Raw genomic sequence first — 140458 nt, 5'->3', positions numbered from 1 at the left:
ACTGGATGTCCAAAACTGAAAGGGAGAACTAAACATCTGCAGATATTAATGTTTTGTGAGGTACAGGAAACTCAGCTGTTTTTTTAAAATACCCCACTTGAAGGGACTTCCAAATAATTTTAAGGAGAGAGGAAAAAGTAAATATTTGCATATTGCATTCCATTGGATTAGATGATCCAAGAATATTGCTTAATTAAACTTTTGACCAAAACGCTTAAGAAACACATTAATTACAGTGATCAAAATTCTTAGTTACATGAGGTAATTTTTAGTATAATTCTAAAAACCTTATGGTCACATTGTCTTGCAAAAAAAGAGGCAAATTGTTTGCATTGTCACACTTTCAGGCACTTGATTTAGCAATTTTTAGTAAATTGTCTCTCTGAAGTGGGGGCTCTAATGATCTCTCTGCAAATGTTTACTTACAGAGGGTCATTGTCAAGTGCTGAGTTTCAAGTCCAGAGCTTGAAATGGAGGGAAGGAGGGAATTACGTGCACTTGGATCTTAAGTTTGTTTAAATTGTTTTCTTAAATATTGGCCTTTGTGTTACAGGTTCTTTTACTTGTGTTTGGCAACTCAAAATTAAGAGTTAAACTGAGACTAGTAAAGCTTCCCTACAATGAGAGGAACTTGGTTTCTTTGCTGCTTTGCTGGCTTCATTTATTTTCATTTTATTTGTTTTCCCAGGGAATCTTAAACTGCAAAGCACAATTTCTTCTAAGATTATGTAAGATCTTTAAGCTGAGGCTTACAAACTTTTGGCTGCTTGTCCCCTTCAGACATTTAAATTCAGGATTTTCAGCATAGTTTATTTAGAGATTACAATGAGAATTGCAGTTTTATGGGGAATTTCAGTGTTTTTTTGCCATTTCCCATATATGTATTTACACAGGACAGAACTCTGGTTTGAATTTCAGCACCACTTGCAGAAACAGGACACAGTCTGATTTTTAACAGTGTGTTTTTTTGTTTGGCTTTGAGAATTTTCTCACTGTTGTCATAGAGAAGCTGTGATGACAAAATCCCTGTTTTGACCATGTTTGCTATTTCTTAATATGCACATGCTGATATTTTATTACTTTTTCCTGCTCGTTGCTTAAAAAAAGTAAGGAAAACTACCAACCCAAAAAGACAAAATGAAAATCTTGGCCTGTATCAGCTGCATCTTAATCAAAGCTCTCATCCTTCCAATCCTCCTGGAGGCAGCAGACATTCAGTGCAATACTGGAAAGGAAAACACGGATTTAAACCCACGTGCTTTCATTAAACACATCCGTTCTGTGCTGTGATTTGGGCAGGTTAACCCTATTTTTATTGACTCCCCGTGTTCTAAGCAGTCTTTGTTTACAATGATTTAGATGATCTTGCCTAATCTGTGCTCATTTTTTGACAGAAGCAGAGGAGTTGTGCAGGAGGATGGCAGGGGAGTAGAATCTAATCACTGCTTTATGTAACATTGTTGACTTTTCTTGGCGTGTAGCATAACTTTTGAAATTCTACATTTGCAACAGAAATGTGAGTAGCTGATCTACTAAATCCATGTTTAACGGGATTGATGTTTTTGTACATCGTGGATGCTTTAGAATTGTTTAATTAAACTAAATGCCTATGGAATACTGCTTTTTTTTTTCCTTTAGGACTTTTCTTTATATCCAGCCAGGCCAGAGGTTTGCTAGAACATATTTACCTATATCTCCGTGCTTCTCTTGGCTTTTTTGCAACTTCAGCATCTACAAAGCTACTTTTCCACCCCCACACTCTCAAATCCCTGTGTTTGGCACTGGAAACAAATTGGGCACAGAAAATAGTCTGGTGTCATCAATATAACCTTGCTGCAAATATCATGTTTGCAGATCATTAAAAGGACAGTGCATGTCCATTTAGCTGATTCAGTTTGAAGGACATACATTTTTTATTTCATATTCTGAGACTGGATACAGGCCCTTTTTCCATTTTTGGTTCCAAATTGATACACAGAATACACATATTACAATCAACCTTCCCCCCCCCCGAAAATAAGTCTCAAATATTTTCAAAGCCCAGATCACATATCTGGATTGCAGTGATTATTCTGCTTTTATGAATACTGGTGGGACAGTTGAGGGATACTTATATAAAATTAGAATTGTTAGCTATTGTTTTGTGTTGCTGTGTGTATGAAAAAAACACGACAAGACTAATCTTTTTAACATTCCCTCTGGAACGTTTAACATCCCCTCTGGAATCCACTATGCAGTGATTTTTAACAGGGAGCAAAGGCAGGTCTAACTATCAGGTCTCATCTTAAATGACTTGGCCAATTCCACAGCACATTCAGTATTTCTGCATCTGTTTTACACTTGTAAAATAGGAAGGGGGGAAAAAAAGGAAAATTTAAAAAAGAAGGAAAATAACTCTTCTTTCTAAATCACTCAAAATGACCTGAAAATATATTTATGTGCAGCAGCCACTTTATTGATTTCAAGAGCTTAAAAAATATATAAAAATAACTTTTGAGCTTGGTGTGGGCTTCTTAACTTGAATACCCAATACCCTACATAGGAATCTGAAATACTCCTTGCTGAACTTCCATCCTCCTTGGAGGACAGTGAAGGTGCTGCCAGCTTTGATCTGGGAAGCCTTTGAGCCATAAACAGATTCTCTGTGGTCCTTGTGGTGCACATTTTCTTCTGAGACTGCTGGGTTTTTATTTTTATTTTAAAGCTTATTTTAAACAAAACCTGTAATGAGGGATCGGTTTCTGCCCTGATGAGGGTGTGAGTTCTCTGGTTTGTTTTGGAGCACTTCAGGTCTTAGTTACCTGAGTAACAAAAGCAGTGAGTGATCACAGCAGGAAGTTCTGCATGACCCCCTTTTGATGGATTTTTTAAAGTTTTCAGGAAGTCTGCCTGGGAGACACCTCATGATGTAATATATGCAAATACCTGAACTTGTTAATGTGAATATTTTTGAGATTTTGTGGTTCAGTTTTGTAATATTCTCCCCTGAAACTAGCAAGAGTGTTAAGGGTTGAGTTAAACACTGGTTTTCTGATAAGCCAGCTTATGCCTTAGATATCTCCTGCCCTCATTTTGTAAAATCACTCATCCCAAAGGCGTTTGATGTAGGAAAAAGTCAAGGCTGTTATAGTTACAGGAAAACCAGGAATCTTCCTTGATTCTCAACAGTGAGTCATTAAGAGAATCAGGGCTTGTTAATCCACTCACACCCTCCATTCTTTGCTCTGGTAGTCTCGGGGCTGGGACTGGCTCACATGAGTCCTTGAAGGCAAAACTCAAACACTTCTGTTATGAGAAATGAGCTGATTTCCATAAGAAGCTAATTTGGCCTTTGCTGAGTGATTGTTAAAATTCCTGCAAACTGAAGGATGTCGATATTTTAAACTGTTCCAAGCAATAGCTTTGTTAAACCCTAATCTGCTTTGAGCCAATGGATGTATTGTGAGGGGTTGGCCAGGTCTTTTATCTGTGCTTCTCGGTGTATCTGTGTTTTCCCAGTGGAATCTGTAGCCCAGTGAGGTTGCTGATCACGTCCAGGGAATACATTTTCAGGTGTGTCCTGAGCACGAGCTGGATTTTGGAAATACGAAAGTGGGAGGGAATTAGTTCTGCAGTGTATTCCCCAGGGATGATCCTCACCACCTCTAAAGGAACACTTTGGTGAGATCCTGATCCACACTCCCCCACATCTCCGTTTGTCAGCTGAAGTGTAAGAGGCGTGAGGAGATGAGGTGTCTGGGCTGAACACTCACAGTGAGATAATGACTCTGACTGGATCCCCCCTGGGCCTCACCCCCTTCCCTGACCCTGCAGATGTACAACTCTGTGTGCAGGAAATTTATTCCTTCTCTCTGCTGCACCCTCAGATTTGTTTGCAAGGTGAATGCTTAGTCTGTTTTAAAATAAAGGGGTTGTTTTAATATTGCAAGATGGTGACTGATAGTTGCTAAAGAATCAGCGAAAACCTTATTACTGTCAAAAATACCTGAGTAAATCAATTAAACTAATTTATAGCATAATCACTTTAATTTCACTCTTCTCATTTTTTTTAATAAAGACTTACTTCTTTTAAGGGCTTACATTTGTTTCATAGAAATATGCATTCAGCCTAAGTAGCTGTGTTTTGGGGTGAGAGCCTTTTTTATTGCTTGCTATGAGCTGAAGGATAAACTGCACGATCTCTCATCTGTTTGAGGTTTTTCCCTTAAAATCTAATTTCTCTTATAATTAAAGGTCATGATTTTCTAGCTTCATTTGGCATTTGCAAGCCCTGGGAACCCTCCTTCCCAGCTTTATTCTCACTGCTCATTCTTCTTTATAGATGACGTGGGACAGGTGACATGATGAGGAAGATGATGGAAGTACCAGCAGGGAAAGGCTCCTGTCAGAGCTGGGGGTTTCCACTGCAGGGTGTTCTTTGGGTTTGATTTCAGCTCTTGTTCTGTGTGAGGCACAGGAACCTTCAGCACCATTTGTGTGAACTCAGTCTGTCAGGAATTCAGGGCAACTTCCACTGGTCGTTCATTTCTGTGTGAGTTCATTGTGTTGTTGATTCTGGGAGCTCAGAGGGTGGGAAAATCCAGTGGATTGCAGGGTCACACTGCTTGAACTTTATGCCACAACTGGATCTTTCTGCATGGCAAAGCAGAGTAATCATTTGGGACACAACTGCAGGACAGGTAAGAGAAGACTTCAGAGCAGGGACTGTAGAAAAATCATCTCCGAACTCACCATAAAACTCTGGGATATATTTCTTTCACTTGCATCATTTAATAACTGCTTTACTCTGGGCAATTTATAGACCCCACTGGCTTTAAGTTGTGGTTCCTGGAGTTGTACTGATCTCTTTGGTCATTTGTAGGTAAACAATTGTAAATGTTTTCAGGTCGTTCACACGCAGCAGAGAGGACCGAGGACGGTTCTGAGTTTTGGGCTATGGAAACATAATTTCACTTAACAGAATCCCCCCCTCAAGTCTTTCATTATCCTTCTGCACATAAGCTGATTTCAGAGGGTAATTATGCTCTGTTTATTATCTCCTGTATATAGTTCTCTAACTGGAAATCACTTTCCAGAACAGCAGTTCTTAGTCATTTTACTTACACAAGCTTAGTATAAGTTTACCTCCACTTTCACTGTGACTTTTATAAATGGATTTTGTTTTGCTGAATTATGAATTGTATGTGTCTATGCATTGTAACCCGTAATGCCTTTGAAAATCCAGCCTGGATGCTAACGATCAGGGTTTGGAATTCTCTCCAAATGTGTTTTGTTAATAATTCTGTTGACGTGTGATGTTCAATACTGTGAGTACTGCAGTGTATTATTTCTTAATATTTTTGACTTTTCAGTTCTGGTAATATATAGTCTATGTTTTTTATTTAAAACACATAGAAGAAAATGTGGATATAAATTTGTGTTGTGCAATAAAAGATTATTATACTGAAAACTGTTGGAATCTGGCTCTTCTGGTCTGCAGCCACTGCGGTGCCCCTCCTCACCTTCCCTGGCACTCGAGTTTGCTTTGCATGACTGCAAATGAAAATTAAGACACCAGTCTCTGTCTCGGGCTATTTTAATGGCACCAAGTCGTTCATCATCACTTCCTTAGCAGATGGCATTTGTGCAGTGTCTGCTCTCTCCCCGGGGATGCTGACTGGTGTCAGATCATTTCAGTTCTGTTTCCTTCCCTCCAGTCCATGTGACACAGCGCAGAGAAAGTCCCAGTAGCTGTCCCTGATTGTGCAATGCTCGAAAACAAAGTTTCTGGATTTGCTTAGCTGGCTGCTTTCAGAAATATGGTTCTGAAGTAACTAAAAATACCATTTCCTTGCTGTCCATCTGTCCTGCTGTTTCACAGCAGCATGTCTGAGATCCAGTGGGGGAGGGAAAAAAAAAAGACCACAACCAGGTAACAGAGAATGGGAAGAGAAGTAAGTTTGAAATAGCAGTGGCTATTTCTCTGTTTGCTGCAGTCAGCACAAATGCAGCTCTGGGGCAGGGCCTGGGTTTGGGGCGACAACAAGAGTAGCAGGCCTGGAGAGTGTGTGGAGGGAGGGAAGGGAAGGGGAGGAAAACAAGAAGCCGAAGAGAACCGATTCGCATTTCCAGGAATCAGGAACACGTACATGTGTGTAACAGCCCCGGTGCCGCCGTGCCAGGGCAGCTCTCCCGGCGCTCGCCCTTCCCCGGGTCCTGCTCCCGCCGGTTCCCCCTTAGGGCGGCGGGGGCCGCTCCGCCCGGGCCGGCCGGGCTCCGACCCCCCTCAGGGCGGCGGGGGCCGCTCCGCCCAGCCCGGCCAGGCTCCGCTTCCTTCCGTGCGCGGTCCCGCCCCGGAGGTGCCGCCCGCCCTTCCGCCGGAGCGGAGGGAGGGCCGGAGGCAGCGCCGGGCCGGGCCGGGCCGAGCGGGGCCGCGGGAGCAGCGCAGCCGAGCGGGACGGGACCGGACGGGACGGGACGGCCCCGCCGCCCGGGGCAGCCGGTGAGAACCGAGGGGCCGCGGGCCCTGCCCCGGGTGCGGGGTCAGGCGGGGGCTGCGGGGACCCTCCGGTATCGCCCACACTCGTTATCAGGGTCGGTGATCGGTGTCCGAGGGGCTTCGCTCCGGCCCCGCTCCCCGGGGCTGGGCGGGGGGTCCCCCGGGCCCCACAGGGCGGCAGCGTCGGGATACACTAAACATAACCTTCCTCCTTGTGCAGCTCCTAAAACTAATCTTTATTGTGTATATATATATATGTGTGTGTGTGTGTGTGTATTAATTCCATGGGTGTGCTGCAGCAGCTAAGCAGGTGTCACTGATATCTTTCCCAATATGCCCCCCCAGCCTGTTTTCCTGATGAGTTCGTTGTGGATCAATGAGTTTTTGGCTTTTTTCTTGTGAGTATTGCCACTGCCCGGCCGAGGGTTAAAGCCCTTTAAACTCAAGCCAGGTGAAGCTGGGAGAATTATTTAAGATGTCTCTGAGCAGCGTGTTTTGGATGCTTTTGTGGGTGTTTGTCTTCCTCCATGTGCAGCTCCTAAAACTAATTTCTTTTTATTACGTGTAAATATTTTCATATTTTTTAATAGGTTTAATGTGGTTATAAAGATTTTTTTTTTTTAATTCCATGGGTCTGTTTCCAGAGTTAACAAGGAGCAGGTGTCACTGATAGCTTTCCCAATATGCCCTCCTTCCCCCCCACCCCTCCCTGCCTGTTTTCCTGACGAGCTCCTTGTGGATCAATGAGTTTTTTGGCCTTTTTCCTGTAAGTATTGCCACTGCCTGGCTTCTCACTGCACGGCTGAGGATCAAAGTCCTTTAAATTCAAGCCAGGTGAAGTCTGGAGAATATTTAAAGATGCTGAGCAGTGCGTTTTGGATGCTTTTGTGGGTGTTTGTCACTCTTTGAGGCACTCTGTGTAGCGTTCAGGTTGTTCCTTGAAGCAGGGAGTGGCTGTATCCTCAGAGAGGGTGTGAGATATTGAAAGATGAATGACGTGCTTGGAGTCACAAAAAAATTTTCTGAGAGGTTGGTTCAATGCTGTCCTAAATCCTGCTGGTGCGTGGCAGGGGCAGCATCGTTGTGATGTGGAGCTGGGCTTTTTTGAGGGGATTTTAGAGGAAAAATTAAACTGGTTTTTTTTTTTTTTTGGCTGAGTGAGGCCCTGATCTGGCCCAGTGCTGGGAATTAGCAGCACTGCACGGTGTTGGAAAAAGAGTGGCATTGTGGTTATGATTGAAATCCCAATAGTCACTAAACTGTTTTTGAAGCAGTGCTTTGTGTTGGCAGTACATCACACCAGTACTTGGGGAAGAGCACTGAGCTGCTCTTGGTTTTCCAGTTACTCAAGACTCCTCTGAGACCAATGACCAACCAGCACAGAAGGACGTGGTGTTTTCCAGGAACAGTGCTTTACTCTGGAATTGGACGTGTTGGCCTTCTGGATGTGGTTACACAAGTGTTTTGCAGCAGGGAGGATTAGGAAGAGAATTGTAGCTCAATGGGATGCTTTGCTGACAAAAAAAAACCCAAACAGCATAAAATAGAATGGAAGAATAGGATAAAAAGCCAAATATAGCGAGTCCTAAGACCCCTTTACTTACCCCTTTACACGACAAACTGATTATAAGCTTGAAGATAGTTCATGATTCTGGTATTTAATTTTGTTCTGCAGTGTTATTTAAGCTAGAACAGTCTTTCTTAGCTCCCTCCTCCCCCTCTTGATGTTTGCCATATAATCCCCAATTATGGTTGGTTTTTTTTTCCAGACGATTAACTACTTGTGATCTAAAACCAGACCTAAAAATTGTGCTTGTGAAGTCCTGCTAAAATACTGTTAAGTAACAAGTCAGGTATAAAGTGTATAAGATGTTTTGAAGTTTTTCTCTGAGGTTTTAGCCAACCTAATTTTAATCTGTGTCCAGATTCTGAGCGTGGCTGACACGTTGGCAAAACATAGCGTGGAGAAGAAGTTTCTGAGGAGATTTTAGAATTTTAAGCTAATCCTCTTCCTCTTCTTGAATTCCCAATCAAAGAGTGCAAAGAGTTTTTAGATGTTTCCTGTGATTTCATTGAAAAGCACAGTTGTGAGTCACATGTAGATGGTGAGGCACAGTCTGGTAATTCATGAGTATGTGCTACTCCTGCTGGTAGCTGAGTGCTCATTGCTACAGGCAGGAGTTAAGGAATTAATGGGGACAAACAAACCTGTAGCTTCAGGCCTCTGCTGACATTTGAGGGGGGAAAGCACATCTCCAAGCTGAGTAAACTCTGAGCTCTGTGGGCAGCGTTGGAGCCTCGTGGCCATGAGGTTTTGGAGGTTTTAAGTAGTGGCTGCAACTTCCCCTCCAAATGACAGTCCCCAGCAGTGTGGTTTGTTTGAGGTGGCTGCTCAGCCCTTGTCTGGCATCACAGTAACGACTGTTTGTTTCCTTGGGATCATTTTTTTTAGCAGCCTGCACTGTTTATCCAAGGAAACAACTGCTGTAGCTGGAATCTCTCAACTGCAAGGAAGGGGCACGTTAAAACTGTGAACACAGCAAAGATAGCAGCCGGGTTTCTTGCCTAATTCCCAAGTTGTCTAATGGCTTTTGTGTTTTCTGAGATCATATTGCCCCACCCTTTCCTTTGGAGGAAATTAGCTCATGTGTAATTAGCCTTCTGCTAATTACATGCCTGAATGTTCGGGGTTACACCTGAATCACGACTATTTCAACACGTAGGTTGCTCTTATGAGTTTTGTGGCATTTGGGTCAGTGATTGTTTTTTGGATTAAATACATTTTAAGGGCCCTTTTCCACTGGCAAAATACACAGTTGTTAGAGGACTTAACCCAGCTCCATCCTTCCACCCCCTCAGTTTCGATGCACTTTCTAATCCACCTTGTAAATTTATTTTTAGTAAATGAAGTTGCTTGCTTCTCTCTTGATCTGAAGTATGATGTAGTATTCAGGCACCAGTGAAATGTGGAACAGCAGCACTTATTGTAAGAATTGTGTGTTTGGAGACTTCCACAGTTTTCCTTCTTTTCCTGCTCTAAAATCCCACATCCGGGGATGGCCATCAATGACCAAACAGTTGCAATGAGACATTGTGAACACACTTTGGAGCACTTTGATGTTTTTGGATAAGAAGAATTAAAAGTTGTGTATTAAATGCTATGAAGAAACTTGAAGAGCTGAATCACGTTTGCTTTGGTTCAGTGAAAGGACTGGTGTGGGTTGTTGCCAGTAGTTGTGCCAAGGGTTTTTTTGAGAAGACTGTTGGTTTCATGGAGGAAAACAAAAAACCCAAAATAACAACAACAAAAAGAAACCAAAACAAAGCCACAACCCAAAACAAACCCGTGAGTTATGAGTGTGTTATGTGTTTTCCTGATTTAGATACATTCATTAATGAACTTTGTTACTAATAGTGAAACTCATTTACAGAACAGTCTTGCAAAGCTGCTGCTTTAATTTTCAGCGTTAGTGTGCAGGGTTTCTAACAAACTGTTTTTCATAGCTTTCAGTAATTTTATATTGCTTGCAATTGCCTCTTACCAGAGGTGTTTATAGATGGATTAAACGAGACTCTTCCTATCCAGCTTTGGTGTGTGAGCTTTTCCAGCGAGCTCTTCTCTCAAAGGTGACCTCAGCAATCCAGGACTAATAAATAGTTTATGACCCAGTCGATATCTTGTCGTTGTGGTGGTGACACAACCTGCACTGGCAGTAGAGGGACCTGCCTGCTCCAAGCCTGGGAACTGGAAAAGAACAAGGAAAACAAGCTGGTGGTGCTGGAGCCCATGGGAAATCTATACTGCTCCTAAACCATATTTCACACAGTGCCTTTCCTGAAGCCAAAGCTGTGTCTGCAGTCTTTGGAAACCCTGATGTGTTACGAAAACTATCTTGGGTTTATTGCTGAAAAGAAGGTGTTATGTAAGTTTAGTCTTTCATGTGTGTGTTATATCAGCCCTCAGTGACAGATCCTATTTGGATTGAAGGAACCCCTTTTTCCTACCATATGAAAGCTAAGGATGCACATGCTCTTTGCTGTGACTGATACCTGCTTTAATAGGTTCACTGTGAATTTTTCTGGCTATTTTGTGATCTAGTCTGTGTGAAAATTAAAATACAATCTTTTCTGTGTCATACAAAAGGTCCAATGTCCTGGAGCAATGATTGCTGCTCCTTCAGTCCCCACTGTGGGACAAAAATGGCCTGAGGATTCATGGAGTCATAACAAAATTCATGTTTCCTGTGTCTTAACCCCTTCTGTGTTTTCTTTAGTAAATCATCAAAGGCAGATCAAAGTATGTGCTGGGGAAAGTGATGTGACTGTCAGCCAGAGGATTTTGCAGAAAAGTTGGTTTTACTGGTTTTGTTCGTGGTCTGCTTCCCTGGCTGTGGTAACTGAAACCCTGAACTGTTTGCACGTCTGTTCTCAGTTTCAGTTCTGACAGAGGCACAGAGGAACTGGTAGGCAGAGAGCTGGTTTATCCTTCCTAAAAAAAAAAGATGATGTGAATTTCCATTTTCTGGAGTCAGATCTGTGATTTGTTGGATATTCTTCTTGGGTGACAAACTCGACAGGAAAAACCTAGGGGTGTGAGCAAGGGATGAGAAACCTCTGAGTTGGTATTGCACTCTTTAAAATGTATTTGCTCTAAGTAAACAGGTGAATAAAAGAAAAAAATTTAGATAAGCCTAGGCACAAGAAAAATGTATTGATAGGAAGATGGATTTGACAGCTTCAGAATAATTTGCATTAAAGCAAGTAAAAAGCTAATTTTGAATTAATCCACAGTGGCTTGGGGTTTTTTCTCCACATGCCAGACATGATATCAAAACTGCTCTAAGGTGCTTATGAGAAAGTTGGAGAAGGAGATCTGATCTGTCATCAGAGACCTTTGATGTGCAACCCTTCAGATTCATCTGAGTTAATATGAATCACATGCCTCATTTACCAACTGTGCACCAACATTCATCTGCTCCTGATGTCTCTGCAGTTTGGAAAAGCAAAACTGGACGTGTAGAACAGAGTGGAAGGACATGGCCATGGGCAGCTGGAGCTGGGGTGGGGACCAGCCTGGGGATGCTCGTGGCAGTGAGACAAGGGGAGCTCTTTGGTGTCCCTCATCCTCTGAGAGCTGGGGTACAGATGCACTGGTTGCCAGCAGTGGGACAACTTTCCATGTTGTGATTGTCCAGAATAAATCCCCTTTTTCAGCCAGGGTGTAACAGCATATTTGCAGTGACCCGCTGAGGAGCCACACACACGGGGTGCAAGGTGCAGCTTAAAGATCCTCATCATGGAAAGGAGTTTTCCATTTTTCCATTTCAGAGGAGAATAGGAGGCAAGAAGCTTTTACTTGTAAATGAGTAACAAGGGGAAAGGGATTTTATAAATTAATAACTAAGAGCCCATTCTTTTTCTAAACTCTTCAGAGGGATGTTGCTAATTAACATAGGTATTAATGTGTGATGAGGTGTAGTACTGGTACAGAAACCCTTAAAAGAAGATTCTGTACCATGGTATTTGTGAGGGGATGTGCAAGGAGGTGGCATTTCCCTGCTTTCTCTGATGATATTCACAGCAGAGCTATTTGAGGCACTTAAACAAAAGCAGTGTATGAGTATATTTTAAATTACAAGTGTTTGCTCCTGGGAAGGCGATGTGGTGCTTCTTCAAGTTGTTGAGATGTGTTTTAACTGGGATACAGGAGATGCAAGAAGGATGTTTGGTGTGAATCACCTCTCCAAATCTTACTAGTTAGTTAGTTATTATCTTCTGATACTTTATTGTCCTTGATTAGTTTTGTGGGTTTTTGGCTGGGTTTTTCTGTTGGGTTGGGTTGGGTTTTGTTGTTTTGGTTTTTTTTATAATGTGGAAGTTTGTTACCTTCTTTACTGTTGTTTTCCTGGCTTCTCAGTGGTCAGGTGGTATGAAAGCTCTTCAGAGTTGCCTGCTCTCTGACTCCAGGAAAACAACAAATTTGTTCTTTGTTTTGTATTATGTTACTCAGAATTGAGCTTTGAACAGGCCATGCACAGTAAAATAAGAGGTCGGACCTTGCAAAATTAGTGGTGTTACTGTGCAAACACATCGAGGACTTGATCTTTGAATAAGGAATGATACACCTTTAGCTGGGGTGGGAGGGAGAGAAGGGAATAGAGAAAGGGGGGGAAAAAAGCATTTTGGACACTCAGAAGTCCCAACAAAACATTTCTAGGTATGTAAGATCATAAAGTACACAGTGATTTAGCTGTTGAAAATTGGCTCGAGAGGGTTTTTTCATCAGTTTAATCAAAACTCGAGTTGTTCTGTTCATTAAGACGTTAGTGCTGACCTGCAAAAATTGGCTGCAAAACTTTTGTTGTAATGGCCTTTTCTGTTTCAAGGAGGCAGAAAGGCTCTGCTTTATGTGCAGCATGTGACTTCTTCCTATTGATTCAGGGTGACCTCTTCAGTCCCTGGATCTGGAGCTGATGTAACTGCAATCGAAAACACTTGAAGGGGAGGGAACAGAACAACTTTCTAGTGCCTTGACTTTGCAGCTGTTTACAGACCTGGGGAAAGCTGCTGGACTTTGACACTAAACAGAACATTATTTTTAGCTCTGGTGTTCACAGAGGGTGAGCGGGATGCCAGAGGTAACTGCGGGTGAAGCTCTGTGGGCACAGAAAGCTGATTTTTGTGCATCTCTGGAGAGAGTGAAAGTGCACAACTGGCACAGAAACAGTGCGTGGTGGCTTTCAGAGAGACAGATGTTATTCAGAACATCTGAGTGTCTGGAGCACAGTGTTTTTTGAGTAAGAACAGACACCTGAGTTCATGACACTGGCCTGCAGACTGCAGTGGCAAAGCTGTTGTGACTGCTGTGGTGGGTGAGAGGAACTGGGCTTTATTTCCTTGGGTGCTACTGATTGATGTAGAATTTCTGTGAAGTTTGTGTTATGAAGATGTTTTTGTGTGTTGTGTCTTTCTAGCTCCCCGTGGTTTACAGTGAAAACGTTGAGACTGCTCAGCTTTACCAGTAATGGCAATATTGAGCATTTTAGGCACGTTGTTTTTTTTCTAGTACAGGCACCTGCAGTAGAAGCCTCTGATCAAAATGCTGCTGCAGCTTCTGGTTTTAAGAAGTGGTCTTGAAACTGAATCAGCAGCAAGTAAAGATTTTCAGGCTTTTGCTTCCCTTTTCTTTTCAGAGTTGCTGGTAAAAGGCAGGTGTAATGCTCTGAGAGTGAGCTGTGTGTCCAAATAGTGCCAAAGTGCAATTTCTGTCCCAGGCTCTGCAGCTGACAGACAGTGGTGTTTAATTTCTGGGCTGTGAGGTAGATTGTCAGATAGATTGTATAACATACACTGTTAGTATGTTATAGCCTACACAGAGACCTTCCTTGAGAAGTCAGTAAATGAAACCAAAATATTTTTGTGAAGGCAATGTATTTATGTTTCTCTGTTAGTTTGTCCATATGGGAATGAAGTAAAGCTCTCAAATATTTAAAATCTAGGTTTTGGGGTTTTTTTATTATTTTGCTTTGCAGAAGGACATTAATGTCTGTTGAACTGTCAGACATTTCAGAGGGAAAGAAAAGAATATTCAGCTGCTCTCTGTCTATATAAATGTGAAAATGTGTCTTCATAAATTATGCCATTAAGAGACTGATTCCTTTAATATACATGTCTCTACAATGAAACTATTTTTAGATTATTTTTCAAAACTCATTACTTCTTTCCAAGATAGAAAAGATGTTAGTGAAGGAGCCTTAATGGATAAGATGGAATATTCCCCCCTCAGAGAAAATCATGTGTGTTTCCTGTTACTATACTTAAAATAACTTGATTAGATTAATGGGAAATGTTAAACATTATCAGTCTTTTTAAGTGGTTGATCTTAGATAATCCATCTTGGAAGAAAATAGCTGTTATTTCCTATAGTAGAAAACTGTCAGTAACAGTGACAGTTGTGCATCACATCTGTTTTGGTGGATGACTCAGGGAGGAGTTTGGGGCAGAGTTTCAGGGGAAAACAAGATAATTTTGACAAGCTACTGCTATTCTTCAGCTTAAGAAAATACTTTTCTTCTTGCTTTCCATCTATGGCATCTGCAAGTGTATTCTGGTTGCCTTGTGTGACCTGAAGCCATGTGCTGGAGGGGAGGGCAGGGTCTTCAGACTGTGGGGCAGTGTGGGTTTAAAAATCTGCTTCTCCTGTTGCAGGAAGGATGTCCTGGAGCACCTTTGATTGCCAGTGTGAGAGCAATTGCTGAGGTGTTTGCTCAGCTTACAGAAAGCTCTCTCTGCTGAGGGTGGCAGGAAGAAAAAGGGGCTGGATTTGCTGGTCAAGACCTGCTTTCCAGTGCCTCACTGTGATATTTCGTGTGTGTGTTTGTCAGCATTGTAATCCAGATATTAATATTTGAATAGGCAGACCTTAGACTTGCTATTGCAGATGATCCTGTGCTGCTTTTCTTCTCAAATGAATGCAGCATTTAGCATTAGAACACAGTATCTGAGGTGCCTTTGGGAACAAGCTGGCATGTGGGATGGTTTGTGTCAAGGGAAAGGAAGGGGAGGGCTGGATCCTTGGAAGACAGGCTCGGCACAGTGGTGGTGTGGGCATGAGAATCTTTTTGTTGCAGTCACTATATATAAATTCTATAGAGCTGTGCTGTGTGCAGGCACCCAGCTTAACTCTGGAGTAACTTGAGTACTGGAGGAAAGGCAGATGCACCTTCTTCACCTTAATGTGCCTGGCTGGGTCAGCTCGGATACCTCACTGTGCTCTGAAGACATTCTTTGTATCAGCCATGGTACCTAAAACCTCACCAGTGTGATTCTATGCAGAGAGTCTGAACACAACCCCATGTTCATTCTGTCTCTTACTCAGCCTGCTCCCTTTGTTGGTGATTGGAACTTCCTATATTTCTTTCTTCCTCTGTTGCTTTGTGCCTGTGACTGGTAGAACAACGTGCTGGTGAGATCAGAGCCTGGGGCTTTTCTCCTTGAGTGTGCCTGGCACTGCTGCTGTGCCCCTGGGCCAGCCCTGGTGCTGTTTGCAGGTCACAGCTATGCAAACACATGCTAATGCTGGGCTGGCTTTGGGGCTCCCTGCTTATATAACTGTGCTCTGCCTCCTCTGGCATTTATTTCGTTGCTATGGAACTGTTAAATAATTAAAACAGGTGACTTCCTTCTGAAAGGCAAACCTTCAAAAGAAATTATTTCTAGCTGGCTGTTGCCATGTCTCTGACTTTAACCCTTTTTCTCTTTAAACAGGAAGAAAATGAACCTGAAATCTGAACGCAGAGGAATCCACGTGGATCAGTCGGAGCTCCTGTGCAAGAAGGGATGTGGTTACTATGGCAATCCTGCTTGGCAGGGATTTTGCTCCAAGTGCTGGAGAGAGGAATACCATAAGGCCAGGCAGAAGCAAATTCAAGAGGATTGGGAGCTGGCAGAGCGGTAAAGAACCCCCTTTATTCCTTCAGCTTTTGCAGTAGGGTAACTTCACTAAATACTATTCCTGGCTCCTGTTTTCTAGTCCTATTTGCTCTGGCTCAGTTTCATCACAAGTTCTCATATTTGACCTTTCCAGCAGGAATTAAAACCTTCCTCTTGATGCAAAGATGAATATTTATGACATTCTAATTTAAGAGGTTTCAGAAGAAAGTCTGAGTAGCAAGTGTAAACACCCACCTACCTCTCAATAAATACTTTGACCTAATTTGCATACTTAAATCTGTAATTTTATGTAGCAGTTGGAAGGGTGGAAGTGACAATTTTGATTAAAATACCCCTGCCTCTGGAGTTGGCAGTTATTGTCTTGCATAGCCAGCACCATGGTTTTACATTTCAGCAGCTGATTGAAAAAAATGGTTTTAGTCTTGTCTGTGGTCATTCTTTTAAACCGCAGGGTTAAGCCCAAAAGCATCAAAGCTTTGGCTTTAATAATTTAGGTAATTTTTCTTAGTACTTATTTTCTCCAACACAGTTTAGCTTTCTTAGTGTGATAAATGCTTGACCCTAAAAATGGGTGTTAGAGGTATTCTGTGCTTGGGTGAGAAAATACAAGCAAGCTGCAACTGCTTTTTGTTGGAGTTGGGTAGAGCTTGGAACCCTTTGGAGACCTTGAGTTACCCAGTGATACATTAACCAAGGTCATTGGGGAAGAAAGAAAAGGCATTAATTAAGTGGACTGGAGGAGGTGGCGTCTGTGGAAGGTCTCTGAGCTTGATTTGGGTCCAAACTGATGGTTACAGTTTGAAAACCTTATATTTTCTGGCATTTCACTCCCCTAGACCCTCTTACCTTAGCCTTTGAAGTAGTTATTTGGTTTGGTTTTCAAATTCTCTTTTCTGTCTGGCACTGGAACAGATTAACTGCAGAGAAAGTGTTTGGAACCTTTTCTAGCCCAGTCCAAAGGTGCCAGGTAAGCCAGTGAGTGCAGGACAGAGGACATGTCATTTTATAACTCTGCCATAAATTTGTCTTAAACAGTCACTAAGAACTTAAGTATTATTAGAGCAGATAGTTATGCTGTCAGTCTTGTAACATCTCTGTACAAGAAAGTGGGGTATTTAAGGAGTTCTTCAATAAGTAGCTGCTCAGCAGGGAGATGCTAAAGGCACAGATAAGCTGTGATTGTTTGTTGTAGTGCACAGACAGGCTTGTCAGCACAGATAAGATACAATTCCTGCCTCAAGAGATTGCAGATCCAAGACTATTTATGGTCCATCCTGAGCTGGATGGATGTTTAAAGACAATGGCTCAACCTTCTAGCATCTTGAAGGGCAATATAATTTAACCTATTTTAATCCTCCTGCACAGGAAGAAGAGTTGAAGGATTGGTACATTTGGCCTTCCCTACTTTGTACCTGTAGATTAAAAGCTGGCCTTGGGCTTTGCAGAGCACCCAGCAGAGTTGCAGTGAGGGGGTTTGCCCCATTCCTTCAAGTTTATCTATTACTAAGACTTAGATCATTGTTGTCATCTTTTGTTTTCTGTTTCCCAGAATATTTGTGAGATTGTGACAGGCTGTTTCCCTTCAGTGAGGGCATAGAAACTGTGGTTGTGAAACTCAGCATGATGCAGGGAGGAAGGCCATGGATGGATTTTTGGAAATCCTCCCACAGTCTATCCCCTCACCTTTGCCTTATAGAATTCAGGGCTGTGACATGAGGGGAAGGTGACTATGATTATACCTCAGTCTCCTCCCTTTTGACTTTACTATTTAATCTCCCCTGGACATCTTGACCTTTCCCTCACTTGGACCATTGCACCATGGAAAAGGTGGATGTCATGTAGCGAAGGGAGGAAGCAAGAAATGAAGATGGGCATAGGGGAAATCAGCGTGTCAAATGAGTAATTAATTATTGCAGAGGAAATTAGCTTATTTGTCTTGTTTTTAAGCACTTAAATTAGACCTATATTTTTCTAATTCCAGGCTTCAGCGTGAGGAGGAAGAGGCCTATGCCAGTAGTCAGAGCACCCAAGGGGCCCAGTCACTGACCTTTTCAAAGTTTGAGGAGAAGAAAACCAATGAGAAAACACGAAAGGTCACTACTGTGAAGAAGTTCTTCACTGCTTCTTCCAGAGCAGGAGCTAAGAAGGGTAACTGTCTCCTTTGCTTTTAATGGTTCTGTACAACATGTTAAATTAAAAAGTATTTTTGACAGATGTCACGTTCTAAAAGGCAGAGCAGTGCTCTGTGGTTTGACTTTAAAGAAGCTGGAATAGTGACACTTCTGGAGAGCGATTGCTACTGAAAACACAGAAAAATGTGGGCTTTTGAGTGATGCCAAACAATCTTTTAAATAGAACTGTGCAATCCTAAACCTGTGGCTGTGTTTGTGTGCATTCCACAGGAGTTCTTCCACTAAAGTATAGCATAAATGTATTCCTGGTGGGGGTCTGCCACTGAAGTACCTTGTTCCTCTGACACACATCCTTGCTAAATTCATGAGTCAGCCACAGTGTCATGCCATGGTTTAGGAGTTGAAGGGGAATATCTCCTGAAGGAAGCAGGAGAAAAGGTACTGGCTGTCAGTCACCTTGAAGAAACTGGTATGTCTAAGTGTGATAGAAACACTGAGATAACATATCAGCTGATGCTGCCATAATGGAGCACTTTGACAGCCTTAGCAGGAAAAATAGGATGTGTAAACAGGGTGCCTTTAACTGAAAATAAATGTGAGACTTGTAGTGTTTGTGTGTATGTGGGTCGTGAATACCAAGTTTGTGGTTGTCTGGATGTTTGTTCTACAGAATGTGTTCCAAGTAAGAATGATTAATGGCACTGATGTCTTTGCATAGCAACAGCTTAGACAGGCAAAAACCAGAAAATGCTGGGCTGTGGAGTAGGAATTCCAGAAGGAAAATCAACACAAATCTACCTTAGCCTTGTAGACAGTGCATTTCCTTAATAAGAAACTTGCCTGAATTTCGTCCTGGAATTGTCCTGGTGCATGGCAGCAGCTGGCTACATGAGGCATTCATTCACCTGTGTAATTAAAACCTTTTTTATGTTCATTCTTCTCACTTTTCCATATTTTCTTTTTTTGCCCCCCTGCCATCTCTCCTGCCACGCTCCTGCTCTCGGTGTCCCGCTTGCTTTCGCGTTCCTTGCAGCTGCTCAAGAGAAAATCGTTAAGCAAGGACAGCCTGGGAGGGAGAGAAATGCTGATAACATTCTCAGGGATTTGAAGGAGATTTTTACTCCCTCCTGGGAACTGGCTTCCCCTTCTGAAGGTAATGCAGCACAGCCTGAGCAAGCTGTCTGCCTGGTTTTAGTGAGCTTACTTCTTAGTTGGGCTTTGCAAAGTACAAACTAGGGTTGTGCCAGTTCAAACTCGTGCTCTTGAACATGAAGATGACAAAAAAAGCAAGTCCAGCATCTTGAGGTGAACTTGAATCTCTAGACCAGTTCTTTGCTTTTTGGTAGGAAGAGTACAAGAATAAAGCTGAAGCTTCTTTGAGCTCCACCTTAGTGTGACCACGCTTTCAAAAAATAAGAATTTTGTAAGAAGTAGCTGGATCTTGTGCTCCTTCACGTTTTTTTATCAAAAAAGAATTCCAGATTGCTATTCTAAATCTGATTATAAATTGAAACTGCTGTTTCAATTTAATAGTTGACACTTCAAGAACTTTTGCATTCTCAAAACATCTCCAGATGTTTGTTTTGTTAACCAAGAAGACAATTTCATATCAAGAGAAGACATCCTAGTTCCATTTAAACCAAAAGGATGCCAACCCCCTTGATGCAAACAGCTTTAGGAGCTCGTCCTGTATTATTTGTGTGCAATTCTGACTTGTTGTGCTGACTAAAGAAATTTGAAGATGTACCATTCTTTATTTTGCAAATTATATGGAGAAGATGAGTGGCTGTGTGTAGCAGAGCTAATGACAAACCCTTTTTTTATGTTCCTTGCTTGGACTCAGATCCGTGACCGTGGCACAACCATAGTGAATCACTGGAGTGCTCATGTTCTGCTGTGACAATTAAGCATTTCTGTAGAATGCCTTGAGAAAGATTTTACTATTAATAGTGTTTGTTCCTTGTGAAGGTGATCCTTTCTTAACTCCTCCAGTGCTCTTCCTTTTCATTTTGGGCATATTTCCTCTACTGGGTTCTCTTTAACTTGGTCAAATGGAATTTCTTTTCTGTAATCGGCTTCTTTTTAGTTGGACTTAATTCTTTCAGAGCACGTGACAAACCTGAAAATAGTTTGTTGCTGAAAGTACATTTGTTCCTGCAGTCCTTAAGTAATCAGTGCATGTTGTACAGATTAATTTTCCTTAAACCAGGATTTCAGCTCAGAGATTAATGAAGCTGCAACACTTCTGAGTGACTACAAGTAGTTCTTGGTGTGACTCGTTGAAGACAGTTCATTCTAACATTGTTTTTTAATACTTAACAGTAATCTGCCGCAGCTGACTACATCTCTCTAGTAACTGGAAAAAAAAAAAATCTGTTTTCAATTTGTGACTGAAAAAATCATATTATAGTCAACTAGCAGAATGAGGTTCATTATTTTTATAGTAGAGTGAACTCAGTGTTGAAGTTAGTAAATAAATCTTCAACTGTACTTCAGACTGAGATCAGTAATTAATCATGGAAGAAATATCTTATAATTCTGCCCTTCTGAAAGCAGACCTGCTTTCTTTGTTTATTATTTCAGAACTAGGCTTCTTATTTATTGGTTATCTAATATGAAATGTGACAAATTTAGATCAACATGCAGGAGTGGTCACCCTTCAGCTTGAACCCTGTCCAGGCATTTGTATTGCACTGCTGGGAATCTTAGGTACAAAGAAATCCCCTCTGGAAAAATGTCCTTGTGGAACACGAAAGGAGGTTTTTTTGCACTTTCTATCTCGATTGCTACAGTCGGAATTTAAATATTTGCTAAACCTTTTCTGTTCTTATCACTTAAATACCATAAATGCTCTAATGGTGCCTGACCAAATTATTACCCAGAGAAGGTTATGCTGAAGTCTTGTGCTTTGGTCAGATGATCAGTGTTTGTTAGTCACTGGATGACACAGCTTTGAATTTAGTGCTGAATCTTTTTAAAAGCAAATAACAACAAACAAACAAAAACCCTAGTAAGATACCTTAAGTATATTAATCCCGTTTATTTCTTTTTATTTTGGAGTTCTGCATGTGTGCTTATTGAAACACGGATTTTTTTGTTGTGCATGTTAGTATTTTCAGATTGAAAGATTTGTTTGTATCGTGTTGACCATGAATATTTTCATGTTTTCTGTCCCTCTGCTGCTTGCTTTTCACCATGTTCATTTACATCATCTCTATTCAATCCTTCCATTTTGAAAACAGTGTTGGCTGGCAAGTTGAAAGGTGGGTGAACTAAACTTGGTTAGTGAAGGTATTGGAGCAGCAGAATTAACTTGCAGCTTGGAAAATCATGTGTTTTGTGTGGAGGAAAAAAACCCTGTGGTTGCAGCTGTCTAGACTTGCATCCAGTGGTGTGTGCAGTGTCCCTGGACTAGAACTGCCCAATCTGCTGCTCCCTGAGCTGGTTCATGAGCCAGTTGAATGAATACCTGTGTTGGTGCAAGCAAAGGAGCAGGAATGTAGAGGTGAGGGGGAACAGAAAAGGGACCACTCCATTATCTTAAGCTGCTGCAGAATCCCATCTGGAAGCCTTGATCTTACATGGAGATATCTTACCTGGGAAAAAAACGTAAGAAACCCAAAAGCAAACCCACGTTACAGTCATTTGCTGCTATAAAAAGACCATTAGTGCAAATGGGGGTGTGGCTGTAAATGTTTTGCTTCTGTGGAATACTCAGTTTCCTGGGAGTTCATTTTAATAATATCCATCATTTCACTGGCAGAGCCTGAGAAATAAATGATCAATCATCTGCACAGTTAAAAAAAAAAATAAAACCAACCTGAAATTTTAATACCTGTTAAACACTTCCTGAATTTATCCATCAGTGTACAAAGCTTATCTGATGTGCCCAAATTTTCCCAGCAGAGATCCAAGAAGCCAAGGCTCCCAGCCCTTCCATAAACAGGCAGGCAAGCATCGAGACGGATCGAGTGTCCAAGGAGTTCATAGAATTTCTCAAGACATATCACAAGCCTGGACAAGACATCTATAAGCAATGTAAACTATTTTTGGACACAATGAATCATAAAAGGGTAAGTCCTGCATGCCTTTTGCATCAATAAAATGGGGTAACTGGGGAGAGATGGAGAAAATGCTGCACTTCTTCCAGCAGTTTGGATTTTATGGAGTGTACACAGGAGCCTCCAGGTGATGTGCTTAGTCAAGTGAAGATCTCAGGGCAGCTTTAAATTCTGGCTGCCTTGTTTTTTGGTATGGTGTGTGACCAAAGAATCCTTCCAACCCCAATATCTCAGAGAACTTTCCTTTGCAACCCAAATAAATTAGTCCTGAATAAATCTCATATACATTAGTCTGTTCAATAATTTTCTAGATAAATATGACTTGTGGAAATTATAAGATATTACGTGCTGAGTTTTTAGGTATCATGGGGTCACCACAGAATGGTTTGGGTTGGAAGAGACCTTAGAGATCATCCAGTTCCAACTCCTGCCATAGGCAGGGACACCTTCCCCTAGACCAGGTTGCTCCAACCTGGCCTGGAACACTTCCAGGGATGGGGCATCTTAAGTCTAAAAGGTTATAAAGATAATACAACATCAACCCACACATCTTTTATTTGGGGAACAGGAACTTGACTGTACTTTTCTTTTTAGTATGGAATAAGGGTTACATCTTCATTTTCCTTTTAAAAAAAAATCAATGGTTTTAAAATATTAATCAGTCTGTAGTGCCACCTATGGTTGGAATGAGTCAGTATTCAGCACAAATCTTTTCTTCCCCCTTCTCTTACCTTTCCTGCTTAGTATGTGGTTACTCAGATTGTTTCCTCAAATTGGACTGAATGTTAAAGGCAGTTCTGATGGAATCTTACATTCCCTCTACTTTGAAAACATCTTGAAGGTTTTTTTTTCTTTTAGAACTTATTCATCCCGAGTTTCACAAACTGAGAGTTTGTGAAAACAGTGTGGTGTTATTATTGGTTTCAAAAACTGAAGGTGCTCTCATTTCCTACTTCCTTGATAGTTTGTGCTGGTCAAAAAGAACTCAAAACATACAATTTGCTATCACACATAAACCAGAGCTAAAATGCAGCACTGCCAGCAGAGCTGAGACTTTGTGTTCAGGGCAACTGTCCAGTTTTTGCCCTTAGAGAATTCAGATGCCAAGTTCTCTCTCCATTTTTTTAAGTGTAGCTTTATGATGCTATTTAGTGGTGAAAAGTGACTTGATCAGTAAAGTTAATTTTAACCCTTCAAACCTCTGTTACGTTCCTCAGGAGCTCAGTTAAGTAATGCCCAAAAGACAGTGTTGTTTTACAAATAACACTGTGAATGTATTTCAGAGTAACTTTATCGTTAGAAATGTTCACTGTATAGATACTCTTTCAAACTATGATTGGTGTTCTTGGGTTTTTGATACACTGTATATAATCTTTTAAAAATTAGAGGCAAAATAGGGACAAACTTTCTCTTAGTAATCTGTTATTTTGTCAGCATTACTCAGGGATGTGCCTGGGGAAAATGGCATTGCACCTGTCCAGTCCCATTGCTAATATTTATCTGTTCAGCAAATAAATGCAAGCCTTTCACATGTCAAAGAGCCAGTGTGTCTTGGTTTCTCATATTTTTTAATATAATTTAGCCAGTATAAACACCTCTGATGATACCTTTGCATTCTCAGACTATTACTGCAGTTGGACACTTTCCTTAAACAGAAACAAAACATCAGAGGTGTTGCTGCCAATTGTTACACACACAGACACCTAATCTGTGTTCTGTTACAGGACTTAAGTATTGAGGAGCAGTCAGAATGTGCCCAGGACTTCTACCAAAATGTAGCAGACAAGTTACAGACACGTTGGAAAGGTATCAAGTTCCTCTTCCTGTTGAAAAAGTGATTATTTGAGGCTCAAACCTCTTCCATTTTCAAGTAAAACTCAATTAAAATTGTAAAATATTGCAGCATTCCAAACCAGCTTTCAGAAATGCTGGTAACAAATTCTAGTCCCACAGTTGGAATTATTCCCAGTTCTGTAAAGTTTTGCAGTCTAAATTATTTGTTTGTACAGGTTTTGCTTAAAGTCTCTAAAATTTGGTTCGGTTTATTTTAATTTTTTGTTTTAAATCCAATACTGTTTGTTTAAAACTGAAGGTGAATGTGTAGCCTCCACCCAGGTAGCAAACAGGCTTTGGGCCTCGTGTTACCCTATAGTGCACCAGCAGCCAGTTCTGCTGGGGACTGCTTTTGTGTCTGGTATGTGAGAGACACAGCTTAAATGTACCCAGGGAGTTTTTTAGACACAAACAGCAACAGAGGACTTGGAGGACCTCACTGGATTTATTTTCAAAGGATGGCAATGTTCTTGTAAGCTACAAGCAGCTGAACCTGCTCTGTGTGCTGAATGTGCTTCATTGTGACCCTTTGGCATGTTATGTTCGACCCATTATATTTTTGCTTCTGCTGTAGAGAGAGAAAATACTCCAATTATGTCCATCCTGTGTGAACTCAGGTTGGCTCGAGTCAGTCATATTGATTTGATGATGTTGGGGTCAAACTGTATTAAATCTTCAAAGGAGCCATGGAATACTTCATTTATGGGATTTGTACCTTGCAGTGCCCCCTGAAAAAGTTGAGAAGGCGATGGATCAGATTGAAAAGTACATTATGACTCGGCAGTACAAATATGTCTTTTGCCCTGAAACAACCGATGATGAGAAGAAAGACCTTGCTGTCCAAAAGAGAATCAGGTAATGCTTTAAAGGAAAAATAGTTGAATAATCCCCAGTCCCGTAAATGAGCTCTGAATTAAACATGTTAAAAACCTCATGCTGTGCACACAAAAATGGCAAAATTGTTAAGCAGAAAGGGTTAAAAACACCGTATTTAAAAACCAGAAGAAATCAAGGGAATGGATAATGAAAGTTGCTACACTGGGAAAACCAAGTGGTTTGCTTTTGTTAAATTATGGCAAAAATACAAGAAAGTATTTCTTCTGAAAATAAATTACTTCAGTGGAATAAACTGGACTAGTGCCTCACCCACACAAAGCACTCCTTGTGCCTTGAATTCAAGAGGCAGCTGGTTTCAAGCACCTGAATGTCACTGGCACAGAACAGTTTAACACTTCTGTTCTCTCACAGGGCTTTGCACTGGGTGACTCCCCAAATGCTGTGTGTTCCTGTCAATGAAGAAATTCCAGAAGTCTCTGATATGGTTGTAAAGGCAATTACAGGTTTGTGAATCATAAAGTTTACATTTGCAGCTTCAGATTTCATCTCTCTTCCTTTTAGAGAGTCGATCACCAGAGGGGGGTCTGGGCTGTTAGATTTGCAGGAGTCTTTGTGGTATTGGACTGGAATATCACATGTGAGGCAGGAATAATTTTTCCACCACCGAAGTGTTTAGGCTTAGCTGATCTGTTTGAAACACTTGGACTGAACCAAGAGAAGGTTGAATAAACAGATACTTTTATGGAACAGCAAGAACCACAGATAGAAATGATGCAATATTAGCATTGCCTGCTCATTCAGGTGTCTGATTAATACACTTTTAATGATCTGAGAACTCTTTTTATCTTACAGATATTATTGAAATGGACTCGAAGCGTGTGCCCCGTGATAAGTTAGCCTGCATCACCAAGTGCAGCAAGCACATATTTAATGCTATTAAAATCACAAAAAATGAACCAGCCTCTGCTGATGACTTTCTCCCAACACTCATCTACATTGTTCTGAAGGGGAACCCGCCCCGCCTGCAGTCCAACATCCAGTACATAACACGCTTCTGCAACCCCAGCAGGTTAATGACAGGAGAGGATGGGTACTATTTCACCAACCTGGTAAGTGCAGGAATAGTGTGGGTTTTATACGAGGAGTTTGTCTTTTATTTGGATATAGGAATTGCCAGTAAAGGGAAACATAACCTAAGGTAGAAAAAAAATTAATCTTAAAATGGTGGTTGAGGTTACTTAGAGTACAGCCAGTTCTGCTGTCTTATATCTCCTCTCTCTTCCTTTTCTGCTTTCCAAACCAGAAAGTGCTTTTCTTTCTTTATAATATTAAGCCCTTTGTTTGAACAGTCTGATGCTAAGGCATTTTCAGTATTTTCATTCTGCCAGGAAATAAGTCCTTTCTATTCCTAAAATCCCAAGTTTGGACAGTGTTACAGATGCAAAGCTTCCTATTTGCAAGAGCCCATGAGATTTTTCTCTTGAAGGGGCTGCAGAACTAGGCCATTAATTTGTGGAGGTAAACAGGCTTTTTAAAGCTCCTTCAAGAGGTGTTTATTGGTGTGTTCTGCATTTCATCATAAAGCAATTTGTGAGGGAAATTATGTAGTTGAATGAAATACTCAGAATATTAAAAGTTTATTTCAGTAGGAGCAGAGAATCCACAAGATGAGATGGGCATTTGACATTGCTGCCTTCAGAATATTAAGAGCGTGGCAGATCTCTGCTGATCAGATTATTAAATATTAATTTAGTGCTCTTGTCTTGTTGTCTTGTTCCTTCTGTTCTCCCACCTCCCAAACACCCTGAGGTGACCCTGAAGTTTGGAATGTACACTGTCCAGTGAGTCAGTGCTGTTCAACTGAGTTTTTGACTTCTTCAGACTTTGGGGAGAGGAAAGAGGCATATGAACTGTTTGGTACAGTGAACTTCTGGAAAAGATCAATCTGCAGGGGCATTAAAAAGAAATAATCAGTTACTGGTCTAACAGCAGGACAGGGAATAGAACACACACATTCCAGTCTGTAGCTTGCAGTGATCTCTCTCTCTGTTTTGTTTGCAGTGCTGTGCTGTGGCCTTCATTGAAAAGCTGGATGCTCAGTCTTTAAATCTAAGCCAAGAAGATTTCGATCGGTTCATGACGGGTCAGACGTCCCCGAAGAAGCAGGAATCCGACAGCTTCTCCCCTGACGTGTGCCTGGGGGTCAAACAGATGTGCAAAAGCTTAGACCTCCTCTCTCAGTTGAATGAGAGACAGGAAAGAATTGTCAGTGAAGCCAAGAAACTTGAGAAAGACCTAATAGATTGGACTGATGGAATCACAAAGGAAGTGGAAGATATTGTTGAGAAATATCCGTTAGAAATAAAACCAAAAAGTCAAGCCTTAGCAGCCATTGACTCTGAAAATGTGGAGAATGACAAGCTGCCCCCACCACTGCAGCCTCAGGTTTATGCAGGATAATTTATCAGTGTTAACTCTGAAAAGCAGCATTATCCTCACCTAGTACTATCTGCTACTTGGGAAGGGAAATAAATTTAACGCTAAAAATCAGACGAGCTTAAATCAGTACATTTTTAAAGGTACATTTTTCTTTTTGTTAAGTGTAATGAATTGTATTTATTTTAGTCGAGTAGATTTCTATTAGGCTTTTGTGGGTTTTTGAACTGAATTTAAATTTTCTACACAAACTGGTGTAATTTTTAAGCAACACTAGTCCATTGACATCTTTCCTGAAAGCTTCCTTCTAAGCATGCACTTACTCGTTTTTAATGATTAGTTTACCCTGAATCCGAGTTCCAGCAGAAACTCAAAAGGTACCAATGTTAGTTTGAATTCATTCTGTAGCTGTAAAGAGGAAATATATATTGTAAAATATGTAAAATTGTAAATAGATTTAAAACCCGATGTCTCAACTGTGCATGACAGCTTGTGTACGAGTGAAAATGATCTAAAAGTGTTCATTTTAGCACCTTTCAGTTACATCATGTTGCAGTGTAAAGGCAAAAACACTGTTAGTATTTGGATAAGCTGGATGGGAGAACTGATGAATTACAGAGGATATTGTTGTAATGATTTGAAAACTTGACACTCAATCTGCTTTGTAAAAAAAAGGAAAAGTGCTATTTAAAAAATGACATTTCTCTTCATGTAAACCTTCTCCCTGCTTTGTCAGGACACCTGGTAGCCTTGAGTGGTGCACAAAAGTGCTGATATTACTGCTTTGGAAGAGAATGTGGAGCCAGGCTTCAGAAACAGGAAGGAGTATTAGTATTAAAAAATTACATAATGTGGAACAAGAGGTGGGAGGGGAGAAGATCATGCAAGAATTGCACCAAAAGTGGCTTTCTCTTCTGGCATTGCCTGGTCATTTCCAAGTGGGATAAGTCTTGGCTGCTTTTGTGACAATCCTGGTAGATAAATAAGTTCATATAATTAGAGGTTGCTTTTTAGAAGAAGCATGAGCAGAAAAATGCACTTTATTTTCATGAAACATCAATCTCCTGATCTTTAGTGACCCCTTTAGCAAAGGGATTGACCTTGAACATCAAGGTACATATGGCTTTGTGTCACTAAAAGTTTAGATCTGTGTATTTCAAGAATAACAGCTCACTCCACAAAAAAAGTAACCTCTTGCAATATAACTTTTTTATGCCAGTGAAACATTTTCTATATCATTTGAAGTATCTTCCAGCTAATCCAGTTCTGCCCTGACTCCTTTGTGTACCTGAGATATTGAACATGGAGCTGCTTTTAAGCAATGTTAAGTTCTTACCATCAAGGGGGAAAGTACCTACCTCTTTTATTAAGTTCCACTGCTTTAAAACACTGCTCTATTAAATTTGCACTGCAATAATTTCAGACCACGACTGTGATTTGTCCCTTCCTGTCAGATGTTATTTATCCTTATAAACTATGCATCCCTGGTGTTCCAGATAACCAGCTCCCCAAAGCACCACTGCTGAGATGCAGCAATGAGCTCACTAGAAATTAAATTTAAATTTCAGTTATTCAGTGTATCCATGTGTCACCGCGCCCAAATTGCTTCGGATCTGACCAGTGCTTGCAGTAAATAATACTGTAAAGGCTTTAGTTTTTAAACACTAGGTGCTAATTCTGATATCCAGGTACACAGGTTTTCCTGAGGCAGGGTGGGGGGGAAGCAAACTTTTAGCTATTGTGTAAATTACCATGTTTAAATAAAAGTGTGTACATTATGCCCTTGTTAATGAGTTCCTAAAAACCTCGTCACCGGGTTTTGTTATGCTGTTAATGATTAATGTGAATATAATTAGGGCTGCTTCTGCATTCTATGTGATTCGGAAGACAGCAATTCTCAGCCATTCAAGTGCAAGTCTGGGTAAGTCTTTTTTTTCTTCTTTGCAGAAAGGTCATTGTGGTGATTAAGCACTTGACGATTTACTGGTCCATTTTTAAGTAAAGTATCTTTTATGCATGTGCCATCTTGTTATCAAGCCACTAAAGGGGGAATGTTTTCAGCAAACAAATCAGACAGGTAAGATGGATTTCCAAACCCCACTTTACAGTCAGAAGGCAGGAGTGATTTCCTCCTAGTAGTAATCCCTGGGCAGAGCTGTAGTACAGGAGTGCTCTGTTCCCACAGGTTTGAGTAAAAGACAGTGAGAGACCCCAGTTCTGCAAAGCATTATGGAATTGTATCCATGAACAAGTTACTTGTGAAAGTGAGTTTAACTGAAACATTCTCTTCCAGTGAATTGGAATACAGGTGCTGTGCTGTGGTGACAGTTATAGTATCAGAAATTGGGGTTTTTTCAACAGCCCACTGCTAGTTCAGTATTACTGAAAACAAAGACTGCAGCTCATCCTCGGGAATCAGAATTTACATTGTAGAATTCTTCTTTGCATGTGAGCTCCCTGTTTTGTTCAATGAAGAAGATATTTTACAGGAAATGCTAGTTAATTAAACTGTGCAGCGTCCTTGGTTCCACACAATCGAGTTATGAAATTAAATTGATTTCTTCTACCCAGTTATCATCAGTGTTTACAAGTGCTCTGGTGTATTTTCTCCTGTGGCTGGGGAAGGAGGCACTGGCAGATGCTGGTACAGCTGGTGCTGCTGAACAGCAGTTTGGAAACGGGGGTTAAGAGGGTTGGGGGGACAAGGAACGTTTTCCATCTGACACAGAGCTGACCCTTGGAGGCTCAGACACTCCAGTGGCTGCCACAGGAGCTCCGACAGTTGGACACTTCATCCGGGTATCCTGTGAGAGGTGAACACGTCCTTGTCCTGGATCTGCAGCCAGGTGTGTACAGCACTGGTGTACAGGATGATTTTTGGCTGTCTGAGACGCTGCCAGCTGTGCTACCTCCTGCCTTCCACAGGCCTCGGGCAGGAGGAGGCATTGACTGTGATTATTAGTCATTAATTCAGGGCTGTCTTGGACGTCTTTGAAGACATGAAGTTCAGGAAACTATTTAGTTTTACCCTCCTAAAGTACCAACTCCTGGCAGAGCCTGGCTCTGTCCCTCCACCCATCCCTGCACCATCCGTGTGCTTCCCTGGATTCGCTCCGGTGTGTTACAGCTCCCAGGGAAAATATTTCACATTATCCTCCTGTGAACATCATAATCATCACCCTACTAATTATAATACCATTATATTAATATTACTGTTATTACTGATAATTATAATGATAAATATTAATGACGGTTATGATGACGGTTTCTTCTGTTATGCCCTTTGCTTTAAGCGTTTAACCCCGAACCCTTCAAGGTATTGGGCACCTTTAGAAAACTATTAAACAAAAGAAAAAATGTTTTAGATAGTTTTTATTGGAAGTTTTTTATTGGAAAAGGGGGTGAGGAGCGGCTGGAGAAGGCGAGGAGTGTCGTGAGGGAGGGAGGAGCGGGGCTGCACCGGCCTGAGGGGACAAGGCGATGAACCCCGACAAGGTTCGGCGGAGCCGCTGCCGGGGCCTGTTCCTGCTCGGTGCCTCTCTCGAGCCCATTCCCGGTGGAGCCCATTCTCGATGGAGCCATTCCCGAGCCCGTTCCCGGACGGAGCCGCTGCCGGGGCCCCGCCCGCCGCCGGCTCCTCCCGCGCTGCCGGCGCCGCCGCAATCTTGTCCCCCCCGCGCCACCGTCGGCCCGCCCGGCGGGTGAGGGGTCACGGCTGCGGCCCCGGAAGCGGCGGCGGGGGCGGACCCGGCCGTGTGTCTGTCCCGGGCTCCGTGTGTCTGTCCCGGGCTCTGCCCGGGGAGCGGCCTCTCCCCCCCGGCCGGGCAGGACGATGGTGCAGAGCCCGCCCGCTCGGCAGCGCCGCCGCCTCTGAGCCCCGCCCGGCCCGGGGCGCCGGTAAGGAGGGGACGGGGGCGGCCCCGCGGCCTGGCGGGGGTGGGTGGGGGGGCCCGGGGGTCCCGCCGGTGTCGGGAGCGGGCTCTGGGCCGGGCGGGTTGGTTTCGCTGTGGTTTGGCTCAGCCTCGTGGATTTTAGCCTTGGTTTGTCTTTATTATTTAAATTATTATCATTAATTATTTTTAAACGGGGTCCGTTAGCTTGAACTTTGTATGTGTGGCGTCGTACCAGAAAAAAAAAAAAAAGGCAAAAAAAGAGTAATTTCAGTAGCGCTGTATTTCCGTTTCAAAATAGCTTCTCAATAGTGATTCCTGCATTTAGGGCTTTTTTTGTTTGGTTGCGCTTTTTTTTTTTGTTTTAATTTTTTTTCTATTCGCTACGTACCCGTATTTCATCCTCTTTTACTCTTTCGGGGTTTAACTTGACTAATGATCTCATGACGTCTTTAATAATAAAATTTCTGGTGCATCATGCCTAGGAACATGGCTGCTACATCCCCCCTGTTAAATTCAAACTATGTATCGGAATCGCGGGTGTGGACACGCCGGGAAAGGTTGCAGAGAACAGATTACAGAACAGCTGGGTGTTGGGTTTTTTTTTTTTCCCTCCTTTTCCCTTTGTTTGCTGTTTAAGAGTTTGTCTTCTCTGGGGAAATTTATTGGCGGTGTAATTTGCCCTGTTAGACAAACCTGGAGCGTAGATAGGGATTCATTAAGGATTGCTCTCCACATCCTCGTCGAACTTCCATGAACTTTTTGCGATTGGAAGGAGAACCCGTCGTGGAAGCAGAGACCCTCTCACGGCCGGGCCTGCTGTGGTTAAATCATTACTGCGTTTTTATAAAGGCTGAGTTCCAGGAGATAACGCACTAATCCTTGTGCTTTTAGGCTGCACATACAAAATGTTTCGACTTTCATCCGGTGAGTTGCTGCCGCTTCCATCCCCCTCAGGTCCCTGGGAATCAGCCGGTGGCTGCAATCCAGCTCCTGGTCAGCAGGTGTGCCCAGGACAGGGATAACTTTTGTAGGCAGACTGAGTAGAGATCGTATTGAATTGCGAGATAATATTGAATTGTGCCTGCGGGACTGAATGATGCTCCCTGACCCCAGATTTAGTCGCATCGGAGAGGATTAAGCCCTTGGTAGCTTTGTTACCTCCCGCGATTTGAGGAGTGGCTCGGGGCCGGTGGAATGCGATTCTTCTCTTCCACTTGAAAGACAAGAACTTGAAATGCCGCCTGATAAGACAAAATAGTCACTGTGCTCTGTGAGCACCGAGGAGCATCCGAGGGCACGAACAAACAGACCTTGGTGCCCTTTGTGTGAGCCGGATGCGCCCGGAGAGACAGGGGAGAGGGAGCCTGGCACATCCAGCCCCCTGTGTGCAGCTCCCCCCGACCTGATCCTGCCGATCTGTCACCTGTGATCATCTCATTTTTTATTAAATAGCATAGGAGGTTTTGCAGAAATGAAGCTGTTTTATCAAATGAGCCCTGAACTGAGTATTAATGAAACTCGCTGGTGTCAGAAGTTTGTTGCTTTTCCCAAATCTGCCCTTGCCAAAAGCAAGTATGTGTGGGAGTTTATTTTCTCTTTGAGAAGACCGTCCTGACCTGTGAATAAAGCTGGTTCTCAGGACTCAGAACTCCCAAGTTTTGTTTTGGAAGAAAACTGGTGTATGTCCTGGCATGTTGTATTTTGTTAGTTATCTGTAAAATGGAGACTGAACTCACCTACGGGAGTTTGGGCTGAGCAAAATAAAGTCCTGTTTCCTTTGACCTGTGGGGGTGAAGTAATAATATTACTGATGTGACATGATAATATTACTGCCATAGCCTTGATATTTCAGCTGTTGCCCAGGTCCCTTATTTCACTTGGTTTTGCTGCTGTTTCTATTTTCATAAGTGGCTACTGGCTGTTTTCCTGCTTGTCTCACACAGCCAGAATTACCTTCTTTCTACACCCAGAACTCTTTATTTTGCCATTCCCCAAAGCTGCCATTTCCTCCACTTGTCAGTCATTTTCTGCTTGGAATTCAAGCTGTGTATCTCTCTGCATCCTTGTCTCCTTACAGTTCTCATTACAGGCTGAAGAGCCTTTTTCTAGCATTTCTCTGCACTTTCACTGCTGAATTTGGTACCACGTTCCTTAACGGGTGGCTTTAAAGAAGTCAACAATTAACCTTATTAAACTGGTCACTCAACCAGTTTCTGATTATTAAACTGTTCGTGAGAATTTACATATTTCTTGATTAAAGCTGACCTGTATTTGTTTGGCCATTGTCAGTACAGTATACACAGAATTTGATTTCTCATGGGTCTTTAAAGATCCTATAAAACAGCATAATTTTACTTTTACCTTCCTCTCCCAGGTTCTCTTGCTAAGCAGCAGTAACCTGAATAGCATTTTTAATACGACTTCAAAGCCCTTCAGTCTATTATTGTATGTTTTATTGTAGTCTGTATTATTTAGATTATGGTAAGTCATGTTGTAAGTCATGACTGGCTTGTAAAAGTTGGAAGGTTTAAAAAAAATGCCCATATACTCTCCTATATGGAAGTGTCCTCATTCCCATGGCACAGGCTTGCTTGCCCTTTTCAAGTCTGGCACCAAAATGTGTATTTTCAATCAGAGGTAAGGTTCATTTTGATTTTACAGCTGGCTATGTTTTAAATTGTGGTTTTCACTTTTAACAAAAGTCAGAATTCAGGGTTCATTGGACCAGTGAAAAAAGGCTTCCTCACATTATTTCTATTTCCTAACTTATAACTTCCTAACTTGTAACCCTTTGCTGATACTTCTTTTTTTTTTTTAAACTCCTAGCATTTTAAAAAAAATATTTGGAGGTGTTTGGATTTGTCTGTTTCTGCATCAGTTTTTCTTCAAGTGGGAAATGAAAATCAGCTTTGCTGTCCCAGGAGCATCAGCTGGCACAGAGTTCAGGTGCTTGTGGTAAATCCACCACAGACATTTTGAGCTCCAACACGTATTTTTTGGGAGGGGCTGTCATACACAGACTGAGTAATGGGTGCTCCACATATTTTCCATTTGATTTTTTAAGTCATCTGCCTTTTATAGTAACTTTTCTGTCTTTATAGAGAGTTAAAGTCAGAAACATGGGTGTTTGAAATTCAGTATCAATTTGGTCTTTAAAATTTGCTATAACTGACCAAATTGCTTCCTTGGCTTTGTTTTATGGGCAGAACTGAAACATTTGCTGTTCATGGAGCTCTTGGGGACATTGAAATGCTTAATTATGCTTTGAAAAGGGTTTTGAGGGCTGGAGAGAAACGTTTCATGCAAGTATGAAGCATTTTGCTTCATTCTGTTCTTGCGAGTCCCCAGGCTCTCAGGCTTTTGTTAATAATCCGCTTCCATTATCAGAATAACAGCAGGAAGGAATGTCCTTTTCAACAGGTGCCATTCTCACTCTTGTTCTGCCCTGTGCAGTGTCCTCTGCCTGTGCTCTTTGCATATGCAAAGGGCCAGGCCATTTTCCTGCCACAGTTTCTGCTTCCAGGCTGTAGGGAAATGTGGGGAGTTTTATCAGTAAACATATTTGTAGAATAAAATAGCTCAGAAAACTGATAAGCCACTGTCTGGTTTGAGCCAATCTTCTGTTATCTCCCACTCAGGAGCTTTCTCCTGGAGCAGTCCTGGGGGAGGAGATGAGATGTGTTTGTGCACATCTGGCTGCAGATCTTTTGGTTGTGTTCGGTTGCAGTGGATTCAAGAATCCAAGGTGATGTTTTCAGCAAGTTTCACCCTCCTCCACACATCCCAGTCACTTCTCTTCCTCTGTGTTGTGGAGAAGTCCAGTGGCATTTACAGGGAGGTTGTTTACTTTGGTGTAATTTTTTAGCACTGAAGGACAGGAGAAGGAGAAGAGGCTCAGCTGGACAGAGGTAGTGCTCTGCTTTGGAGGATGAATTCCTCCTTCCTGCCTGCCCTTCTGCTGCTGACAGAGGTTTTAGGCTGTACAGTTTCATCCCACATGGTCCTTATTTGCTTTCTAAAAGGATTTCCCCACAGATATCAGCATGGTAAAGTAAATCTTGCACTTGGCCTTGTTGGACCTCATGAGCCCCACCTCTCCAGATCCCTCTGGATGGGATCCCTTCCCTCCACACGGCTTGGTGTCATTGCCAGGCTTGCTGAGGGTGCCTTTGATCCCATGTCCATGTCATTTGTTTATCCCAGCTCCAACCCCAGCTTCCCAGCTCACACACCTGGGATCTGTTCTGCTTCACTCTTTTAGTTTTTTTGATGTTGGATACCAAGTTCGGTTTGAAGAGAAGAAAACAAAATTAAAGGTAATTTTGGTACCTGCTGCTGTTTACTGCTCTGAAATGAGTGGCACTTTAATTTGAGATGAACAGCACTGCTTTGTTTGCACGTTATTTAGGGATGGTTTGCTAAGAAAATCACCCTTGGATTGATTTGTGTTAGTAAATATTTTTCTGGCAGCAACATTATTTTCATTCAAAGTGGTTAACCCTGATGTGACCCATTTCCTAACCCCATTGTACTGCTGGTAATGGGGCATCTTTGAAAACATAATTGATTTATAAATAAACTGAGCTGCACAGCTCAGATTAAACTCTGTTCTGTGCAGTGAGATGTTCAGACTTGGAAAACATATGAGGTCTTCATGGGGCAGTGCTGCATGTGCCCTTCCCTTCCACCCACAGTTTTCTTCCTTAAGATATTTCAGTGGTGGTTTTGTATTTAAACCCCTCCTCTAGACTGAATATCTTATATGCACAACAAGAATGGGAATTATTTATAAGGAAATTCCATCATCTTAAGCTTTCTAGTGGGAAGATGGTACTTGACATTATGGCAAGATACAGGTAAAAAATGTCAAACAATTTTTAGCTCTTTAAAATTCATGTTTGGGTGGGTTTTTTCCTTTTGGCAACTGCAATTTTGCTTTTAATATCTGCTTTAGTACGGCATACATTTTTTTATTGTTGTTAGGAATTCAGTTCCTTTGATATTAAGCTCTGAAATGGGAATTTAATACTTCAGCTGTGACTCATTTCATTGACTTTTTGGTCTTTGCAACAGACTTCAAGATTTTCCTTAGTTGTAATTTATTCTCGAAAAACTCATCTGTCTGTTTCAGCAGTTTCCTTTTTTCATATATAAATAAGGAGGAATTACAAATGTTATTCCTTTGAGGTTGCTGTCTGTGATCTTGAGCTGTACCGGAGGGAAATTCCCCGAATTGCAGAATACGTGACTATTTTCTTGCTTTTTAGAGAGCTGCCCAAATCTCTGTTTCCCTGGGACTCTGGTAGATTAACTGTTGTATTTCCATCCTTTTCCATTTGTATCTCTTCACCTGTATAACAGAATTTCCAGGCTTTGTGGGGCTTGATTTAAGAGCACAACATCTCCGGGGCTTGTCCAGGGTTTCTCAGTGAGTTCCATCAGCTGTAACTCTGCTTTTGGTCCCGATGAACACCTTTCACTACCCAGCAATTACTTTGGAGCTGGTGGCCAATGTTCCAGGCTGGCAGTTTTCATTCTTCCCGTTGTACTTGAGCTACTTGTGCAGTAAAAATCTCCCCAGTCAGCCTAACAAGTATTAAAAGGCTTAGCCAGAGTGGAGAGAGGCAGCAGAGTCATTAGAGCCATTCACTAAATTATTTATTTGGCTAAAAAGTGAAATCTGATCTTGCTTGCCTGACCTGCCAGGAGGTAATAGCATTGGGTTTCTTTTTTTTTAACTGTGTGAAGAAGAAATAAAAGTCTAAATCATATTCCTTAAGTTATTCATTTACACAGAGGAGGGAGTTAGTTACAACTGGAGCTGGTAAAAGAATTGTGTTTGTGTTGTGATTCTCACGGGTCCTTAGAGAAAGGAGGAGGTTAAGAAAGCCCTAAAATCTAGTGGGAATATACATTTAGACATACCTGCAGTGATCTGGTTCACGAATTCTTTAATAATTAATGTTATTTAAGTACTTTGATAAAAAATCAGTAGTTCTTCGGGCAGCAGCGTGGAAACATTTGTCATTCTGGTTTGCACCAGCCATATCCAATTGCTATTTTCATGTCAGCTCTAGTATTGAAATCCACAGTTGTTCCCTTTTCTCTCACAAATGCTCAAAAGGCATATTAGGCCTCGGAAATTGAGGCTTATAGCATTTTCTAATTGCTTTCAAAGCCGTTGAGTTATGGGAGCATATTAAGCAACTGGCACTTAAAAGCCGGTGATCTCTTACATAAAAATATTAGCCCAAATATTTTTCTGCGTGTGCTTTTCAGCACATCCCGTTTTATGGCTGAACTTAGGCCCTGTGGTAAACAAACATGCTAATGGAGCTGTTGGAAGCCCCTTTAAAAAGGACTCACAGCCCTGTATATGCTGTGAGTGACACTCAGCTCTGATTAAATGCTGCAATAAACCCTGCATCTGTGGTATTTTCAAAAGGAAATTCAGAAGGGAGCACTGAATACAACTCTGCTTTTGGTTTATCTTTTGATCTTTTTCCATCTCAACATGTGTCTCCAATGTTTCTAGATGGAGTGTTTGGGATTTTTAACTAGGGCTCATTTAAGAAATTTGCTGCCAGGGACAAGACAGGCAGAACGTGCGGGAGGGCGGATCGTCCCCAGCATGATCCCTGCCAGCACCAGCTCTCCCTTCCCCTCTCATTCCTGCCTTCTCACACCTTCACTGGCCTCTTTGGCCGTGGCACAGCTGGTCTGAGACAAAGAGAGGAGTTCTGGTAAGGTGCACATTTATCATCACCTTTTCTTTCCTCTCTCCTTCCCCTCCTTCCCCTGCACTGTGCTCTCACTCTGAGACACACGTTATTTTTGGAGAGGTGTTTGCAGCACCCGGTTGTTCTTGCTGATAAAAACTTGCTGGCTTTCCTGGTCTTTGCAGAGTGGATGAAAATGGGTTGATGGTGCAAAATGGTAAACCCAGGACGTGGTCTTGTGCTCTGCAGAGCACTGTCTCAGCAGGTTTCACCCAGGAGAGCAAGTAGGTGTGTGGGGAGAGTCAGCAGGCACAACTCAGTGTTGTGTTATTGTTGCAGGACCTCGGGGCTCTTCTCTGTGAGCTGAATTTTTCCCTCTCTCTGGGGCAGTTTTGCAGGTTTTGTCAGTATTTCTTCTGTTAATAATAATGGGAGCATTTCTGCCAGTAAAACCCTGGGTATACACAAGGAAGTTGTGATCATTGTATACTGAAGGATCTGAAAAAGGCTTTGTTTCAATGCTTGTCCTTTACCCTTCTTTTGTTTTCTTTTAAATCAATAGATCAGATCAAAGATCACTCCCTCCCTTGCCCTGTTTCTCAAAACCTGTCCCTCTCATCCTCAGCCCTGCTACACCTGGATTCTAAATGACAACTGTGTGCTTTTAATAAGAGTGGGTGAGGATCACCCAGACCTGCAGGGAGCAGAGTCTCTGACTTAATTAAATGTTACCAGACGTCTGTGGATGCTCAAACATTAACTCTACAAGTGTGGAATTCTCTAAGATGCTGGTCCTGAAGTTGGCCTTTCCCTATGAATTTTGGAGATTGGTAGGAACAGTTACTGCCTTTCTAGTTCAGTTGGGGTTAAAAGCCTTTTCAGCCAGGATTTTAGGTATGACATAGATAAGAGGTTGGCTTGAGGTAACTCCTTGCAGACTTTCTCAAGTAGATGTCACAAGACTGCCCTTTAACACTGGACTGTTTGCTTTTCCTTTTGAGTGGAGATGGGGAAGCTGATACAATAAAGTTAATTTGGGTCTTTCTGCTCTGTAAGTGAAAATTCAGGAGTGGAATCAGACAAAATATTATATTCTGGACAAAAATTAATGATTCAGTACCTTTCCTCAGCATGTGTAAGTCTGTCTTTGCTTCCAGACTCTAGCAAAAGTTCTAGATCCTGCAAGAATCAAATAAAGAGTCTTCCAGCCTCCACCCTAGTGCAGTTCTTAGGTGTTTCTGACCTCAGGATTCTTGATGCAGAAGCCTAAAATGCTTCTCAGACCCTGTTTTGAAGGTAGAGGCATTTGGGGCTAAGGATGGTGTAAAGAGGGATCCTTAAGGCTCCAGCCTCAGTTTTGAAAGGATGTACAAGGTTTGACTTGTGGGCTGTGTTACAACTCTGTCCACCCTGTAATTTGGTGAATCCAAACATTACTGGAATTCAAGTGTAGCAGTGTAGATCCTGCCTCAGTGTGTGGGGAAAGGAAAGATCTGGGTTTTTTTCTTATCAGTGATACTGGGCTGTGCTAGAAGATCTCATTTCTTAAAATCTGTTCCCAGCTGGCAGTTTCAGGTGCTGGGAAGGTGATGTCGAGCATGTTTTGATTTATGCTGTATTTAAGGCTCACAGTCTGTGTTCAGTGAACAGTGCAGTCGTATAATTGAATCTCACTTCGGTGTATGATTCCATTTCTTGTTGTCAAACCTTTGTCTGGTGTGATCTGCCAGCCCCTCCACACTGTAGCACACAGCCCAGTCACTCTGTTGTAATATTCTCTCTTTTCAGGTGAACAATCAGAATAATGTTCTACATAAACCTGTTGGAGAACCTGAAGGTTTACATCAGCAGCCGACCTCCGCTCGTGGTCTTTATGATCAGTGTCAGTGCTATGGCAATAGCTTTCCTGACACTGGGTTATTTCTTCAAAATCAAGGAGATCAAGTCACCAGAAATGACAGAGGTAGGTACAAAAAGTTCCTGAGCTAAGCAGTGGGAAATGCTAATTTGAAAAACATACCTGAAGCTAATGAGTTTTTTTTTTCCCACCCTCAGAACTCTGTCTTGTGTTGTGATTTAGGGATGTTCAGTGCCCCCACTGAGTGTTCCCTGCTTCTCCTCTCCAGCTGGAAGCACAAAAGGCAAAGATCACAGGTTGAGATAAGAACAGTTTACTGGAAACAGCAATGACATAGCAAAACAAACAGTAACAGCAACAATATTAATGACAAAAGGTGTAAGAAAAGAAATTATTTACATGGAGTAACATTCCCAAGAATAGACAACACTGGACAGCTCCCTCCACCGTGTTTTCTCAGCTGGAAGGAACACTCTTTCCCCCACCAATGATGTGAGGTGGTATAGCATAACTCAGCTCCTGCAAAAAATTAACCCTGTCCTGGCCAGAATCAGAACATTATGGGAGAGCACAGAGTCTTGGGGGAGATTGTCTTCATTTATACTTGCCTCTCATTTCATAGGGGAGAGGCTGTTGGTGTCAATGTTTGGCAGTCTTGTTTTATTTCAAGGTTGAGCCCAAATCATCTGTCATGGATCTTCCCTACTGTGTCTAGAAACCTTCTGGTTTCTTGCTCTGTTGGGCCAGCTGGCTGTTTTGGGGAACCCTTACCTAGCAGGACTGTTCTGTAATGAGGGAAACCCCACCATAAATGGCTCCTATCCCAGGCATGGTGGGAACAGACCGAGTTAGGATGTTCCCTTTGTAGTTCAGAGGATGCTGTGCTGAGCTGTGGTCAGGCAGTGGCTGGGATTGAACACATCTGACTTCTGTAAACAACTTGCCCCGTTGTTGAGACAGCCCTGGTGGTGTTTGTGCTCGCTTTGTGAGCCGTGTAATTTTTGTTAAATGGCTTGGAACGTGGGCAGGATGGTGCCTCTCAAGGCGTGCACAGCTCCCCAGAGGTGGCTAATCTGGTTGAAATCTCTGTGTTTGTTTTAAGGACTGGAATACTTTCCTCCTGAGGTTTAATGATTTGGACTTCTGTATATCTGAGAATGAAACCTTGAAGCATCTCATCAATGATACCACAACTCCAGAGAGCACCGTGACCAGTGGACAGGCGAGATCTTCCACACAGTCCCCACAGACTCTGGAGGACTCTGGTCCAATAAACATCTCAGTTACCATCACACTGACCCTGGACCCACTCAGACCATTTGGAGGATATTCTCGCAATGTCACACATCTGAGCTCCACAATTTTTGGGCACCAAATTGGACTTTCAGGTATGCAAGACTGGACCTTTAAAAATTCAGTTTACAGCTGGCTCTTAGAGGTTTTTTCATTTCAAGAGGGATTGGCTTCAAGCTGAAAGAAAGCAGGTTTAGATGGGATATTAGGGAAGAAATTCTTCCCTGTGAGGCTGGTGAGGCCCTGGCACAGGTTGCCCAGAGAAGCTGTGGCTGCCCCATCCCTGGAAGTGTCCAAGGCCAGGTTGGACAGGGCTTGGAGCAGCCTGGGATAGTGGAAGGTTCCCTGCCCATGGCAGGGGGGTGGAATGAATTGAACTTTCCCTTCCAACCCAAACCATTCTGTGATTTAAATGCTTCTATCATTTGAATGCTAACTGTATAATCAAATAAAAGTTCACCAGCTAATTATTGGTATGTAAATCTTTTGTGTACAACAGAGACGTGTTTCCAGATTTGTTGTGAGTATATTCCTGTGTAGAGCCCTTTACTTGATTGTTAGAAGAACTTTTCCCTGCATTCAGAGTGGCAAAGAACCTGCAGGTGTACCCAGATTAGACTTTGCAGTTTTAAATGATTAACCTAATGACAATGGAAGGTAATTTTTAAACCAACAGAATTCCAAACAGCAAAAGCTTGTAAAGTAACTGTCTTCAGATCTGTCTTGATACATCTTCAGGTCCTTAACTGACATTTTAAAGCAGTGACAAATATACATTAGAGAGCAAGTATCATGTTGTCTAAAAAAATGTGGTTTATCTAAAATACAAATGTGAATAAGCTTTAATATCACAAACAGCAACAGATAAGATGATTACAGTGGTGGGGAATGACCAATCTGCTGTGTGGCTGCCTACCAGTAAGTTTTGACAGGAGTTTTTAGAAAATTAATAGAAATTGATAATAGAACCTCGCTGAATTTTAGCTTTTAGCCAGGGTTGCATTTTACAATAATCCCTGAAGGAGTCTTGAACCTGAGAGACCTGTGGAGAGACATTGCCCATAGCTGCAAATCTATATTATTGTGTTTCCTGTTGTTATTTTGTTACTGCTTTAAGAGCTATCAAAGGCAAATTCCATTTCCAGCAGCCTGGATTTATTTTCAGTCTGAATATATCCACGTGGAGTTATTGTACCTGACTTTATCTGCAGTCCAGTGTCTGCTGGTACCACAGATATCTCCAGTTTGGAAAGTGAGCATCAGAAAAAACAAATGTGGAAGGAAGTTTTTAAGAGGACAAAGGCTAAAGATCTAAAGATTTTACTTTCTAATAAAGTTCTCTGAACATGGAGGAGTTCACTTATAAATAGTTTTTAATTTCTGAAAGGAGCTTAGTGACCCCAGTTCTTCTGGGGCGGGAGAGATTAGAAAAACCAGCAGCTGGGGTTTTTGTAGTTTGTTTTGGTTTTTAACTTTGTTTTTGCTCTCTTTGTTGCTAGTAAAGATCCGGGATGGCTTCAAAGGTACAGATTCAGGGTGGTGGTTGCTGCCTTAATGGTTTGTGTGTTGTCCTTATCCTGGCGATTGTTGCTCAGATACTTTTGTGAACGAAAACCAGCTTTCCTTCTCTCTTTCTCAAAGGCAGAGAATCCCATGAGGAAATAAATATTACATTCACCCTGCCAGCTGCCTGGAATTCAGATGACTGTGTTCTTCATGGCCACTGCGAGCAGGTCGTGTTCACAACCTGCATGACTGTGACAGCAGCCAGCAATGTATTTCCTGTCACAGTGTAAGTGCTTTTTAAACACTCCTTCCTAGTCTGGTTCCTGGCTGATTAATTCCTCAGCTGGTTCTCTGAGGATGTTAGTTCCTGCTGAACATTCCTGTTGACCATGGAAATTATGTACCTTCCCTCCTTCCCCCACAGTAAAACATTTGTCTTGGAACTTCTGCTGTCTTTTAGCAGCACTAGATTTTTCTGAGGGTGTTTTAAACCATAGCATGTTTTTTAAACATGCCTTTCAACATGCTACCTAAACTTCACTAGGAGCAAAACAATCCGTGGAGATTTAAGAAAGATACCCCATAATTTAGTGTCACTGCCTTGGGTGAGAGATAAGATTTGACCCTAAGGTTCTTATCCTCTTCCCTGCTGAGAAATCAGCAAAATGCTGTTGTGCTGCCATGCCCCTGCCCCAGCAGGTACAGACCTTCCATAAAATAGTTTCCCTTTGTCTTGTCTGGATTCCCTGACATGATTCAACCCAACCTGGAGAACCACCAGATAGATTAACATGTGTGAAGCCTTATGAAACCCAGTGTTTTCCCAATTAAGCTGTGGGATGTTGACTTACTGGAACAACATGCAGTTAAATTCTAATCTTAGTATGGGAATGCTATGGTTTTTATAGACCCTTTTGGTTAAGCTTTGGGTTTTGTTGTTGTTTTGGAAGGTCCAAACTAAAACTGGGTTTTGAGAAGGCAGTAAAAGTTGTCCTTACTGAACATGGAGAATGTGCTCAGGGTGCTAATTATTTCTGTTTTTTCTGCAGTCAGCCACCACATTGTGTTCCTGAAACATACAGCAACGCTACCCTGTGGTACAAGATCTTCACCACAGCAAGGGACTCTAACACAAAATATGCACAAGATTATAACCCTTTCTGGTGTTACAAAGGAGCAATCGGAAAAGTGTATCATGCTTTAAATCCCAAACTAACTGTTATAGTTCCAGATGTAAGTGCTGGGGTGTTTCTGTGTGTTATTTTGGATAATTGCTTAACTCTGTTTTAATTGAATGTGGTTCTGTTCACGTCCTAAAATAGGCATGTTCAGTGCTGGTTTATTATGTAGGGCTGAGACAGAGCTGGGAATGCTCTGTCCCCAGTAATGGTCTTCATGTAATCTCCATGTGCCTCACGGCTCTTAATAACAAACATTTATATTTTGAAATCATTTAAAAGCCTCTGCCAGTACTTGGTAAAAGATCTACAACACAGGTTTTTAACACAAAGAACATTTTGGCTCTTTGTGCCACAATTAGGAATCGCTTTCATTACTACGTAAAGGGGGGAAACTTGATTCATGAAGTAATTTCTGTGTTGATCTGATAATTATTGCTTTAATATAAAATGCCAACCATTGGTGCTCTGTCAGTAAATGGCTTTAATTCTCTGTGCAGGATGATCGCTCCCTAATAAACCTGCATCTCATGCACACCAGTTACTTCCTTTTTGTGATGGTGATTACAATGTTCTGCTATGCAGTTATTAAAGGCAGACCAAGCAAACTGAGGCAAAGCAATACAGAATTCTGCTCTGAAAAGGTGAGTCTGTGTGGTAACATAATATTGACTCTGATAATAAGACACAGAAAATGTTTTTTACACAGGACAGGCTGGTTTTTCTTATCTCTGGAAATGTAGATTTAATTGCCTTCCAAAGAGACATGGGTGTTTCATTGTGGACAGTATAGGTGGGTGCTACAAAAGGCATATATGTGCTTTGTACATCCTAAGAATTAGATTTGTGTCCCACAGAAGTGGATTATTGCAGCTCAGTAAGTGCAGGACTGCAGCTCTTCTGCCATAATTCTGATGTTACTTGAACTGTTTTGTGTGAAGCACTGAATAGATGGCATTGAGTAGTTCTATTTATCTTTTATCACAACAGGCTGAAAGCTTTGACTAAAACATGATACATAATTCTAATGGTTGTTAATCAGAATTAAATTAAAAACTATAAGAAAGCTATTGAAGCAGTCATTGTTCAGTAGTGCATTGGAGGATTTGCACTTTGCTTGAAGGATTAAATATTAAATTTATTAACTTGTGAAGTAGAAAGCCGTTGTTGACACCTTTTGATCTTAATGATGTTTTGTAGAATAAGCTGGTTTGGTTTTTTGGGTTTGAATGGTTTGAATTTTTTATTTTATTGATTATGCTGAGTACAAAACACCTTCAGACTTACTTTGATTTCCTTTCCAAGTTAGACTTCCCAAGGCTCTTTGAAAAGGCAAGCACAGATATGCCAGCTGCACAGAGATAAGTAATATCACTGTAACGGGATTAAGAACTTGCCTTTAATTAAATGTTTTCTTTCTCTTTTGTTTAGGTTGCTTTGTCAGAAGCATAATCCATCCTCTCCTTTTACCGAGAATGACTGAGAACCGTAATCATTGCCTGCTGAACCCAGAATGGGTCTTGACACTCTGTGAATACATTATCTTGCAATGTTGGTTTATTCCAACCAAAGACATTTCAAGTGCCTGTAATTGATTTGTACATATTTATAAAAGTATATTCAGAATAGGTCAGATGATGCACTTGTTCCGCATCGTAGTGCGGCCGGAAACCTTCAGTCTTTCCCTGTGGACATAGCGGAATGTTTGTGTAGATATGTTTAGTGATATGGCTACTTATAGTCAGAGCAAGATATTTTTGTCTAGCTGCATCTGGGCAGGTTAAGATGCCTTTGCAAGTGTCTCCAACAAACCAAGAGATCTTTGGTTTTTTTTGCCCAATATGTACAGTGTGTTTGAAACAGTATGCACCTTTGATATAATACTGCATTTCCAAAGCCACCAATCCACTACATGAATTAAGTGTGTATTTGTGTGGCCTAATACTTTCTTCCATTTGCTCCTTGCTTGCAAGAAAAGATATCAACATTTTAGATTTTTTTTTCTTTTTTTTTTTTTTGAAAAAAAAAAGAAACACGTATTCACATTTTAATAGTGCTGTATTTAGGACAAACTTGTGCTTTTATTCATAGTAAAAAAATTAAGAAGTGAAGTCCCATTTTAAAATGTTTCTTACTGAAAAGTACTGATTGATTTTTTTTTTTAATTTATTTTTGGAGGTTTTTTTTGTTTTTTCATTTGGCTTGCTGAATGCCAGAGAACCAGTCAGCACAGAGACTATCTGGAAAACTTTCCACTTGGCCTCCCATCCGCAGCCCTCAAGCCAGGATTGTGTGTCTCTGCTGCAGAGCAGCTTTCTGTAAACTTCTTTTTTTTTTTTTTTTCTAGAAAGTGAAACTTAATAAAAAGATGTATTGTATTAACAGTCTGTCGGGGCTCTGCACAGCCTTGGGCAAGTGCAAATAATGAAAGGAAAAGAAATCCCATAGTCTGTTACAGAGCTTCACTTTGGGACTCTCCATCCATCTCCGAAGGGCAGCTAAAATGACCCTTTGATTCGCTTTGTCCCATTCCCATTTAATGCTGTCCACTCAGGGGAAAATGACAAGAAGAGTAGGGCTGTTGTGATTAAGGTCAAAGAAACCACACAGTCAAACACTTTCTGTTCTCTGTGTCCATTCTTAAATCCGAGGTTTTATTCTGTGCATTTCTTCCCTTTCCCATTCTGCCTTTTGCTGTTTTTCTTTCTGGCTCCTTATTGAGTAGCCTCCTTGATTTCAGGAGTCAGGGTCTTCCTGCAGACATTTCCACCACAGCTTTTAAAATCTCACTGGTTGCCTTAATTGACCTCTCATCTTGTCTCTCAGCTTTCTCATCAGTGTAACAGGTCTGCATTCATACCCACAGGCTTTTTTTCCCTCCTCCTTTTGCTCTAAACTACACAAAAGAAAAAAGCCAACTCAGAATCTCATAGTCTCAGCTATGCTGGCATAAAATTCTCAGTTTGTTACCTACAGACACCATTGATTGGTATCCACTGGGCTGTGTGTGTGGGACTTCAGTAACTTCATGAGTCTTAAGAGTGTTTGAAGCGAAAGAGTCACCGTTTTCTTCAGAACATGTTTCCTTATAGAGTTTCAGTTACTTAAGTGGTATTAACTAACACATTTTCTCCAGGGATGTTAAGGCAGAGCTTTAGACATGGCCTAGTTTGAAGTCTAGGGATAAAACGAAGCTTCCAGTTTTCTCCTGATGCTGCTATGGGCTAATGCTGCTTCCCTGAAACGAGGCAGAGGAGTCAAACAGGTAGACAGCTTCTCCTGAAAACAGTTCCTAATTCACCCATGCCCAGCCTTCTGTGTTAATACTGACTTTGAGAGTTGCCTACAAGGGTGGCTTGATCTGGGGACCAAAGGCAGGAACAGGAAATGGATTTGGGGGTGGGGGGGAGGTATTTCTGGAAATACCTAGAAAACACCCAGTGCAATGTGACTCCTTTAGAAAAGCAAAGCCAAATCCTTTCCCTTTCACAAAATTAAGAATCAAAACTCCAAACGTCCAAAGTGGAATTTGGTCTGCTGAGGAAAACAGATTAAGTTTTTTAATCTGGCTTTGCTAGTTGACAATTAAAGGAGCCTCCTCGAAAACTTCTCACCCACTGTATTGAAGCCCCCAGAAGTACTAAGATTGTGACCCACAAATGCAAAAGGGAAGATGTTAGAGAGTTGTATTTTTGGCCTTAGTTTATCCCTTTGCACCCCTGTATTGCAGCAGAGAGGTGAGAGTGTCCCACCAGGTGGACGTGCTGTAATACTGAGGAATATTGGATTGTTCCTAGGCGCGGTGTACAAAGTTAAATGCAGCCAAACAGAAGAGTTAAAACTTAATATTAAAGTTCAGATCATATTGATCTTTCCTTTTTTTGTTTTCTTTTTTCTTTTTAACTATGACTTGAATCAGTTTTGATTCTATTTGTACGTGTTTTCTTGTTCTTAGAAAGCTGCCATTTTCTTTTGCGTTTTCTTTGGCATTACATAGAAAATCTGAGCCTTGGTTTCAACCCTCTGCAGGTGATTGTAGGGTTAAGATGGCTGTTTTGTTTTGTTTTGTTCTTACATTTCACTTGTCTTGTTGCATGATGGTTAATAGCTGATTTGGAAATGACATTTCTCTCCTAGATTAATTTTGTGTTTGTAAGATGTGCATATTGCTTTGCAGAATAAAAACTATGAAGTTTATTCCGTTGTCTTTATTTCCACAGCCCCGTTGCTGCAGAGGTTTCAAAGATCACCTACATTATTTGGGCCACTGGAGGAAATTAGTAGTGAAAATCTGCAGTAGAGTGGAATTTCAAAACCCTTGTGTACCTAAGGTGGAGTGAGCACCTTATGTAGAGTTGTTTTCTTCATGTTTTATGGTGTAGGGAATGTAGCCTGATGCCCATCACACAGACTTTGTGTCCTAGACCCACCTCTCCTCTTGCTATTCCTTGGTGATGATTGTTTCTTCCACTGCCTTCTCTCTGCAAATACTGGGTAACTTCCTCAGATGAACCAAGACCAGATGCTGAGCAACATTTCCCAGTGTCTGCAGGTGGCTGGAGGATTTATATGGATGAGGGTTGAAATGAAGATAATGTGGCTTGTTAAGTTCTAACCTCAGCTGGAACAAGTTGCACCTGCATGTTTTCAGTGCTTGACAGAGTGGGAACAATGTTGTTTTGCTCTTGAAAGCTTGTTAAGAGCCAGGCACTGTGTGTTTGACAAGTGCAGGAAGGCCAGCCTGCCTTGCTTCTCTGAAAAACACTTCAAAGCATCCAAATGCTGCCTATTCACATCTGGTGGTGAGAGGGAGCATCTTTTAAAAGCAAATCTGTGACACTTTTATAATTTTTACCGAGAGACTCTGAGAATTAGTAGAAAAAAAGTGATTTTAATATAATTTTTTTTTTTTTACAAATCCCCTTGGGATGGGTCTAGGAAACCTGGCTAGTTCTGAAATGCCTGGAATGAGCCTTAATGCCCTGTGTTAGCACTGTCCCAGGTTTGAGTGAGTGATGCTACTTCAGGGAGCAAACCAGTCGTCTTGGCCTCGTCTGAATTCTGTCCCTCAGCCAGCAGAGAGGAAGAGAAAGGCAGTTGGACACGTATCCACTTGTTTTGTTAAACAAACTCTCTTTCATAACGAGCAGCCGCTATTTGGCAAGTGCAGGGCTTTGTTCAAAGGGTTTTATAGAAGTGCAACTTCCTTGAAGAAAGTCCTGGTTTCATACTCATAGAGTTACACTTGAGTAAACTGACAGGAGGATCCGTGGGGAGTTCCTGCTGGGGGAAAGGTACTGAGCAAATCAATAGGTGATTGAATTTGGTTTGTTCTAAAGTTAAAAGGTGAGCAACCTGCTGCCTGGACTATCTCCCAAAGCCTTTTACATTGCAAAAATCCTGCTGCAATTTAGTGCCACAGCCTTAAGTCATGTTTTTCCAAAGCTTCCCCCTTGCTCCTGATGGCATGAGCAGCTTAAAAGTAGATGTTTTAAGCAGGTGGAGGGGAAGGGGGAGAGGCCATTCTGCTGCTGTTTCCAGGTGCTGCAAGGGTGGGGTTCACTGGCTAACAGTGTAATCAGGCTGTTTGCTCATAAACGATGGTGTTTGTTAACAAACTGAAATAAGGGCAATGAAAACTTACATAAAGGTTGCTCATCTGGAAAACACGCACGTGCTGTGTTTGCAAGCAGATTACACCCAACGTTAGCAGGCTGGGATGAGAGGGACCATCTGCCATCGGCGATGGCATTTCTTTAATCGGGTGTTTTGTGCCAAATATTTTGGTCTTACGTGAAAGCGTTGCTGAAAATTAGGAGCAGCATCTGTCTCCTTGCAGCAGCGCCTTCTTCCTGCAAGGAAATTGCTCCAGCTTTCTTAGTAAAATGGAGAGTTTCAATGAAATGTTGCTCTCCAAAGTTCACATGAATGAGTGTGCCGGCAGCTGCTGGAATTTGGATTGTAAATTCTCCTTTTCTCTTCCCTCCAGCACTAATCAAAACTTCGCTGGTGATGAATTGCCTGGCAGAGTGAGAAAATAAATCTGTAGCTAAAGGTAGAAACCCATGTTTCTGTTAAACTCTTGTGACTTGTTTGTCTGCTGGCAGCAGCTAACTCGGTGACTTTCAGACTTTTGATTTCTGAGCCCCACAACTGTCCTGGAAGCTCCTCAGAAGCTGCACACACAAAGGTTCCTTTGTGGTGTCCTTTCTGTCAGCTTTTGCCAACCTTTTGGATGTAGTCTGTGGACTGACCTTGAGGTGTCTGTTCACCCTGGGTTGAAAGCAGCTCAGCTAAATAAAGCAGCCGTGCTGAGGAGCAAGGTGGGAGCTGGCTGGGTTTGGATCTTGCCCCAGCACCGTTGCTGTGTGGTGTCCCTGTCCCTCAGTGCCCTGCTCTGGAGATCCGGGTTCCTTGCTGTGCCTTTTGCTGGGTTACTGGGACAGCCTGCTTTGTGTTCCTCCTTTACAAAGGGCTTTTACAGCTCTAAGTGCTGTGACCTTTACTGATAGCAGGAACTTATCCTTGGCTTGCCAATGCATCCGACCGACCATGCTGCTACAGGGAGGGGGAGACTCTGTCCTGCCCTGCAAGGCTTCCCAGCAGAACCAATATTCCCTATTTACCTTTGGAAGATGTTTCTTTACAGGATATTAAAGAAACAGTTGGGATCTAAGCATAGACTTCCATGTGCTGTCTCTATTATTAGCTCCTTGCAACATGATTCTTGCACCTTAATGAAATAAATAACATTAGATTTAATCTGTAGTGACAAAAGAGTAGGGCAAGGCAGAGACCAGCTTTTGGGTAGACCTTATTAATGTTTGTGAATAAAAGATTTTACAGCACACTATCTTCTCGTTTGAAGAGGTCCTTGCTGGTAACCACCTCTATTTTCTAGCAAGAGGAGGCTGGCAATATATTTTCTGTGATCTTGGTGTAAATCACACCATGGAGTTGTTTTGTCAGTGGGGAAAAGATGAGAGCCCATGGGCAACTTGAGTAAGCTGAGTGATTGAGAAACATGTTTCAACTCATGATGTCCTTATACCCATTTCACCCCAGAGCCCTGTACAAGCAAAATTGTCACCTTTTAGCAAGCACAAATGGATAAGAAAGGTGATTATGGGACTGTGGCCTTGTGCAGCTCCTCCCAGCCACCCAGGTGGGATTTTCACCCTGGAATTTCATTGTTTTCCCTGGTCTCTTCCCCTCTCCTTCCCTTGCTAGCAGAATTTGTGGAGCAGCTGGGACTGGTCACTGCTTGCTCTGTTGTGGAGGGTCCCAGGTGGGTGGATTCACTGTTTTGCAGAGCAATGAGGATGAGGAATCCTCCTTGCTGCTCCGTGGTCAGGGGGTCACTTGTCTCCCTGGGAGACCCCCGAGAGGTATTTTAAGCAGTAAATTGATGGTTTGGGTGTGATGGAAGCGAACAGGCTGCACTGGAGCTGCTGGATTCCTCTGCCCTGGTGAGTCCCTGTGGGTGTGGGGGGCTCCAGGGGTGACTCCAGCAGTGTATTTGCTGGTGTGGGGCAAAACTGGGCTTCAGAGGGAGCTCAGGGGGGTGTAGGAGGCTGTGGTCAGTGGGTTTGGGGGTCACTGTAGTGAGGGGAGGATAAAGAGACCATTGTCAGGGGCCTCAGAGCAAACGAGGGTGGCTGGATGTGCCCTAAACTTGAGCCTCACCCTCCTGAGAGCCTGGAGGGGGGTTCCTTAAGGCTCAGGGAGGAGGGAAACAGCTTGAAAGTGCAGATTTCCAAGGAAATCCTCTCACGGGCAATGCAGGTGACCTGAAAATGCCTATAAACAAGGAGAAACCCAGCACTGATCTGGGTCAGGAAAAGAAGCCTGAACCTCCCGTGAGGAAGTAATTTGTAGGACTGAGGCGAGCTGAGAACTGTCAGCAGGGAAGGGGGGCTGGAAGGGGGAGCCCGGAGTTAGGGGAGCCCTGAGGACGGAGGGGCTGGAGGGGGAGCCCGGAGTGGTCTCAGGGCTGGAAGTGGGAGCCCGGAGGACATGGAGCGAGGAACCCGGAGTTGGGGGAGTCCTGCAGAGGGAGGGGCTGGAAGAGGAGCCCAAAGGAGGGGTATCCCCGCCGCCAGAGGGGCTGGATTTGGGGTATCCCTGCGGATGGAGGGGCTGCGTTCGGGGTTATCCCCGGGGTCGGAGGGGCTGCGTTTGGGGTCATCCCTGCGGCCGGAGGGGGTGGGTTTGGGGTGTCCCCGTGGTCAGAGGGGCTGCGTTCGGGGTATCCCTGCGGATGGAGGGGCTGCGTTCGGGGTTATCCCGCCCCGCTCTGCCCCCGCAGCACCGCGAGGTGGCGGCACGAGCTCGGCCTGAACCCGCCGAAAGGAGCCGATGGAGTCGGGAAAGGCTCCATCGAGGGGTGTGTGCGGCCCCAAGGGGAGCGGGGCGCCCCGGGTGGGGCTGCTGCGGGTTGGGGTCTGTGTCTGTTGGGTTGTGTCACATCTGAGCGGCTGCTGCCCTCCTTCCCCTGGCGACCGACTCCTTATCCGATGTTGTGGACCCCCTAAAATAGTGGGAATTCGTTCAGGAACGGATGAAAAATTGCTTGAACGGCAGCAGTTTTCCAGCCTTTTCTCCTCACGATGCTCCCCAGTGGTCTCTCACTTCGGGTGCTGTTTGGACTTGGTCAGTGCTCAGGTTTTGTGTGCTGAGCGCAGGTGTAGGGGTGAAAACGGAGATTTTCCAGCGAGATTGACTTCATCTATAGCTTCTAGTCGAGGCCGTGTCCCTTGGCAGGCCCTCTTGCAGCAGACCCAGCTGAGGTGCCGATGGGGACAGGGAGAGCTGTGAGATCTCCCCATGGGAGAGGCATTCCCAGCCGGCACATGGAGACCTGCGCGTTTGGGGGGGATCTGGTGCTCCCTCCTGCATTCCTGCTCTCCACTGTGCCCCCAACTGCCTCCAAGCACAGCAGGAGACCACACTGTGCCAAAACACCTACCTGACAAAATGCCTTGTGTCTTTGTCTCCATCTGTATTTCCAATAAACAGCAAACCCAGCCTTAGCACTCACTCAGCAGCAGGCACGTGGTGTCCCCCTGAGTAGCATCCGAGGCCGTGGGTGCACTTGTAATTACAAACATTCCACATCTGCAGTTGCTTGGGGAAAGTCTGGGGAATGAGTTTGTTTTTCCCAGGTCTTGCTTCCAGGCAGGGGAAAAGGAAGAGCAGGAAACTTGTAAGGAATAAATTGGGCTTGTGGATCTCCCCCATGGAAGCCCAGCCTGGTGAGGAGAAGGCTTACTGAGCAAGGGTCAAAGCAATCAGACAAACCTCTTCCTGCTTTCGATTAAAGGAGGAATTCCAGAGGATTTGCTTTTCTCTGTTGTGACAATTGTAAACCTCAGCCCCCAGGTCTGATGCTGGTGCTGGTTGTCACACACGGGGTCTGTCTTAATTCATCATTAACATCAGTGGTGATATTGGGAGGAAAGAGATGGTGTTTCCAGGTCTGTGGCTCAGATCCCTGCCGGCAGCAAGACATTAGTCTTGACCAGAACCCAACTCCTGTGCCTAACTTTGCCCTGAAGGCAGTGGGAATTAGTCACCTAATTGTTCTCTTGAGGATCTGAGCTTTTCCCCAGTCTTCTACTTCAAATAAAGCCACAGTTCTGTGTTTCCTCCCTGGTGGATGAGGGAACTCTTCTCCTTTCTCCCTCTGCTTTTGAATGAAGATGCTGTGTGCGTGGTTCCCTCTGGCTCTTAGGGAGTGAGGCAAACTCCTGGCACACTGTGCTGCACCCGGTGCTCTGGGAGCACAGCCTGCTTGTAATTATTTATGACACTCCATTGTGCATGAATAAAATGGTTTGCAGGAATACAGGAAGCCTTAATCACGGGAAATCTCCCAGCAGTGCCTGCCCCGGGAATGTCACTTGCATGAGGATGCTCTGCCATCACTGGAGCCCCATGCAGGGGTTGCTGATTCCTCAGCATTTTGTGTGCAGAAAGGATGTAGACCAACACAAAGCAGTTTTTCAGAAGGAAATCTCTCTCCCCCAGGCATTGACTGTCCGTGTGTGGAACAAACAAGTGGCTGTGGCACGGGGGAAGCTGTGCCCTGGCACACAAGGTGCCCGTCATCTCCTCAAAGCCTGGGCACAGCTGGAGGCCGGCAGGGACCCTGGTGTCAGTCAGAGCAGCTTGAAAGCTGCTGTGTTGGAGGTGACTGGCAGGAGGAAGGAGTCCCTCGGAGCCCAGGGCTTGTTGGAGCCCAGCATGCCAGGACTTGCCTGCTTCTGCTTGACTGGGGTAGCTGAATATGCAGGGGCACATAATGGCCCCCTAGAACGGTTGCCCTGACAAAATCAAAATACTTAGAGAAGCACTTCTGTGTGGTTGACAACTGGGATCTGAGCAGATCTGCTGAAAACTGGAGGGCTGAGTGTGAGCATGCACTGGATAACACACCCTGGCTACTGCAGCATCAACACCTGCCCTCGACTCATTTGTGGCATTGCAGCAGCAGATAGAGCTGAATGTGAGCTCAGGTTTATAGCTGCCCAAGAATAGAGTCCAGGCTACCATTCCTGGATGGGATGGGAGGACATGGGGATGCTCCCTGGGAGGAGCAGCAGACTGTGCAGGGTGGGTGCTGGCAGCCCTGCTGCTGAGGGTGAGGGACTTCTCCTGTTACCTGCCCTCTGCTGCTGGCATCTCCACTGGACTCTCCCAAAGCCCTAAGTCCTCTCAGGCCTTCTGGTGCTGTGCAGATCTGGCTGCCACAGGAATATCTTAATCATCAAATTAGAGCTCAGTGGTCTTTACCCAGGTGTGGGAAGCATGAGCCATTGGGGGCTGACGGGGATGGGAACAGGCCTGGTGAAGGTTTGCTTGGTGGCCTGAGCAGCTGTGTATGAACAGGGTCAGTGTTTCAGATCATGGGCAACAGAAACTTGCTGAATCCAACATTTCTGGTAGCACTGAATCCTTCCATGTGTGGTTTATAACCTACTTTGAGCAGTAGGTGCGTGATATTACGAGTGCTCTCCGTGTGAGTCTCATGGTGTGACCTCAGGAGGGTCAAAAGTTTGTGACTCTTGAGGACAGCACATGTCTGCTATTTTTGGCCAAATTTCCTGAGAGCAGCTTGCAGATGTTCATGTTGTTGGAAGCACAGCGTTTCCAGGAGCTGGCTGGGACAGCCCAGGACAGCCATCGGGTGCCTGCTGGAGAGGTCTCTCTTTTGGGGTCTTCTTCTGGGGCTTTTAGTAATGCTGGTAATGCTGCTGCCTCCTCCTCCTCCTCCCAACCTCATGTCATGTGACACTCAGCCTTGCCATTGATTGCAAAACCAGATGGTACCTTGCTGCCAAGAGATTTTGGGAAACATCCCTCCCTGCTGCTCTCTCTGTGGGGAGAGGGTGCTCTGGGCATCATTCTGCTCGTTTCCCCAAAATAGGTCACCTCCAGCCACAGAGCTGTGGGGTTTCTGCTGTTGCAGAAAGCTGCCAGTAAGGCTGCAACCTTCAGCATGGCTGTGAGGGAGCCCATTCCTGGAAATGGGAAGCCCTCCACTGGGCTGACTGTCCATCCAACTCATCACCCAAACTTCTCCCTGATGAGTTTTAGCAGGGATTGCTTTTCCTTCTGGCAAATGAAAGCATTGGGATTTGTTTGTTTGCTTTAACCTTCTGGGAGAAGATGCCAAGGATGTGTTAGAGGAGTTTAATTTAATTTCTTGGGCTTCCAGAGGTGCTGAAACCAGAGGGTGAATCACTATCCGTCCCGTGTGGGAAGGCTGGGATCTGGATCTGTGTCGTGCCAGGGTGGAGGTCTGTGAATGGCAGGGGGGCATTTTTGAGACTCATGCAAAGGGAAGGCAGAGTGATTTATTTGCTACCAAAGCCACAACAGAGAATAACCCCCTCAGCAGAGCCAGAAAGATCATTTAATCCAAAAATCTTTGATGTCTCTCTATTGGTTTGGGGTCTCTTTGGGGCATTTAGCCTTGCCTATCCAGGGATGCTGTTACAAGTGGGTAGCTGCTGGTGAGTGGGGTCATCTCCTGGGATGGATGGATGGAAAGATGGGGTGGGAATGGCAGCATGCCAGATGGGAGTGGGCAGCCCCAGTGGTTTCTTTCAGGGGTGTTTTTTGGGGGCTGTCATAGTTTTGACAAATGCTGATATGGAGCACCCAAGTCAGGCTGCACTGCTGTGATGTAGGACCTGACCCAGATGAATTCCAAGCTGCAGCTCTACCTTTTCCATGGATGGAAGTGGCTCTGTTGGGCTCTCCCTCACCCACCACAACCATTTACTGTGACTGTGTTAAAAAAAAACAGTATCATGTCTCACCTTGTACACACCTCACCTGCCTCGATGCCTTGGTGCTGAGGGATTGGGGTTTGTGTGTGTTTCTATTAAAATTCATGATGCACAATAAAAATCGTGGCCAGACTAAAAGCTGTTCATGAAGAATTGAAGTCTGTTTCTGGTTGGGAAATGCTTTACAGGGCTAGGGGTGTGTTGAGATAAAGCAGACTTGAAGCAAAGCATGGCCGTACCTCTGCAGTTTAGGTATTTAAATAAAAAACTATTAAATCTCCTGTTCTGGCAAAGATACAAACTCAGGTGAATCGGAGAGAAACCCTGGGTTTTGGGGACCACCTCATGCTCAGTCTGCCTCTTGCTTCATGTCCTCATCTGCAAAACAGGGGTAAAACCTCTCTGTCCTGATGGTTGAGAAGGTGGAAAGAGCCCTGGACTGGGATGGGATCAATGCTCCCCGCAGGAGAAGCACTGGTGTGAGGCTACTGCAGTTGTGGGTGGCAGTCTCACATCGCTGCATCGATGTTTGCTAAAGGAGAGGTGGTGTTTGGAAGGATTTTGGGGGGGTGGTGAGGTCTGTAAGCCCTCCTGGGATGGCCAGGAGGAAAGGCAGGGCTCGCTGCTTCCCGCTGTGCTCGGGGTTAATGCAGCTGGTGCTCACAGTGCTGTGGCTTGAATCCAAAATCAGATGTTCAGAGCCCTCTCTGCAGGAATTCAAAGCACTCCTGGATTATTTCAGCGCTGGAGGTTGTAGTGAGAGGGAGAGCTGCAGCATTTAGCTTTGATTTGATTTCTCTTTCTTCTTGTGCCTTTTAAGACTTGCAGGCCTGTAACTTTCCCCTCCTACCCCCCAGGATCCACCACACCACGTCCATCTGCTCATCCCTTATCTGCAGCTGCCAGACAGCCAAGCCTTGCTCCTGTCCTCGGCAGCAGGAATGTGGCTGGTTGTGTTGACAGCCTGAGAGTGGAGATCTCCCTGTGCTTTCATGAGTTTTCCCTCCTATTTATGGCCAGGGCATTCCCACATGACAACAGAGGGAAGCCTTTTGTGTCTGTTGTCCCTACGTGGGTTGACCTTCCAATGCCAGATGTGCTGCTTGGGTAACATGTCCAAGCACAGGTTTCCTTCTGAAGGTGTCATATGGAAATCCAGATGCCATTCCTTGAAAAGCATAGAATGGTTTGGGTTGGAAGGGATCTTAGAGATCATCTCGTTCCAACCCACTGCCATGGGCAGGGACACCTTCCACTAGACCAGGTTGCTCAGAGCTTCATCCATCCTGGCCTTGAACGCTTCCAGGGATGGGGCAGCCACAGTTTTTCTGGGCAGAGTGAGAGAAATCACCTTCAGAGTGATCCAAAGAGGCACAAGCTTGGCTTTACCCCCGGGATTTGCTTGCAGGTGTCCTTAGCATTTGGGTCCTGTATAGTCTTACAAACCTGGGTCTAAAATGTCTGAAAATGTGCACACATGTTGGCAAAATCGTTATTTCAGGGGTCTGAGCTGTGGTCAGAACCAACTGAAGTTCCTTGAAGAGCTTTGGCTCTTCTCTCCTGGTGGGGATACAGCCTGTCCCAGGTCACCTGCTGATTTACCTCCAGCTACGAGGGAGGGTGAGATTGGGAACGTTTAGTGCAATATCTGAAACATGTTTCATCACCTTCTCTAAATAGCAATACTCCCCTGGCTCTCCACGATTTAACACCTTCATCTTCTTAGTGGGGAAAATAAGCTCTTTGCTCAAGAAGCAAGGGCTTTTATCTAGATTAAGGCTGAGAAGACTAAGCAGGGAAGAGGCCTTAGAGTCTGCTCAGGACTGCTACCATCTGGTGCTTGAATGAGCTTTCTGTATTCTTTGCTGAATCTCTTTGTGGCTTTGGGTTAATTTGTGCTTGTTCCCTGACAAAAATAAACCACTGAGTGTCTGACTGGTTGTCCCAGGGACAGAGGGTCTCACTGATGGGAGCTGGTAATAGCAGAGGCTCTGGGTGGTTGAAGAGCTGTGAAGTGATCACTGTTATCATTGTGCTGATGACAGAGAGCCCTAAAAATGCTGCTCTGGAGATGGCAGCTGTTGGCTCTGCAGAGGAGCCCCGGCACTGGAAAGGAGTTTGGAGCACGGCCTCTGTGTTGAACCTCTGCAGAGGTGAAAGTCTGATCCACTGCTGGGAGATTGCTGTGACAATTTATGTTATTTTTGCTAAGTGATAGTGGCTGTTGCTTTTAACTGCTCTAAGTACAATTACTGCATTTAAAAACATGTTTTTTCGAGTCCTGTGGTACTTTTTTCTTGCATGTGGTATCGCTGAGATGCTGAGCAATGTCACAAAAGGAACCCTGCAGTAAAAGGAAAGTAGATCCACACTTCTCAACACCGTTTCTAAATTATCCCTAGGTTTTCAGTCTATATTTTGGGCTGTGGCTCATCTGCACATCTCCTTTTTCTTTCTAAAGTGACTAAGCTTTTGGTGCTCCCATCTGTGGGAGGGAGAGGACTGTCCACCTGCATCCTCTCCCTCTAGCCCCATTCCTCTTCTTTAAGCTGCAGTTTCTTTCCTTCTGTTTACCCTCACAAAGTGGTTTGTGCTGTTATTTTCTTGTCATACATCCTCTTGTCCCGATGAGAAAAATAATCCTGGTTGTGCCGTTGAAAAAATTTAAATAAATAAAATTGGGAGGAGCAGATTTTGGCTTTCCTGGGACTGGGCATCACCTGCAGCGAGCAGGCCGTGAGTTGTGTTGCTGTGGCTGTTCCCCTTCCATTCCTGCCTGTCTGCATTCCCCCACAGTTGCTTTGTATTTAACATCTTCCTTTTATGAACACATTTTCCATCTGGGCTGGATTATTTAGGCATCCCAAGGAATGTTTTAAGCTGCGTCCCCCCCTCCCCCTCTTCCCGGGAAACAAGTATTTTATGCAAAAGGCTTCACCCGCCCCTCGTGCAGCGCTGGTTAATTAACTTTCTGGCAGTGAATGGGGCTGTTGGATACGGACAAGCCGAGAGGGTGGAGATGAATGAGCTCCAGTGACTGAGCACCCGGCTCTGGGCTTCTGTGCCAGGCTGGAAAAGGGAAAATCCGTGATCCCATCAAATCTTCTGACCCTTTGGGGGGGATCAGAGGAAGGGGAGCACTCACCAGCGAGGTTAAAACCTGAGCTGTACCCACTGCTGTGCTGATGGGTCTTGGGCAACTGAGCTGGGAATTGGGGCTGCTTACCTGGGGATGTGCTCGGGAACCAGCCCGAGGCAGCGTCGGGATGTTAATGCCTGGTTAAATCTCTTTGCTATAATCTAAAATCAGGCGTGGTTCTGCAAAGCCCTGGGCTGCTCTGCTCCCCTGCCGCGGTGGGAGGGGATGGGGAGCTCTGACCCTGCGAGCCCTCAGGATTGCTCGGCACAGTCCCAGTTAAACACGACCGTGTTCTCTGCCAGGGGAGTGCTGAGAGAGCACATCGTGCTGCATCAGGTCAGCCTGACTTGCATTACTGTGTTTCTGAAATGACCCAAAACCGTTTGATTATTTCAATGAAATTAAGTTGAATCTTGCTGTGGTGCACGGGGGTTGGTTTATTGCCTATTTTATCCCATGGATGAGGCTTCCCAGCAAGGTCTATCCCAGCACTGCCTGGCAGGTACCTTGTTAGGTCTACTTGGAGAAAGGCATCATCCTTGGAGCCCAGCCAGGCCAGGGACCATCCCTGAGAGAGAGGAGGAAATGCATTATTAAGGAGATACACGGTGTAAAGTTGATTCCAGCTGCCTTGATCTAGTCACCTCATCACAGTAAACTGATAACAAAATTAGTGTTTCCAGAATCAGAAAGTGTTCCTCACACAAGTGAATGCAGACTTTGATTTATAATTATTTCTGAACTTCCAAGTTTTTACTCTGGCTTGGAAAGAAATGTGATTTAAGCCTCTCTGTGGACAGGAAGCATGGATGTAGGTCAGTTTTAGCCCATGCTTGAGAGATTCGAACTGAAAACACAAAAGATTTTACTTATTCCTTCTCAAAAAAAACCCAAAAAACTTTTCAGTTTCAAGGATGAGAAAGGTGCCTGAGCTGCACTTCAGATGCTGGGAAGGTCCAGATCTTGGTGTAATACATGCTGGGGATCTTATTCCTGTTTGGAAAAATGTGCCATTCCACTCTCTCCTCTAAATATTGTATTCTCTAAATAGTATATAATTCAACTTCAGCAAAGTTAAAATGAGGAGGGCAAAAATTTTGCAACTAAAGGCTGTTGTGCTGCACATGGTGGAGTTTGCAATCTCAATTGAGAGTTTAAGCCCAAATCTTCTGCTTTTTTTGAATGCCCTGGAAACAGTCCCTTCATCCTAGCTAAAGCCTAGGATGACAGCACAGCTCGCTGAGGACACATCCAGTCAATGAACATTCACAGTCTGAAAGGCAGATGAAATTATGAGGATTTATTTGCTGCCCTCCCCCTCCCGTCTGCCTTTATCTTCCTTTCAGGCTCCATTGAGCAGCAGGTAACAGAGCTCAGAAATCACAATTTATTTATTATTTTAATCCCAGGGAGCTGCAAATGCCTTGCCTGCCTGAAATGCAGCCCTCAGGTGCCGGGGCTGATGGCAAACCCAGGCTGTGAACCTGTTTTTCCCTGGCCCTTGTCAGCAAACGTGCCCAGCGCCTGCACCGGGCAAAACGAAAAGGCTCCGAACAAGAGGGTTTTAAGCAGCTTTGCACAAATAGGATTTGTACCAGTTTGTTTCTGATAAACAAGCCCTGAGTTCAGCTCCTCCTGCTCAGCCCCAGTAGCTCCAGTGGAGAGAGGTTCTTTTGTTCCTCCCTTAACAAAAGGCACCGTGAGCTGGGCTGGGCATGTTTGTGAAGGTAACCGGGCTGGCATCGCTCTTGCCCTGCCTCTGGCACCCAGATTTGACAGGGCTGAGGCTGCCAAACAGCTGCAACTCCATCTCCATTGTGGAACTCTGGGTCCTGGATTAGGTTATGGAAGCAGGGAACAGGAGGGTCGGGATGGAGGAGAGATGTTGGTGCTCCTGCATGTGAAACCTTTCAACTTTGGAGGCCACAAATTCAAACTGGGAATGGGCAGCGATGGCTGGAAAGGCAGTGCCTGTGGTAGGAAATGGGCCAGCGAGCTTGGCTTGTGTCCTCATGGCCCCACGTTGTCCCCAGAAGCCACCTCAGCCTGGGGCTTCCAGCAGCACATCCCTTGCCCCAGAGCTGCTCCTCCAAAGGGGCGTTAATGCCAAGCAGGAATTAGAGAGCAGGTACCCAGAAGTGCTTCATCCCGGGACTCTGGCACGTGCAAAACTCAATAAACTCCTGTAATAACCGATCACCCTCTTCCCGAGACAAAACACTCTTGGAGTTGGGCTGTGGCAGCGATGGATGGGGGTGGCCCCTCCAAAACATTCGTCTTCACGTCACGGCTGGATTCTGGGAAACATTTGGAAACCATCAGGAGCGTGAGTCAAACTGACTTGTGGCTCTTGGCTCTGACCGGGTGCTGTGCTCGCTTCTCCCTCCCTGCAGAGGCTCCTCCAGGAGGGCTGGGTGTGATCCTGGTGGGGCTCCCCTTCCCAGTGATCGGCAGTGGGGTTGGCTGGGGATGGATCAGCCCCTCTGGCACTGCTGGGTGTTCATATCCCACTGTGGATCTGGTGCTGGAGCCCGGGAGGGGATACAACTGTGGCACAAAACTATCTTCGGGAAAAATCCAAGAACACGGTCCCAGAGTTTTGTCTCCCCGTTCCACATGTGAATTGGCTGTTTTCCTTACAGCACAAAAAGGTAATTCTCCATGCAAATGCTCACTGATCTTTATTCCTGCTGAAGCATCTCGAGGTTCCCTGCAGACCAAAGTGCAGAAAGTTGCCCAAGACTTTTTAATCCTGCTGGAAGGAAAGCAAAGGGTAGTTTTCAAGATGACTCCAGAAAAATGTTTGGCAGCTTTAACCTCTTGCTAAACAACTTTTGGACAGTGTATAAACAGCCTTTTGGTTTTATAAACACGGCATCCAGACTGTTGAGTGGGAAAGAAGCTGAAGCCATCACGTGAAGGGAAGATGAATTGCTTCCGGCTGCTTAAGTATTTTTGTATTTGCTCAGGGTTAAGGGTTTGAGTTTGGACATATTTTGCATGGGAAATCTGGGAGGAGAGAGAGGGGTGGCACTGCAGGGGGCAAAGCACCTGAATTTGGGAAAATATGAGATTGTAAAAGTGTTTCTAGACAGCAATCCCCATGCACATTTGATACCTGAGTGTGGGGGAAGGTCAACACTGCTCCCCTCTGCTCTGGAGGGATAAGTTTGGATGCAGAGGGATCCGTCCTCCCAGCACCCATGGGTGTGACACAGGCAGACACTTCTACAGACCATCCCTTTGGATTGAGGAAAGGCTTCTGGTACCTAACAAATGTTTTTCCACTCTTCCGATTTGACTAAGTAGTTAAACACTTGTCAGTGGCAAAAAGCACCCCAACCACCACTCAGAAACCAAAACCAACAAATCCCTCAGCATGCAACCCCTGGGAGATGAATGCAGCCTTTGCTGGAATTTAAATTTTTTAAAGTTAAAAGCCCCACAAGAAAGCACTGGAGGGACCCTCTCTTGTGCCTCCCCAGGACAGTAGAGGAGAAGCAGCAGCTGGTGGTGGGATAACAGAGTGACAGCACATTTTGGTGGCACCCAGTGAGCCTGGCCTGGTGACAAGGATGGGGCACTGGGAGGTGAAGTGGTTTGGCCAAGGATGTTGCATGAAGAATCCCCATTTCCATCTGTGGCAGCAGAATTGCTGGGAAGGGGTGTGGGGTTTGCTTTGAATCCCAATCCTTTTCTTCTAAAAACACTTGTGTAGGTGCAGCTGTTGCAGTGTAATGAACGTGATAAGGTGCAGCAAATTAATAATTAAGAAGAAAGCTTTCCACATCGTGGTTTGGGGATTTTGGCAGCTCTGTGCTCTTGCCTGTAGGAGCTTTTTCCCCTGGTACCCAGGCCTGCTTTCCTCATCCCCGGCCCCTCTCTAACTTGGGCGATGCTGAACTCAGATGAAATCAGAGTTCAGGACAGATTTCAGGCAGCAAGGGAGAGCAGGAGGAGGGTGTTTCCCTCTGTATTGCACTGATATTTCTCTGGCTGCTCAGGTTGTGTTCTCCCTTGGTTTGAGGGATGAAGACAGGGATTTTTTTTTTTTTTAATTCTTTTCACCTCCCTTTTGTAGCTTAGGCCAAATGTGGAGAATTAATTTAAAAGTGAATCTGGGATGATTTAATCCATTTCCAGGAGGAAACATAAGTGCTTCTACATGAGATTCTTTCATTTCTCCTGAAAAACATCTCTTGGTACATTCAGTGTTTCTCATCCCCGTTTATCCTGGAGTTCAGTTCATCTGCAATTCCACCTCGCAGCATTTCACAAGGCCCTTCAACCCTGTCTCACTGCTGTGCCTTGTCAAATCTGAATTGAATTAAGCTTAGGATGTGGATAGCCTTTTGTTCTTTTAAAATCACATTTTTCAATTGGGCCTTCTTCCCCGGAGATTGTCTGTTGAGACTGACTGCTCTCCTCTTGTTGGATTTGGTGGTGTCTTACAGTAAGGTTGCTTTTTTTCAAAGTAAGAGACAAAAATCACATTAACTCTGGGATTCCTTTAAATGCCATCTTGAAAGTAATGTTTCTCTTAGTCAGCTTAGTCTTTTCACAGAGTGAGTAGCACTAACCTGAATCTGATGCTGACATTTAAAATTAATCCTAATAATTCCATCCCAGTCAAGAAAAATTGGCAAGTCCTGTGCTGCCCTTCAAAGCAAGAGGGTTTGATGAGAAACTGAGCTTGGTCCCTCTTGCAAAATACCCACTTATGAAGGTCTGCAGGGTTAGACCCTCTTTTGAATATCCCACCTTGGATCATACTTGTCCCAAGTGGATTTTTCAGTTCAGGGTGGGAGTCCTGGACAAAACCTGGGATCAGGAAGGGCAAGTTATGAAATCAGTCTCCCCCATCCAAGCCTGTGAGTCCATGGATAGAGGGGGGAGCTCCAGCACTTTACAAAGCACATTGCAGAGGGCAGCACACGTGGGCTGGGAAGAGAGAAGCGTGACTGGATTGTGAACTTCCAGTAAAACCAGTCAGTGCTTCCTGGAAGTGGGAAGTTAGTTTTGTCTGTGACTAATCTGAAGCCAAATGTGTATGCTACAGGTGTGCCAAGTGGTTTGGTGGTGGGTCCCCACACGTGGGATGTTGGGGAACTGAGGATGAATGTCTCCATTTTCAGGTATTTGCTGTCAGACCTCCTGCAGCTTATTCCATCAGGTTATTGACTCACACAGTATGGATGTTCCCTGGCCTCTGCAGAATGCATTGAAAAGCTTTAATTTCTTTTTGATGTAGGAGCAAGAACATTCTTAAATCTGAGTTTTGTGGGGGAGGAGAAACTGTTGTCTTTCACGATTTCATGGTCTGAAGTTATTTCCCTTTAAAGCAGCGGATTTCTCTAACTCGCCCTTAATATTAGACATCATAAAAAGCATGAAAGGAGTTTAAAAAAAAAATAAAAAAGAAACCCCCTTGGACAAACATCTACTAATTTGAAGTTTGCACACATCTGCACTAAGGAAAAAATGCACGTTGGCTGTGGATCCGCTAATGAGTTTAGCAGAACATTTCATCAGTCAGAGCTGCCGAGCGAGCTCCAGCCCCCAGAGCACTGCAGGACAGCCCTGGTTCCCAGCACACGAGGGCTGGGGTCAGGTTTTCTGGTGCTGGGTGGGCTTGGTTTACATGTTTTGAGTGTGTATGGAAAACTGTGGGTGTCCATGAAAGCTGAGCGTTGCCATAAGGTTGGGTCTGCAGCTGGACGGGACCTTTTGAGGGTGTAGAAGTGAATAATGCTCTGGGATGGAGCGTTGCTGAGGGATCTGCACATCTTGTACCATCGAGCCACCAGTGCTGAGCCTGGAGGTTATTCTTGAGCTGCCCTGAATGGTCACAGTTCCTTTGCATCCATTCACAGGGAACATAAATCCAGCTCCTCCAACCTGGCAGTGATGGTGTTTGCTTTGCGTTGGTGTAACAAGAGCACACCCCACAATTTTGTTTCTTTTTTTTTCCCCCAGGCTTTGTCCTGTGTGCTATAAGTGAGTCTGATCAGAGAGGTTGATGAACTCTGCTCTGCTGACAGAGGTGTCAGAAGTGCAAAGGTTGGGCTTTATTTATTTACTCGGGCCATGGTTGCTGTGCAAAACCACCTCCTTGGCCAGGATCCTTGTGGGCCAAGCTCCTCTCTCCTCTAGGCAGCAGGTGGGGAAGGGAGGGGGTTTGTAGCTTCAGTCCCAAGGGGATAGGTATGGTGGCATCCCACAAATGTGAGATGGCCCCCTGGATGGACCTGAAGAGGTAGAGAGATGTCTGTGCCTTCCTGGTGTGGTCAGTCCTGCAGCCTGTGCTGACAAAGCTGCCCCAACTCATGGGAAACGGCACAAACAGCCCTTTTTAAAGTGGTTGAAAATCAGAGATGGGCTGGATTTGGTTCTCCATGTGCCTGGAATGAGTGATGGCTCTTGGCATAAGGGAGGTGTGTGCTTTTCCCTTCATCCTGGATGAGATGCTCTGTTTGTACAGAGCTGTGTCTCTTTGGAGGAGGCCCCGTGGCCTCAAATTCTGGAGGAGTGCAGGGAACGGGGGATCTCAGCCCTGGCAGGGGTTTCTCTTTCTGCTTCTTTTCCATTATTCAATATTTTTGTTGGAAAGGTGAACCGACCTGACCTCGCCGGCTTCTTGCTGTACCACAGGCTTACAGATGTAAGTAAAGAACCGGCTCTGAGATGAAACTCAGGGACAGGCAGAGGATTTTAGGGCTGGAAGCACCTTGTCTGCCAGCTCCTGTTAGGCAGGAAGGTTGTGTGTACCAGCAGCACTGAGACTGCAGTTGCTGCCCAGGAAAGTACAATATAGACAATGCTCCATCTATTCCAGTGGGAAAACCACCTCGTGCAGAACGAACACACGAGGTGACCGGTCCTGTCCCACGGATTTTGGGGCACAGTGTCAGGCTCCAGGTCTGAAATGACGCTGCTTCAATTGCATTTTCAGACACAGACCCCACAGAGCGTCTTGCAGAGTCACAAAAGCCCTTCTTTAATGTCATTATGTGTCATAACCCTGCTAAGAGGGCTGATCCTTTTGAAGGGAGGAGGCTGTACCTAGGATGACGTCTGCAGGGGAAAATGCTGCTGGAGGGGTGTCAGGCACCACTTCCCGCTGCCTCCTGTTGACATTGGCAAACTGGCTGCCTCTCCCTGACTTCTCCAGGGAGATTTACTGCCAGGTGAGGCCTTTGGTTAACACAAACTTGTGGTTTCTGCAAACCATTTGGCTGCGTGTTTCCTCATCTGACTTTACCTGATATGGCTGAACCACTGAAGTGTAGTTTTTGGCTCATGACAGCAGTCATGAGCTGTTTTTTGGGGAAAGACACCAGTGTTTGGTCCTGTTTGGATCATGTGCTGCATGACTCTGTAAACCAGGGCCAAACCCTAGTGAAGTCAGTGGGGCTCTGTGTTGTTCTCGTGGTCTGGGTACAAAAATGCATTACATGAGTTGGCCTTTGGACTTTTAGAAACAATTACATGGGCCTCCAGCCATTTGGTGATCGAGGAGAGCTGCCTTTTATACATCAACATAACACAGTATTTGTGTGTTCATGGATGTGCAATTGCACAGGATGCAGAAGCTTCTCACATGTTGCTTTGGGATTATTTCTAACACAGTTGCAAAATGCCCCCATAGCTCGTTCCTACCACAGGAGGTGATTCTTTTCCAGCTTGGGCACTGCACAGTGGCTGTGGCGTCTTCTCCTGCCCTGGCCAAGCAGAGGTGTGGGAGTGGATGGAGAGTTTGCTGCATGTCTGTGTTGGAAAATAGCCCCTTGCATTGGGAGAGGGTCTGAGGCTACTGCTGGGCCTCATCAGTCCAAAGCTTATCCCTCCCAGGCACTTCTGGAGCAGTCTGTCTCCTGCAGCAGGTGAGCAGTGCCTGTATAAAGAGTTGTTCATCATAAGCTTTATCCAGGATCTTTAATCTGTGCCCTAAGTCCTGCCAGCGGAGCGCCTGGAAGATAAGGAGTGATTGAATATTGGATGGGGAGCTGCTGGAAGGAGCAGCACGTGCAAGGCGTGGCTGGAAGCTCGGGATGGGGTGGCAGGGGGGCTGTGCATGGGGCAGGGGATGGCAGGGCACAAGTGGTGACTTGCAGATGGGCACCGGAGCGGCCGCAGGCAGGGGTGGAGGTGAGGGAGGAGGCCAGCGGGTGCAGGAGCACAGCTCGGTGTGGCTCGGCAGCCGGCAGTGCCCAGCATCACCCTGCGCGGAGCTTTCTCCTGGAGAGGAGCCCGGAGGGGACAAGCACGTCCTGTCCAAAGCACATCCCTGCGGGGCACGGGCACGGCCAAGCGCCTGCAAATCCCCTGGGGCGAGAATCCAGCGGGAATCCCTCCGTGCTCCTCCCCGGGAAGCACCGGCGGGGATGCCCCTCGCTGCCTCGGGGAGGGGCTGCCGGCAGCCGAGCCCCGCTGCCATCCCCGCTACACAAACCCGGTGCAGCTCCCTCCGGTGCCCTCGTTCGGTGCAGCCCCTCGGGGTGAGCAGCCCCCAGCCCCGCTGGGCTCGAGAAGGCGGCGGAGGAAGGAAGAGCCCCGTCCGGCTCCGGCTTCCTCCGCAAGCCCTGCCTCGGTGCCCGGTGCCCGCCCCCGTTCCTCCCCCGGCTCTCCCCGCTCCGTGCACCCCTCAGCCGGGCGAGCTGAGCCGCCTCCCGGGGGAGCCCCCGCCGAGCAACAGTTGCCCCCAAGTCGCGGCCGCCGCCCCCCGCCCTGCCCGGGGGAGCCCCCTCGGCACCGGGAGGAGGAGGAGGAGGCGAGAGCGGCTCGGGGGGGGGGGGGGGCTCGGGGGCTGCGCGGAGCCGCCGCCGCTTTGCAGCGCTGAGCGCCGCCGGTCTCTCCCACCGCCCCGGGGCCGCCCGGAGCCGCAGGAGCAGCTCCTCGGATCCGGCTTCCCGGCTCCCCGCGGCGATGGAGCGGAGCGGCGGGGCCGCGGCGCGGCTCCTCTTCGCCGGGCGCAGCCTCCCTCTCCTCCGCCTGCGGGAGCGGAGCCGCCCCGCCGCCGGGCACCGACCCCCCTGCTAGGCTCCTGCAGCCCCTGGACCCTTCGTGCATCCTCTGAACCCTCCGTGCATCCCTCCCCCCTAAACCCTTTGTGCATCCCCCTACCCTTGTTCACCCCCAAAACCCCTTTGTGCATCCCTCTGTGCGTCCCCTACCCCTTTGTGCGTCCCCCCTGTGTACCCCACAACCCCTTGTGCATCCCCACCATCCTCCTGTGCGCCCCTCAGCCGCCTCGTGCCCCCCCCTCCGTGCCATCCAGCCCCGTCACCCCCCTTGCATGCAGCCCCAGGGCTGCGGGAGCCGGGGTTGCACACCATGGGCACGAAGCAGACCAAGGGCTGCCAGCCGGGCAGCGCCGGGGAGAGCTCCCCGGCCCACCACCGCAAGAAGGTGCCCCCCAGGGAAAGAGGGGACTTCCTCGCTTCCCTCGTGGTGAAGTCCGGCGAGAAGTTTGGGAAGGGCGGTGGCAGCAGCTTGCCCCCTTACCACCGGCGGATCTGCATGATCCAGGACATGCTGGTGCTGGTGAAGCAGGGGAAGCAAGAGGAGGCCACCGAGCTGCTGAAGAACCTGCGGCAGGTGAGGATGGGCAGGTTTCTCCGGACGGGGGCTGCCTGCTTTCGGTGGGGAAAAGACAGTCTTAGGAGCAAACCCCATGCTGATTTCGAAAGCCTGTTAGCAAAGAGGGGGCACGCTCTGTTTTTGTGGGTCTGACTTTCGTGGCGTAATTTTGGGGAAGTGACTGAGGAGCTGCAGGGTGGTCATGGTGTTGGAGATGCTAAAATACCCCCGGGGAGGTGCTTTGCATTGTCTGCAGCGAGGAACCCTGCCGGGTGCATTTTTCTCCTTCCCTTCACTGCTGGCGCTGATAGCTCTGGGTTTTGCAGCGTGCACAGCCCACTCAAGGTGGTTCCCACTCAACTTTCCAAAAGTTTGGTGTTTAAAGCAGCTCTGTAAGAGCGCTGAGGCAATTTGAGCTGGCAGCTTTTGAGGATCAGCTCTTTTCTTCCTGGCTCAGAAATACCCAGAGTTGGCAGCTTTGCTTTTTATCTTGTTCTTTTTGACGCACAATCGCGTGGTGGAGTTTTGCTGGTGTTGGCTTGGAGAAACGAGACGCTGTGCGGGAGTGGGGAATTAATTGTGCAGAGCCCGAGACCTTTTGCCTTGAAAGTCTGTTTGAGCTGGGCATTAGCTGAGAGGCAACAGGACGGAAAGTTGCTGTGAGCAAACAGAAAGGCAGCTGAGGAGCACTGCTCTGTATCCAGCAAATTAGCATTTAATCTTTTCTACTGATAGGTGGTGATAAAAAGACCGAAGTGGTGGGCATTTGCAAGGCTCTGGGGTACGCAGGGCTTTGAAAGGCAGCAAGTTTTCCATGCAAACCAAAACTAGACCCGTCTTCAAGCTCAGTTTTTTTTCTCCCAAGGAGCCTGCACGGCACTCAGCTGTTTGGTGTAACCAGTTCTGCCACCTGGGAAAAAGTTGCTCAGAACTTCGCTGGGCATTGGGAGCAGCTTTCTTGCCCTGTAGTTAGTCTGTCCACGGGAAAACACAGCTGGTGCAGAGTCTGATGGTTTTCTTTTTGGATTTTGTATTTGGGTTTTGATTTTAGCATTTCCCACCCCCCCCATTTTCTGGTCCAGTTAACTTTTTAGCAAGTTGATGTGTCGTTTGGGGCATGTCCCTGACCCATTCATCCCACTTCCATTTATCCTGTCAGCCAGGGTCCTTCTGCTCAGCTGGTTTACGTGGTTTAGGACTATCTTTGGAACAGCCCAGCTAAGAAATCTGAGCAGTGTCATATTTGTTTGTGTTCCTTTATGAAAAGCTCTTGGAACTTACTCTCAACCTTGAGATAAGGTGGTGCTTTTTCCCAGATGAACGTGCCCCATCACTGGGAGTTGGCAGTACAACTCTTTGGGACAATGACCTCTCCATTTGGGATCTGTGCAGCAGTTGCGGGTTTCCTTGTCTGGGAAAACCCCGTGGGACAGGAGTGGCCATGAGTTGGGCAGCAGATCAGTGCCCAAATGTTGCACCCTCTCAGCCACGCCAGAGCTTTATCGTTGCCCCAGCCCATTGGAGCTGGCAGAAAGGCAGGTGCTAATTTTAGAAGGTGTTTATCTCAAACACCTCCCCAAAAAAATAAATCTTGGTGCCTGGGGAGTGCCATGAATCACTCTCAAGTTCTCTCTGGCTTCAGAGACTGTTTTTTCTCAGCGATGCTCTGGACTGTCCTCGCCCTCCACTCAAGTTGATTGTGCAGAGTGAGGGAGCTGGGAGGTGTCACAGTGGATGCCCTAATGACAAATCTGACCATGGAGGCATTGTGTCATCTGACTTGGTGGGGGGGAAGGGTGGGAGAAAAAGCTAAAAATTCATTCTAAAATGCTGGGGGAAGCAAGGAACCTGTTACAATCAAGTACGTCTTTGTCAGTGAGTGTTTCTGAAGAGCTTGCTCTGATAAAATATATCTTAGAGTGTCAAAATAGGGAACACTTTGTCCTAGATACTATAATAGACTCAAAGCACGTTTTTAATGAGGTGGTATTATTCCTTGCCCACAGGTAGTGAATGTGGGATGCCCCACGGAACAAATCCTGATTGCTCTGGGTTTCCACCAGCTGGCTTTTGGGAGGGGACGTTTTAGAGGTGCATTGGTGGCTGCAAAGGGACACTTGGTTTGCTCCCCACCAGTGGGAGCCTCCAAAAGCTGAGCTCCTGGCACGTCTCAGTCTGAAAGTGAGGATTTGGAGGGAAGGATGAGCTTCCCCCTGTGGAGAGGGATGGATGGGTGAGCCTGGTGGGGCAGAGAATTTTCCCCTGAGCCATTTATAGGGTGTCCACTGCAGAGGGGCTGGTGGCACTGGCTGATGTAACGTGGGATGCTGCTCCTGCAAAATTGGGCTTTTCGAGCAAACCCAGTGACCTGGTGCCCAGCTCTCAGTTGAGATTTTTTAAATCCCAGCCATTTAGGTCACTGGGAGCCTTTCCACTGACTTCACCAAGCTTTTTAGCCAGCCCAGCACGCTAGTGAGGGGGTAGGTGACAGCATCCCTGCTTTTGGAGGTGCTCCATCATTTTTTTTGAGGAAGATGAGCGTTCCAGCCCCACCACTGGCACCAGTGTCCACTGTGGCCTTTTGCATTTCACCAGATTTATCCATCCTGCTCCCCTCCCCGAGATAGGAGCGGTGCTGTCTTCTTTTCAGGCTCTTGTAAGGACTAATTAGTGTTTCCAGGAATGCTTGGAGGTTGCAAACAACTGTAAAACGCTAAGACACGAAGCGAAATTCTTTTTGTTTGAAAAGATAAAAAATGTGAACAGCAGACAGGCTGCTTTGCTTCCAGACTGCTCCTCGGAGAGGTCAGCAGCGGTCTCTGGAGCGGAGGCAATTCGATCCCACTGCCTGCCCTCAAAATAACACTCGTGTTATTCCTGCATGCAGGAGCTGGCAGCGGCCACTCCAGAGGGTATGTGCTCCTTTGGCACAGCCAGGCTCCTTTAACTACGGGCTCTTGAGCTAGAGATACCCACTGCTTTTTCCTTTCTGCTCTGGTAACGCTGTCAACGACCCAGAGCCCGAACCCCACGCTGCAAAATTAAAATCCCTTCCCAAAAAAGTGCCGTCCGCCAGCTCTCTTTGGCTGAGGTGTTTGTCCTCGCAGTGCTGCTTGTAGGGTGCTTTTGGCAGTCAAACACATTGGAGGATAAGTGGGAATGCACTGAAATGCTTGACATTTTATTGAGGCTGGAGTTTGGGGTTGCCAGGAGCTTGCTAGTCACCTGGAAGGAGCCAGTTGCCTTTCATGGAAGTGATTCTTGCGCTGGATAACTTGGAATCCAGTTTCTCTGCTATAAAGCGACTTCCCAGATTTACCTGTCAGCATCTTCTCTGTTTTCCAACAAGGAGCTGCTGCAGGGCCTCACCCTAAGAGGGGATGAAGAATGAATTAATTCAGGGTGTCCAGCACTTGAGGCATGGGAACCTGCTCTCACACCCTCCACCTCATCCATGTCCTGGGTGGGAGAACTGCAGCTCCACTGTGCCCAATACCACCAGTTGCAGAGTAGGATGGGCTTTAGTGTTATGTAGCGTATCACTTTTATTTTTACTTTTTTTATTTTTTCCCTACTCTGGAGTTTCAGTGGTTAAGGCAGCCAAGAGCTGTCAGTATATTAAATTCTGGGAGTGTCTCTCCTGCTGGGGAGAGGATTTGTAAAACAAAGCATGTTTTCCTCCTCTCCGCTGCCAAACGGATCGGTTTTCCCAAGTGAAATGGTGAAGCGCTTCCCAGCACATTACGTTTCACTCAAGGAATTTGCCATTGGTTATGGCTCGACGTGGAGGCTTTGCTGGGCTGTTGCTGCTGCTCCAGCGGAGCTGGTGGGAGAGGGGAGGAGGAGGCATCCCCTGGATCTGGGCATCATCCGTGCTGGGCAGGAGGTGTGCAGCAGTTCCAGGAATTAAACAGAAAAAGGGGGAGAAGAAAGCAAAAATATTGTAATAAACCTCTGGGTGCTGGAGGTGGCCAGAAGCCAAATGGCAAGGTCCAAGGTACAGCAAAGCTGCTCCACTTGTAAGGTGGATTCTCTGCCACAGCAGCTTTGCCTGGGCAGTGATGGGGTGTGAAGGGCAGGGGAGGGGGGTCACGGCCCCAAACCGGCCAAGTTCGTGATGATTGCAGCTCATCAGGGTGAAGGGGGTGGTTTTTGTTGCTGCCTTGTCTCAGATTCAGACGTTTTCCCTGAAGGATGCTGGCCCCTGGCTTTGCCCCAGCCTCGGAGCACACGCTTCAGCCCTGCCGGTGCCAAAAGTGCTGAAATGTTCCTCCTCAGCCGTGCGGTTGGATGTGCTTATGGACATCCAGAGCAGACCTTGGGGAGCGCTGCGGTCTGGTTGATATGATCCAGCTTATCCGCAGCCTGCGGGTGCCTCGTGGCTGGACTGTGCCACTCTCTCCTCCCTCTTGGCTCTGTGCACACCAGCCATGGGGCATCACTCCCGTGGAGACCTCATCCTGTGGCCTCTGGAATGCTGGAGGACCTTGGCAGTGTTGTGCCTGCGAGGGAACCCCTGGTCCCTTCTCCTGAGCGCCAGGACCAGCCGATGTATCGCAGGTGACCAAGGCTGGGGTTTCTTGCAGCCTCTGAGCTGCCAGGAGGGCAGGGATGAAGAGGTTTGCAGCACTGGGCTTGTTTTTTTGCAAGTGGGAGATCCTGAGGCTGGGAAGTGGGGGCTGAGGCCAGGGACCAGTTCTGCTGTGCACTGCAGGGTGGAAGTTGGGTAACCCAGCTCTCAAATGGGGCAGCTTTGGGATTAGCACTCATTTCCTCTGGTTCAGGCTGCTGCTGAAACCACCAGTGCTCCCCACAACTGTTTTTAACCCTTAGGCTGCTGGAGGCAGCAAATGACAGTGGTGGGGTGTTTTCTGCCCCAAACAGGGTCTCTGGTCTTCTCACCCTGCTCCCTAACCCTGCCCTGCTGGAAGATGATCTCTTGCAGTGTGTGTGCTTCCCATCCTGGCTCCTTCTGCTCTTTTTCCTTCCCCCGTGGGATTCACAGGTGGATGTGTCCCATGTCTGCTTGGCATCCAAGGAGCCTGGTTTTAATTAACCCCCTGCAAGGTGACTGCTGCTGCTCCTCCTAAGGAAAAATGTGTCTTTGGAGGATGCTGAGATGCAGGGAGGGAGGGGAAGGTCAGGCAGAGGAGTTGTGTGTTTGGCAGTGTGGGCTCAACCCCTGCAGCCCCCCTGTGCAGCAGTGATGCTCTCCCTGCCACTGACATGGAGCAGAGTGGGTTTTCTCTTCTATCAGGATTGGGGAATTGCACACATTAGGAATCAGTGTTGGTAGTGGATGCATTAGTGTAACACACTTGGGCAGGCCCTGCCTGCTGCAGGGCTGGCAGTGTGGGGGCCTGAGCACGGGTGAGATCTGTGTCCATGTACTTATTCCATTTGAGGGGCATGTCCTGGATGAGCTCCCTCCATGACCAGCTTCCCGGGGGTCCCTGGCTCAGCCTGTCTGGAAGTGCTGCTGGCTCGGAGGGCTGTGTGCCCTGAGAGGTGCTGATTCCCACATGTGCCATAGCTCTGGATCTGGGAGGTGCCTCGGCTGAAAACGATCTGAGATGAAACTGCTGGGTCAGACCTCGGTTTCCTTCCTCTGGACCTGTGGAGCCAGGCTGGGTTAGTCTGGGCTGGGTTAGGCTGGGCTGGACTGTCTGCCATGGGCAGCTGGCTGCTCCCAGAGGAGGGGGAGGTCCTGCCTCTGCCCTCACTGGAGACAGAAGTCTCCAAGCTGGGAGAAGTTAATGGTTGCAATTGGCACCCCAGCCCCTGTTCAGCACTTTATCTGTTTATATAATAGCAGGAATGTGCATTTCCCCCCCCCAGGCTTTCACATCTGATGTGAAATGCAGCAGCTCCAGTCTCCAGCCTGCAGACAGCCTGGCATGCACCTTTTTTTTTTTTTCCTTTTTTCTTTTTATCTTGCTTCAAACTGTAAAACCCCGGAGTCTGAGGATGTCTCCTCTGTCTTGCCAACGTGTGGGTGTGATGGCTGTGTGGGCAGAGACCTCCCTGCAGATCAGTGCTGGGATGTGCACTGTGATGCTGTGCTGGGCTGTGCTGGGGGTCTCGGGGGGCAGGAATGCAAGACAATGCACTTGAAATTCAGTATACTGTAGCTTCTCGAAGGCTTTAGGTCAATAATAGTATTTGATGTGTTGGGGTGGTTGGTGACTGCGACCCCTTCTTAGGTAAGGGAGGTGGTTATGTATTAATATTAATTTCATTCTCGTACAAAGTGATGGGGAATTTTTAGTATTTAACTTCTGCAGGTCCTAGCTAAATGCCTAATATGATTTAATGCCTAATTCCCTTTCTCTTCTTTGTGTGTCTCAGCCTCCTTCTCTTCCAGATTTTGGAGAAAAGACCACTGAATAGTAAATTTAATCTTGCCTCTAAAAGGAAAAGCAAATTGTCCTTTCCATTCCTCTGCAAGCAGAAGGTTTTAACTCCAATTATTCCTGGCTCTGACCTTGCTGCTTTGCGAGTAGAAACTGCTTCGAGCTTTCCGGCTTTCTCAGATCTTTTCAAGACTCTTTATCTTTCAGACTTCATGTCTTTCAAAGTCAGCAGCACTTTCTTTGTGCGAGGGTTTGAGCTTCACCAGCTCGAGAGAGAGCCTTGGACATGCACCAGAGCTGGCGGGAGGGAGCTGCCTCCTTCCTCATGCCTTTGGGTATCTCAATGGGTGTCTCATTCCTTAGGGCCTCTTTATATTGCAATATAATCTTCCTAGAGGCCTGGCTCTCTTGCCATTGCAAAACAGGTTTGATATTGGTGGGGGAATTTCTTTGGGAGACGTTTCTGAGTTTCGCGGGTGTTCCAACAGCCTGTGCGTCCTTGGCCCATGGAGGGTTTCCCTGCTCTCCACTGGCACTGGATCACGCTGCTGTCTGCTGCTTTCAGTCCTTTAATGTCCCCTTTGCCTTTGAGATTGGTTTCCAAGAAGTAACAGCAGCATTTCCAGCTGCTTTGCTGCAGACCTGTTCCTGCTTCCCGCTGGTGCTGCTCCGCTGCCCGTTCCTGCGCGGTTGTGCAACGCTTGTGAGTGATCACGGGGGGCCAGGGGTTGCCTCTGTGTGTTGCACAAGAGATTACTTGTGAGGCACTGTCTGTTAGTAACAGTGATTCTAATTCTGATAGTAACTGAGTTGACATGAATGTTAATTAATTAAAGGAGAGGCCAATCAGCCAGCTTGCACTCCGAGCAGGACCCTCGAGTGTGCGGGTTTATTTGGAGGATGGGTGTGTGTGTGTGCTGGGTTTTTCAGCTCCTTGCTTTATGTTTAGCTGCAGAAAATGAGAAAGTGGATGTTAGCTGGGAAAGCAAAAATAAACCAGGTTAGAAAGGTGAGGGAAGTAGGGTGCAGAGCAGCTCGTCCAAGCTGGGGGTGACGGGGTAAGTGCTGGTCACTGCCTTCACCCAGCTGGGGGGTGGATGGTGTAGCACCCACAGGGGCAGGACCTCCAGGTTCCTGGGAGGTGAGGCCCCATTTTATAACCTTCAGCATGCAAAAGATGCCAAGAGGAGTGAGCTCTGTCTGTCCCTTCCTCCCCCTCCAAAGCAGGACGAGCCTGGAAAACGTGAGACTAAAAGTGCCTTGAATGGTTCCTGTATCTTCATCTCTCGCAGGCACTCTGTGTGCAGAGGAAGAGATTCCTGGCCCAAGGGCACGGGGCTTTAAGCCAATCTGTGCCTGAGAGCCCCTGGTCCCATGGCTGGGTACCACGCTGGGAAACACTCCCAGAGCTGACTCTCTTCTTTCTCAGGGGATGGTTAATCTGAGCCCGCTCAGGGGGTGCCTGGGAGCAGCCGAGCCGTTCATCACTCCCTTGTTCTGCAGGGCTGTTCCTTTGCCCCCATCCTCCCCAGGGCCAGGCAGATCTTGGCACAGCAGCTAAATCCCAGCAGGGGAAAGCAAAGTCTGCTGAGGAAAGAGAGCAGACGTGCCCTCAGCCTTTTGCAGTCTGTGGTGGGAAATGGTTATTTTAGCCGGGGATGTGCTGAGGGTTTTTGCTGGGACACCTCTGTCCCCGTTCCCACCCTGCCTGCAGAGCTGGTCCCACAGAGCACAGTGAGTGTTGAGGGGACTGGTAGCATCTCTCTGGCCATGATTTGGGGCAGCCCCGCCTCCAGTGGGAATTGGAAAGCAGGAGGTTTGGGGTGTCCCATGAGATGTCAAGGTGGGGGTGAGAGCCTTGGGTTGGACCTTGGCAAAAGAGCACACTGGGGCAGAGCCCCAACACCCCTGCACGGGGGATGAATCGTACCTGTTGCAGCATCTACCACGGATTTTACTTGTGTTGAATAAGCCTCAGGCCCTGGTGCACCAAAATCAGGGTAGTGAAGCACAAATCCCTGCAGGAGCAGGACTCAAACCTGTTCAAACAGCCCATCCTTGATGGTCCCTTCTCTGAAGGTTCTTGTTGATCCATGGTGGCACATAGACAGCACCAGCAAAGCCTTGGTTCATTCTGGCATTCCTTCATGTACTTCCATTTATGGCATCAATTTAGATACAGTTCTCCTCGCTCCAGGATTGGAAGAAGAAGGGATTTGGGAGAAATCTTGCTCTCAATGGCTCTGTGGGCTTCCTGGGCCAAGGCAGAAAGTGTGAAGCAATTTGGGATGTGAGTGTGAATGACCTACATCCACGGTGGTGACCACAGCCAAAATCAGCAAGGAGAGACTCTTGACTTAAGCAGTCCTTTTTTTTTTAGGATTTTTTTGGGAATCATTCTATAAGAAAGAGGATGTTTTTCTGTTTGGTTGTAAAAAGCTGCTTCTGCTTGGTGTAATCAGATACTTCCTTTTCTGAGTAAGGAGCCTGGTGGATCTGGGGGTGTTTATTTAGGCAGCTGTTTGGCTGGGTGATTAATTTTGTATGTTTTTATTCTGGTGGGAAATGGTGAATTTGGGGTTTACACAATTGATTTATTCTTTTCTATTTCTGCCTAAAGTTACGTGGAGATGAAAACGAGTTTAAAAAGCAGAAAATTAGTATTTGAATGTTATTTGATCAGTTAATAAAATAGGCTGGATATGTGAGGCAGAAAAAGTAAATGTCTCAAAGAGAATTTACATTTAAAGCTAGTTGATTCATTAACTGGAGTATTAATTGTACCTAATGAGTTACACTGGTCACCATAATTAGAGATCTTGGTCTCTCATGTTGCGGTTTTACTTGCAGATTGGAAAACATGCATTTCTCCTTTGTACTCCTGATTTGTTCATTGACTTGCTGAAATGAGGTGTTAAACTGGACTAAGTGAATGACAGTCATCGAATGATAGAATGTCAAGGGGTTGGAACAGATCATAGACTCATTTAGGTTGGAAAAGACCCTTAAGATCATGGAGTCCAACCTTTGAATTAATGGAATTTAAGGTGTTTTCTTTGTCCTGGTGAGAGAATGTGACTCCCCCAAAAGTTGTGTTTGTGCTTCAGTCTTTTCTGGTTGTGTTTTCATCAGTGTCTTCCCTTAAAATCCTCGGCAGCTGATGTGTCCTGCTTACCTGGGCAAACAGGAGCTGTTTAATATTAAAGCATGACCAGAAGTTGGCGTCACCTTAAATTGCTTGTTTGAAATGGGTGTTTTAAAGTAAGTGCATTTAATGTTTAAAGCCACTTTGAAGAGCACTATTAATTGAATTTTAATGTCATTGAATTGAATCCTTGTGCAGCCCGTTCATTAATTCGTCCATAGCAAGTTTGGGCATTTACTGATCACTTTGAGCCAAACAACTTTACCATTGGGTTTCTCTGAAGACACTGAGAAATCTGGGAGGATCCCACCCCTGCAGCTGCCATACCTCGCATTCCTCCAGTTGGGAGGTACCTGCCAAGTTGGATCCTCAAAGGAGCATCCAGCTTCCTTGGTGCCAGACAGGGAAGTTACTGTGAAAGCCTTCAAGAAAGATTTCACTTTCCAAGCTTCTTCCCTCTGAGCCAAGTACCAAATACCAGATCCCAGCCCTGCTCTACCTGAGGGGTAAAAATCTTACACTGCAAATCAAAACACTCAAGCATGGGATAAAACATGGGAAAGGCTTAATTTCTTCCCTTAACCCCCAAAACCTCCTGACATTACTTGGATGATATATTCCTGTGAGGTGGGGGCAATGGTGGCACTGATTGAGTCTTAGGATGGGAAGATGGGAGGCTTTCAAGCCACCCTGCAAAAAGTGGAGATAATTTGCCCAGGCTGATGGTCTCGTCCATTACTTTCCCCATCAGCATCTCATTTTTCTGTGGGTGTTTTAAGAGGAAACCCTCATCTCAGCAATTCCCTTCCTCGAGCCACCTGGCAACCTCTCCTACAGCAGCCAAAATCGATGTATGATTGTGTGCCATTCCCAGCCTGTCAGAGCCTATAATGGGATTACAGAGTGCCCTCACCATCGCTGAGCATGAAGCTTTTCATCCTCTCTTCAGATTAAAGGTGTAGCTCTTAACCACGTACCTAAGTGCCCTTAAAAACCCTGAGCATCAGCAGCGTGGGTGATGCAAACAGGCTCCTTCGATGTCTTTGTGGAGGGGCTGCTGTGGCTTCAAACTGATAGAGGGCAGATTTAGATTAAATTTTTTAGGAAGAAATTCTTCCCCTGTGAGGGTGGTGGGGCCCTGGCACAGGTTGCCCAGGGAAGCTGTGGCTGCCCCATCCCTGGAAGTGTCCAAGGCTTGGTTGGATGGGGCTTGGAGCAATCTGGGTTTAGTGGGTTGGAATGAGATGAGCTTTAAGGTCCCTTCCAACCCAAATGAGTCTTTGCACAGATTTGTGCATTTGGCCCGAGCAGGGGAGAAAGGTGTTTCAGCTGTATGTGCACAACCTCTGCCCTCTGACATCTCCTTTTTGAGTATAAAAATCCCCTCCTTTCCATGGGAGAATGCCAGAAGAGGCATTTTACCTCTCTTGCCCTTGTTGCTTAAGAACAAGGGTGTCAGCAGCTCTGAGAGCTGGTAGGACTCCAGGTTGTCCTGGATTTTAGGATATGTGCATCTCTGTAAAGCCCCTGGGTGCATCATGAGCAACACAAGCCTGTGGGTGTGCAGCACCTGGCACAGCAGGTCCCTGCTCCCACATGGGGACCAGCTGCTGGAACTGTACCAGGAGCTGACTGTCCAGTACAGGGCACTGGTCATTAAGTGGAAAGGCTGAGCTGAAAAATAAAGGAAACAGCACCAGTGCTCTTCCTGAGCACACTCTCCATGCACAGCTTGGGGCTGGTTAGTATTCCCTTTTTTTTCTTCCCACCCTGTTGCTGTCCAGAGGGGGAGGGTGGAGAATCTGGCACGGTGCAGGTGACAGGGTCAGCCTGTCTGCACCCAGTGCAAGTTTTGGCTCCGACAAACTTCTCCATCCTTTTTCAAATGGATGAAAAGCAGTTCTCAGATGAGATTAACTCCCTGAAACGCGGTGAGGACTCTTTGCTTGGGGTGCTTTCATCTCGTGCCCATCAGCTGCTATTCTCCACCAACACAAAGAAAATAAATAAGCTAAGCTTGTCTCCTGCAAGCTATTTAAAAAAAAAACCCAAAAAACTTTAAGTGTTGCTTCATCCTATAAATCAATTGTATTTTCTAGAAGGACTCATGTTTGCTTATATGCAAACACTGTCTCCTCTCCTTCAGAGGAGACAGTGCTGGAGCAAAAATACAGAAGCCTGAAATAATCCAAAGGCAGGAATACAGTGCCATTCCTGCAGGCTGAGATCATTTCACAGTGCTGCCTCTGTTGACTGCAGAAGGATCAGGATGACATCGTGTTGCTGAGCACCACATGCAAAGTCCTGGCGGGACCCAATGCTGACCAAACTCCACCTCTGGATGTTTCATCTCTGACTGACCCATCCACGAGCCACAGGGTTGTTCAGCCCTGGAACAGGCTGCCCAGGGCACTGGTAGAGTCGCCATCCCTGGAGGGATTTAAAAGATGAGGCGCTGGGGACGTGGTTTAGCAGTGGCCTCAGCAGTGCTGGGTTCGCGGTTGGACTCGATGATCTCAGAGGGCTTTTCCAACCTAGAGGATTCCATGAAAAGCATCTGTTCTACTCACTTTGCAGAGGGACTGGAGGGGCAGAAAGGCTGAGTGTCCCCCTGGTAAAGGGGAATGGAAACATCCACCGGAGCAGGGAAATCCCAAGAGCAGGAATGAAGAGTGCAGAAGTGGCAGAGCCACGAGTAGGGCTCCCAGCAGCTGCTCCTTATCGCTTTCTGAGCAGTCTCGTCAGGGAAGATAAAGTGAAAAGGGAAAAGATAACACATATTGAGTCTGCTTGGCAGCTCAGCCGCTCTCAGAAGTAGGTTTTTCCAACCTATTTACTTGTCAGTGGTGATTTTGGACAAGCCTGTGGTATCTTCAGAGAGAAACAAGGTTTTTTTCTTCTTGTTTAACATCTTGCAAAAGGAATCTTTCTTTCAGGTATGAATATCTGGCATTTCTTGGCAGGGAGGAGTAAGGTCCCAAGGCTCATTTGGTGTCACCCTGTGCTAAATGCTACCCCAGCCCATTGTGAACACTGTGGTTCACCCACGTCTCGCGTGTGTGAGGCTGTAGGTGTCTGGTTCACCACAGACCAGTTGCTTCTACACTTTGAAACCAGCTCAATTAGTATTAGTCACGTCTCGGTGCTGCCTTAATATTGAAATCAGCTGTTTGTGGCCATTGGAGGAATTTCAGCCCAGGGTAGTGGATGTCTCGCTGGGACCAGAGCAGGGAAGGGAAGGCTCGACTTGCTGGCGGACGGGGCCGCACAGTGAGCTCATCCTGGCTTTGCTCTTGCTCAGCTCATCGTCTTGCATCAGGTTTCAGTGATTATTCAGCCCTGTGGTCATATCTGGGAAATGATATTAAGAAGTTGGTCCTGTGTCCTGAAAGCTTCTTGGGTTCTTCTTCCTCTGCCTTTGACTTCAGGAGGAACTGGTGGTCAAAAATATTAGTGTTGGCTGTTTTGAAGTTGGAAAATAAACGTCCTGGGCTTGCAGTGCCGGAACTGTGGTGGGAACTTCAAGCCAAAGACTTTGTTCTAGCACCTGTGGGAATATTCTTCGGCCGCAGCATTTCATGGGCTCTGGTTTAGTTTTCCCAGGAAGGCTCAACCACCCGTGGGATGCAGCAGCACAGGGATTAGCAGGGTACTGTGTTACCACCGGCATTTCAGGCCTCTGCTTCCTGGGATGGTGTCACATTGTAAGGAAAGAGGGAAATAGCCCAAGGCACGGAGGCAGAGGCTTTTCTTGGTGGGTGCTTTGCTGATGTTCCCCTTCTAGAGCTGCCCCTGCCTTGTTTCTATGACTGACTGGTTGGCTTTTGGTCCTCAACTTGGACCCCAATAGTCGAGGTTGGGTAGAATCCACTGGTGGAAGGGAACTCCTCGTCAGCCTGGGAGCTGTGAGAAGCAAAACCCTGCACTGCATCGGCTCCAAGTGCAGGAGCTGTGGCGTGACTCAGCAGCAGAAGCAGCAGGTTTTCCATGCAAAGTGATCTTCAGGCGTGGTTATTGTCACCCACGAGTGTCAGCTAATGGTGTGTTATCGTGCCCCGGGCACTGCACTGCCACTGATCCATCACGTGCTCGGTTTCCTTCACAGAAGCTTCCTGGGCAAAGGTATGTTTTCTGTCCCTGGCATCCCAGCTCACTTGGCACACGCTGCCGGCACCTCCGCTGGGAAATGAAGTATCAACAAGAGCAACTTAATGGCCCCGACTGTCAAACAAAACAGAAATATTCTCATTTTTATTTGGGGCTGGGAGGGGACTTTGACACCTTTTATTGCTGAACAAGATGTACTGCTGCCCTCTGAGCAGGAGGTGGCTCCTGGGGGGAAGGAGGGCATGTACTTGTTTCTCCCTGCTACCCCCCAGCCTGCCTGGCGTGGGGGTGCTGTGGGTTTGGGGGTGCAGAGAGCACCTCTTTCCTCTCATAGAGAACTCAGAGCCTACAAGCAGGGCAGGAGGAACAGGGCACAGCAGAATGGCTGTTCATTACCTGTGTCTGCTCAGCACCCCCAATGAAACCTGGGGTGAATTTCTCGGCCAAGCACAGGGGCTCTCAGGCCACGTGTGGGTTAATCTGTCGCATCCCAGGCAGCCCCTGGGGCTCAGAGGAGCAGGGCCAGCAGCCACCACCCTCAGGCCTTTCTGTAGCAGTGTGGTGAAATGAAGAGGAGGATCTTAATAGCACTTACTGGAAACATTTGCTGGCGAGTCAGTGCTGGCTCTGGAAGGGCAGAGCACTGCTCGGACCAGCCCAGCCTGCAAATTGCCTGGGATCTCCTGGGATCTCATTGCCTGACATTGTGCAAAATGCTCTTCCACTGCTCACTGAAGCTGCATCTCGCTCTGGTGAGCTGATGGTTGTGGTGTGTCCTGACCATCAGCTCCCTGTGCTGCTGTGAAGGGACTGGGGCGGAGAGGGCTGAGGAGGAAAGAAGTTTTGCTTGACGAAAACCTGTATTAAGTGCTCGCCTAATCCAACCCCTTTGGCTTCAGTGGGACTTAAACATGTGCTTGTAGTTAATCAGGTATTTAAGTGGCTTTCTGACTTGGCAAGCATGAGAGAAGATATCCCAAAGGAGAAGGAGGAGAACAGAACTGTGGCCTCCCAACTAAAGGTGTTGGGAAATGTGGATGTTGGAGGCAGAAGGCAGCAGTGTGAGTTTGAGGATGTGGCTCTAACTTTCTGTGGCTCAGTTTCTCCTTTTGTTTAGGGAAAGACTCCCTGCTCACCCCACATGGGCTGTGAGGCATCAAAGATTACAAGAAAGGCAGTGATTAAGTGAGACCAGTGAGCTGGGATCAGTTTGTATCAGTAAATACATCTGAGCTGGCAGTGGAGAACAGAGGAGAGGTCCTACCAGCAGCTGCTGAGCTCCAGGGACAGGCAGCTCCTGGAGAGGAGGGCTCTGCCAGGCACCCAGGGTGAGACCAGAGGAGCTTGAGGAAGGATTTGAAGGGAGATCATCTCCCCTCACACATCAAAAAGCTGCTGAGCATGAGGAACTCGACAGCTGTTTGTTAGGGCTGCACAGGAGAGGGTAATGCAGTGCCTCACTTGTGACTGCTCAGGAGTGTAAGAAATGCTTTCCCTTCCCTCACTGACTCCACCCCAGAGACACTGAGCAGTGTGGTTATCAGGATTGACTCAATAAGCTCACACTGCTCCAGGGCTGGGGACCAGGCTTTTCAAAATATGGGTGGAGCTGCCTTGCATCTTCAGGCACTTTGCTGAGGTACCTGGTCCCATGGACTCCATCAGAACCACCTCCATCATGCTGCTGGGGAAGCTGGAGGAAAGAGAAATTGAGTTTCTTGCCCTCTGTGTGAAACAGCATCCTCCCTGATTTCTCCCTGCTGCAGCCACTTTGTGCACAGGTTTATATGGTTTTCTTGCTTGGTATTTGTGCTGTGGCTGCTCAGCCCAGTGCTGGTTGCATCCCACAGCAGGAGAACAAGCCCCACCAAGCTCATTTGGTGGCCTGGACTGGTCTGGAATATGTCTCCACACAAACACACAGCATTACAGTTACTGTGATTATCATGCAAAGCGTAAATTATTTAAGCATAGGAGTTTGTTATGTATTGATTTGCCATTGCTTTGAATCCCATTACATGAATCTGCTTTATTAATGGACTTGGTCCATGCTCAAGATTAACTGTGATGCTGGATTTGCAAATGAAAGAATTGAAATTCATGTTGTCCATAATAATTACTTGGGTGATGCTGGCCGCCTTGGCACGCTGTTGGAAGCTGTGGAAACCTTTTTTTGTATTCCATTCCTCTTGCCTTGTCTTAAGTAAAGAAATTAGTTCGGTGCTGTGGGATTTGGTTGGTTTTCTCCTTTGCTGGAAACCCCTTTTAACAGTTGGGAAGGTACCAACTGAAAAAAGAGGCCTCGTGCTCAGTGTGGAACAGGGTGTTGTTACTCAGAATAAATCTTAATGCAGGAAAAGGTCAGGGTGGTTTTATTTCAGTGTTGAGTTCAACCTTATTTTCTCCTATTTTGCACTGAGCTAAAATCTGTTGGTGTCTTGTTTCCTTTAAGTTTTTACAGTGCAAAATCTCTACTAGGTGTCTTTCTGCAGCGATATGTAGCCAGATTCTTGTGCAAGGCAGCTGTAAAGAGTAATTCCACTTTCCTTGCTGGTAGAAAACCAGGGATATACCTGGATTTCGGATGCCTGCAAAGCAAGAATGAGGATGTTGGGGATAAGGGGATCAAGATTTCCCCTCCAAACCCATTTCTGTCCCTGTGCTCCTCCCACCCAGGCTCCTGCAATGGTATAAATGGCACCAAAAAAAAAAAATCAGCCGCAATTTGTTCATTTAAATTATCTTTTTGAAACATTCACATTATTCCACAGCAGCCAGTTTAAAGAGTGAATTGAATATTTGTGTCTCTCAAAGATGTCTCAAATTACTTCCCTTGAATAACCGACTCTGGGAAAGAGCTGTGATGAGGAATCATTGATGCTTCTCTTTACTAAGGCCTGTAAAGAGAATCTTTAAATCTGAGGTTTTATTCTAGCACCTCTCCACCTTGAAGGATCCCAAAGCAATTGTCAAAACATTCCTATAGTCTCCCACCACCGAAATTCAGTCCCTTTGAAGTCAAGCTCAGCATTCATTGAGCGGCAACAATACTTCCCTCCGTAGCTAATGCAATAATAATCAACCCAGGGCTTGGAAGTGGAACCAGGGTTTAGGTGGCAGTTATTGGATTGCAGGCTCTTGTTGTTTGTGCAGGAACAGATTGATTTCCTTTGGGTGCTGGCGGGGGGTCCAGGAGGCTCCCCGGTGATCCGGGAACGTCCTTATCGGCGCCGCAGGTTCCGCGTGATGTGCCTGGGAATGTCGGTGCTTGGGGATGATGTGGGAGGGATTCCCAGTGGCTCACATGGCTGGCTGCATCCTTGCTGCTGGGCAGAGCTGTGCATCAAAACAAAGCCCCCGTGTCGGATAGGTGTGGGTAATCCCCACCTCGGCATTTTTGGCAGCACTGAAACACAGACCTCATCTGTCTCCTGAAATAATGAAGTTTCTTTTCCCATCCCTGGAGTGCAACAGCTCTGCTGGCTGAGGAGAGCAAGGGATGCCATCAGAAAGTAGCATTTTGAATGTGTAGAAGAAACAAAGGTGATGTTTCAACTGTGAGTTGCAATTCCTTCTGTGCTTGGCTGCTCCTGGGAACAGCTGATTGGGCTGTGCTCAGAGAAGGCTTTTCACCCACGGGCAGGATTGCACTGTTGTACATCAGGAGATCCATGCTGACCTTCTCCTCTCACGGTGACAGCTGCTGGAAACAGGAGATGGGGCTCAAGTGGGCCAAGACAATAAATCCTGCTTTCCTGCTAACTGGACCCTGGTTCAACAGAATTAATGCCAGAGCCTGGCAGCTCATGCCCTGTTGTGTTAATCTGTGAAGTGAACCTTGGAGAAGGCGATTGGATTAGAGCAGGGAGGAGTGAGAGGTGAGGGCTCCCAGTGTCTCATTTTCTCTGTTAGAAAAGAGGGTGGGTCCTCAGCACAGGGTGAGGTCAAGCTGGCTTTCCTGCAGGTTTACCTTTATTGTCCATCACATCAGCCAAACCTCAGCTCTAGGAGAATCCATCTTTTCCCTCTGTGCCTTCCTTGAGGTCCCAGACAGTCAACCCTGTCAGCAGCTGGGAACCATCTGGCCCAGCCGCAGAGCATCCGTTCTGTCCATCCACCTGCTGCCATGCAGGGTGTACCACAGCCAAGGCCTGGTCCTTCCTTACTGGGGGCTCTTCCTTCCCCTGACACTGATTCCCCCAAACTTACAGGACCTTAATTACCTTTGAGGCTTCTGCCCCTTTCCCATAGTTTAACGAGACTGGCTGACACATGGAGTTACCTGGGGAGGGACAGAGAGGTGGGAGGACGGACAGGCAGCACAGTCACTCCAGCCTTGTTGTCTCTTTGACTCTCTGCTAAGGCTGGGCCTTGTGAGTAAAGATTTTTGGACTGTTTTCTTAGCATATCCCTTAGCAAGGATGTTTGCGAGGATGTGTTTGGGTGTTTGGGTCACGCAGTAAATGCAGGTGGGGATGAGGAGCAGATTGCACAAAGTGCCTGTGGACTCGTTGTTGTTCCAACAACTCTCATCAATTGTAGCGTGTAGGGAGAGGGAGACTTGTCTGTAATTCCAAACAGGGAAGGTGTGTGATTACAAATGCTGCTCTTGTGCTGGGAATCGTTCACTTGCTGCATTCCCAGACACCGGGGCGGTCTCTAACAGGCAGTGGAAATTATGAAGGTGAGTGATTCCTCCCCATCTGACAGTGTCATCTTCCACTTAGGAACCTCTTCCCCTTTCCTGCAAGGATCCCAGTTCTGCTTTTCTTTTTTGTTCCTCTAAATACTTACTATAAAGATGTGTGTGTGTATTTACTGTGTGTGAGCACAAAGATAATATCTGCATGCACAAATAAAAGTCTTCAGTGGCCGTAAGGCACGTCCTGTCACCTTCCAAGGGACAAGAGTTGTTTGAGCTCCTGTTTACCTCCAACAAAACCACGGGGGCCTGAAGCAAATCTTAAAAATGTAACTAATATTGATGGGTGATCAGATGCAAAACAGATGGGGCTGTTCTTTGGCTGGAAGAGTTGGTACAAAAAGCACACAGAGCTCAGTGCTTGCTGTGCTGGAAAACAAAGGTGAGAACAGTACGAGTGGGATTTTCCTGCTCCAGTTGCCTAAACATTAAATGTCTAGGATAAGCTAATTAGAGGGGCTTTTCTTGGCGGATGACTGATAGAGACAACCACATCCAGAGACTGAGTCAGCCCAGCTGTCTTAGAGTAGGATGAATCACCATCTTCATATGAATTGACAGTAGACTGAGCTTAGGTGACAAGTCTGGATCCTTACCTGACAGGAGACGATATGAATCCAGTCCTCAAAGTTGGTTTTCCAGCAGAGATCTCAGAGACTTTTGCAAGGGAAAATAAGAAAAACAGGCAGGGAGAAGAGGTGCAGATGGGAGCTGGCACTGATGCAGACCCTTCACCCTGGGGATCAGCCACTGACCCGTGCTGGGACAGGAGTTCCCCTCTGCAGCCCTGAGAGGTGCTGGTCACAGAGCAAAAGGAATGATAAATTGAAGTTCTGCCTCTGACCTGTGGTTTGGATACTTCAGTCAGCACCTGGGTTGCTCCAGCAAGCTGTTTCAGCACACATGAGGATGGAAATGGCAGATGTTTGATTAAATTTGTCCTATTTCCTTTTAGTGCTTCACTGCAGAGTTGTTAATGGGAGGTCCGGCAGCAAGAGCGGAGTTAATAGGGTGGGTGTCTTGCAGGGTTGATGCATTAACCTTTTCCTTTGGATTTTAGCCATGTAGTGTGGGGGGCTCTGGGTGGGGCTGGTTACAGGAGGTGAGGAGGCCGTGAGAGTGACCCTTCAGTGTTTGCACTCAGCTGTACTTTGCTCACAGCCTCCCCCACACCTTGCCCTTAGACCTGCAGCTTTTTCTGCCCCGCGTTTCCACTGCAGGAGGAAACTCTGGGGGATTGCTCTCCTTGGGAAGGTTTTGGTGCAAAGGCTAAAGAGACTCTTGTGCTTTAGGGCTGAGGCTGCTGGGAGGTTGGGCTGTCACCCATCCATCTGGGAGCAGGAGGAAGAGGTGACAAGTCCCACCATCTGGTGCAGGCTCTGTATGGCCAGCAGGATCCTGGCTTGGGGCTGGAGCCCCAGCTGGAATGACAGCCCCGGATTGATCACTGGGTTGGATGGGAAATCAGGATGTGGGCAGCTCCTGCTGGTTTAGAAGGGATGAGTGAATAATACTTTGTGCGCTTACGACAAACAGTTGCATTAAAGGGAGTGATGGATCTAAATTGTTTGAATTGTTCAAAGCAAATCCTGGAGTCACCTTACCCAAATAGCATTTCCAAGCTTTTTCTGTACTGGGATCCCACTGGCTCTGTAAATCAAGATGGGATGGGTAGCTGAGGCTCTCCTCATTAAATGTCCACAGGCACTTTCCTGAAGAATTCTTTTAACTGTGGTCTGGCCAAACTCCAGTTGGAGTAATTGCCTTTGCCTCGCAGTATAAAATAAAAGCAGGGCATTTTTCTGCAGATCTCTTTTTCTCAGTTATTTATTATCTGGATGGTGGCATCATATCTCTGCCCATTAATCCATCTCTCCAAGTTTCTATAATTCCAGCCTCCTGGAGGGGGTTCAAGCTGCCACCATTTATTATTTGAGTCAGTCTGCCAGGGAAATGTTTTCTTCTTCCCCAGAGCATCAACTCTCTTCTCTCGTTGCACCCTCACTCGAGGCTTGAATGAGCAATCGTCGGTTCCAAACCAATATTAACTCTGTTAAAAATATCCCACATATTGAAACTCTGTTTTTACACTAATGGGGTGGATTAGTTGGGTATCTTTGTGTTGCTGAGGTCTGTTTTTTCCCCAAAACGTGTTGTAATGTCATTACCCTTCAGGTGCTTTACTCTTCTCTCAACCTGTGAAATTGGTTCCTGTCTTACAAAGCTGTTTGGGGAAGAGGAGAAGGAGATGGATGGACAATGTGACTGTTTCAGCCTTGTTTTCTTAGGATACCCAGTTAAGAATTAAGCTGTTTATGGCATGTGTTAAACACCTTATTGCAGTGTATAAAGCCGTGGTTTATAGGGAGTGTACACAGATGACAGGAGCTGTTGGGCTGCAGTCAATGCACCAGGCAGATAATCTTTTCAGCAGTGCAATTCCACATTGCTTGCCCATATCTCACGGGAAAGTGAAGCTGCACCAAGAGCAGGGAAGCAAACACTGGAGGGTTCATCACGTGCAGAACGGGTGGACGCTGATTCCACACCCTGTGCCCAGCCATGGCCCAGTGTAACAGGTACTCCCACAAATACCGAGTTTTACAGTGACTTCCTAACCTCAAAAATCAACCAGACACGGGAGGGTTTGCGATGGAGCCGAACATCCTAAAGATCAAAGGCAATTTGCTTGCTTGTTTTCAAGGGGGGGGCTCCACCAGGCGCAGGGGCTGAGCAGCTGAGTGTGTCCTGCACGCAGAAAAACAACCCCGTGGCCTTCAAGCGGCCCACGCTGTGCCAGCGGTTGAGTCACATCTCACACGCCTGTCTCTGAGCTGACCTTACTCACCACACTGCTGATGCTCACCTCATGAAATCATTCTTCCCTGATAAGTTGCTGCAGATGATTGATGGCACACAGTATTATTCCTTCTCTTCCTCCGTGCCCGACTCTTGTTTATAACACCAACCTCTCCACTTTGGAAATTCATTATGCTGCCCTGGCTATTAGTGGAGATAAGAAGCAGTTTTGGAAGAGGTGCTGGCCGAAAGAGCAGATATTGGAATATTTATGAGCAGCCCTGATGGCAGGAGCTCGGCGTGGTGTTTTGCACAGTAACTTCATTTGGGCAGCTGGTAACTGCATTTGCTCCATGTTAGGGAAAGCAGCAACAGCACAACCTGCTTTCTCATATGACTTCTCACATGGACCTGCTGGATTTGCCTCTAATTACAATTCAATTTGCAGTGATAAATAGTTTAATAAGCGAAAATGGGCTTGGCTTCCGTCGATCATGGCTCTGTGTGGCTTAGGGGAGCTTTACACGATGCTGTATCTCATGGAAACACAACTTGGAGCTTCAAAATCTGGTTGCTCGACTGGCAGCTGTTGTGCTGCTGTTTTTTGACAGGCAGCAGAAAGGGAATAACAAGTTGTTTTACCTGGTACTAAGGAAAGATAAGCCGGGGGTACAGCTCCCAAATGTCTTGCTTGCATTGCTTGGGTTGTGTTGGCCTGGAGAGTCGATGGCTGGGCACTGAATTTGGGCTGGTTTTTGGGTCTGTTTGGGCTGTTTTTGTGGTTGTTGCTTGCAAAAGGGACCCAGGCTGAGCACAGCATCAGTTCTGCAGAGCAACAGGACTGACTGTGCCTGGGCTCTCGCTTGGCTTGGTGTTTTTCAAAAATAATTGGATTCTCTTACGCCTTTCATGGCTGTGGCTGGGAAGTTTCAATTGCTGGCTGCTGAAGGGAAACATTACATTTTTCTACTGGATTTCTTTGATATAAATTTCTAATTCCTGGTGGGGGGGGGTGGTGTTGGGTTTTTTTGGTTGGGTTTTTTGTGTGTGTGTGTGTCTTTTTTTGGAATCTAATAGCTTTACATTGCTGCATTCGCAGAGACTCCTCCTATGGAGGCTGAATGCAACTAGTTGGTGGCAGGAACTTTTCCTTCCGGTGGATGAGCCTTCCCCGAGGACAGGCGAGTGGTTTGGCTTCCTCTCAGCCTCCTAAAGCTGGAAAGAAATCAGATAAATTGCAGGGAGGTCTTGGGTGACTGTCAGTTTGAAGCCATTCCCCCTTGTCCTGTCACTACCTGCAGAGATGTTCCCCTCCCCTGCATGTGCACAAACCATCTCAGCACAGTGCTGGGTTCTGGGTGCACTCTAGAAATACACCCCTCCAGCCTATACTGAGAAAGCCATGCTCTTGCCTGGCTCATAAATACCATAATTTTAAACCCTGACACCCTTCCTGTTTCAAAGCTGCACTTGCCATCCAGGTAAAATCCCCCGGGAAAAGGGAACGTGCTGAAAAAAACCCCAAGTGACTGGAGCCAGATGCTGGGTGTTTTCTCCAAAGCTAGAGATTTGTGATTTGCTGCTGACAGCATGAACTGGTGTTAAGTTATTAAATTGCAGATGAGCTCATCACTTGGCCTCGAACAAGTTTCAGCCTTGAGTGGCTCTAAAATATTGCATGCGGTGGAAAAGAGACAATGCTGGTATGGCAGAGAGATTTAGGGAGCAGCTGAGAAAGACATCTGTGCATAAAAAAATGCGTACCAGGAGGGAGGAGGGAATACTTCATGTGAAAAATGTAAGTTCTCCCAGGAGAGAGGAGGAGAAATTCTCTGATTTATTAGCTCTACATTTTAATTTTAGCATGAGAGAAAATTGTCAAGAGTTTTGAGATGCTTAAAGAGAAGTGGCAGGATGCTAAACCTGGTTTGATCCTGAAAGGTCCCAGTGAGCTGAGTGTTTAGGATTACCTCTACCAAGTGCCCAGACTGGCTCCTTTGGTAATGTGTGGTGTTTGCCAGCAATGCCATATGGCCATGGACCAAATCCAGCTCTTAGCTGATGTTTGCTAAATCCTAATGTTGAGCTCTACCAGACTGGGAAGGTGACATTTCCTACATTATCTGCACAACTTCTATTTTCCCTGTTATTCCTCTTGCAGAGGAACCCAAGCTCCAGTTCTGTGCAGTCACCTGCAGATCCTCATGGTGCTGAAATACAGGAGGGTGAAGATGACCTTCAACAAATGAGTTGGTAGTTTTTCCACCCTAATCAAACCCAACCACTCTGGAACAGCCTTGGTGGGCTGGCCTGGCTGCCACAGTGAGCACAGTGCGTGCCCTCAGCTGAGCTCTGCATTTCCACACTGAGATTAGTTCGGTTTTTTTAAAGTGCCAACTTGGCAGAAGCTGTGAGATAGACCATAAATCAGTTTGGCCACTTTAGTTTTCCAGCTGGGCATGTTTGCTCTCAGTGGGCAGGTTGGCTGGTTGGGTTTTGTGGCCGGTTGGATTTGTTGTTTTGAGGCTGGTTGGATTTGTTGTTTTGAGGCTTTTTCGGTGCTCCCAGCAAGGGAGAGCAGCCTCATTTGTGTGATTTTTAACTGCCTCGGCTCTTTTTTACTAAATGACATGTTTGCAGTCAAAGAGTTGGCAAAGCTGGTGTTAACTCAGTCAGTGCTGCGGGGGTGATCCTAAAAATACCAAGGAAACCAGCGTGATAAAGACTTGCCACCTCGTTTGTGGCCGTGAGCTGTAATTGCAGGTAATGTGAGATCCCTCTGGCTGCTGGAGCCGAGGTCTGAAGGCACAACTGGTTTTTTTAAGTGAAGATGGTTGTTTTCAGCCTGACTGAAGTCACAGAGCATCAACACCTAAAACCAGTGTGGTTTGGTTTGTTGAGGCTGGAGCATCTCTGAGCTCAGGACAGACTCCAGTTTATTGCAGGGGGCCACGGAGTTATTGGCTTATATTTGCCAAGAAGAAACTCTTTGTGCCAGATGCCACCAGCTCCATGGGAAGTAAAAGAGTACACTATATATATATTTGTATATTATATATATTTGAAGTAAAAGGAGTACACTGTATATAACCCTTCCCCTCCTCATCCCTGTGCACCAACATATTTCATATAATGATGAGTTCTCCGCCAAAATTCCTCAAATTATTATGTCTAAGAATTGTAAATCATAAAAAATAGTCTTGGAAGGCACCTCAGGAGGTCTGATCCATCCCTAGGGCAGAATCAGCTCGATCTGAACTGCTCCTGACACAACCTTGTCCAGTTTCCAATGGCAGAGCTTCCACGCCTTCCCTGGTCATTCTAGTCCAGCACTTTGTTCTTCCCCCACTCCAGTTTATCCTCCTGTTTCCATTGCTGCAATTTTATGCTCATTCTTTCCTCCCTGTGCACAGCAGACCCAGAGCACATCTATGCTGTGTTTATTCTCCAGCTGCAGTTTCATGTTGATCGAGCTGTTACGTTCTCTGGAGTCTTCTTTGGGTTGACTTTGTTGCAAGTGTACTATTAGCTCAGTGACTTTATGTTCTTTTTTATTTTGTTATTTATTTATGGCTTGTATGGATTTCTTATTGGCATGAGGGTGTTCTTCCTGTACCCCTAATGTCTCTTTGCAGGGCAGATAAAGGACAGGAGTGCAGCTTTCCCCAGGGTGACATGCTCACATGTCCCTTCCTCGTGGTGGGTGGTGGTGGGAATCTCTTTCTTCTTGGCTTCTCCATGGGCACCACCAGTGTGGGATAATTTTAAGACCCACGCTAAGCATTTGTAGCACATCTAATATTGCTGCTTTGCCCTGTTTCCTGCAGGATTTAGGAATGGAGTCGACCTCTCTGGATGATGTCCTCTATCGATACGCCAGCTTTCGAAACCTGGTGGATCCAATCACTCATGACTTGATCATCAGCCTTGCTAGATACATCCACTGCCCCAAACCGGTAGGTACCATGGTCTCATCACACTTCCATGACTCTGCTGGCTTGGGAGACTGCTGGGAGCGTGGAGCTTCTCCCTGAGTGCCAGGGAAAAAGCCTCCTGGTTACTGCAGTGCTTGTGTGTCTTTGGACCAGGAGGATTTGCTTGGAGATCGTGGTTTGATTGCACAGCGTTGGGCTTTCCAGCTGACCAAGTGACATTCACCTAGTGTTGGGTTAGCATTTGGTTTGCAAATTATTTCTGCTTTCTGCCACTGTGTGTTTTAAAGACTGTGCCCCATCAGGAATGCTTTGTGCCTCGTGAGGATAACAGACCATTCCTTGCCCCGTGTGATATTTATCACAACCCAAATGACAAGAGAGTCCTTGGCCGTGCCTTCAAGGCCAGGTTTCCAAAAAAGCACAGCCTCCATGGGCTGCTGTTTGGGCTCTGCCATGAGCAGGCTGTAAGTGCAGCCCTGGGCAGATGTGGACTTCTAAAACCATCAGCCCCGTTTGCCCCCTGGCAGCTCTAGCAGCAAAAGGGCTTTGGAAAATCCTGGATTGGCTCCCTCCATTCCAAGGTAAATGGGACTTTGCATGGTGACCACTGGCTGCTTGGATATTTAAGGTTTCTTTCTCCAGGTTTTTTTTAAGTAATCAATACTGTCAGTGCAATAAGCACATTTGTTGCGCTCTCTCTCCTTGGATTTTGTTGGAGAGGGGGTTGTTTTTCCCTTCTGAGTCAGCAAACTTGGAGCTGGCTCATCTCTTCTTATCTCAAGGTTTTTACCCATCTCATGCCTCCTTCTGACTTGCCTGTGGCATTTTCAAGCTCTTCTTGGGAAGGGACCATCCACAGGTGTGATGGAACAGGGGTCTGAGCTGGGACCTGCAGGCATCGGTCTCCTGTATTTGCTGCTAATAATGGGTCTTTAACTTCCTGTGAGAGTGTATGAAGGGATGGAGTCATTCACTGCTGTTTCTTGTGGGTGTTTTACTTAATAATAACCTCCACCAGTATTTAAAAATGAGGGAAATTGCTTTTTTGAGACATTTAAAAATTTTTTTAATATGGTGAGGAAAAGCCATGGTGATGCTTGGGTGTGTCTGCCTGGGCTACAGTGTGGAACTGGCTCTGAAAGTGCTTCATGAAACTCTCTGTTTCATGTTGGGAAGGGTGGAGTGGGTGCAGCAGCACACAGGGGACATCAGGGACCCAAATCTCCATCTCTGATTGTCCCATATCCTACAGCGTGAGTTCAAAGTACAGACACATCCCTGTGCTGCGTAGCTAAACCTGTGCAAGGATGCTCATAGATCCCTTTCCCTTTTCTTGTGGAGAATAAGATCCTTTCCTTTCTCCTCCCCCGTGGGGCAATGAGGTGGGAAACTGGAGAAACCTATTTTGCCGGGCGTGTTTCCAGGCAGAGAGGCCCCGTTCCCCCGCTGAGGTTACCCTTTTCCAAAGCATCGTGACTAAGCTGGTTTCTCCTCCACGTCTTGCCCTGGGAGACTGACAGTGAGCCGTGGCCAAGTGTGTGCTCTGCACTCCTCACAAAAACAACCCCAGGCCACTCATGCAGTGCTGAGCTGCTCCACCACCAAGTGCCTGCTTTTGCATGTCTCCCTGCACGTTTCTTTTGGCACTCGGTGCTGTGGAGAAGCTGGTGCCAGTGTAAGCATGGAGATGCAAACTCCTCATCCTGAATCAGGTGGGCGTCCAGCAATCTGTGGTTTCCTCTACTCAGCCCCGGTGAGGCACATCTGGAGTGCTGTGTCCAGTTCTGGGATCCCCAGGACAAGAGAGATGTGGAGCTTCTGGAGCGGGTCCAGGGGAGAGTGACAAAGATGATGAAGGGACTGGAGCATCTCTCTTAGGAGGAAAGGCTGGGAGAGCTGGGCCTGTTCAGCCTCGAGAAGAGACACTGAGAGGAGACTTCATCAATGTCTGTCAGTATGTGTAGGGAGGTGTCAGAGGATGGACCAGGCTCTGCTTGCAGGTGCCCAGCAATAGGACAAGGGGGAATGGACAGAAACGGATGCACAGGAAGTTCTGCCTGAATAGGAGGAAGAACTTTATTGTGCAGTGACCATGCACTGCAACAGATTGCCCAGAGAGGGTGTGGAGTCTCCCTCACTGGGGATATTCCAGAACTGTCTGGACACAGTCCTGTGCCAGGTGCTCTGGAGGTGGGACCAGATGAGCCACTGTGGTCCCTTGCAGCCTGAACCATTCTGTGATTCTGTGGTGGTAAAACATTCAATGAAAACCCAAATAAATCCAGCCCATGCAGCACTGAACACCCTCCTCCTCTCCCCCTCCCTTGTGCAGAATCACAGAATATGCTGAGTTGGAAGTGACCTACAAGGATCATCAAATCCAAAACACCCCAACCCTTAGCCCTGCACAGGACCATGTCCAAGAGTCACACCATGTGCCTGAGAGTATCATTCAAATGTTTCTTGAGCTCTGTCAGGTTTGGAGGTCAGGCTTTGCAGCACACCACACACTTGCTTTGGTGCTGGAGCAAGGAACAGCTTCTCTGGGCCAACAGTCCCTTACGAGGCTGTGGTGGCAAATGCTGGCAGGTGGCAAGTGCTCACATGAGAATGGTGACAGCTGTATTAATGCAGCAAAGAACATACTGTCTTCTGTGGTGCAGCAAGGAGCTCCACCGAGGAGCCCCAGGGGCTCACAGACATTTGCTGAGTCCTGGGGCATCCCCAGGAGATGGATGGGTGTTGCCTTGGAGAGGAAAGCAGGGGTTGTGCAGGGGACAGACAGCAAGTGCAGCAACAGCAGGACTGTGCTGCAGCTCCTGGTCCGTGACTTCGCCTTGCTCAGGTTTGGGTGCCACTAGCTGTGCTTTAACTTTACCTTCTTTTTTTCGGCAGCTCGGGATACTGGGTGAAAAGTCATTTCATCCCAATGTTTCCTGGTGGTTTTCTGAGATGCTGATTTTCTTTAAGTCCCCAGAAAACCTGCATGCCTTAGTCACTTGGGTTATTTTCCATATCCTAGTCCTCTTTCCCTCCCTGCAGTTTCTTTGACAGAGACTTGGCAGCGATGTACGAGAGCAGGAGAGAGCTCAGGGCCAGGAGTGTTGCAGAAGTTTGGGCTTTTGCTCTGCCTGCCAGAGGAATGTCTCTGCATCCTGTGGCACAAATATAAATATGTAGGTTGAGGCAGCTGTGACCTTGCCCACATCCATATGGAGGTGGGAGAGATGGGGCTGATCTGGACCCTGGTCCCTATTAACCTGCTTTATTAAATATCTCTCTGCTCAGGGCTTTGGGGTCTTGCTTTCCTCCTCCCTCCTGGAAAGAGCATTGAGCACTTCCCTGACTTTCTGTACATTGCTTTTTTACTCAGCCTCTATTTATACCACCCTTAGCTTAAAGGTGACCCCTTGGTCTCTCCTCTGAGCTAAAATAAAAGTTGAATAGTTTTTCCAAGCTCTGGGTAAACATGTCCTTGTCTGTATGGCCAGAAAAAAGTTGGCCTGGGCTCTCCAACGTGGCTGTGGCTCAGCACAGTTCAGTGGATGCTTATTCCAGCCAGTAAATTCAAACCTGCAGCAAGGCAGAAAATTTAACTTGTGCTGGAGGAGCCTGGATTGCTGTGAATGAGCCCTGAGTATGGAAATCATTTGGGTGCGATTTTGTATGGACGTCACAGGCTGGATTGTGTCTCCCAGACCCTGCTTGAGATCCCAGCCTTGCCCAAGGCGCTTGAAAGCTCTTTTCCAGATCATTTGGAAGTCAGGGTTTGGATTTGGTCCCATCCCTACTTACTGATGTGTAATGCAGTTCAACCAAGCCCAGGTGCCTTGAGTACCCCCCTTCCTGGAGGGGCTGGGATGTGCCTGCAGCACGGCCACACAACATCTCCAGAGACACTGATGGAGCCATGTGGGAGCAACTGCCCAGGGTTACTCTCTGACAGGGGAGCTTTTGGATGGAATAAATGCTGCTGTTGCATTTCAACGTGGTGTTGAGTGGTGGCCATAGATGCTGCTCTTGGTATTTGGTCACCTCATTCAGCTGTTGTCAACCTTTGGGGTTCCTCACACCTCAGAAGAGGCAGTTTTGCTCTTCTGGAAACTCTCACACTCTGCAGCGAGTTTTTTGGTTCAATGGGGTGTTTGCATTAGGTCAAAGACATTTGAACAAGTGTTTTCTTCCCCACGGCCATGACCTTGGGGCAGTCTTTTATCTTTCTGCCTCTCTCCAATGCCAGCCCCATGGAAAGGTGCCAGGCGTGTTCCTTGGAGAGCAGCTCAGCTCTCTCTGCAAACGCTGCTTTCCAAAACCTGGGGGTGCAGCCCCCAGGGCAATGTCTGTCTGTCCCCATGGTCAGGGAAAGGGGACGAAATGCTTCATCAAAGCCACGTGGTGTGGGACAGAGTGGCCACAATGCCTTGTATCTTTGCTGTGGCCGCTCCGGTTTCCAGCGGGAAGGAGCTGAAAACACAAACGCGTCAGGAGCAAAGGGCCCCCGTAAAAAATTCACAGGTCTTCTTGCCAGCGGGAATATCTGGCTGTAAACTGTTGGAAAATTAAACCGGTTTCTTTTTCCACACACCCAAGCCACATGTATGGATGACTGATGGCCGGGATGGGGAGGGAGTCAGGCTTTCCTCCAGTCTGAGGACTTGCTGAATTTGGGACAAGTGCTGAGTGGAGCTGGGTGGGGAGGAGAAAGTGAAGCCTTGGGCTTCACAAGCCTTTTTGGCCTTGTGACCTTGGGCTGTTTGATTGCACCAGCTCTTGCTGGCCCGGGGATGTACTGTGGAAGCTCCTCCAAACCCTGAAGGCTGCCCAGAGTAAAAACACAGTGAGATTTTGGCTTTGCTGACCCCCATCTTTCTGCTTTCTCTGAAGGAAGGATTTTCTGCAGGTCAGTGGCCAGGGAAGGGCTGGCAGAGCAGTTTAGCAAAGCCCCACCAAAGTCCAGCTTTGCCTGTCCGTTCTTCTGTTGGTACCTGCACCTCTTAGGCAGCAGCTCCTCCAAGGCAACAGTTGAAAGACATGATCCCGTTCACACACAGGGTGTTAGATGTGGGCAAACACCTCAGAGTGGGAGCTGTGTACAGCAGGGAACATGGTCCACAGCTTCCCCACCTAAATTCATAGTGTTTCAAGATATATGGTGACAGCAATGGGTTAGGGGAGGGTATTTAAACCTCTTCTAAGCAGTTGGTGTAGCTGGAGAAGTGACTGGAAGCAAAATGGATTTTGCCTGTGTAGCTCTGGACGGATTGAAGATCTATATTCCTGTTCACTTCTGTGTCATTTGAGCAATTTATGCTTAGCCACATCCCTGACTCGGGTGCCTTTTCCTGCATGAGCTCTAAATTGATCAGGTTTGCAAAATGGGTTTGATTACCTGAATTGTCACCCATGAAAAGAGGAAAATATGGAAAGAGAAAGTGGTTATTGTGATCTGGATGAAATAATCTATTTCTATCCCTTCTTCAGCCCTGTGGTGTAAAGACTTAACTTACAAATGATGTTGGGGTTTTTATGCCCTGAATTTTTAAAATGTATTATTTCTGATGGAGCTGCACTGAAGCTAAAATGAGCATTTTTCCTCTTATTTATTCTGTGTGCTGTAACATGTGGCTAGAACTGTATTAATAAACAGTTTATACAGGGTGAATGTAATCAGGGCACCATGACCACCAGCTCGGTGCCTTTATCCCCAAACCAAGCACATAATCCAGCTCCTCTGTCATGTGTGTTGTTATTTGATCTTGAATTCAAATTATCATTCCAAGCTTCTGACATCAAACTTCTTTTTACAGCAGTATGAGCTGAAATTGTAGGAATGGAGCGATGACTTGTTGAGGGACACTGGTACAGGGTGTCAGGAGAGCTTGTCATCCTCAGAGAGTTTCTTACCTTTCCCTTTTGCTGTGAGATGTGCAAGGAAAATCTCACACATCTTGCAAAGCTCTCAGATTCCAGATGCAAAGTGCTATGAGAGCACTAAGTATTACTTATTCTTTGCTTTAGGAAACATCATAGAAGGAGGCTGATTTATGAAGAAAATCCCTCTAAACCCCCAAATATCTGATATAAAAGCAAAGGGGATGATGGGGATTCAGCTAAATCTATTCTGTATTCTGTATGAATGGCTCTTTCTGGGGTTTTTTTGGCTAGTCTTGCTCTAAGTGTGAAGATCACTCTTTATGGATATTTAAGACATCTGCAATACATTAAAATGTCCTGAAGTATGAAAGAGGCTGCAAAGCTCAGACCCCACTAATGACAGCTCTGGTTCTTTGCTAACTTAATGTGCCATGCTCTCTGCCCATCTTGCTTTTGAAAAAGAGAGAGGTTCCCTAAAGCCCTTGTGTGTGAGCCAAAGCTGAGCAGAGTGCCTCGGTTGGAAACAGGGGAAAATTGCACTTTGCAGGTTTTTAAAGTATTAAGGCTAAAAGGGAATAATGGTGAGGTCTGGATGGGCTGTGATGGTGCCACTGCTGGCAACTTAATGGATTGTGGATGGAGAAGGGATAAGCCCCGCCTCGGCCTCCTTATCCAAACCCTGTGGGGTGCAAGGAAGCCCCTGCTGTCCTTATCCCTCCCAGCCTGATAAATGTGCTCCCCAGCACTCAGTTTGCACGTGGGGATGTTGAGCAGTTAATCACAGTCTGATCTGATCATAAAACCATTTATGTTGGAAAAGACCCTTTAGATCATCAAGTCCAGCCATTAACCACTCCAAGCGTGGCCAAGGTGACTTTTATCATTAACCACTCCAGTGTGGCCAGGGTGACTTTTATCAAACTTCTGTCTTTTTATCTCTTTTTGGGTTGCTTAAACCCAAAATCCCAGTGCCAGCTGGCAGAATTGCCAGGCCCTTTTGCTCAGTTCCCACAATAATAGGACGACCTTTCCTAACCACGGTGTAACCATCTGCAAACCCTCCGAAATGCCGCAGGGTGGGTTTTGTCAGCTCGGAGGTGGATTTTGCAGTGCCTCCAAAATGTCAGGTGCCACATCATGCAGCAAGTGATGTGTGGAGAGCTGCGTGCTCAGCTTCCCTTTTTCTGCCAAGCAGTTGGGAGCGTCTTGGTGACACCAGTTGCCAGTGACGAGCATCATCGCGCGGGTCGGAGCTGGAGCAGGAGATTAAAACTAGAGCCAGTAGCAAGAAAAGATATTTCATGGTTATCTTGGGCTTACCATGGGGGTAAAGAAGAGTCTGTGGGTGAGGCTGTAGTTGCCCAGTTTAGCTTTGGATCTTTCCTAAGGACCCTTTTGCCCACAGCCTCTCCAAGCGTCCCCAAGGGAAAGGGCGGATGAAGAAGCAGGTACCTCATTAAACAGTAACAACATGTTTTATTGATGTTTTCTGATGGCAATTGACGTTTGAGTTCAGCTCATTTAGCTTTTAATCAGAACATAATTTACCACAAAGGAAGGAAGCATATTGATTCCCTGCCTCCTGGCAGGAGTGTTATTTATTTACCTGGAGTGCTGAGGAGTGCGTGGTGGGGACCTGTCCTGTGGGATGGCTGGAGGGCAGAGCTGGCACTTAGATGGGTATTTTAGTATCTGTTCCTAGCCTAACTCACAGGTGTGTCAATACTAAGCGAGCAAATGGTCTGCTGGCAATGTGGATTTGCAGAAATGAGTTTGAGGGGTTTAATGAGCGGTTTCCTCTCTGTTGATAGACCACTGCTGATGGCTGAGGAATTGATGTGGTGTGTGGCCACATCTGGTTAAGGCAGAAAAGGCCTACTCACCATTTGCCAAGGTGGGTGAAAGAAGCTCTAGTAGCTATTAGGACCCAGTCTCAGCTGTTTTGGGGCTGCAGTCAGCTGTTACACCCATTTTTCAACCCTGACCACTGGAGGCTGTCAGTGCTGGGGCAGGTTTTGATTAGCCCTGCTGCACCACAGTGAGTGTGCTGCTCTCCTGCAGCATCTGGGGGAACAGATGGGGATGGTGACGTGCCCAGGGTCTCTGCCCCAAATCCTGCCTTTGCCCCGTGCTGTGGGCTTGAAGAAAAATCCATTGTTTTGCATGTACCCCAAATTTCAGATTCTGTGCACCGTGGCCAGGCTTTGCACCAGAGGTGCTGAGTACCCGTGGTGCTGCAGGGTGAGCTGAAAGCACTGAGGATAAGCCACTGTTACTGCCAAACAGCTCTCTGTGCCCTTTCCTTCTGGTTCCTCAAGCCCTGTATAAGAAAGGGAAAGAGCCCTACCAGCATTTCACAGTAGGGAAAAGTGATGCCTGGATTTGGGAAAAGTTGTGCACAACGCTGAACTCACCAGGCTGAACCAAAACACCTCTGGCTCTTGGAAGCTCTCTCATTTCTAGCACAAACAATGGAATTTGAAGAGTTACTGGCATTTAGCCTATCTGCAGCATCACAGCTGTCTTGACATATGCTTCAGGCTATTTCTTGGAGCAAGGAGAAGTTTGTCCCTTTGCTGCTGATCTCCAAGCTCTTGCCTTGGCAGCTCCCAGCACAGAGTCACCTTGCAGGGGCAGCTGTGCATCCCCTCAGTTTGGCTCAGAGATGCTTTCACCCAGCCAAATAGAGGAGCTGTCTCAGTGAGCAGCATTGCAGGTTTAGGGTGGGGCACAGACCCTTCTGTCTGGTTCACCCCATGAGTAAAAGTGCCCTCCTTTCCCTGGGAATCACCATGTGATTGATCCTTCCAGTGGGGATGCACCTGCCCAGTCTCTAGTAAGAAAAAAAGTAATAAAGAGAAGCAAAGAGATGAGTTCTTGTAGATAGGGAAGGTGCCAGGAGGATTTTCAGTGATTGCTCATCCTAGATGGCAGGGACTGTGATTTCTGGTCGAAGTCCAGCAAGTGATTATCTCACAGTTTGGGGTATTTGAGGATTTGGGTAAGAGCTATATCCCACCCTTTCCATCTTCAAAGAGTTTTGCAATCATAGGGTAATTTGCTAATCCTCCCAGTTTCTCTGTCACTTTCCTTGCCATCCATCCTTCCAGGAAATCCCCAGTACAGCTCTTGTGTCTGCATCCATAGTTTCACATCTGCTTGGAGCACGTGATGAAGTGACCCCACTCCTTCCCTGAGCTGTTGCTGGGAGAGCTTGGATGCTGTCAACTGCTGCTTTCTTACTGTGATCTTATCTTTTTCCTTTAAAAAAAATAGGAAAATTCCCAGTTCTCTTGTGCCTACGAGGGCCCCACAGTGGTTAATGAGCTGGAGACGAGCATTGCTCTGAGGGTTATGCCCTTGCCCCGGGATTCACATTTGCAGGGAACAACAGGGACTGATGTGAGGGGGTCGCTGCTGCCCCTCCCCAGGCTCTCATGGACATCATGAGACTCCCAGGGCTGTGGTGAGGGGCTGAGAGCCTCCAGGGAACGACATAAATATTTGCAGCAGTATCCCAGGGATGGGATACTGAGCTCCTCCAGCAGCAATAACAGGCTGGACTGGGGTTTGCTTCCCGTGGGATCTGGCGCGGTGCAGCTGAGACACAGGCTCTGCAGGAGACTTGTTGGGCTGGGAAAGTCTCTGCGGGGTGTCCTACATCTGGGACATAAATAACCAAAGAATCCACGTCTGGTTTAACCCTGGGGGGAGGTGGGTGCAGAGGACAGTGAGAGGTTCCTGCATTTAGCAGCAAAGGCAGGTGCTGGGCTGTGACCTGTGGTTCCAAATGGGATGTTCCCTGAGAAATACCAGCTCCTGCAGAGAGTGGCCAAGGCAGGGTCTGGCTGAAGAGCCAGGTTTGCTCAGGGCAGGATGGTGGGAGGCATCACAGACACCATGCTAAGCTCTGTACCCCCATCACTCCATCCCTGAGCAGAGGCTGAGAAGTAGAGGAGCCCCTCAGGAGGCAGAGCACTTTCTGCAGCCTGAGGCTGGACAGGTAAGTAGAGACATCAGCTCTGTAGGCAAGGGATGATGCTGTTTGCCAAAATACAATAGAGCTTCACCTGCAAACTGCTCTTGGCCAGCCACAGAGAGTGGTGGGGAGCTCTGAACCCCCTGGGGAGGAGCTGCCCATGGGTTCTGCATCCCCCAAGGCTCTGAAATCAATCCTCCCTGTCTGTGTGTGGAGGAGGAGGGTGAGTGCCATCACCCACTGACCACACTGACTTCAGCAGGCGTTGGAGGTTGACACCTCTGACGGCCCTTCCCATTCTCAGCCCAGTCAGCAGCACCTTGGATGTTTTTCTCTTTGCTGTTCTGCACCAGCTGTAATGATTATCTTGCCAGTCGGTTGTTTGCTGAGATATTCCAGGGCAATGAATGGCTCTTCTGGATTTTTAGCTGCTCTCTTTGTTTTATGGCAGCTCCCTGTGTCTGTCAGGAGGTACAGATGCATCTGTCATTAAAAGGATGGTCCAGTGACCTTTCCAGGAATGGACACTGGCACCTAAATGGCCTCCCCATGCGTGACTTTGTTTATGGCACTCAAGTGGGCCCAATTTATTTGGCTGAGGACCTTACTGTGTATGTCAGGAACACGTGTTGGAGTGATGCTGCTCAAAGGCCTCCTCCACAGGCACAGCTTTGCTGTGCACATCTTGGACAGATATTGGGCATCGCAGCACGGGGCAGTGCAGCTGGTGGGTGCAGATCCCTGTCATTCCCCACGCTGTTCTGACTGCTGCTCATTCCTCCTCTGCTGTGGAAGCTAAGCTGGGTACCCTCCAGTAGCTCTCACAGAAGATTTTTATATTCTTTTTTGCAATTTCCCTTTATCTTACATGTCCCCCCCAGGGCCATCTATCACCTCGAATTTTATTGCCTTCTTTAATTGCTTCTCTGAAGTCCAAGTGTAATATTACTCCAGGATCCTTTTGAATAACTTCCTGAGTTGCTGCAGATCCCATTCATCTCGTACTTCTGGCTCTCTCGATAAGCCCCACTGTACATTGCTTTTCATTTTGGTGTGTCAACACTGAGTCCAAGGCCTCACGCTTTGGCCTTTCATCAAAGCAGATGGGGAGTGCTGCTTATGGCAGGACCTGAGCTGCCATGAGCTCAGTGCTGGAGCCGTGCTGAGACAGGGGTCACCAAGCCCAAAGCTGAATTTCCCATGCCAAAAAAATGCATTTTTCCTGTGAGAAGCCAAATGGCCCTTCTCCTATAAGAGACCTTCATTCTCTTCCAGGACCAGCTGCTCTTTTTTTGGCCATTTCATGATGTGAATTAATTCTGGGGCACATCCTTCCCTTACAAAAGCCATCAGGGTGTCTCTGCTGCCAGTGAGTGCTTGGCCCTAACCTTGAGCAGGGGGAGGCAGGGGTGGTGTTTGGCCTCATGGCTGAGTACCTGGAGAAACTCAGGAAAAATCAAGTGGAATTAGCTCAGTTGCAGTGAAGCCTTCTGGGAACAACCTCATTGTTATTAAAATGGCCTTTATTAAATTCGTTCCGTCCCTCCTCTAATTTGAATTAAACCAGACGTGATTTATTTTCAAAAGAAGTTCTGCACGATGTTGTTGGGTGGTCAGATTGGCCCATCTAAAGCCAATATTGTCACTTTACTTGGATCTAGTTTTCCTCCATGTGGACAAGATATGTCACTTCCATCCACTGTGCCAATATCTGCTTGCCTTTGGGCATCATCCACCTCATCACTCATTCTCCACACGCTGGATTCTCTTCCCAGAGGAGCCTGTAATGATGGAGAGGGAATTGCAGTGCCCTTATGGTGATATTTTAAGGACACCTCCCTGGAGGGCTCTTCCCTACAGCACAAGGGGGGTTTCTCATGCCTTGCCTGAGGAATTCAGCCACGCAGCAAGAGGGATTTGTTGCTGCTGTGGATCCTCCCCTGCTCACCTGGATGGGGTTGTAGGGTACTGCCATGTGTTGGCCTTCAGTGAGGTGGGAATGGTGGATTTAAGGGCTTTCCCACCTCCTCAGCTCCTGGTCCCACAGGAGGAGGACAGTTCTGAAGGCACGTCTGGGGGTGGGCGCTGGGGCTGCAGCGCAGATGTCTGCAGGCAACAATAGGCTGCAGTTTAGCCCCAAGCTTCAAAAGCAAAGGGGGAGGGAAAAAAAAGAAGAAAGGGAAGAAAAAAAGAAAACCAGCAAGCCATTAGATGACTTCAGCTCCACGTGACTACATCAAAAGGGAAGGCGTCGTAAATTCGGATTCTGTTAAGCGCCGGGGCCCGGGCCGGGGAGCAGGATGCAGTTCTGGTGCCAGCAGCCAGGGAAAGACATTTTGGGGCCACAGGAGCAGCTGCAGGTTTTGGGTGGGCAGAGCTTTCTCCCAGCCACTGTGTTGACCTGGGTTATGGGGGGGTTCACCCGCTCTGGGCTGGTGGGTGGCGGGCGCGGCTCTGATTCCCTGGGATGTCTCCCTGTGCCTTCTCCTGCTGCCTTCCCAGCAGGTGTTTGGAGGTCCCTGTGTCCCATCAGCTTTAGGATGTGTCAGGGACCTCACAGCGTGTGAAACCTTCGCATGTGGGGCCATTTCACAGTGGTGAGGCAACATTTCCTCTTCATTTCGTTGTCATCCTCTCCAGACTCTATCCCTACACCAGCACGGGTTACTGGGGATTTGCTCTCTTTTGCTTCTTGCTGATTTTTTAATAACTGATTTGATACACATTAAAGCCATTGAGGATGATCTGTCCTAGGGCTTCCCAGAGCATCTCTCACTATTTTATGCCTTTGTTTAACTGTGTAATAACTCCATTTATCATTGTGAACATAGGGTTTTTTGTCTCTCAGCCGTTTGGGTTTTTTTGCTTAATAGTCTGAACTATTATCCCATTGTCCTAGCTAATCACCCAAGACACACAAAAAAAACCCCAAGGAGGAGGATTTGGAAGGAAATCTATCACTCTGTATTTTTTGCATGAAATAGATCATGTTTTACCCTCTACTGAACTGTATGGAAAGCAAATGGAAGGGGTTTCCACACCAAATATTTCATATGCAGGAATGGTGCTCCCAGGATGAGTGCAGTTTCCTTGGCTTGTGGCTGCAATGGTTTGTGCCTGACCAGAGCTTTTTGTGCATCAGAGCAGCAACTGCAAGTCCTGCAGCATCCAGAAAGTGATGCTGCAAGTTTGAAAAGTTTTTAAAAAGAAACCAAGAAGGGAAAAAAATTTTTTTTTTAATCAAGTCAAAATCACGATTTGGGAGAGCCCAGTATGGAAGTTCTTGTGTGTTAAGATTTGCAGGACAGCACTTTTTTTTTTTTTTTAATTTCCCCGGGATTGATTGTGAGTGACAGAAATGTGGGACTGTGTAATGACACAAAAAAAACCTGTCGCTTCCTCCGCCTGCAGACAATGGCTAATTGTTCTAATTTGGGTCAATCCCCTGCTGTGCTGCAGCAGGAATTCTTCACCAGGGCTCTTTAATCATTAACGTTGGCCTATTTTACACGATGTTTGGCCCCAGTGCAGCCCCCCTGGGCTCTGCACATCACCAGGGATTCTGCTGCTGGAGGAGGAGCGGGTGATTAATTTCTTAATGAAAACAAATTAATTTGCAATAACATCTTTATCACGAGGCTTTCGTATGCTTTGTGTCCTCCTCTGAGTTCTCTGGCTGCTTCTTCTGGAGCAGTTTGTGAACCCAAATCTTATGTCTTGCATTGCCCAGGAGTTGTTGCCACGTGGTGATGCAAGGAGGGCAGGCAGTGACTCCAGGGTTGTTTTTCCCAGTGGAACCATGGTCCTGTTCATCCCGTGTTTGCTTTCCCATGGTGTAATCCCTCTGCTTCCAATTAGCCCCTCCCTCTCTGGCAGAGCGAGGAACATGTCCAGGGATGGCTCATTAGTGGTTAAAGGTGGTGTGCAGATGCTGGGTGATGCCTTGCCCACGGGATCTCTTGTGGGATGTGGGTGGAGGCTGGATGGTTTCCCCTCTACACCACATTTTACACCATCAGTGAGGATAAAACTGGTCCCCCTGCAGAAACCAGGGCAGGTTTGTCAGGACACAATGTGGTGATCCTGGCTCTTGGCCTCCACCTGCTCTCGCTTATCCCTGGAGTTTGACTGATTCCTGGTTCTTCATCCAGAGTTCCAGCCCTTCATCCAGAGGTCCCCTTCCAGGGCTGGAGCCAGCAGCAGGACCCTGGTGGTCCCCAGCACATGCCTGGAGCACCCCCTCCCCCATGGGGACAGACGGGGCTCAGCTCGTGCCGCTCCCCCCGTTTTCCAGTTGAACAGGATCCCGCTGGCGCGGGGCTGGCTGTGGATTGCAGATGGGGCATGTGCCATGAATCCCTGTCCCAGCTGAAATCTGTTAAGGGATTAAAATCTCATGAATCTCTGGGCTCCTCCCAGCAGTGAGCAGCCCTTTGCTTCTCCAGGGCAGGCAAAGGCAGAGGAGAACGATGGGGAAAGGGGCCCTTTGCAGGGAAGAGCCTCTGCTCTCAATTTTCCCCACATCCCTCCTCCGACCCAGGCTTTGCCTCGTGCCTGATGGCCGGGAGCTCTGCTGGGTCTCTGCCAGCTTGGGGGGGACACAGTTGAATAGAAACCAAGATTTTGCCCAAAATCTGCTTCCCTGAGCTGAATTTTGCACCACCTGGGCTTGGGCTTCATGGGCTCCCTGAGCCTTGCCGAGAGCCAGGGTGCTGTGTGACGTGCTCACATCTCCTCAGAGCTTTCCAGCTGGGCAGCCAAGATGGGAAAGCAAGTGCCATAAAATATTCCCACTTCTTGCAGTGAGGCTTTGGCCCCCGTTTGGGTGCTGCTCACAGGAGTTCTGCTCTGTGTGACACAGGAATCTGTCGATGCAGGATCTGTACACATGTGTGCAACACCATGGCACCGAGAGTTTTTGTGAACTCACGGATATTTCCAGATGTGTGGCTGATGGATCTCTGGGGAGCTCAGCTGAGCTTGTCACCAGCCTCTTACCAGCATTTGTCTGCTGGCTTGTGAGCACAGTGCTAAGGGAAAGGCCATATCCCAGCTCTATGAAACAGGCTTTTTCCTGGCAGCACTCTCAGCTGAGCTCTCTGTGTGGTCTGTTCTATCTCCCCAACCCTGAGATGTTCCGCAGTTTTCCTCCCAGAGTTTGGAAACCAGAGTACCAAATGCACTTTCCCACGCACGTACCCACGAATGCCTGATGTTGGAAGGGCCAGATCTTATGTGGTGTCACTGGTGATGTCTTTGCTAGAGATTCATCCCTGTGTGTTATTTCAGGAATGATTAATGCTGCAGTTTGGGTCTGGTGGTGGGACAACGTGCTCCTTGTGCTTTATTATTGCCCTTTTTGTGGAAAGGGCAGGCGGTGTTTGCCAAAAGCCAGCGCTGTGGGTTTTGGTCTCTGCGGGTTGAGGGAAGTCTGCCCTGCCACTCATGCACCCTCTGACCACAAAACCCCAGCTTTAAACTGACCTCGCATGAGTGATGTGATCCAGACTGGAGTAGATGGGGCAAAAAGACCTTTTGGCTGGTACTTTTCATTTTGTGGGAAGCAATTAATCACTGGAAGCAGCAAGGCAGGATGGCAGCAGGATCTGCCTGCCCGGTGGGGTTTGGGGCTTCTCTTCCATCATGCCTCAGGATGCTGATGGTACAGGCAGCGAGGTTAAAACTTTGCCAACACAGGCAAGCTGGGCTGATTTTTAAGCTGACTCAGTTTTCAAACAGTCTCTTGGGCTCAGTCCCACCAGGGTGTGCGTCAGCTTCAATTGTTTCCTGATAGACTTGGATCATAAACAGTGAACAAGCTTTTGTTTAGACCGTAAGAGGAGCTTTTGGCACTGCACCAGCAAAACTCCCTTCTCCTGCACGCAAGTTCTGTGCAGCCCAGGGCAGCCCTCGTGTGCCAGGGATCACACCTGGGGCTGCTCTGGAGACTCCTGCAAACTCTCAGGAGGAATTGCAGAGGTTCTGGAAAGTGCCTCAAAAATGTGGGTTCTTGAAGCAGGAAGGTTTGTGTCTCGCCCATGGGCAGGTGAAGTGCAGTGATGGGAATGAGATGTGCAGAAGTAATGTGTCTTTTGAGGGCTCTGAAATGGGCAGTTTGTTTATCCCAGTGTTTAACTGGAGCGCTTAGCTACAGACCATGCATGAGTTGGTGTGTGTAGAAACTATGTTCTCTAAATCATGTTTTAAAACTCAAAAATAGAAGTAGCCCAGTATGTGCAGGGTTTGGGAGCTGAACTTGTAAAGAAAAAATGCTGAAAGAGTGGTCTGTTTGGGATGACCATGGAAGGATGAGCTGGGTGTGGTTGCTGATATAGAGGATTAAAACACTTTGCCCTGCTGTAGCCTCTTTCCTTGGACCCCCCTCAGTGTGCTGTGTCGGTGCTGATGGACGATTTGCTGGGTTCTGTTGAGAGGAATTCTTTGGGCTGAAGTTCTCAGAAATCAGTTTGATGTGTAATTCAGGTCTGAGCTTCCACCAGCCACCTGGACCCACTGCACCAGAGGTCTGGCAGCTGAAGGGGAAAAGCCTCTTATTGGAGAGAAAAGATGGTTCTGTCACATTTGTACCAGCAAAAATTTGGGGTTTTTACTTTCTCAGCTTCTTTTCTACATTCTCTTGCGCATCATTTCACTTCCCCAGCAGTTCAGTTGTTGGGAGATAATACTGGAGACAAATTTAATTGTCTCTTTCAGGGTTATGTTGGACGTAATTTGCAGCACAGAATGTCAACACTGTGTACTTACTCCACACCATTTTAGCACATTGTTTCCTTCTCAACAAGGAGTTTTTTTCAGGGCATGCAGGGAAGGCTGGGACGTGGGAACCCCCGTGCAGCGCCAAGGGTGGACACTGCTATTTCAGGGGCTGCTGCGGTGCTTTGCAAGAGAACAGCTGAAAACAAATAAAACAGATAAAATGAAAGCTGATGGCACCTGGCAGCTTGCTGTGGGTATTACACAAAGGTAGAAAAAATAGGGAGGTGTCAAAACTCGTGGTGTTTTCATCTCGCTCTGGGGATGCTGGTTACACAGCGAGGAAGGTGTTGCTGGCAGAGAGCGCTGGGAGGGAGCGGCGTGTGCTGTTACCTTCCCAAAATGTGTTGAGGCTTTAATTAAGGAATGACTGCAATGTGTTTCCAGACCTTCCGGTGGAAAACATGAAATAAAACCTTGTCTTTCATATTTTTTTTTTACGTGTGTTAATTTGCCAGGCTGAGGCTCCCAGGGTTCACCCACCCCCAGGCCCAGAGCAGTACCTGGTTCTTGCCGCAGGGTCGCCGGCGGGAGAGGAGCTGTGGGCATGCCTGAGGTTTAGCATAGGCTGACATCCCGTTGAAATCTGTGGGATTAAAACCCTTGTTTCCACTTAAGCGTGGTGATAAATGAGGTGTTGAAAAGTATGGGTTTAAATATGCTCTTAAACCCATATTTCCTGGGAATCGGGAGGTACGTCCATCAAACGCTTGAGGAGCCCAGGTGGGAAATGGCTCCTGGCTCACGCTGTTCCCAGCTCGTGCTGACACAGTGTTTTCCATACACCGTGCCCTGCTGGTATCTGTGGATCTGGAGTTTCTACCTGGGCTGCTGAAATCACCTGTCACTGCGTGCCTTTGGAGCAGATGGAGCTGGGAAGGTATCACCCCTGCATTAAATCAGCTTTTGATTAATGGTAGTCACTGCGTAGGCACTTGGACATGTCTGGGAATAAACTACCCCAATTTATGTTGAGACTTCGTTCTTACAGAGTGGATTGAACGGAGAAACTAAAAACCACAAGTCCCGCACTGGTGTTTCTGCTCCAGCCATCTGTAGAGACGCCCTTCGTGTCCTGTTTGTTGGGGTTTTTTTACCCTGAGAAAACCTGATGTAATTGTTTCCCTGTGCACCCAGAGGTGATTTGTCAAAATCCCTACTGCTCCTTGGTAATTTAATATTTATGATGTCTTTATAAGGCCGGTCCTGCTCTGCTGACTCGGAGGCGAGGGGGAGAATACATTGCATAAATTAGGCTGCATGAAACACGAGCTCACAGCTCTGCCGGGGCACCTGGGCAGGGAGGACATGAAGGCAGCAGTAATTGGGTGTCCAGCAGCATCTTCCTCAGCATCTTCCTCATCATCCCTGCCTAGCTTGTCCCAGCACACCAAAAATCCTGAGCCATCTCTGTGATCAAAGACCCCAGACCGAGTGCTTATCGTAGGGTTTCCTGTTTAAGTTTCTGTGTCTTCTCTGTTTCATGATGCAGCAGTTTGATAAAACCAGGCAGACACTGCCAATTGTCACATCTTGATCTTTTTTATCATTATTGAACTTTAGGTCAGGTTAATCTCTGCTTGTGACCTTTCAGAGAGCAAGTGAGGCAGAGCAGGATGGGTGGTTTATGTTATTGGATGTCACATCACGTATGTGAAGATCTCGAAATGAAACATGATTGAACAGTCCAGATACTGGGGATTGTATTTTGTTTTATTTTTAGGAACCAAAATTTCCAAAGTTTAGGAACCAAAATTTAACCAGAATTAAAGTTTTCCAAGCCGGTATCCTTTGTGGTGGAAATTTTACTTGAAATTCAGAGGACACCAAAATCCCTGTTTTCCTTCAAGCCTCTTTTTTCCTAAAAAATAAATGTTTTGAGAGTTTCTGCTGAGCTCTGTTCCCAAGATCTCCATCAGCTCACAAAGCCCCTGTTTGCTCTTCTGTGAAGCAGTTCTGACAGTAATGGATGGGTAGTTTGCTTTATTTAATCCATCTCTGTAAAATTTTAGTGCTGAAAGCTATTGCGTAGTGTCAAATGATAACGGTGCATCCTTGCAGCTTCTTATCAATCAGAGGGGTTTTTTTCCCCCCTTACAGAGTTTGGAGCATGGTTCCAGCATGGTGCCAGCTCTTTGGGGTTGGAGCATCCCTTGGGTGTGATGGCCACACTGCAGACCCCTCACCTGGTGTCCTTCCCTTGTCTCTGCAGGAAGGGGATTCCCTGGGGGCCATGGAGAAGCTCTGCCGGCAGCTCACGTACCACCTGAGCCCCCACTCGCAGTGGAGACGCCAGGGCATCATGAAGAGGAAGCCACAGTCCTGGTGAGTCAGTTTGGAAACCGCTGTCACCCCCGTGGATCGTCGTCCCCAGCCTGGTCCTTGCACCCTCAAGGCCACCACAGGCTCAGGAGAGCAGGAAAAGGGATTTTTCGTGTTGCTTTTAGCTGTGCTGTGCAAATGTGGGTGCTGGTGGGAGCTGCCTGCAGTGATGGGAGGAACAAATCCACCACGATTTGGGAAGTGCTCAAAGCCATTAAATGCTCCTGGAAGGAGCCAGGATGTCAAAACCTCCCAGCTTGCAACAACCTCCAGAATCCTCTATTGTCTTCAGTCTCACCAGTGTTTCCCCATTTGTGGTTGTGTTATCAGGTTGCTTCATGCTGAACCAGAGGTGTTTTCCTCCTTTTCCATTTTCCTTTCCCCGTTGCATCCTGGTTTCCAGAGAGCAGCACAGTAGCACCCAGGGAAGAAGGAACAGGCTGGAAAACCTGAACCATCCATCCTCCAAACATCCCATGCTGGGCATTGGAGAGCAGCAGACAAACTGCTCCAAGACATCCTAATTAGGTGGTAATTAATGTACAGGCACCATGCATACTGTGGCTTGCAGTGTGTTTACACAAAAGGAATTTTTTTATTAAAAATGGGGAGATGACGACCCCAGTCACCTCCTCATCCAGGTCCTCAGCAAAGCATCCTGGATCCACAGAGCCAAGAAACCTGTAGATGAGGCTGAAGGGAATAGAAAGAGCTCCTTGTTTTCCGTGATGTTATGCATTATATATTTACTATTTTTGTATAAGGAGGCAAGAAATGGAAAAGAAGCCACAATCTGGCAAAGTCAGGATTCCAAGTGCTGGCTCCTGGTTCCAAGAGAGTTCTGGTCCCTGTTGTAGAAGATGCTGTTTGTAGCCATAGTGGAAACTAATCCAGTGAGAAAACTGGGTCTGGAAAGATAAGAGGGGAGGAACATGGACACAGGAGGAAAACAGATACAAGCAAATAAAGGATTGCATGGCCTAATAGGATTAGGGCCATATATCCTGGAGATCTGGCTCAGCACCCTTACACACTGCTGTCCTTAGAGAATCAAACGTGGAGAAACACCTCCATTTCATTAGCAGTGGGAACTGCTTTTGGTGTTGAGCATGTTTAAGGTGTACTGGTGACTAAAATTTGCTCTTTCCAATAAATCATCAGAAACAGAGGGAGCATGTTGGGGATGTGTCCCTCGGGCTGGGCTCAGCACACGGAGCTGGGTAATGACCCGGGAGCTCATTGCCCTCTGGGGTTTTTTTCTTGATTAGAATAGGAAATGCACACCCCATGTCACCCCATCAGGGCATTATCAAAGTTACGGTGATGGGGCAGTGGGGAGCTCTCTGCAGCCCAAAACACAAGAAATTCTTGAAAATGAAAAAATTTAAGGCAGCGCTTTGTGCCACTCTGTCTTTAATTGCCAATCCCTGTCCTTAATCATCAGCTTGGAGCGGCTGTGGGAGCACATCCTTGTGCCAGAGATTTGCAGGGCTTTATCTGACAAGGCTGCTGGAACACTTGCCTTTCCTTGGAGCAGCCAGGGAATAGCTGAGGTTTTTCACGGTTTTAACTGCAGGGATGAGGTTTCAGCAGTAAATGAGGCCCTGACCACATGGCAACGACCCCAGGGCTGGGAACATGGGACACAGTGGGAACATGGGACACTGGCTGCTGGCTCTGCCCAGGCCAGGGTTTGGAGGATGGGATTTGCCTGGGTTTCTGGTTTAGATGCTCTGTGAGTTGAAGCCAGCCCTTTACTGGAAACTGAGGTCAGCCTTTTGCTAAGGTCTAAATGCCATGATGTAGAGGTTATAAGGAGACTAGAGAGAGCATCTGTCTTGTCTTCCCTGTGCTGGAGCACTCACTGCTTTATTCATGTGCTGGCAATTCCCCTGCCAGGGATGCTCCTGATCTCTGTGTAAGTTGATTCCTTGCACAGCAGGTATTTCCCCAGAGTCCCCACTCTGGCTGGGGTTTGCCAGTGCCCTGAGATGCTTCCAAGGGAGTAATGGGGTCCTATTCCCAAGTGTTGGTGTTGCCTTGACTCAGCCCTGCTGTCAAACGTTTCAGGAACTTTCAAATATTAATTTTCCACACTTTTTTGTGTGTCTGTTGGCCATCCACACCCCATCAGTGCTCTGCCCTGAGGCTGCTCCTCCTGCCACTCCTAGCTCCAGCTGGGGAAAACAGGACAGGGGCTGCTGCAGAAGAGATGATGGTTTTTCCTTTCCCTCCCCTCCTCCTCCCTGCAGCACCGACTTTGTAACATCTATGGGCTGCACGTGTGAATGACACTTTCTTAAGCCATTTCTCCTTTTTCTTTGCTCTTTCTTAGTTCTTTCTTTTAATTTTCTCTCCTTCTTGTTGGAGAGGAAGTCTTCTGACAACCTTGGGGTTAGAAAGGGACAATTTGGAGTCACTCCCTGTCCTGTGTTGTGACTTCCCTGGAGGATGCACCCACAGGAAGCATTAGCTCTATGTTTGGATGTGGTCTCTCATCTCCTGCACAGTGATTCTAGTCCTTGTCATGAATGTTTTGGCTTTGTCCCTGGTTCCCTGCTGATAATATGGATTAGGGATTGCTGAAGGATAACAGCAGGGGCAGTGGAACCCATCATGGAGAACTCCCAGTGCAGAGCTGCAGAGTTCCTGGGGAATGCTTTGTTGATTAGGAATCTGTATCTTGATGATACCTTGTGCTCCTGGGTCCCATCTGCAGAGGCACAGTCATTACTGCACTGCCTCCTGACAAGCCCAAACACACACATCATCCTCCATGGCAGGGCTTTATTAGGAGGCATCATTTCTCCGAGCTCACGACTGTGCTCCACAGTCCCCTGTCCCCTGCAGCTGGGCTGGAAGTGCTGGAAAGGTTTGGGAAGGAACTGGAGTTTAATTATCCCTACAATTGGGAACGGTGGGAGTGCATTTGTAGGAGATGGCTACATTAGTGCAGTGCTGATCCCTCTCTTTGATCCAAAGTTGTGGGATCAAGGGGGTCTCAGACAAAGTGGGATGCTGAAGGGGCGGTGGCTTCTGGATGTCATTGTATTGCCACCTCCTTGGATGCACAGAGTCAAATTTTTAGTGGGATAGCATTCCTTCTTCACTGAGTGCCTGTTGGCATTTCCATTGGGCAGTGGGGGACATAGCCAGCAGCAGAGGGGTGGATCAGTCCCTCCTGGACCAGCTCCTGGGACCCCCTGGTACCTTTGCTGAGGTCTCGCCAGCGTGATGAGAGCCCTTCACAGCTCAACTGAGTGCTGAGCAAAGCCAAATAGCTGTAATTAATCTCACCAGAAATATGGCAAAATAATTACAAGGGAAAATTGCTTTTCTTTATTCCGTGACTGCCGTATCCATTACAGGTGATAATGGGAAGTGGAGCAGCCGGAGGAGGAGGATGGGGATGGATGATAGAGGGGGCTGGAGCTGATTTTGCAGTCAGTCGTGCTGTGGTCAGGCAGCCTGCTGTGTAGGCAGAGGGAGAGGCTCGTGCTTCCCAGTTCCATCTCATCCCAGGCATCACGTCCAGCCTGTGTGTGCACAGACAGAGCTAAATGGAGGGAGACGCTCTCAGCCTTGGCTGCCCTGCTCTGCTGTGTTGCCTGGCACCAGAGCACCCAAACCTGTGCCAAATGACCTTATTTTTTTTTGCATATTATAAATCTGTCTGGCTCTCCCTTGCTGTCTCTGTGCCTCCCTCTGAATTGCATGCATTAAACATCCAGGATGAGAGGATAGCCAATAGCAGGAGAATGAAGCCAGCCTGCAAAAGTAATTTGAGTGTCCCTGGGCCTAGGGCCACGATTACAGTCCAGTGTTTAACTAGCAAGTGTTGAATCGGATCCTGGAATCTCCCTGCTCCTCCTGCTGCCAAGTGCTCGCTTCAGCATCACAAAAGCAAAACTGGGAATCAAAGCTCCACGTGCCTGTAATTGCTTTGGAGAACAGGCTGGATGCTCTGTGGGGAGGGAGGAGGTGTTTCCCTGGGGCTTTGCCACGTCTTTCCTATCCCTTTGGGATATCCCATTACTGTTGCTGTCCTGTGTTGCTGCTGTGTCCAGGAGCGATACAAACGAGCCAGGGATGCAGCAGGGAGGATGGAACAGTGGTGTCTTCCCCCCTGGGCTGAGCAGTGAGCACCAGCTGAAGGAATATTGATAATTCATATCATAACTCCAAATCTAGCCCCATTTTGCATCAGGTAAAACCCACGGTTCCTTGTTGATGCCACCGGAGCACGAAGCATGGAAGAATTTAGGGTGAAGCAGCTCAGTTTGAGCACTGTTATTAAATGAGGTCAATCTGGACCCAAATTTGTGGATTTTCTAATTCTGTTGTTGCTCTGCAATAAGCAGAGAACCTCCTAAAAAGATTTTGCAGGTGGCTTTACTTAGCTCCAGCCAACTCTCTTCTCTTTGCCACTTGTCCTTTCTGCTGATGGCAGGGCCAGCCTGGGAGTCAGCCTGAACTCCCCTTTCCTCTCTTAAGACTCTCTGAGGTGAAGTAGTTAGAAATCAACTTGAAAGAACCTGGCTAAAAGGGCAAACAAACAGTTTGGGGCACCTCTTGGAAATCAGGAGACTCCATCAGGCTGTGGCAGATTTTAACCCCTGGTTACCTGTGGGTTGAATGTTCTCCATTGCACTTGGCATCCAGGTACAGAGACCTGTTAAAACAGAAGAAAAGGGTGTTTTGATTTAGTGATGAACTTGTGGAGGCTGAGCGGCCTTATTTTGTTGGTAGGAATGATCTTCTAACATCCCACTCCTAATTTCATCAGGGGCACAAAACATTTCTGTCCTGGAGGAATGCTGGGCACTGGTTCTTTCATACTTGCTTGCAGTGCCTGCTTGAATTCCTTTATAAGGAAAAAAAAAAAAGGGAGTTTTCAAGGGAGAAGCCCTTTTGAAAACAGAAAGAGAACGTTTGTGGATGGAAATCCTCCGCTGCTGCCGGCAGCTTGTGGGCGAGCGATAGGAGAAGTTGTAGCTCCTGCAACAAACGGTCCCTTCAGAGCATCCGACACAAATCCGCTGTCGGTGGGAGGAGGCTGGAGCAGGAATTATGCAGTGTCTCCTCTTCATTAGAATCCCTCTGTGTGTCTGTGTGTGCACAGCAGGCTGCTGGCAACTGCTGCAGGAGAGCAGAGGATTTGTGATCCAAAGCCTTCGGGAACGCGCGTGTGGGCGATCCCTGCTCTCTGTGTCCGTGGGACGTTGTTGTACCCTGTGTTACACGACTGTCCCAGAGAGCAGAAGGGAGACAACAGCAAAGTGCTTTACAGGACGTGGAGAAAATGCCACAAAGCCCAGAATGAGTTATTGTCTGGTGCTGTGATTTCAGGGGGTGTTCTAAATCGCTCCACCTTTTGCAGTGGAAAACAGGCAATTTCCAAACATTTCCAGCATGGCCTGAGGCTTTGTGCATGTGGAGAAAAGCAAAGTTCTGATTCTTGGTGGTTCTTTGGGCTGCCTGGGGTTGGGAACTGAGGCCTCATCAGTGGGATGCTGGGCCCTGGCGTACAGGTGGGTCCTGCATCCCACAGGAGGAGGTGGGTGAGGGACAGAAGTGCTCCTGGCCGTGGTGGATCTTCTGACCTTTACTGGGTTGTATCACAACAACAAAGGTCTGCAGCCTCGTGGTCACTGAGTCCATGAATCCTTGTGCTGTCATCCTCCTCAGGAGCTAAATACCTGCTTTGGTGGCTGCGATTTGGTGATGGCTCAAGAAGATGGATCACCCCCGGGGCAGGACAGGCTGTAGCCCTCTGCACCCTGTGGTTGCCAGTGTTTGTCCTTGTCCTTGCCCAGGCGTGTTGTCACCAAGCTCCAGCCACCTGTGGCTGTGACACAGAGCTTGGGTTGTCTCTGACACGATGATTGCAGTGAGGATGCAGGAGGGAAGCAATTCATTCCCAGGGTGGGCACTAAATACCAACTGCTGCCTGCCTGTGCCTAGAGACTGTTATTAAGAGCTGTGCTGGGGTGAAGCAGAGCCTCCCCCCTCTGTGTACCCTGCAGCATAGAAACATTGTGGTTATTCACTATATTATTTCTGTTAATTGCCCTAAGAGAGGCCACCTCCAAGCACGTCCTACCCTGCTCTTGTGGCTGAGGTTTGGAAATTGGAATTTATTCTCAGAGTATTGTTGTGGTTCAGCACTCAAATCCCAGCCTGGCTGAGGCAGACCAGGTTTTCCTCTGGAAATATTGAATGGCCACCAAAAGTGTCTTGCAAGGTGTCTGATGTCTGGTTGTCTCTTGTCACCAGGCTACTCGTTGGCCATACAGGGGGGAGTCCCAGGAGAGCAGGTCCTGCAGAGCCACTTGGTGCAAAGGGGTGTCCCTGCCTGAGCAGGGCTAACTGGGAATGGGGAGGGTTAACCACAGGCACTGAGTAATCCTCCACTGATAGATGATGACTTAATGTGATGGGAAGACCTGGAGTGACCCACAAGTCAGAAGGGAGCTAAGATTTTGGGAGAGAGAGTGGAAAACAAGGGGAGGATGAGCAAGACAAAAGAAACCTCCCCCTTGGCTGCTGTCAGAGATGTTCTGAGTGATTTTGCAGCTTGGGGCCGTGTCCTGTGTGCCCCAGCATGGCTGTGGTCAGGGGTGCCACTGGCATCAGCTGGCTTATGGTGCATCCTGCCTGTCTCATGTGTTTGCTTGGCCTCTTCTGAGGCATCAAACTCAGACTTATAAAGCACTTTATTCAGCCTTATTCATGAGTTATTAATGCCAGCAATAGCAGGGTGGGGTGTGATGTTCCCTCTGTATCAGAGGGTGCTCGGCCCCCATGGAGCAAATCCCAGTTGTGCCCACAGCACAAATCCCTCAGCACTGGCATCACGCAGGGCTGAGGATTCCTGGCACCTACAGCAGCTCCTTTGGGAGATACCTTTGGTTTGGTCTGGTTCACGCTGAGCCAGCATGCATAAACCTGGAATATTTTCTCTCCTTTGGCAGAAATGTTTGGAAACTTGCGGTCCTGAAGAGCAGGGGGGGCTGGTTCCAGCAGCGCTGTGGGATCCGGCTCTTTGCCAAGCAAACAAGCAGGTTTACTGGGGTTCAAGGCATGCACCATGGCCAAACAAAAAGGAAAAAAAGGAAACCTTTAGAGGTACCAGCAAGGAGTTGGGAGAAATATTTGGATGTGGATAATTCTACAGTTCATATCCGAGGAGTGCACTTTTCATCACCTCTGTCCTTCTCACCTCAATCTCCTCCATGGCCATGGGGCATTTCCTGTGTCTGCCAGTCTGGGACTCTTTGGACGTTTTATAGTGACTCAAGATGTGACTTTCTATTTCTTTTATAGCTGGGATTGGAACAACCATGATTTGACCTGTCACTTGTTCAGTTCTCAGTGCTCCTCTGCATGATGCTGCTTCTGGGCTCCTGCCTCTTGAATTTATTCCCTTTGGCACATGCATGGCTGGAAGCACAGTGCCTTCTGTAGTTTTGCTCTCTGATGGTCTGTGTGACTTCAAAACTGCCTGGTCAGGGGCTCCTTTGTTTGTGGAAAGTCCATTTTCCAAGATAGCTGAACTGGAGCAACCTTTTGGGGCCTGGTCCTTTGCACGCACCAAAGTACCTGGCCAGGATTTTTTGCTCCGCGCTGGCACCCCAAAAGAAGGGTTTGAATGAGTGTGGTGGGGAGGTTAAACCTGGGGTTAAATATGCCTAAATTGCTTCTCAAAAATGAGGAACGTGGTGGTGAGCTGCTGTGGCTGTGCCCTGGCCCTGCGTGGTGCTGGGCAGCTGCCCCGTCCACACTGGCTCCAACCTGGCTGTTGGAGCCAGTTTATCCCTGGGAAATCCCAACCCTTTGAAGCTACCCTGCCGAGATGCAGCTCTCTGCAGCCAGGCAGGCATCACAGCACTCACTCCTCCTTGCTGCGTAGAAAATCTGGTGAATCTCTTCTCAAAAAATGCTGCTCTATGTGAAAACATCCCATCCAGCATGTCCAGCGTTTTGTGACTGTGCAAAAACATTTTGTCCTCGTGGGAATGGTGTGTGACGTTGGAGGGGAGAGGATGATCGGGCCAGCAACCATCCACCACAGGTCAACAGCACAGGCTAAGCCACGTGGGAGGAAGGGAAGGATTTCATCCATTTGGAGATGGATGTCTCCTGATGAGACAGAAATTGAAAAACAAAAAAAGCTATGTCATTTTAAAGTCAATAATGTACAGCACTAAGAGGCTTTTGCATTAAATAATGCTCTTTTAAGGCTAGTGGGGTATAAATACCAGGGTGTCAGGTTGTTCCTGTTGTGCACTTTATCCCTGAATCAGTGTGTGTGCGTCAGACAGGGCGGGATGGACCCGGCGGTGCAGGGAGGATGCCCTGAGCTGCTCCTGGCTTTGCCCAGCTGAGCAGCCCCAGTGTGCCATTGTTACAGCAAAGCTTCAACAGCAGCAAGTAGCTGGCTGGAAACAAACAGAAGGAATTCCTTTTTCACTCAGCTCATCTTTAATGATGTTAAAGGGCCCAAAAGCACAGAGAATTTTCAGGACAGAACATTAAACACTCTAGTTCAGACTCAAGAAGGCTCCAAACACGGGAAGCTTGGAGGGTTTGCCGGGGAGGAGTAATTGAATAAAGCTCTAGATCCTTTACCCAAATATTGACTAACATCCAGACATTAACTGACATCCAGACACAGGATCTGGAATTCTTAGCCCTTGCTGGGACTGAGGATGGTTATTCCTTTGCATTGATGTTTATCACTATCCCAGCATTAGTGCAGTGAGGAGGTGAGATTTTTCCAGAGTCTGCAGCATCCTGCCATTCCCTAAGAACTACAGAGGCTCCCTCCAGCCTGTAATTCACTTAATGCATCCTGCCCTTCTGCCTTGAGTTTTCTGCCCACTTCTGACTCCATCAGGGTGACCTATCTCTGCTTGCCTGAGTGCTTTGGGGAGCCCTGAGCAGTTAAAGGGCATCCTCAGAGGAAATCTGTACTGAGAGCGACCTGAGACAGGATCCAGCCTTGGAGAAAAAGCCATTTAGCTGTTTTGCAGAGGGCAGAAGTGCTCTGATGCCGACTGAGCCAGGGGTGTCCCCTACCAGGGTCCCTTGACATGTCAGCACACATCAATCTGCCCTGGCTGGCAGAGTGACCTGTCTTTCCCAAGAGGCTTGGAAGGAAATGCAATATTTCTTGTTGAATTTAAAGAGTCGGAGACACTGGAATGACCTTTGGCGCGATGAAAACGGGACTAAACAGCGAACAAATAAAGGGCCTGTTGTGGTGGGAAAGGTGAAATGCTGCAAATCCAGGGGAGCAAATATTTGTGAGGGCTGTGGCTAAGAAATAATTCTGCAACATGCTGTTTGTGGCAATTGAAGAAGCTGCCACCCTACAATCACAGAATCATTAAGGTTGGAAGAGCCTCCTAAGGTTGAGTCCAACCACTGGTGTAACTGCCAGGTCCACCACTAAACCACATCCCCAAGGGCCACATCTACATGCCTTTTAAATACTTCCAGGGATATCTTCAAATAACTCCAGGGAGTTTGCTTATTGCTGATATTGAGGGGAAATTTGGTTTCTCCTGCGCCTGTCGGAGCGAGAGCTGTGGGATCTGCTCCACTGCTTCCTGGGAAGCCTGGGCATTTTGCACACCCCAAAGCACACCAAGCAGAGAGGGTAAGCAGGTGGTGGAATCACTCATTTTGTTCTTCATTGCCGCTGAGAGTCATTTGGGCATGAGATTGGCAAGTTTGGGATGGAAATTTTTGCTGAATGTTGCAGTGGCATCTGGAAGGTGGGACTGTTGGCTGGGCAGGATGACTCCTCTGTGCAGCTGAAGGGGAATTGCTGGTGAGCTGGGATGGATGGGATCACACAGCTGAGTTTTGCTGGGGGAGAGGTTATCCCTGGCAGCTCCCTGGTCATGGAGAGGCTGCAGCTGCTTCCCATGTGCCAGCCCAGCCCCATCACACCTTGCTCAGTCAGGAGCTGGTGTTAGCAAAGACCTACTTTTTAAGCTGCTGGAGCTAAACTGTAAATAATGCATGGATTTTGAAATGCCACCCGGGTAGGTGCTACAGGGCAAGCTGTCACCTTGGAAGAGGCTTAAGGTTTTCCACTGACTCAGTCTGTAAAATGAGCCCTGACCCTGTTTGTTGCCCTCCACAAGTTGTCTGTTTTGCTCCAGAACGTAAAGCAATTAACCCAAACTGTGCAGTACCATTTCTCTCCCCACAATGATGAATATCCACCCCGACAAATGCTTGAATTGCCTTTGCTGTTCCCTCGTTGAGCAAAGGAACTGACAGCCAGAAGTACTAGAAAATAATTTAAAGTAGAAAAATCCTGAGGCTGGGATGAGATGATTTACAGCAGCAGGACATCCCTTCCCACTGACTCGCTTCTCTGAGCTTGCTGAAGCCTTAAAAGCTTCAGGTGATCCCAGGCACTACCTGTGATTTAAAACTTCGATTTCAAGCCACCTTCCTCTCTCCTCCTGCAACTGAACTAAGGAATAGCCTGGTAGTTTTCCTCCCCTCGGAGGGAACATCCATCCTGCTGGCATCGCTCCCCTCCCACCTCCTTGCACTTAGGTGCTTGTGCTCCCTTAAGTATGTTTTTAAGTCCTGTGCCTGATTAGAAAAGGCCTTTGACTGTGAAAAGTGTGGGGGTTGTAATTTTTTTTTTTTTTTTAATAATTACTCCTCTGCTTCTGGGCAGAGTGGAAATTAGATTTTCTATTGACACATGGCAGGGATTATTTAAACCAATCCTCACAACTTGGGCTGCGGAGCGGGGAATCGAGTAGTAGAAATTGTTATTAAACGAGGGAATCAGCTGGTGAGATAATTAATCTCCACACACGCTTCTTCCCTGCATTGGTAGTCCTCCAAACACGCCGTGATTATTTGTCTTGTCTAAAACAGCCGCTGCCTGGCTCCTTTTTTAGGTGGTGAGGGGCAATTTGGTCCCTTGCCTGGAGCCTGGATGCTGCTCCTGCCCTGGGCTCCTGCCACCGTGGAGGAAAGGCATCGCTCCCCAGCAGTGGTGCCCATCTAATTACCAGCCAGCCCAGCGTGCCTGTCACCCCTGGCTGTATTTCCCAATTAAGAGAATCAAGCTTTATGATGAAGCTTTGATAGGAGCTCTTTAAATGTTTTTTTTCCCAAGCCCTTTCACGCGGTGCATCGTTAGCGATGGTGAACGAAGGTGTTCAGTGAGCTCATCCATCACTTGGACTCGGGGCTCCAACTCGCTGTCGGGGTGAGTTTCCACCTCCCACGCCTGCTGCTGCTCTCTTTGAGTGAAAGCAATGCTGTAAAATAATTCTGCAAATGGGGGTGGTGAAGGGAGCACTGGAGGCACTGCTGCTCCTCGTGCTCTGGGGAGGAGAAGGGCTGGACTGAGGTTTTCAGCCAGCAGGGATGGAGCTTTCCTGGCGTGGGCTCCTGCCTCTCCAGCCCAGCCCTGACTGCTCATATCCAGGCATTTCTATCTGTCCCCTGGGAGCCAGGCCCCGAGTTCCCCCCTCACCCCATGGGTGACCCAGACACAGACTTGACTCACCCCCTTCCAGTCTGACACTTCAGCGTTAGACGTGGGGTCATCCCTTGGCTCACGGGTGATGTGGGGGAGAAAAAACACCCCTTTGGCCACTGGCTGAGCATCCCACCAGCACTCAGGGAAGCACAGAAGGATCCTTTGCATCTCAAAAGGGGCTGGTTGGCACCTCCAGGAGAAAAAGAGACCAAACCGCAGAGTGCAGACCCTGCCCACGTTCAGTTCCCAGCTTTGGCTGTCACACATCTTGCCAACACATGGCAGCCTGTGTTTTGACACGTCCCAGTCCCTGAGAAACGGGGCATTCAGCCCCAAGACTGATTTCTTTTGTCTAGCACTGTGTAGCCCAGGGTGGCAATATGCTCTTCCAGGTGTTTCACTCTCCCCCTGTCCAGGGTTAGCTGGGGAGCTGGGTTGGTTTTTTTGGGGGGGAAGAAGCCACCCTTGTGTGCTGCTCTCCCTGTGTGCTCAGTCTCTTGTGAAGGTCACTCCTCACTGTGCTGTTGGGGATGAGAATTATTCCTCAACAGCATCTTGGCTGGGAGAAATGCCCATCTGGAGTTGAATCCTCTCCTGCATTCCCTGGTTTAATCAGCTGCTGGGTCATGCTGGTCACTGAGTGCTCAGTTGGGGCTCATTATTCCAAAGATGATGAGTTGGAGACTTGGGGAAGGGGGTGGGAATGTACATGTGTGTTTACATAATATGGATAAATTACTTACCTTGGGAAGATTTGTTGTTGAGCTGATCTTTCCAGCATCATTCCCCTTGAACAGCCAGCTTGGAGCACAGTGACCTGACGAAACCTCATCACTGATGGGTACAGAAAACAGAGAAAAGGGCAAAATGTTTGCATTTGGAAAGCTGAGGGAGAGAGGTGGTTGGGTTGTAGTCTGATACAGCTGATAACAGGGCCTGTGTTGTAGCAGAAAAGCTAAACAGCCAGTCAGGGAACACTCAGGGAAGGTTTCTGTGGTTTTCCTGCTTGTCCGGTGGAATTTGCCGTGCCGTGGGGACTGGGGGAGCTGGGCAGTGCTGGTGTTTTGCTGCAAAGAGCAGCATATCACATTCCTTCTCTGTTCTGCCCACTGAAAAGGCGTCTTGGCAGCCAGCTCCACCTCTTAGCTCTGTTTTCATCTTTAGGGGGGAGCTGAACGCTGAAATCTCCAGCATCAGCGAGGAAATAACCTGCCAAAAGCAATGAAGTGCTGGGGGAAGAGGAGGTTTTCTTTGGGTAGTTAAAGCTGTTCCCTGTTGCCTGTTTTCCTTTGTTTGGCTTTGCAGCCCCAGAAATGGCCACGGCTGCTTTCTGCTGATCCTGCACTCGGGGAAGGGGCTGCTAAAATGAAATAACTTTGGGAGGGGGAGCAAAACTGCACAAGGAACTGTGCCCAGCAGGAAAAGGAACCCACAGGATGCCAATAAGTCAGGTTCTATCCCTGCTCCAGTGGGCAACTTTTTGCTGTACTTACAGAGGAGGAGCACTATTAAATCTTCTCACTGGAAGAGAATATGAAAAACCTACAAAAAAATATCCCTTTTTTCTTTTGAAGACACAAGCAGGGAACTAGCAGTGGGTCAGGTTGTATCCTGTTATTCCTCATTTGATGAAAGCTGAGGTTACAATGGTCGCTCTGTTCTGCCGGGTTGAGTGGGACCCATTATTTGCTGTGCACATTAATGTAAAGCAGATGCATCCCTGGTGCAGGGAGGGCTTGAGGAAGGAGCCACACACTGGTCAGGTCTCATTAGCTTAACCCAGGGATCTCATCCCTCTGTGAGTATCCTGTGCCCCTGAGGGGAGGCAGGACAGCAACAGGACAAGGGCTTTCTTGGCTCGTGTAACATCTGTTCATTGAAAATCATGCAAAACAGGGCTTTTTTTGCTTGATAGATGTGCAAATTCTGATCAAAACTGATAGCAAGGCCAAACATCAGATGAAAGGTTCTTGGCTGCCTCAATTTGCCTGTCTCCTCTTCGTTTGGAACTGGTGACTCCTGCGAGTGAGACCTACTCGACATGTAGCTCCCCCAGCACAAGTTCCTGGGTGTCCTGTGCTCTGTCACTGAGAGCTGGGGGGGGTCCTGACCCCCCAGATGTGGTTGGAGGACACCAACCCCATAGCTAGGGACAAGTGCAGGTCTGTCCATCCTCCACCCTGGATGGGGAAGTGATATGTGTCCCCCCAAAAAACAGCTGTCTGAAATGTGTCCAGGGTCAGGCTGGAGCAGGATGTGGTGCCTTCCCTTTGTTCCACTTCTGTGTGTGTGTCAGGACCCATGTTGAGCTTCAAACCCTCACTTTGGACACCAGAGGTGTTGGGATGGCAGTGGGAAAGGCAGGCATTTAGCGTGGAAGGAAGATAAGCCAAGGATCAGGAGGGGAAAGGGAAAAAGAGGGGGGGGGTGATACCAGCTCCTGGTTCTGGAGAAAACCTCTTCCCAAACAGTGTGAGGGACAAACAGGGACCCTGGGAGCCGGGCTGGCGGCTGCCTCTCGTGCTCTGGCTCTCATCAGAGCAGCACAGGCAAGAGGGGACCTCAGCCTGCCTAAACTCTTCCAAATGTGATCTGTGCTCCAATAAAATAAACAGTTTAGGGAAAGCGAAGCCCCAGGCACACAGTTTGGCAGCTGATCACTCCCTAATTGCAGGAAGAGAGTTGGGAGACAGGGTTTTTTTTATTTCTTTGGGCTGGTTTCTGATGAGAAAACTGGGCTGGAGGATCAGAGTTGAAGCTTCTCTCCCCTCATCCCCCCACCCCCAAAAATCCTGTTTTCTTCCCCTTTGTATTAATGGAATTCAACTTATTTCAAGGAACGGGAAATACAAACAGCCCCTACAAAGTGTGAACCTCAAACCTTCGGCGAGAGCCTGTTCAGTTGGGTATGTGGAGTTCTCTGCAAACTTTTCCTGGCCTTTTTGTTGTTGTTTGATGGCACCAGGGGCAGGTTTGAGGCCTGGGAGAGGATTTTGGTGAGCAGAAATAAACTGGAGCCTGACTGTGTGTGTTTCCCCCACCCGAAAGCTCCCGGGGCTCCAGAGCAGGATGGAGATAATTAACAACAGCCCCTTTCATCTGCAAATAGACTTAGTGTGTCAAAACTCATTTTTCTCTAAAATTTGTGGTCAGGGGGACAGAGCAGGAGCAGCCACATGCCCCAACCCCACACTGGGGTCACATCCAGCCTGTTTCAGGGTCATTCCTTGCAAAAACAGGACAAAGCAGTAACAAAAAAACAAGGGAGAGGTGAAATTAAGGATTTCAGGGAACCATCCATCCTGCTTTTGCAGAAGGGGCTGGAGCCCCAGCCAGCGCTGCCTTGTCAGTCTCAATCCATCCCTGTGGATCTCCCATCCCTCACCATCTCAGCCCCTTCCTCTTGTCCCCTTCCCAATCTTTTCTTTTTCCTCCTCTTCCTTTCAACTCACTGGTTGTTTTAAACATACTGGCAGCAAATTTTAACGTTTTTATGAGCAATTTACTGGTGATTTCTCTTCCTGTGGCCTCTTTCCTTTGGGCACTGAGGATTGCAACTTGATTCAAAGGTCCTTTTCCCAAGCAACCCAGAGCACATGAGCTTCCTATCTCCCTAGTGGGGAGTTGCTCATGTAAATCCACAGTGACTTGGGTATTTTTGTATCTACTCAATTGTAAAAGTCCCTTTCCAAGAGTCTTTTCAGCTTTTATCTTTTCCTGTGTTAGAATTTAAACAAAATGTTGTTTGTTTTATTGCAAACTATCGTTTATTATAATGCAGACTTGAACAAATTCTTATTTTGGGCCAATTCTCTTCCAGGGGGTCATTTACAGAAGCAACAAGCCCAACATGTTTTCCTTTGAATTCTTGATTGTTTTTCTGTTGGCACTTGTGCAAATTGCCTTTTCTGCAAATGCAGGTTATTAATGGGGCGTCAGCTGCAGTTTCTTATTACGCTGGAGTAGAATTTGTTGGAAATACTCCAGCACAGTTTCTCTATAGGGAAACGCAGGCTTGAGAGCAAAATTTATCATACAAAGGGTGATACAAATACATTTTATTTTGAAGAGGATGAGGATAGAAAAATGGAGTACTCCAGCAGCAGTATATTTACATTTCTTCTTTGCAATAAGTTAAATAGAGTTATAATTATAGCAAAGCACTTTGATGGATCCCAAGTGCTTATTTTTAGAATTTTGTTTAGCAGGAAATTAAAAACAAGTTGGGGGGGGAAATCTCCGTTCCTGTAACACAGAAATGGTGGTTCTCAAACAGATCAGGAGACTGTCACTTCACTCCGTGTCTGAATCCAGGCTCCTCTGGACCATGACAAGGAGCTGGATGTGCCTCATGCAAATGAGAGCAGTTCTGCTGCTTAATTGTCCCTGCTGGAGATATTTATCAAGTTGCTTCTCCTGATAGCAGTGCTTCATTTTCCAAGAAGCTTGTTGCTTTTAAAGGTTTAATTAGGTCCTTTTACTAAACACCACAGAGGTTGTGACGCAGCAGCCGAGACGAGTGAGAGCTGCAGGGGAGGGTGGGCTGATGGTGGGGCTTGGCTTGGGGGGCATTTCCAAGGAATCATCGAATCATTGAGGTTGGAAAAGACCTCTAAGATCAGCGAGTCCAACCATTAACCCAGCACTGCCAAGCCCACCCCTAAACCACTCTCTGTGGGGTGACACTGATGGGTGACACTGATCAGTGGGGTGACACTCCTCTCTCGGGTGGCACTGCTCCCTTGGGTGACACTGTTGGGTGACACTGCTTCATGAGGTGACACTGCTCTCTGGTGGTTGGCTCTTCATCAGACGGGTCAAGGTGAAGGAGTCGAGGCTGGTGGAAAAGGTCAACGCTCATTCAGGGCTAAAAATCACTTTTCTTGATATTTGTATCACGAGCTTTTAGAATTTTATGCGGAGGCATCGCCCCATGAAGTAATGGGGGTTGGAACAAGATGATCTTTAAGGTCCCTTCCAACCCAAACCGTTTGGTGATCCTATGAATTTAGTAAAGGAGTATAAATCACAGCTGCTTGACTTTTATCGTTATGATGGGAAGGATTTATTGATCAAGATCTTTCTGATGCCATCAATCCTTCCCATGGCCAAAGCCACGAGACCTGTGTCAGTTCTCCTGGTGCACAGGATGCTCTTGGATGCACAGAATTTACCCTTCCCATCAAATACCCCGTGCTCTTATTGAGCTTTAGGCCTGGAGTAGAGGTGGAACAGGCCTTGGTGTGGAGCCAAAGAAAATGCAGTGGGATTTGGAAAGGGAAGCCATATCAACACAGTTATTCCTGGAGGAGCCCATGCTCTTGGACATGCAGAGGAGGTCACTGGGAGCATCATTCCCAGTGTCCCACACTGGGAATCCTGCTGCAAGAGGAAAATTTAGGGGAAATTTTAGCATTCCCTCCAGGTTTGCTCTTCAGCTGCTTAAAAAAAAATAAAAATGCTGTGCTGGGTTGTCCAAGAAACAGCCCAGTGTTTGGTTTCTCCTTGGCTATGGGAGATCCTGTTTAGGGATGTGATTCCCACAGAGCATTTCCCAGCAGGCACAATTATTTCATAAATGGCCATAATAAAGTTAATTTTCACGTCACACATCAGGGACAAAATGATGAGGAAACCCCCCCCCCCCAAGATGAGCTCCAGGCTGACCAACCTGCCCTTCCTACCCCCCAAATCTGATGGCACTCACTGGAGAGTTGGGCTGGGATTTTGGGAGCAGGGGAAGGACATTAAGAAAGGGGGTGTCTAGACTTAATGACATGAAAACTGCAAACCTTAGCAAAACTGGGAAGGCTCTTGGAACAAGAAGAGACCAAAATAACTAATCCCCACTGGTACTTTCCCTCTTAACAGTAAAGACTTCGGAATTTTGAATGTATTTATTGGTAAGCTCTAAAGGGGTTTTAAAGTTACATATTTTTATATTTATATATTTTAAAAATCCTCTTTACCCTGAATCTCTCTAAGGAGAGGAGTGAAATCTTTCCAAGCTGTTCATTTCTAAAGGCAGTGAGGAACAGAGACTTTAAACTGTGCTGTTAATAAACCTCTAAACCTTTCTGTGGTGGTAAACAAGGAGCTGAACAAGTTACTGAGTAACCACAGCCACACACAGACACTGGAGTGTGTGTAAAACTGATGGAGTGAAGTAAAAGCTGAGGATGAGCTGTGGTGGGGCCAATGTAGGAATCTCCTGTCTCTGAATTCTGGAGAATTTGGCAGCTCCAGTTCTGACGTGGGCTCTGTCTGCATTATTCTGGGATCTGTCCCATCACGTCCGTCACGTTTTGATGAGTGTTGGGTTTTTGTAAAACAAAAGAAAGGAAAAGGAAAGGAAATTATTCAACCAGGTAGCATCACAAACCTGCTAAAGGAGTTTTTTTAACTGAACTGGGGAAGCACAGCCCTGGCCTTGCTGCTGGCATGAGTAGAAGCGTTTTTGCTCTGAGTCTGTGGTGCCTCTCTGTAGTTTAAATAAGGACCAGCTACAAAAGACACACCCAGGCACATACAGGTGTATTTTCACGTGCCCCCAGGTCCTGATACAGCCTTTGGACCAGCCTTCCAAGCCCCCTGGGCATTGCTGTCCCACCACAGGCTGCTCACACAGCAAAGCAAAAGGGCCCCATTGGGGTGAATTGCAGAATTTCTGCAATTACTCCCCAGAACACTGACCCAGCTAATTTTTTATTTTAATTTTTTTAAATCTTAACATGACTTTTGATATTCTCAGCCACAGCAGTGCCCTGTCTGCTTCAGACCTCCCACAAAGCCCTTGATCCCAGTGATGTCCCGTGGCTGGAGTGGCAAGATTAATTTGAGGTCTGTGGACTCACTCCTTCCCTTTTATCCACTGGGAGTTTAATCTTTCAGCATCAGTGGGTGTCCTCAGGTCCTGCATTAACAGAGATGAAAAAGAGCAGGTCATTCTCATCTTCTCTGTTTTAGTCATCCTTATTATTATATAAATATGATATATATGTTATAGAATATAGGATATTCAACATACAATACATTATTGTATACACCTTAGCCAGATTCCTCATTTAAGCTAAATAATTATGTTTTCTTGTCTCTATTCCTCCTCTGAGACTGGGGGGAGCTCAACCATTTAGTGAACATTATTTGCTAACAGAGGACCTGCATTTGCAGCATTTGTTTGTATTCCTTCCCTCCATTTCCCAAATATCTATTCCAGTGTTTGACTGCCATCATTTGGAGCAGGGACTTTGAAAAAGCACTTATCTTTGATACCACCAGCATTTCAGGACAAGACTTTTATCTCAGTATTTTACCTTTTTATTTTTTTTTCCTGGTGACTCATAATGTTCAATAACGTTTTGCTGGCATTTTCATAAATAGTTTTCTCACCAGGTATCATATGAATTTCTTACTGTAATTCTTCACTCTATGAGGCTGCCTCTTCATTTTTCTTGAGCTATTCCTTTGTCCTGCAAGGAAGAGGCTCAACAGCCCAATTATCCTCCAGTACATGACACATTGGTGTCTCATGTCACGATTCGTGCAGTGCTTGAAAGAAATGTCATGAATTTTAAACCAGGAGGAAATCCCTTTTTTTAAATTCTGTTTGATCTAAACATCAATATTCCTGTTTATGGGATTTTTTTTTCCTGATCTGATTCCACACTGCATGTAAAATAGCTTTTAGTTCAGCCCGAGTGTGTATAAACCAGCATCCTGCCAGTGTGTTATCAGGAGCTTAGTGCAGGGCTTTATTCCCAATCCTCTCATTACATTGGAAAAAAAAAATCAGTGTTTTTCCCTATGGAATAGCCTCATAAAACATCAGGATGAAACCAAGTGGGTGTAACTGATCCCCCACTAAAGCTCGCAGGGATTTGTAAGATCTTCCTCCAGAGATTTGGGGCCATTCTGTGGCCAACTTTATGGCAGGGCTACAAGTTGTTACAGCTGTTTGTTAACATAATATCCCCCTCATTTCCATGGGATGGCTCAGAATATCCACAGAACTGTTTTTATTGAGTCATGTTTGGGGTTGGTTGGTTGGTTGGTTGGTTTCCCGAGGGACAGAAGGAACGTGGGCTGAGGCAGGAGAGCAAACCATCCCCCAGGACAAGCCCAGGGCTGCTCTGACCTGGGGATTCAGGAGATTTCCTTTGATACATCAGCAGGGTGAAAAGGCAGTTTGTACAAGAAAATCAATCCGCTTCAGTAGGTACCAGCTAAATCCCTCCCAGGGGGAAAAGTATAGAGCCCTAGTGAGAAATCCTCTTTTACTGGCTGGCAGAAATCATACACATGCTCCAAGGGGAAAAAAAAATGTGGAGCAGTATTGAAAGCAGCTCAAAACACACACACGAAAAAGAACTGTCCCAAAATTATCCCCATTCTCTTTTCATTATCTCCTTGGCTTTGCTAATTTAAAGCCACACCAGAAGTCCCACAAGATGATGACAGACAGGCAGCATCACTCCAAGCAGGGGATATCCATGCTGGATAAAACAAGGAAAAACCCCTGGTTTTGTAGCCATGCTATTAAATGGTTATCAGTTACTCACAGAGGTACTTTGTGCTTTATTTATATTTATTTATAGTGAGATCCCTCTATAAACAGCTTTGGTACTCAAAGACTGCAGGACAAGAGTAATCTGGGTTTTTTAGGTGGGAAGAGCTTGTTACTGAGGCATCATCTTGGTTCCAGATGGGGCTGCTTCCAAAAAATGATGTGGCTGTACATATGACAGAGAAGTAGCTGCCAACACGTGGAGACCAAATTATTCTTTTTATAATAATAAATATACTCTTTCATTGATTTCTTTTCCAGTATTGGCAAAAAATTACCAGCACAGAGAAACACCTCACATTAACAGCTGTTTTTTGCCCACATCCAGGTTAAACAAGACCTTGTGAAGGGCTAAGTATAGACTTTGTTGAATGACTGTGGGGGTGTGTTTGAGGTTTCAGCCAACCCAGCAAACCACAAACTGCCACTAACAGAAGTGCCACCACAGCAGAGAAATGTGTCCCCAAGGCACAGGAGAGTTTAGTGAGAGCCCACATGTGTGGACATAATTGACCTGCCCACTGGAGCATGGCCCCAGATCACTTAATAATAGCTTAGCACTGTATGATCTGTCTTACCATAAGAAAAAAACCCCAGAACAACAACAAAAAAACCCCACAAACTAAACAAAACAAACACCAAACCTCTTAAACAAGGAAAACCATTAAAACATCAGTTTTGTAACCTTTTTAAAAGCCTTCTCATTCTCCTACTATTGAGGACTGATCCCCCACCTAAGTTACTTCTATCAGACCTTCAGGAGCTGTTTGCTCCTAGAAATTTTGAGCTATTTCATAGTCTTAAAGCTTGTTTAACATAACTAACACTGTTAAAGTGACGGTCCAACTCTTTGGGTGAGCAATGCTTAGCTTCAGCCTGTCAATTTTGATTTAAAACCTGTGGCAGCTCAGGGTCCTGCCTTAGGCAAAGGGGATTTAGATCAGTTAGCTGACATAACTTTTCTCTCGCTGCTTTTAGGCTGGAAAGTTTTTTACCTGCATCTGCATGAAAAATAAAGGCTAAGTTAGAAGTTGCCCTGGCTTAGTCTGAGCAGCCTGGGCTGCCAGAGTGAGGCTTTGCCCCTTGCAAAGCCAGGCTTAGCCCTGATGGAGGGTTTGATGGGCAGTGCTGAGCTCCCACAGCCCAGGGACTGACAGATCCTGTCCCAGCCCATGGCACAAGGGCGGACACAATGCACAGAACCTGCTGAGCTGCCCCACTCACTCACCTGCTGCTGTATCCCAACATTTTCTTTGTGCCAGGGCTGCTGTCAGGATGATGGGTCAAAATTACCCACAGGTCTCCCAGGTACTTAGGAGGTCAGTAAGAAATCGGTCGCTCATTTTAATGGTTCAGATGTTGCCCAACTGCTGCACAAACCCACTTTTTTAAGGATGAGAAATTAATTCATGCGGTGGTCGTTTGGGCTCGTGCCATTCAAGCACTTTTTGGGAAGACTTGCTGTTTTCCTGGATCCCACAATGTTCCTTCGGCCTCTCCCTCCCACCTGGCTCCAGCCCACGGCAGTGACCCCCCAGCAGCACCGACCACAGCCAGGACAAGCTCCTCTCTTCAGACAGAAAATCCACGAGTAACACACACACAGCAGATGAGCAGATTCTGGGCCATAAAGTAGGGGGTGGGGAGTGGGGAGTTAATGTCCTTAAGTAGACTTTAGCAGTGCATAGCCCAGTTTAGGTGAAATTCAGGCATTTTGCGCACTGCATAACAGGCAGTTGGAGCAGGAGGGTTGCACTGGGCCATGTGAGCCTGTAAAGGGCTCAAGGATCTACAAAAAAAAGCCTCAAATTTAGTTGTTTCCTGTGGAGTGTTCCCTGAAAACAAATAGTTCACGTGAAATGACTGTGATCCAAGGGTCAGGTGATCATCAAGGACTTTTGCACAGGAGTTACATCCAGCTCCGATTTCGGTACCTGTCTTGCCAAGGAGGCTCTGTGAAATCACCTCCCTTTCTGCCACAGTTGAAGTGCAAATTGGAACTGGGAAGAGAACCTGTTTTCCTAGTGTTTAACCAAGCTTCTAGATGGAAGTTGCCTTTAATCCCAGCACTTATCTACATCCATTTCTTCCTTGTAATAAGATCTTCAAAGGAGGGGTAAAAACAAATTACTGCTAAACAGACCACAGAGGGTAATCCGGCATCACCAGGGGAACCCTAAAAGACATCTTTCACCTTTCCCAGCCTCCCCATCACAACCTGGTCAGGATTTGTGAGATGTTTCTGGTCTAAAAACAGCACCCAGGAGATTGTCTAAAAGGATAGCCTCTAAAAGGACAGCCTCTTTATTCCAAGGGTTTGCAGTGGCTCTAAGAAAGAACTCTGCACTCTTTCTGAGTTATGGGTTCTGTACATGGTCTTCTTGTTTCTGGCCATTTTCTATCAATAAACAGCCTTGAAATATCTCTCTGCCCCCACAACTGCACAGACACACTCCTGGCCTCTACAGAATTGATTATCAGCCCCAGCTGAACATCCTACATAAATAACTCACGTTCTTGCCCTCTCCAAGAGTGGCCACGGAGCCCAAAGCGATGCCACCACGCAGAGACGTCCCCCCACATTAACGTCCCTCTCCTTTCCTTCTTGCCACAGCTTGAAAGCCGTCCTGATGGGGAAGCCCCAGGACAACACCGTGGACTTGTCGGGCATCCCGCTGACGCTGAAGGACTTGGAGCGGGTGACGTCCTACCTGCAGCACAGCTCGGAGCACATCGACACGGTGGAGCTGTGCTTCACGGAGCTCACGGATGACATGCTGCTGCAGCTGCTGCCGGCGCTCTGCGGGCTCCCCCACCTCACCACCCTCTCCCTCAACGGCAACCGGCTCACCAAGGCCATCCTGCGGGACCTCACCGAGACCCTCAAGGACCCCAAGAAGTTCCCCAGCGTCACCTGGATCGACCTCGGCAACAACGTGGACATCTTCTCCTTGCCGCAGCCCTTCCTGGTCAGCCTGAAGAGGCGGTGCCCGAAGCAAGGCAACTTGCCGACCATCCTGGAGTTCGGGGAGGGTCAGGTGAGCGATTTGGAGGGTCAGGATGGCCTGGCTGAGAGCCAGGAGGACCTGCGAGCTGCACCAGGCAAGACTGACAGCACAGACTTGCAGCAGACGGACAGAACGGCCGAGGCCGGGGAGCTCCCAAACTCAGAACGAGGTGCTGGGACACCACAGACATGATGTCCAGCTCCGGGGTTCTTGGGTGAGTGTGTTGAGCAAGGATTACTTAAATCCAAGATCTCGGTGCTGGGGGTCCTAGCAGAGGGTTGGATCACGCGGTGGGATCCTTTGGGGGCCTGGACTGCTGCCTCCCCCCTGTACCATGAATGTCGATGATTTTCTTTTCAAAGAACAGGTAGAGGTGATCACGTTGAATATTTGTATTTTATAAAAGCTGCCCAGGTATTTTTGAGCATTAGTGATGTGCTGTGCTTTTGGTTCTCTCAAAAATGCATCTCCATGAGGGTCTTAGAAGAGCAGGGAAAAGGAGCAGGAAGGTGCCCAGACTGTGCAGGGAACGGTTCCCTTTCCTTAGTGCTGGATCTGACCAGGCCTAGCTGGTCTCCCACACATGATGGACAGACAGCAGCCACCCCAGAGGGGGTTGCCACTGAGATAAACCTTTAACTCCTTTCCAGTCCTGACTTCAGGAGTTGATGAGTAGCATATCTACTGAGATACAACAAAAGTCTGGTCACACACTAACCAGGGGCGTTTTTCTTAATATTGTGAGCCAGCCTGGAGGGAGAGCTTTGCTTTCCTGGTGTGGAGTTAAATCCCAGCCCGCAGCGTGCCTGGACACCACGCTCACCCTCCAGCCTTACCGAAATCAGGCTGGCACTTGTGCCTGCCCAGTATTTATTCAGATGTAACAACTATTTTCCCACCAGCTGTGCTGCTGTAACAACTCCAGAGCTTTTCATGTGGTACCTGGAACTTGCACCAGCAATGCTGGGAGTTTGTGATCCATTTTGGGGAGTGAGGCACAAAACATGGAGTGCTCAGCTCAGGCTCGTTACCATTGCTGACAAGAGACCACAATACTGAAGGTTTTTAAAGGGAAAATCAATCCTGGAATTCATCCCTCTGTCACTGCCTCTGAGGGTTGGGCAGTCCCAGCCAGCTGGGATTTAAAGCTTCAGAAAGGCTTTGGGTCACTCAGCTGTGTCCTTTGCCCCCTGGACCAGAAGTGCTCTGTTTCTAAAACATCCTTCTGTTTTTCTCTAAGAGACATGGGTATGATTTTACTTTATTTTTGATGATAAATGGATCACCCCAGAGCAGCAGCGCTGGAATGTGCACCTTGGCTTTTGAACCAGAATTTCATTTGATCCTAAACCCTGGGGGAGGGCAGGAAAGTGTGAAAAACTTCCTCTCCCCTATGGACCAGATGTGACTCCCTTTGCTGAGAGGGAGCCCCTTTCTTTGTTCCAAGCCCTTCCCAGCTCACAGATCATTCTCCTGGCTCCCAGCAGTGACTCTGGCTTTGCTTTTTCTGGGTGCAAACAGACTTTTGGTCGTGTCTTTGGCTCTGTCCATGTAACATCCCAGCACCTGGAAGCTTTTTCCAGAGGGGCTTCATGCTGCCAGTGGTTGTTCCTCCTCCGTTTGCAAGTAGGTAACTTAGAAGAAACTCCGTTACTTGTTTTAATACATTTGGCAACATTCAGTATGATTTGCATGTATCCAAGCCTTTTTCCTTATTTTTTTTTTTTAATTCTAACTCTTTCCAACAGGCATGAAAAACCTTTGCAGTGAATAAACTGTTCTGTTTGAAATAAAGGAGCTATCCGTAATCAAAATAAATGACAATGTTTAATAAAGACCCAGCATTGATTTTTTTTCCTCTGTCCAGGTGGAATGCCCAGCAAAAACCAGAGGAGAGCTAAGAGCTCTGGTCTGGGTTCCTCAGGGGGCTTAAAAAAAAAGGGCCACAGGAGCTGGGCTGGAGAAACAAATAGCCCAGTTTATGGGCTGGATTCTTCAGGGTGGGCACAAGGTGGACACAGAAGCATCATGAAAGAATGTGTTAAATTTTAAATATCACCAGTGTGTAAAATAATATGGGAGAAAGGAGTGATGAGAATGGCATAGTGCTCCACAGGGTATTTATCTCCAATACAAGTCTCAGCGCACTGAAGGAAAAGCCCTTCGCAGATGTTGCACCACTTGAGCTGCCTCTGCTCCACTGCTGCTGACAGGCTGTGCCAGCAACTCTGTGCCCAGAGAGCATTCAGCCCTTCTGAGACAAGGAAAGAACTAGAAAGGCCTTCCATCAATATATCTGTGTATGCTGAAGGATGCACCAAATTACTTTCATAGAAAAAGGAAAAAAACAGAGCTCTAGTAGAGACAGTTACTGGTTATAAAAGCAAGAGGCTTTGGCTAATCAGTCCCTTCCTCACAGTGTGGATTAGTTCAATTATCCATTTAGTGCACTTCAGGATAATGATGATCCTGTGGGCTCAGTAAAGAGTGGGTTTTGTTTGGTTTTTTTTCTAAGAAAGCAGTGTGAGATGTTTCCCTTCTCAGCTCATCAGCATCAAAACAAGCTCGGGGCTCACTCTGTATATAATCAATGCTCCCTGTGCTGCTGCTTTGGGTTAGAAGCTTTTAAAAGGCCCTAGAAGAAGGATTCAAGGACTGAAAATTGCTGCTGGTAGAATATTAAAGTTGGCTGAAGCCATTTCTTGTCAAAGAGGGGAGGAAATGGCCACCATAAAACAAAGAAGTCCATAAAACACCCCAGCCTGGTTTGGTTAGTTATCTCCACCAGCACCACAGCTCTGCCTGGGCATGAAACAAACTAGTCTGGGGGAGAAGATTTATGCCTTCAGCAACAAAAATGTAATTGGAAATCATTCTGCACAGATTGAGGAGCCCACAGCGAGGGGAATTGAAACAGCAGGCAAGGAACGAGAGAGGAATGAGAGAGGCATGAAGGGGCTGGTGCCGCACGCTTCGGAGGGCTCGCTTCAGCTGGGTTGTCTCTGAAGAGTTTGCACAAACCCTGTTCAGGTTTTGAAGGTGATTATTCATTTAAAATGAGGGTTACACTCCTGGGGGGTAGTTGGAAGCAGGCAAGAGGGTTGGGGAGGGTCATTCTCAAGCATGGAGTGTGTGGGGAAGCACAGAAGCAACAGAAAGCACTGATGGGGACATCAAGAAACTCAAAAATACTTTGGCCAAAAGCATTGCTGCTGCTCACGAGCCCCTGGCAGAGGAGCAGAAGGCTGCAAACCCAAAACTGCTGCGGAGGAAAGGCCAAAAAGTGACCCAAAGGACTAAGGGGACGGGGGGGAGGCTGCAGTGGCTGAGGGGGGCACGGGGCTGCCCCAGGCAATGGCACCACGCCGGGTTATCCCACTGCCACTGACTGTACAGTCAGGCACAAAGGTTTTGGGGCTCTCCCGTGGTTCAGCACACCCCTTTTCAGCAGCAGGAGAGGAGGAGACTCCTGACCTTGTGCAAGGACCACTCATGTCCTCAGAAAGGCAGAGACTCCCATGTTCCATTAACTGGGAGCGCATCGTCGGTAGCCACTATTGCCAAGGAAACTAATTGACCTTATTTGCAGTATTCATGGAATAATGCTTATGAAGAAGGGAGAAAAACAACTGACCTAACCTCTCCAGTGAAATGTTCCTTGGAGAGAAACAGATTTAATCTCCCCCTGACCTCTCTGGTACACGGATGTCATCCTGTGATCCCACTCCTCCTTCGCTCCAGGGGCAGCTGAGTTTTTATCCGCCTGGGGGCCGTGTTCCACCAGCAGACTGCACACAGCAAGAGGAGATGGTCTTTCCAGCTCTATTAAATGTCTTCAGCCTTAAATTCTGAAGGACAAACGGGAAACCAGATGTGTCACTCACAGTGCTCCAACAGCCTCCAGTGATGTGAGTCTCACAGCTCCAGCTTCATGAAATGCTCTCAAATGCTCAACAGCTGCCAGCAAAGGAGCTGATGACCCTGTGACACCAGGATCAGCCTTTCCTTCCATGCCTTGGGGGAATAGAGGCCTTCTAAGGTGATGATGTGGAGTTAAAGGCTCAATGGGGATTGCTCCCCTCCCTTACAGCACCCCATGGCCACTGATTTCAAGACATGGGTTTGCACACACCCAGGCAACACATCACGGCTGATACTTGTCACACAAAGCTGGCCAAAAAATAAGAAAAACAACAGGTTTGGGTCCTGCCTTAAATAGGAATATCTGCAGGTAGTAACTCCTCGCAGGGAGGAAAATTCCCAGCTGGGAGACTTTAAACGGGCAGGCGAGACAAAGGGAAATTTCAGTGCAGGGCTGGCTGTGAGGCTGCTCACTTATTTCACCTCGCTGTGACCCACACTCTGCTTGTACCAGAAAAGCTTTTCCGCACAGGTGCAATCCCTTCCCCACCAGGACCAAGTCCTTGTCCCTGATGCCTGCTCACATTTTCACCCATTTTACTTACACCCATCACACCCAGCTTTAAGATAATTCATCTTTTCCTCCCTCCCTCATCTTTCCTGCTCTTTATTCAGAGGAAAAAAAATCAAATACCAGGCACACAGGAGGGTGTCTGGGCAGGGCAGGGAAATGGATTTGTCTGTACTTGCTAAAGGACTGGGCTTTGGACTGAGATTTCCCTGATGCAGCCTTCTCCCTGCCTTAGAAACCCCAGCTT

General features: G+C 46.7%; 4 protein-coding genes and 1 long non-coding RNA gene across 24 annotated transcripts in view; 4 read left to right on the top strand and 1 right to left on the bottom strand.

Moving 5' to 3' along the window:
- Window positions 1–5449, top strand: part of KCTD7 (potassium channel tetramerization domain containing 7) — a 15128-nt gene extending 9679 nt beyond the window's left edge. For 8 of the 9 annotated variants that reach the window (XM_027690883.1, XM_027690890.1, XM_027690889.1 and 5 more), the window contains exon 6: window positions 1–5449. This exon is cut by the window's left edge and continues 1573 nt beyond it. Coding sequence is in view for 1 of the 9 variants with exons in the window: in XM_027690885.1 (XP_027546686.1) it covers window position 4322 (1 nt within the window). In the remaining 8 variants the exon portion in view is untranslated. The other variant, XM_027690885.1, reaches the window with a different exon arrangement.
- Window positions 5450–5849: 400 nt separating this feature from the next.
- On the top strand, window positions 5850–29008 carry RABGEF1 (RAB guanine nucleotide exchange factor 1). 10 transcript variants are annotated; one of them, XM_027690868.1, is made up of 11 exons: window positions 6110–6124; window positions 15746–15931; window positions 17913–18079; window positions 19097–19216; window positions 21306–21326; window positions 21967–22136; window positions 23849–23930; window positions 24680–24812; window positions 25206–25297; window positions 25647–25903; window positions 26856–29008. In XM_027690868.1, the coding sequence occupies exons 2-11, from the start codon at window positions 15753–15755 to the stop codon at window positions 27252–27254; spliced, it is 1620 nt and encodes a 539-aa protein (XP_027546669.1). In that variant the 5' UTR covers window positions 6110–6124; window positions 15746–15752; the 3' UTR covers window positions 27255–29008. The 10 variants fall into 10 exon arrangements, with proteins under 10 accessions (XP_027546666.1, XP_027546665.1, XP_027546671.1 ...); XM_027690873.1 differs by lacking the exon at window positions 6110–6124 and adding an exon at window positions 6385–6481; XM_027690874.1 differs by lacking the exon at window positions 6110–6124 and adding an exon at window positions 15349–15443.
- An 894-nt stretch (window positions 29009–29902) lies between these two features.
- On the top strand, window positions 29903–47874 carry TMEM248 (transmembrane protein 248). 2 transcript variants are annotated; one of them, XM_027690891.1, is made up of 7 exons: window positions 29903–30076; window positions 39631–39805; window positions 40803–41088; window positions 42635–42785; window positions 43549–43732; window positions 44178–44321; window positions 45109–47874. In XM_027690891.1, exons 2-7 carry the CDS (start codon window positions 39647–39649, stop codon window positions 45127–45129), a joined length of 945 nt encoding a protein of 314 aa, XP_027546692.1. In that variant the 5' UTR covers window positions 29903–30076; window positions 39631–39646; the 3' UTR covers window positions 45130–47874. The 2 variants fall into 2 exon arrangements, with proteins under 2 accessions (XP_027546692.1, XP_027546693.1); XM_027690892.1 differs by lacking the exon at window positions 29903–30076 and adding an exon at window positions 30998–31127.
- A 20177-nt stretch (window positions 47875–68051) lies between these two features.
- LRRC75A (leucine rich repeat containing 75A) lies at window positions 68052–138680 on the top strand. 2 transcript variants are annotated; one of them, XM_027691102.1, is made up of 5 exons: window positions 68052–68709; window positions 93625–93753; window positions 112572–112684; window positions 135386–135993; window positions 138663–138680. In XM_027691102.1, the coding sequence occupies exons 1-4, from the start codon at window positions 68446–68448 to the stop codon at window positions 135969–135971; spliced, it is 1092 nt and encodes a 363-aa protein (XP_027546903.1). In that variant the 5' UTR covers window positions 68052–68445; the 3' UTR covers window positions 135972–135993; window positions 138663–138680. The 2 variants fall into 2 exon arrangements, with proteins under 2 accessions (XP_027546903.1, XP_027546901.1); XM_027691100.1 differs by lacking the exon at window positions 138663–138680 and having other exon boundaries at window positions 135386–137692.
- On the bottom strand, window positions 113378–115435 carry LOC113971314. Its single transcript, XR_003535515.1, has 3 exons — window positions 115375–115435; window positions 114941–115069; window positions 113378–113589 (listed from the first exon to the last, which is right to left on the bottom strand). It is a non-coding gene; the product is annotated as an uncharacterized LOC113971314 (long non-coding RNA).
- Window positions 138681–140458: the final 1778 nt, after the last annotated feature.

Source organism: Neopelma chrysocephalum, unplaced genomic scaffold, assembly GCF_003984885.1.
Source record: "Neopelma chrysocephalum unplaced genomic scaffold, ASM398488v2 Primary Assembly neopelma1_82, whole genome shotgun sequence".
Taxonomy (NCBI): Eukaryota; Metazoa; Chordata; class Aves; order Passeriformes; family Pipridae; genus Neopelma; species Neopelma chrysocephalum.
Note: the sequence above shows the minus strand (reverse complement) of the source record. Positions and strands in the feature narration are given on the sequence as shown.

What these genes read in the sequence shown, in the direction of transcription:
- RABGEF1 (XM_027690864.1), top strand. Translation starts at nt 5,865, where the DNA reads ATGTCTGAGATCCAGTGGGGGAGGGAAAAAAAAAAGACCACAACCAG. An exon ending in CAGAGCAGGAGCTAAGAAGG is followed by an intron (nt 18,080 to 19,096) that starts GTAACTGTCTCC and finishes CGTTCCTTGCAG; the next exon opens with CTGCTCAAGAGAAAATCGTT. An exon ending in GGTTGTAAAGGCAATTACAG is followed by an intron (nt 25,298 to 25,646) that starts GTTTGTGAATCA and finishes TTTATCTTACAG; the next exon opens with ATATTATTGAAATGGACTCG.
- TMEM248 (XM_027690891.1), top strand. Translation starts at nt 39,647, where the DNA reads ATGTTCTACATAAACCTGTTGGAGAACCTGAAGGTTTACATCAGCAGC. An exon ending in AGTCACCAGAAATGACAGAG is followed by an intron (nt 39,806 to 40,802) that starts GTAGGTACAAAA and finishes GTTTGTTTTAAG; the next exon opens with GACTGGAATACTTTCCTCCT. An exon ending in GCACCAAATTGGACTTTCAG is followed by an intron (nt 41,089 to 42,634) that starts GTATGCAAGACT and finishes TCTTTCTCAAAG; the next exon opens with GCAGAGAATCCCATGAGGAA.
- LRRC75A (XM_027691102.1), top strand. Translation starts at nt 68,446, where the DNA reads ATGGGCACGAAGCAGACCAAGGGCTGCCAGCCGGGCAGCGCCGGGGAG. An exon ending in ACATCCACTGCCCCAAACCG is followed by an intron (nt 93,754 to 112,571) that starts GTAGGTACCATG and finishes TTGTCTCTGCAG; the next exon opens with GAAGGGGATTCCCTGGGGGC. An exon ending in AAGAGGAAGCCACAGTCCTG is followed by an intron (nt 112,685 to 135,385) that starts GTGAGTCAGTTT and finishes TTCTTGCCACAG; the next exon opens with CTTGAAAGCCGTCCTGATGG.